The 144,179-nt window shown below is 40.7% G+C and overlaps 1 long non-coding RNA gene across 1 annotated transcript; it reads right to left on the bottom strand.

Annotated features, from left to right (window-relative positions):
* Nucleotides 1-82,528: 82,528 nt before the first annotated feature.
* LOC130543791 (uncharacterized) lies at nt 82,529-139,652 on the bottom strand. The gene is made up of 3 exons (XR_008959404.1): nt 139,568-139,652; nt 113,003-113,124; nt 82,529-82,818 (listed from the first exon to the last, which is right to left on the bottom strand). It is a non-coding gene; the product is annotated as an uncharacterized LOC130543791 (long non-coding RNA).
* Nucleotides 139,653-144,179: the final 4,527 nt, after the last annotated feature.

Raw genomic sequence — 144,179 nt, 5'->3', positions numbered from 1 at the left:
ACTCAAGACTTTCTGCGCTGAAAGCCCTCTTTACTGTTCTGATTAAAAGTGGCTTCCTTCACTACTGTTTTCTTCCCTGTGGTTATCAACTTCCTCTACCCCAAGTGCATTGGCCTAAAACTCATTGTTATATCTCAAGTGTTCCCTTTACCCTACTTATAAAGAAACCGGTCCCAGTGACTCGGGCATTAGGAATTCTTTCTCTATGCAGTGATACACCACACAGTATCGTTTTCCAGACTGCTGAGCCATATGCTGCAATTATGGGACAAAAAAGCAATGTGCACACTGCCATGGCCATTCGAACCCCAATACTTTCTGTTTCTATGTCTCTAGCTGGCCCATCTCCCACAGCACATTTTTAGGACTTTGTTCCCTAATCTTTAGGACTTTGAACTAAAAAACAGACATCAATTGGCTCGCCACCCAGTGAGCTAGATGTTCCATTTGGTTATTTCTGGACAGTCTAGAGCAATGTCAATCCGTCTGTTCTCTTCCTCCAAACTCTCTTCTTCCAAGCTGAGGGTCTTTTGAAGAATTATGTCTGTTAATTCACCAGAAGAAATAAAACCCAGGTAGAGGTGATGCTTGGTAGCAGATCATGGAGTCTTTGTTATCTGCAATTTGGTAACCTTGAACTGGATAGCATAAGTGCTTTGAGCTTCTAGGGACCAGTCTGCTATTATTTTATCTCAGTTTCCATACAATTGGCTTTTATATCAATCTAGGAATAGTTAAAATATATTTGCCTCTTACTCCCTCGTAGACATTTTTACAGACTTGCTGGCTTTGAGAAATCATATTACAGTAAACTAAGTATTATCCCACCAGGCCAAGGAACAACCTTCTCTAGTTAATCATGTTGCCTGATTAATTGAGACACACAGATTTTTCAAATAATTAAGAAATACATCTAACACCGGTTCTGTGTTAAAAAGAATCTAATTTTCTTTGATGATTCAGAAGGCACTTTTGTCCTTGCAGTACTTAATCGTCATTATTAAGAAAATCAATTGCCAGTTAAGCAAAATTTCCGATTGATACATGCAGATAAAACAGTTTTTAGAACCTAATATACTAAGCTTCACTCCTTTTAGACATTTTTCATATTCTTTACCATTTAAATTGAAGAACACATTCTAAAGCTACATGTCTTCCTTCCATATCCCCAGGTGACATAGGTACCTCCACAGTTTTGTTTTCTTCTGGAAGCCAAGGGCCTGGAGCAATGCCATATATATAACACATTACAAGCTCAGTAAGTATGTGCTGGATAAAGGAATGAATGGATATGTCCATAAAATATTTTTTGAGGCATCCATCCTACTCCAGGGAGAATGATTCACTCTACTTAAGAGACTCTCAGTTTCGCAAGCCTCCATTCCTACTGAACTATCCAGGAGGTTCTTGGAAAACACCCATTGCTCGTTTTCTTCAGACTGCTTAGAAAACAAAGCTCAGACACGGCATAGAATGACCACATTTCCTCTCTATAAAGGTGCCTTGTGCCAATTTATGACATAGCATCTCAATATCAAATATTATCTCATATAAGTCGTGCTTTCTGCTTCCTCAGGGCTCCCAAGGGCAGTTTTTGCAGAAGCAGAGCTGGTCGTGTGACAGCTCCCACCTGCCCTCACACTCAGTAGTCCACAGCCTCCGCAGAGAGGCCTGAAATCCATTTGTCAGAGAAAAAAGCTGCTCATCCTTTCACTCCCACAGCAAAATAAGGTTTAAATGCAAGGCCCCAGGCGGAGGAGAGCAACGGCTTACATTCTTATGAAGGCGGACTCTTTCTGAGAGCAGATCTGAGCAAAGATGAAGGGGATTCAGACATCAGCGGGGTGGTACACTAGGAAGTTGCAGGCCCTTCCTCTCCCACAGAGACACCAAGTTAACAACAATATATGAATACTGTGCAGATACACACAAAGACATCTGAAGAGAGAGGAGGCCTAGAGGCCGAAGGGCTAGAGGAGGATTAGAGACAGAAAATGCAGCCTTATCTCCCATTTAGGGACAATTTAAACACACAATAGCTTTTACACAGAGTTGAAATTTTGCTCTTTAAATCTTTAGTTACCACCTGTCTCCAAACTGTCTTGCAAAATGGTAGATGCTTTTTGCAAAAGAAAAGATGCTTTTGGTTTCAAAATTTGCATTCTCCCTTTGGAATGAAAAAATACAAAGACAAAAAAAAAATTCTCCATTAAATCCCAGAACATATTGCATACCTTGGATCTCTAACTTTTTTGTCTAAGATGTCCCTTCATTCTTGCTTATCTCCTGACCATAGGCTGTCTGCCCATATTAAGCAAGACAAAATGTACCTGGGGTATTTCAGTAAATGTATCTTTTTTCTCTGCCCTCCCTACCTTTGCACCCTAGCCCCCAACCCACTTGTTTTCAATGTGATGATTACATCCGTTCTGGTTTCAAGTAGTTGTGACCAGCCTAACCTGTGAGACTCAAATAGTGACAACTAAGTCCCACATAACTTTCCCTCCTTGCATTGAACATTCATTCCCTGTAACCTGTCTGTGGTCTCAGAATTTTACCTTAAAAACAAAATGAACACTCCGATGCTGTCTTTATTTAAAATTTTAAGGATTTTCTGCATTAATTTTAATGTTTAAAATACTGCTCATTCTTTCCCACATGTCCATCCATAGATGAGTGGATAAAGATGAGTATACATATATAGAATGGAATATTACTCAGCCATAAAAAAGAATGAAATCTTGCCATTTGCAATAACATGAATGGCACTAGAGAGTATAATGCTAAGTGAAATAGGTCTGCCAAAGAAAGACAAATACCGCACGGTTTCACGCATATGTGGAATGTAACAAAACAAACAAACAAAGAAAAAAGAGACAAAAAAACAGAATCTTAACTACAGATAACAAACCGATGGTTACCAGAGAGGAGGTAGGTGGGGGGATAGGTGAAATAGGTGAGGGGGATTAACAATACACTTATCATGATGAGCACTGAGTAATGTACAGAATTGTCGAATCACTATATTGTACACCTGAAACTAATATATCATGATATGTTAATTATACTAGAATTAAAATTTAAAAATAAATATATTGTTCATTCTTCACTCCTGCAGCAAAATGAGGTTTAAATGCAAGGCCCCAGGCAGAGGAGAACAATGACTCACATTCTTACTAAGGTGAAATCTTTCTAAGAGTAGATCTGAGCAAAGATGAAGGTGATTCAGACTTCAGCAGGATGGCATACCAAAAGATTGCAGGCCCTTTTCCTTCCACAGAGACACCAAGTTAATACAATATATGAATACCTCTGTGAGTACTCAATTACAACATACCATACTAAAATACAAGGTTCTCCAGTAAAGGTAAATACATGAACAAATATAGTACACAGTACTATTGTAATTTTGGCACATACAATTTAAATGACAAAAACATCTCAAAACTATAAATCTGTATTATAGGTATACCATATATAAGAACGTAATTTATACTATCAGTAATATAAAGTGGGGAGTAGAGCTGTAAAGGACTAGAATTTTTATATGTCAGTGAAGGTAGTTCTTATCAGTTTAAAATAGAATGCTGTAACTCTAAGGTATTTTAAGTAACTGCAATGGTAACTACAAAAGAATATCTGTAGAATTTACACAAAATGAAATGGTCAAGGAATCAAAACATATCACTATAAAATATCAAGAAAACACAAAGAAAGGCAGGAAGAGAGGAAAAGAGAGACAAAAAACTACAAGTCATTCAGAAAAGAATTAATAAAATGGAAATAGTAAATCCTTCCCTAGCAGGAATTACTTCTAGTTTAAGTGGATTAAATTCCTTAATCAAAATATATAGGTTGTCAGAATGGGTTAAAAAACAGGACCCAACTACAGGATGTATACAAGAGACTCACTTTTGATTTAAGGACACACACAGACTGGAAGAGAAATGATGGAAAAAGATATTACATGCAAATGGTTACCAAAACAGAACAAAAGTGGCTCTTCTAATAAAATAGACTTTAAATCAAAAATTATTACAAGAGACAAATAATATTGTATAATGATAAAAGGTCAATTCCCCAAGAAGATTAACAATTATAAATATTTATGAACCAAACTTCAGAGCTCCTAAATTATATGAACCAAACTTTGGCCAAATTGAAGGGGAAAATAGACAGGAAAAAAATAATAGTAGGAGATTTCAATAGCCCACTTTCAATAATGAACACAATGAGATAGAAAATCAATAAGGAAATAGAGGATGTGAACAACACTATATATTAATTGTACCTAACAGACACATACAGAACACTCAACCCCAAAAGAGCAGAATATATATATTTTTCTCAAGGGCACATGGAACATTTTCCAGGACAGATCATAATAGTATGCTAAAAAGCAAGTCTAAACAAATTCAAGAAGATTAAAATTGTACAAAGTGTCTTTTCTGACCTCAATGGAATGAAACCAGAAACCACTGCACAAGGAAAACTGGAAAATCCACAAATATGTGGATATTAAACAACACTCTTAAAAAACAAATGGGTCAAAGAAGAAGTCACAAGAGAAATTAGAAAATATCCTGAGGGCCATATGCACCCCAATGTTCATAGCAGCATTGTCCACAATAGCTAAATCGTGGAAGGAGCCGAGATGCCCTTCAACAGATGACTGGATTAAGAAGCTGTGGTCCATACATACAATGGAATATTACTCAGCTATCAGAAAGAACGAATTCTCAACATTTGCTGCAACATGGACGGCACTGGAGGAGATAATGCTAAGTGAAATAAGTCAAGCAGAGAAAGACAATTATCATATGATTTCTCTCATCTATGGAACATAAGAACTAGGAAAATCGGTAGGGGAAGAAAGGGATAAAGAAAGGGGGGGTAATCAGAAGGGGGAATGAAGCATGAGAGACTATGGACTCTGAGAAACAAACCGAGGGCTTCAGAGGGGAGGGGGTGGGGGAATGGAATAGACTGGTGATGGGTAGTAAGGAGGGCACGTATTGCATGGTGCATTGGGTGTTATACGCAACTAATGAATCATCAAACTTTGCATCAGAAACCAGGGATGTACTGTATGGTGACTAACATAACATAATAAAAAAACATTTAAAAAAAGATAAAAATACATGGAATAAAGTTGTTCATAAGAGTTGTACATGAAAAAAAAATGAAGACACAACAGAGCAAAACTTACGGGATGCAACAAAAGTAGTGTCAAGAAGGAAGTTTATAGCAGTAAATGCCCATATTTAAAAGGAAAAGAAGATCTCAAATCAACAACCTAACTTTATACCTCAAGAAACTAAAAAAAGAACAAATTAGACCAGATCTAGGAAAAGGAAGGAAATAATAAAGATTAGAGCAGAGATTAATGAAATAGTAAATAAAAAAACAAAACAAAAAAATCAATGAAACTAAAAGTTGGTTTTTTGAAAATATTGAGAAAATTAACAAGCCCTTAACTAGATTAAGAAAAAGGAAGAGAAGATTCAAATAACTAAGGTCAGAAATGAAAGAGCGGACATTATAACCAATGCCACAGAAATAAAAAAGGTTGTAAGAAAATGCTAAGAATTCTTAAAACTCAACACATAAATAGTTTCCAGGGGTTGGGGTGGGGAGGAGATGAACAGGCGTAAAAAGCCCACAGCTAGCATTATACTCAAGGATGAAAGACCAAAAGCGTTTCCCCTAAAATTAAGAACAAGGAAAGGAAGCACACTTTTGCCACCTCTATACAACACAGTATTGGAAGTTCTAGCCAGAGCATTGCACAAGAAAAAGAAATAACAGTCAACCAAATCAGATAGGAAGAAGTAGAATTACTCTGTTCACAGACATGATCTTATGTGTAGAAAACCCTAAGGATTCCACATACAAAAAAAAAAAAAAAGAAAACTGTTAAAACTAACCATCAAATTCAGCAAAGTTGCAGGAGGCAAAATTGATACACAAAAATCAGTTGTGTCTCTGGGGCATCTGGGTGGCGCCGTCGTTAAGCGTCTGCCTTCGGCTCGGGGCGTGATCCTGGCGCTCTGGGATCGAGCCCCACATCGGGCTCCTCCACTGGGAGCCTGCTTCTTCCTCTCCCACTCCCCCTGCCTGTGTTCCCTCTCTCGCTGGCTGTCTCTGTCAAATAAATAAATAAAATCTTAAAAAAAAAAAAAATCAGTTGTGTCTCTATACAGGAACAATGAACAATCAACCTGCAAAGGAAATTAAGAAACAATTCCATGTACAACGGCCTTGGATATTATTATAAAACACATAAAAACATACCTGACCAAAGAAAACTACACTGAAAACTACAAAACATTGATGAAAGCAAATACAAAAGGTAAAAATAAAATGAAACACCCTGTGTTCACAGACTGCAAAGCATAATGTTGTTAAGATGTCCATGCTATCCAAAGCGATCCAGAGTCAATGCAATCCTTATCAAAATCCCCATGGCATTTTTGGCAGAAATTGAAACATTCGTCCTAAAACTCATATGGAATTTGAAGGGACACCAAATAGCCAAAACAAAAGGAGGACAAAGTTGGGAAACTCACATTTCCTGATTTTAAAACATATTATAAAGTTGCAGTAATCAAAATAGTATGATATCGGCATAAAGACATATTGACTTATGGAATACAACAGAGAGTCCAGAAATAAACTCTCATGTATTCAGTCAAATGATCCCTGACGAGGTGTCAAGACCACTCATGGGAGAAATGATAGCCTTTTCAAATGGTGCGGGGAAAACAAGATGTCGACCTGCATGAGATGAAGTTGGACCCTTATCTTTCAACATGTGTAGAAATGAGCTCAGAACAGATTAAAAACTTAAACAGAAGACCAAAAACTATAAAACTCCTAGAAGGAAACACATGGAAAAGGCTTTATGACATCAGACTTGGCATGGTTTCTTGGATATGACACCAAAATAACAGGCAATGAAAAAGCAAAAATAGATAAACAGGACTACATCAAACTTAAAAACTTTTGCGCATCAAAATACACAAGATGAAATGGCAACATATGGCATGATGGAAAATATTTGCAAATCCTAGACTGGATGAGGGATTAACATAAAAATATAAAAAGAACTCTAACAACTCAACAAGAAAATAAATCAAATAACCTAATCTATATAAAATGGGCAAAGAACTTAAATAGGCATTTCTCCAAAATGATACAAATGGAAATGCAAATGATACAGCAATCCCACTTCTGGCTATACATCCAAAAGAATTGAAAACAGGCTTTCACAGAGATATTTGCACACCTATGTTCATAGCAGGACTATGCACAATAGCCAAGAGGTAGAAACAGCCCAGACGTCTATCAGTGGACGAATGGATAAAGAACATGTGGTATACACATGCAGTGGAATACTATTCAGCCTTACATAAAGAAGGAAATTGTCACATTCTACGACACGGATGCACTGTGAAGACATTATGCTACATGAAATAACCTGTCGCAAAAGTACAAATACTGCATGATTCTACTTATGGGGTACCTACAGTAGTCAAATTCACAAAAACAGAAAGTAGAATTTTGGTTACCGAGGACCCGGGGTAGGGGGAAAAGGGGAGTTGTTTTTCCGTGAGTATAGGGTTTCAGATTTTTGCAAGATGAAAACATTTTAGATCCGTTTCAGAGCAATGAGAATAAACTTAACACTACTGAACTGTAGACTTAAAAATGATTAAGATGCTAAATTTTGCCACAATAAAAAATACTGCATTGGGGCACCTGGCTCAGTCAGTTAAGCCTCTGACTTTTAATTTTAGCTCCGGTCATGATCTCAGGTTCCTGGGATGGAGCCTCGAGTCAGGCTCCTCACTCCGCGCGTCGGGAGGGGGGGCAGGCTGCTTGGGGATTCTCTCCCTCTCCCTTTGCCTCCCTCCCACTCATGTGTGCTCGCTCTCTCTCAAATAAACACATAAATCTTTATTTTAAAAATACTGCATTAAAATACTGAGTTTTTTGGCACCACTTAAATTTTGCACTTTAGTTAGATACCTCATCTCAGTCTCAGCTCTGTACTCCCCTACCAGCCAAGGCTTATAACTTACGTGGTGGGAAGGAAATTACATATTCTGAGGAGGGGCATTAAAGGGGCCAAATTTCTCCAAATTCCTCTCATTTCTCTCTCTATCCATCAAGATATATGTGTACTTGGTCCTTAATAAAGGAAGATCCCGGCAAAGAGGTTGCCAGATTTAACTGCACTGAATGTTTCAAAGACTCTGATATCACATCCTGCTCCATAAACCATTCAGAGGCTACAAAAATTCATATTAGTCATTCAGCATCAGATACTGTCTCCCCGGAGGACTGGAGATCTCAAATGGTTTAAATAAATGTCAAAACTGGCTTTTAAAATGGCATTTAGAGTTGAGTAATAGTGCAGTCCATAAGAATTGTAGCTTAGAGCCCAGATACGATAGGTATTTGAATACAGGAGTCGGAAAAAGGTTATTTTCTCTATAAGAAGCATATTCTCTAAAAGAACAAAACAATCAGAATGCAGAAGAATGGAGAAGATAATTAGTATTTAATAAGACTCGTTCCACTTCGTTGAAAAGAAGCAAAGTTAATAAACCTAAAACTAGGTTAATCTTCTATCTTGTCCCCTAAGCCTACCATTTTTTACATCTTTATTGTATTCCAAATGCACTCAGAAAAGTCCATCAACAAGGTATTTTGCAATATCTGTTAAAATACATTCAACAAGTATTTGAGCACCCGGGTATAAACACTGAGGATAGAGCTGTGGAAAACAAAACAAAAACCCTCCAATTTCTTGAATAGGAAAACAAACAGACACCTTACTTTCTCTATTTTCCCACATTGAAAAGATACTCAGGAAATCTGGAAAGGGAATAAAACACGAGCTTTTCTAACTCAAAGGCCTCCAAATTGTTTTCTGTGGACCTCAATTTTATCAGTTGGTGCTTAATCCCCAGCCAAATTTCACTCTCTGTGGCCCTGAGCCATCTGAATTACTAGTATGTCAAATTCTCCAGCAGCAAAGCCTTACCTAGGAGTTGTTTTGCAAATGATTTGTTGAGGGAGTGCTGCCAAGAGAATCCAGCAAGGGAGAAAGGAAAGCAGGATGGAGCAGGAAAGGAGCTGACAAGGTGGTCTCAGGTGACCCTATGCGGAGCTCTGGAATGTAAATTACACCAGAGTGGTCTCACCTGGAAGCACCCAGCCATGGCTACCTCCTGACCTATAGCTGGTGTATTATGGAGACTAAGGGATAAACTCCTCGGCATCTCCAGGTGAGGTGGCTCTCATTAGCTAAGGACAACTGGAAGAATGGATGCCCAAGTCCAGTAAAGGATCTAGGTAGGGCAACATAAGCTCTACTCTGGCATCCAGATCTGGGTTTTTCAGGGAAGCAGCCACAAAGTGGCAGATTTTAAAAAGCTAAAGGATGATAATACCCCTTCTCCTAGAGAAACGGTCTGAAGAATTTCTGAGTGATGCCCAAGGCCTACTCCAACCAACCACGTTTTCTTTAATACGTGGTCTTTCCCCATTCATTCTCAAATCCTAGTAAAACTAGAGCACTCTTAGGAGTAGAAAAAGCCCTCCCAGAACTGTTGAGCTAGACCCAGCTTTAGAGATCTTCTGGTCCAACAGCTTTTAGACACTGGTATCCAAGAGCTCTCATTCACCAAAAATCTTGCAGAAATCCAATGTGTAGATCCAAGGAAAGGGTTGGAGGATGAAGGATGGATGTCAATCCCTCACAGACTTTCATGGATCCCCTTGTGCATTTTCCCTCCAAATACTAGCAATGTCTTAGGTTAGATTCCCTAGAAGCAAAGCCTCAGTTGGAGTTCTTGCAAGTGATATACTGACGGAGTGATCTCAGAAGAAACCTTCAAGGTAATGAGAGAAACAGGTAGAGCAGAAGAAGCTGAGTGAAGAAATAAATGGTCTCCTGTGGTGGCTGGTTGGTTTAAGGCTGATCCCATGGGGAAGCTTGAAGAGTAGCACAGTTATGTCCTAAAATGCAGCCAGGAACCGAGATTTTATACCCCAGGCTCAATCAGTCACTGGTTTGGAACTGGAGGGAAGACATGGCTTCCCAGGCATTTTTTTGGAGAGGCAGTGCCTGTTGGCCAAGGACAGCTCTGTGAACAGGAGGCAGCTGTGAGTCATTCGCTTTCAATATTCCCAGCAGCTGGTAGAGGGGCTGGAAAGAGGGGCACTGGGCAGGCACCAGTAACTTTTACTACAACAGCCCATGGGCTCCTTTGCAGTTTCAGTCACTTAATGTGACCATCAACACAGTAAGAACCCAAACCCAGAGCAGTGTCTGAGGAACTGCTTGAAAAGGCATAATCACAACTACCGCCCACACTTTCCATTTGGTCTTCTGTTGTTTTTTTTCCCCCACAGTGTGAGTTTCATCAAAGATTTTTTTTAATATGCTTTCGTTTAAGTTATCTCTAAAGAAGCCAACTTCTGATTCCAAAGGGAAGTTGCCAAAAATATAGATAAACCTCTATGTTCGTCGAGGAGATTCACAGCTTCTGTTAAGGCTGTTCCTTTCCAGTCTCAGTAGTGAATCTGTGCCAGGAGAGCCCCCTGCCCATCAGGCCCCTGCCCTCCACACCCCCATCCCTCCTCCTCCAGCTTGCCATCACTCCCCGGGGATGATATGCCTGGGTGTGTTACTATGGCTACCCTATTCTCTGTAGTTTCTGGGGGTTTTAAATAGCCATCCAATGAGCTGCATTTTTACATCTTGTTGTGTTTTTCCCGTTGAGTACTTTTTTTTTTTTTTTTTTTTGGCTGTTAACACCACAATATCCAGTTGGAAAGATCTTGTGTTGGTTTTGTCTTAAGGAGGAGAGGAGGCAGAGAAAGTTTTAGCAGAAGGCAGTTCAGTGCAAAGATGTCAACCAAAGAGCCAGAACTGGAAATATCCTTAAAGATGTAAGTCATGTGTTTTCAAGCTGTTTTCTGAGGAGCCCTTGAACTCCTCAGAGGTGGCTCTCGGTTGGTTTGCAGAACCACAGGGAAAGAGAGAACACAGGAACCAAGCACCCGCTAACCACCACAGAAATAGCTCCGTTGTTTGTTTGCTTTTTAATCAGTTTTATATGCTGTTTTATACTCCATGAAAGGATCTGAGAAGCTAGTTAAAAAACAAAGGTTTGAAAACCAGGATTTAGTGTGGAACAGACACTTTAAGTCACAATCCATATTCCCTCAGCACTTAGCATTTCATGCACATCACTTTTACATCTTTACCTGAAGACCTTCTCTGGTGGCAGGAGCCCTCACGGCCACACGAGCCGGCTGGACATGGCAGGCTAATAATACCTCCTGGGAGCAGCCCTCAGCCGCAGACTGACGGCTGTGGTGTATAAATGCCCCAGCTCCCTCACTTCTCAGGTGAGACATCTTTCAGGCATATGGTCTGTTCTGTGTCCCAGGCTTCCCCAAAGGCATTAAGTCTCTGGCGCCCACAGTGGTAACCAGCAAGGTAACACACCTCCTATCAGCGGCTTTCCCTTCCCTGCCTCACTTCCCCACAAATGTTTCCTGGGCTCCCTTCCTAGATAAACTACTTCATTCAGATCCTTATCTCAGGGCCCACTTCTGGGGCAACCCAAACAAAAACATAGCCCAGTTCTGTTCAAGGCACAAACAAAAACCAGATATTCCAAAAAAAAATATTATACCTTTTTTTCTGTAAATTATACATTTTCCTTCTCTTCAAAGAGAAAATTAAACTAAATGATTTTTAATGCTTTAATGATGAAGGAATGACTTCTTGCTGGGGGCAGAGGAAACTCTAGGCAATGTGCTAAAAGCAACAATCTAGTGACAGAAACACCTCCATGTAACAAGAATGCAAATTATCATTCAAAGAGTTTAGGTGAGTGACTCAAGGGACCCAGGCAAGGCTTGGATGTCCTGGGTGCAAAACTTAATTTTGGTTCCCCAATTCAGTATCAGTACAACACAGCTATTAATCTTTTGTATTAATCCGTGATCTTCAATGATTCTTTTCTCACACAGTAGTGGTCCTCAATAAAATATATATTGCCTTTATTTACTCAGATTACTTGAAGACTAATGATCTGTATAAATTATATCAAACATATATGGATTAATATACAGTTCAAATATTATAACTTCATACTTTCCTGACATTTAGTCAACATTGTTTACTTTATGTCTTTAGTTCTATAAATTGGGAGATTTTATTAATTCTCTAACTTTCTGAATAAAGAGACAAAGGTGGAATAGAAAGGATCAAATGTTTATTTCAAAAAGTTTTGCTTTTATATATTAAAATGTCCCTTTCTGGAGTGCCCGGATGGCTCAGTCAGTTAAGCATCTGCCTTCTGCTCAGGTCATGATCCCAGGGTCCTGGGATTGAGCCCCAAGTCGGGCTCCCTGCTCAGTGGGGAGCCTGCTTCTACCTCTGCCTGCCTCTTCCCCTGCTTGTGCGCTCTCTCTCTCTGTGTCAAATAAATAAAGTCTTAAAAATATATTTAAAAAAAATAAAATAAAATGTGTCCCTTTCCTTTCAACAATGGAGTCTCTTGACCTCAATATCATGCCCTCTTTTTACATCATATGTTTGTGAGGTCTCTTTACCCTCCATGATACAGGTGTCTCCCCAACCAGATCTCCTCCAGGCAACAACTACCAACCTCTGAAATGTATAGAATAGAGAGGCTAGGGCACAAAAGGAGAGATGGCAAGGCCAAGGTGACTCACCTCTTTGGGAGTGTTTAAAGCTATCCCTTCTCAGGACCTTACAAACATCGCCCACTCTGAAGAGGACCACAGTGCTATAGTTGCCTCTGCCCTTGCTCAAAATTAAAGAAGTGATCCTTGGAGAATGTGCTAGATTGTTTTCACTGTTGGTCCCAGTTAATGACTTTCCTGTACCCATGCTCATTTCCCTATAACTTTGTAAACCCAACTACTCCAACACTGGGCTCCACCTTATGATTCACTGTAGCCAAGAAAATTCATCAGAAGTGACATTGCACAGTTGAGAGTCTAGGCCTTAAGAGCTATTGCGCACTCTTTACATGACATGAGAACATGAGAACACCCTGCCTCTGACATGAGAACAGGGTCTGTCAGGGAGAAACCATGTGGAGGAGAACCAAGGTGCCGCAAATCAACACTTGGCCAACCCCTTGAACCATAGCTAACTATCTAACCAGAAAGCAAACACAGAATCACAAAGAAACCTACCTGAGACCTGAAGAATCTCTCCGTCCAAATTGATCCCAGTCCAAATTGCCAACCTACACAATTCTGAGTTAAATGAATAGATGTTGTCTTTTTTTTTTTTTTTAAGATTTTCTTTATTTATTTGACAGAGAGAGAGACAGCCAGTGAGAGAAGGAACACAAGCAGGGGGAGCGGGAGAGGAAGAAGCAGGCTCATAGCGGAAGAGCCTGATGTGGGGCTCGATCCCAGAACGCCGGGATCACGCCCTGAGCCGAAGGCAGACGCTTAATGACTTAGCCACCCAGGCGCCCCTAGATGTTGTCTAAAGACACTGAATTATGGGATCACTTGTTATGCACCAATAGCTAACAAGTACCACTTCCTTACTCTGAAAGAAGCTTGAGAAAACTTTGGCATTCAATGGGTTTATGGTGCCCACAGGATCAAGTCAAGTCACCTTCACTTTATACAGTGGGATTTTCCAGCTCAGTTTCTATTTAACTTTATGACATCACACTCATCTCATAAACCCCTGTATATAAGCTGTGAACCTGTCCTAAGCAATGAACTCTGCAAGAGTCCCCCTGCCTTTCCTTGTAGAATAAGAACAAGTTTTAACTACGATGTATTATGTATCAGGTACTGTTCAAGAATATTACAATTATTATTTCATCCATACTTCTCTGAGAAAAATGCTACCATTATTCCAAATTTAAATAGGAGGAACCCGAGACATAAACAATTTAAATATTTTGCCCAAGGTCATGCAGTAGTGGAGTAGGGATTCAGTCCTAGAATAACTGCTTCCAGAGGCCAAGGGCTTGTTTAACCATTGCCCTCTCCTATTCTGCACCTGAAGAATCTCTCAGTCTTTCAGAAGAATCTCTGGCACACTTAGCTTCTCATTTCAAGACCTAGCTTCCCTAACAGAGCTACCTTCGATGCCACTCACTGGGCTCTGGGCAGCATCCTAAGATCTTTGCATACTTGGATATGATTCACTCAACAGCCTGTAGTTATTAGCATCCATCATCATCCCTACTTTACAGAAGAAGAAACTGAGGCAAAGACAGGTCAAGTTACTTGTTCACAGTCACACAGCATGTTAGTGACAGAAACTGGATTCAAGCAGAGGCCGCCTGGCTCTAGAGTTCAGGTGCTGCAGCTCCATACACTGCTGCTGTCACAGGCCTGCTCACATCAGGAACGGGCTTCTGCGGCACCCTGAAGACAGGTGTTCCTTCTTCTCTTGGTTCCCCCACACCTTCATATGGACACCGCTGTCCCAACTTCTGTATTTATGCCAAAACTTAACTTCTGCCTGTCCATCTCCCTATGAAAAAATTTGCTCTGCCAAACTAGGTACCATATTTAGGATCACAAAAAAAATACAGGTTTCCCTATGGGAAGAGAATCTTCCTGTCAGTTTCATCTAATAGGGAACCATAGATCATACATTCCCATATTTAAAGATAAGTTGTTGTAACAACGGTGGGGCTGCACGGATGCCTTCATGGGCTGGTGCACCCATGCCCCAGCTACGAGAGTGCTGCCTGGAAGCAATTCCCAGCTCCCCTCTTCTCAGGATGTCCCTCATTCAGTAAGAGACCGTCCTCCTGAAAATGCCAGGGAGGGTCCAACAGTGAAACACTGACTAAAATGGAGGTTCCAAACCCTGTGCCTGCCTCAGGCGGAAACAACTCTGTGGTGAGACTTATACTCTAGAGCTCTCTGGGCAATTAAGCTGAAACTAGTGTCCAGCTGAATCCACGTCTTTTCTTGGCTCATTCCCCTTCCTCATTTTGCTCCCTTCAATGCTTTGCATGTTTCTCCTGAGAGTCCTCATGCAATAAATGCAAGAGAACCCCCAACATAGGCCCTGCTTCTAGGGAATCCAACCTAAAACAAGAGCCTTATAAAGATAGGAAGCAATTTCATCATGGATAAAAGAGGGATTTCTTTGGGGGAAGTGCTATAAATTTATTTTTTTCATGATAATGTGGTTGGTTCTGGCATCTCAGGCTGAAAAAAAAATTACCGATCAAAATTAAAATTAATACCTGCTCTTATGTATGCTAGGGTAATATTCGCTGCTGTGACAAACAGACCTCAAAATGCAGTGGGTCAAGTAAGATGTAAGTTCTTTTCTCCTTATATATCAGCTGGACTTTCAGGTTATTGGGCCACTTGACTCTACACAGTCTTAACGACTCGGGCTGCTTCTCATGTTTTCCACCATGCCCTACTGAGGGGGTGCTCTTTCTGCATATTGGGAGCTATGGTGCAGAAGCTGACCTGCTGCAAAGTAAGTAAGAGTATGAAGGAAGCACAGCAGCCCGTTTAAAGGCTCTATTCAGAAGGGATGTCACTTCTCTTCTCTTCCCATTCCATTGGTTAAGAACCAAGTCACCACACCAAGCTGTATGTGAAGGTGGGCACTGCAGTGCCGATGGTCAGCCAAGTAGCATTATACCGTTGCAGAAAAAAAAGAAAGGAGAATGGATTTTGGTGAAGAGTCAGCAATCCCTGCCATCATCCTTATTATTAGTTTTGTGTTGGCTCACGCTATTTTTTCTAACATTCAACATAAAGAAAATGAGAACACATGAGGTAACAACGCTTTAAATTAACTGTCAAGTCTGTCTTTTTGTAACTTCAAAGCTTGTAAAACCTGCTTTAGAAAATTTCTTGTCCTCATAAATGTGTCTGTTGTAGGAAATAGTGTGAACTCATAAATTGTGCCTGATATTAATCATTAAGTTATAAATGAAGTCACCAGGTTTTTTTCATTCCATCTTCTATATCAGAGCAGCTCAACAGAATTTTCTGTGATGACAGAGATGTTCTGCACCTGTGCTGTCCAGTGCAGTAACAACTGGACACATGGGACTATTAAATACTTAAAATGAGGCTAGGATGACTGACAAACTGAAATTTAAAATATATCAATTTTATGTGGCACCTGGGTGGCTCAGTCAGCTATGCATCCGACCCTTGATCTCAGCTCAAGTCGTGATCTCAGGGTGGTGAGCTGAAGCCGCACATTGGGCTCCACACTGGGCATGGAACCTACTTGAAATAAACAGATAAATAACAATAAAAAATAAAATGTATTCAATTTTAATTCACTTAATTTAAAATACTACATATGGTCAGTGGCTACCATATTGGGCAAAGCAGGTCTATATAATGCATAAAAATTTTGGTGCGAAAGAAAGCAGTTTAGTTTGTTTGTCTGGCAGCAACTGCTTTTACCAAATTTGCACTGATGGTTCCTCTAACAGCTTCTGATTCAAAGTCAAGGCGAAGCTTTGTTTCTTCAAAGTGCACTATCCTTGCTGCTATCTTTCAGCACTGGGCAGAGTTGCTGGCACACAGTAGGCTTTTAATAAACATTCACTTATGTAAATAAATGACTGAATGGTGTATGCTGAGCCCCACTGAGCTGAGTCTGCCATATAAACCATGTTTTGACTTGGCTCTTAGTTCAGAGCATTCTGCGATGCAAGTTACCAACAGTGAAATAATAATTCATATAAATTATGCACTTAAGCGATTTAATTTTTTAGATGGGGACAATTATTGGACCAAATATATCATGGCTATAGTGTCTTGTGGCTAGATATGCGCAATGGCCTACTTACAAAGAACTTACACTCCAAATAAATTCTTCACATTCCCCAATTTTGCATCTCTCCCATAGACGCAACACAACAGCATTCAGTTAACAGCTGTATACAACTTTACGAGAATGGCAGTGCAGTCAAGTACGAGAAGTCATAAGCACATTTGCCATCTGGATTCAAGATAAATGTAATTTATCCATGTCTGGGTTAATCAGAGTTTAAACTAAGTCAATTGACCTACCAGATATGAAGAGTCATCATTTCATAAATGTGGGCCAAGTCAGACACAGAGCTATTAGCACATGTATTTTATGCTTAGCTCCACTTATCTCCAGAGGACAACCTCCAATGCTTGCGTGGTTTTTACACATTTGCTGAACATCGAGAAATAAGTCATCCTTGCTAAGACAGTCTGACTTAGGAATAAAATCCTAGTTATGTAGATGAAGCCAGAAGCAGGTTTTTTCCCTTCTCCAAACTGATAGGACTTTACACAAAAAATATACTTAAAAGTATGGTTAAAAACAAGCTTCCATGCTATGTCCCATCTCACTTAGACCCAGCACAGAAGAAAAGGAAGGCCCTTCACCAGAGAGTCAAAGAAAGGGCTACAGTTTCTCACCACAATGGATACAGCATGGAACGGACAAAGAAATGAGAAGGATCTAAGGAGGAAGTGAGAAAATGGAGAGAACGGAATGGAACTGAATTCTTCTTAAGGATTTGGAAGTGGAAAAGAACTTCAGCCAAAAGGTCTCAGCAGGTGTAGCAACTGTAAGTCTTGTCCTTCCTGAAGAAATGACCATGGGACTGTCTTAGTTTCAGGAGCCAACCGAGTTTTCAGTCTTAGTGAGAGTGGTCAGGCATTTGGATAGCGCCCCATCCAGGTAAGAGTAATCCTCCCGTCTTCTAAAATTAACTGATGAAGTCCAATCACACCCCTACGTCTCAACTTTGCATTTGTACCTAAATTCAAATGGTTGCATCATAATCAAGTTGAATTAGGAAGCTTTATTTTTGAGGCCTGTAAGCTTCACCTAATTTAATTTAATCTAATGATCAAAGAAAGAAGTGCTTATCACAAAGCATGAATTATTTGGGGATGCTCATTGCCTACAAGAGGATTGGGCCAGGGACCTATGTAATAACAATGAATTATTGTCCTCATAGCTTTTCCCATTCTATACCTAGCCAGTGGGTAAAATGGGGTCTCCTTTTATACTGCCTAGTACTCAGAAGCAAATCCCAACCTTGACTACATTTAAGAAAAGGATATGGTACTCATTACACATATTTTAGCATATAAGAATAACACACATACATAAAATCTTAGATGTAAGCAAAAATAGTAGAGTAGGGACCTCTAAAATTTTACTCCTCTTTAAAATGAATGAAAACTTACAAAAATCACCTGATCATATGGTATTTCTATTTATAATTTTTTGAAGAACCTCCTCCACACTGTTTTCCACAGTGATTGCACCAGTCTGCATTCCCACCAACTGTGCACAAGGGTTCCTTTTTCTCCACAGTCTCACCAACACTTGTTATTTCTTGTGTTTTTGATTTTAACCATTCTGACAGGTGTGAGATGATATCTCACCGTTGTTTTTATTTGCTTTTCCCTAAAGATGGAAGAAAGACGTTGAGCATCTTTTGATGTGTCTGTTTGCCATCTGTATATTGTCTTTGGAAAACTGACCCAAAGAAAATAAAAACTAATTCAGAAAGATATATGCACCCCTATGTGTATTGCAGCATTATTTACAATATTCCAAGATATGGCAGCAACCCAAGTGTCCACCCATAGACGAATGGGTGAATGCATAAAGAAGATGTGAGAGAGAGAGAGATGAATGCAATATTATTATAAATACTTAATATTTATAAATATTAATATATTAATATAAATAATATTAAAAATATAAAAAAGAATGAAATCTTGCCATTTGCAACCACATGGATGGATCTAGAGGATTTAATGCTAAATGAGATAAGTTGGAGAAAGATAATACCATATGATTTCACTCATATGTGGAATTTAACAAAACAAACAAAGAAAAAAGAAACAAACAAAAAAAACAGACTGTTTACTATCGAGTACAAACTGAGAGTTACCAGAGAGGAGGTGAGAGGAGGGGTGGGTGAAATAGGTGAAGGGGATTAAAAGTACACTTATCTTGATGAGCACTGGGTAATGTACAAAACTGTTGATTCATTATATTGTACACCGGAAACTAATATAACACTGTATGTTAATTATACTTGAATAAAAATATTTTAATAAAAACATACTATTAAAAAAAGAGAAAACACAAAAATTGTCAGAATCAACTTTTTTAGAACTCTGGGAAATAACCCAAGGCTTTCGATAATATGGGGAGTGTTTGGTTGGGTAATACATTTGAATCTCAGTAAGAACATGAGCTTTGTGTCTCCCCACTCCAACTCAGCAGTACCCTTGAAAATAATGGGCAACATTCCATGTGGAAGGCACAGAACAAAGCTGAAGCTCTCTCAAAGCCTCACTCCCATTATTTTGTCATTATTTAGCCTGTCTGTTGGGTCCCTGGAAGATCCCACTTGAAAAGCTTGTTTTTATTTGACCTAAGTTGGAGCTAGCTGTGCATAAAGCCTCTCCTTGTGGGGCATTTACCAAAACAATAAAAAGCTACAGTCATAAAGTTGTGACTGCTTGAGATGATAGATACAATTAGGACAAACAACAGACTAACAAGAAAGCTTGAAAGAAAATAAGAGGATGAAGAAGTCCATGGGGGCTCTGGAAAGCTCCATCACATTGCTATGAACATAGAAAGTCACATGCATGCCTAAGACTATATGCCTACTCTGTGACTGATTTGGAGACTCTGCACAAGCAGGAAGTAAAAGCTAAGGAAGAGTTATCAATTACCTGGATGGGTGTGGAAGGTATGCCACTAAGCAAAGACTAGGAGACTTATTTGTTCCAGGAATTCAAGGAAATCTATGTTGAAACATTAGCTAACCACTAAGCTAACCCCATAGAGCCTCCAGTGGACACACACAACAAAAAAATACAAACTTTACAGAATTAGTTCAGAAAAGTCACAACACAAACAAAGAATAACTACAACAAGCAGCAATGACAACAAACACTGGGGAGGGGGCAGAGTATAATTTCCAAAGTTATTACATGTTATTTAAAATATCTAGTCCCCCCCCAATTAGGAGACATGCAAAGAAAAAAGAAAGTATGGCTCACGCACAATAAAAATAAGGAATCAACAGAAACTCCCTGAGAGGGGCGCCTGGGTGGCTCAGTCAGTTAAGCGTCTGCGTTTGGCTCAGGTCATGATCTCAGGGTCCTGGGATCAAGCCCTGCATCTGACTCTCTGCTCAGCAAGGAGTCTGCTTCTCTCTCTCCCTCAATCCTTGCTCTCTCCTTCTCTCTCTCAAATAAATAAATAAATAAAATCTTAAAAAAAAAAAAGACTCTCTGAGGAAATCCAGGAGTTGGACTTACTAAACAGTTATTTTAAACCAGCTATTTTAAATATGTTGAAAGAGTTCAAGGAAAAAATGTCTAACAAACTAAAGTCTGAGAAAGATGGCTCACTAACTTGAGAATATCAATAAAGACATAATAATTACATAACTCCAAATAAAAAATGTGGAGCTGAAAACTGCAAGAATTAAAAATTCAAAAATTCACCCAAAGAGTTTCACCAGAAGATTTTAGCAGGAAAAAAAAAAAAGGAATCAATATACTTAAAGACAGGCTAAGGAGATGATTCTGTCTGAAGAATAGGAAGGGAAAAAGAAGATGGAGAAATGAGCAGAGCCTCAGAGACCTGTATAAACAGTTGAGTGCATCAACACACACACATTGAAAGGCCCAAAAAGAAAGGAGAGAAAGAGGCAGAAAAAATATTTGAAGCAATAATAGGCATCTAACAACAGAGTCCCAAAATATATTAGGTAAAAACTAATAGAATTGAAGGAATAATAGACAATTCAACAAAAAAAAGCTGAATATTTCAAAATGCCACTTTCAATAATGGATAGAAAAACTATACAGAAGGTCAACAAGGAAACAGAAGACTGGAGCAATGCAATAAACCAACTAGCCCTAACAACCAACTATAGAATACTTCACCCAACAACTGCAGAACAAATATTCTTCTCAAATATATATGGAATATTCTTTAGGCTAAATCTTATGTTAGGCTATGAACCAAGTCTCAATTAATTTAAAAGGATCGAAATCATTCATCCACAGTGAAAATAAATTAAAATCAATACAGAAGGAAATTCAGGAAATTCACAATTATGCATAAATTACAGAATGCACTCCTAAATAAGTAATATGCCAAAGGAGAAATCTCAAAGGAAATTAGAAAATACTTTGAGATGAATGAAGATGAAAACACAACATATTAAAACTTAGAAGATGCAGCATTAGCGCTCAGAGGGGAATTTATACTTTTAAATGTTCACACTAAAAAGAATGATCTCCAATTAACAACCTAACCTTACACGTTAGGAAACTAGAAGAAGAGTAAACCAAATTCCAAATGAGTAGAGAGAAGGAAATAATATAGACTATGAGTATAAATACATGAAATAGAAATTAGAAAAACAATAAAGAAAATCAAAGATACCAAAAGTTGTTCTTTTTAAAAGATCAACAAAATTAATAACAGTTAGCCAGACTAGTTAAATCTAGTTAAATGTTTAAAAGAATAAAAGCAACATAGAGCCACCCTATGATCCAGCAATTGCACTATTGGGTATTTACCCCAAAGATACAGGCGTAGTGAAGTGAAGGGCCATATGCACCCCAATGGTCATAACAGCATCGTCCACAATAGCTAAATTGTGGAAGGAGCCGAGATGCCCATCAAGAGATGACTGGATTAAGAAGATGTGCTCCCTATATACAATGGAATATTACTCAGCCATCAGAAAGAACGATTACCCAACATTTGCTGCAACATGGACAGAACTGGAGGAGATTATGCTAAGTGAAATAAGTCAAGCAGAGAAAGACAATTATCATATGGTTTTACTCATTTATGGAACATAAGAAATAGCAGGAAGATTGGTAGTTGAAGGAAGGGAAGAATAAAGGGGGGGTAAACAGATGGGGGAATGAACCACGAGAGACTATGGACTCTGGGAAACAAACTGAAGGCTTTAGAGGGAGGGGGTGGGGGATTGGGATAGGCCAATGATGGATATTAAGGAGGGCACATATTGCATGGAGCACTGGGTATTATATGCAAATAATGAATCATGGAACACTACATCAAAAACTAAGGACGTACTGTATGGTGACTAACATAACATAAAACAAAATTATAATATACAAAATAATATATGTATACAAAATAATAATAAATAAAAAATAAAAAAATTAAAATTAAAAAATAAAAGAATAAAAGAGAGAAGATTCAAATGACTAAAATCAGGAGTGAAGGATGGGGCATTACTACCAACCTTACAGAATTAAAAAGTGTAATAAAAGAGAATACTAAGGACAATTGTATGCCAACAAATTAGAATACCAAATAAAATGAACAAATTCCTAGAAAGACACAAATTTCCAAAACCTGCTCAAGAAAAAATAGGAAGTATGAATAGATCCATAACAAGTTGAAAATTTCATTAATAATAAAGAAAATCCAAAAAAAAAAGAGCTCAAGACCAGAGTGCTTCAATAATAAATTCTACCAAACTTTTAAATAAGTATTAACATCAATCCATCACAAACTCTTCTGAAAACAGAAGAGGAGGGAACACTGCCTACCTCATTCCATGAAACCAATATTACCTTTATACCAAAATGGACAAAGACCTCTCACAAAAAGACAACTATAGAACAATATTCCTTATAATAATAGACATAAAAATCTTCAACAAAATACTAATGAACTGAATGCAGCAGCACATAAAAAAATTATACACTATGATAAACTGGGATTTATCTTAGGAATGCGAGACTGGTTCAACATGCAAAAACACAATCAATGCAATAAACCATATTAATATATTAAAGGATAAAAACTACACAAAATAGAAGAAAAAGCCTGAAAAAATCCAACACACTTTCATGATAAAAACATTCAATATACTAGGAATAGAGGGAAACTTTCTCAACCCTGATAAAGGACATCTACAAAAAATCTACAGCCAATGTCATAATTAATGGTGACAGAAGTGAAAGCTTTCCCCTAAGATCTCACCACTTCTATTCAATATTGTATTGGAGGTACTAGCCTGGGCAATTAGGCTACAAAAAGAATCAAAAGGCATTGATATTGGAAAGGAAGAAATAAAACTTCTATTTGTGGATGACATGACGTTATGTACATATAGAAAACCCTAAGTAATTCACAAATACATAGTTACAGCTAATAAGTAAATTTAATAAGTTTGCAGGATCTATATACATAATCAGTTGTATTTCTATACACTAGCGATGATCACTGCAAAAATAAAATTTAGGAAACAATTCCATTTAAAGTAACATCAAAAGAATAAAATACTTAGGAATAAAGTTAATCAGTAAGGTATAAGATTTGTTCACCAAAACTATAAATCATCACTAAAAGAAATAAAAGAACTCCCAAATAAAGGGAATAATATCCATGTTCAGAAACTGGCAGACCTGATGTTGTTAAGATTACAATACTCCCTGTATTGATATACAGATTCAATCAATCCATATCTAAATTCCAACTGCCATCTTTATACACTTTGACAACCAGATCTGAACAGTCATACAGAAACGCAATGGATCCAGAAGAGCCAAAACCATTTAGAAAAAAACAAGGTTGGAGGACTCACTCTTTCCAATTTCAAAACCTACTACAAAGCTACAGTAATCAAGATTATGTGATACTGGCATACAGGTATGCAAATAGGTCAACAGAATAGACTTGAGGGTCCAAAACTAATTCCACACACTTAGGGTCAATTACAGTTAAACAGGGTCCTAAGGAAATTCAATAGAGGAAGAATAGCCTTTCCAACAAATGGTGTTGGGACAAATGGATAGTCATATGCAAAACATGAATTTGGGCTTCTACTTTACACTATAAACAAAAGTCAACTCAAAATGAATCATAAATCTAAATGTAAAAACTAAAACTCCTTAGAGGAAAACATAAGTATAAATCATGACCTTGGACGAGGCATCGTTTTATAGATATGAAACCCAAAGCACAAACAACCAAGGAAAAAGTAAAGTGGACTTCATCAAAATTTAAAAATTTTGTGCAACCAGACACCCATGCAGAATGGTAACAAATATTTGCAAATCATATATCTGATAAGGATTTAGTATCTAGAATATATAAAGAACTCCTACAACTCAAAAATAAAGACAACCCATTTATAAAATGGGCAAAGAATTCCTTTTTTATAGTAGTAAAATACACATAACATGAAATTTACCATTTTAACCATTTTTAAGTGCACAATTCAGGGGCAATCAGTACATTCATAATGTTGTACAATCCTTATCCATTTCCAGGATTTTTCATCATCCCAAACAGGAACTCGTACCCATTAAACAATAACTCTCATTCTCTCCTCTCCCCCATCTCTAGTAACTTCTTGTATTTTCCATCTCTGTGAATCAGCCCCTTCTGCATACTTCATCTAAATGGAATCATACAATTTTCATCCTTGTGTCTGGCTTATTTCATTTAGCATAATATTTTCAAGGTTCATCTATGTTGTAGCACGTATCAGAATTGCATTCCTTTTAAAGGCTGAATAATATCCCATTGTATTTATATACTGTATTTTGTTTATCAATTCATTTGTCAGTGGATATTTGGGTTGTTTCCACCTTTTGGCTATTGTTACTATGAACATCGGTGTACAATTATCTGTTTGAGCCCTTGATTTCAATTTTCTTGAATATATACGTAGGAATGAAACTGCCAGATCATATGGTGATTTCATGTTTAAATTTTTGAGGAACCTGGGCAAAGTATTTGAATTGACCTTTCTCCAAAGAAGATATACAAATGGCCAATAAGCACACAAAAAGTTCTCGGCATCATTAGTCATTAGGAAAATGTAAATTAAAAACCACAGGTAGCGCTTCATTCTAATCAGAATGGTCTTAAGAAAAGAAGCCTGACAACATCAAATTCTGAGAAGAAGGCAGAAGCAACTAAACCTCTCATCCATTGCTGGTGGGAATGGAACATGGAACAGACACTTGGGAAACAGTCTGACTTTTCTCATAAACATATACTTGCCATATGAGCCAGCAATCTCATTCCCAAGTATTTACCCCAGAGTAATGAAAGCATGTCCACAGAAAGATATGTACAAGAATGTTTAAAGCAGCTTAATTCACAATGCAAAACTGAAATTAACCCAATGACCCTCGCTTGAGAATGGAAGAGAACAGTGATACTCCTCAGCAGTAAGAAGGAATGAAACACTTATATATCGACACAGATGAATCTCAGACACATCAAGCTCCATAAAAGAAGCCAGACTCAAAGGGCTAAATACTGTGTGATTCCACTTCTGTATCAGTCCGGCAAAGACAAAACCACAGGACCAGAAAACACAGCAACAGTCAGGAGTGCGGCTGATTGCAAAGTATAAGAATCTTTATGGGGAAGGTGATGGAAATATTCTATATGGTGATTATCGGTGGTCATATGACTACTGTTGACCCTTGAACAATATAAGGTCAGAGGTGTTGACCCCCGCACAGCTAAAAATCCACATATAACTTTTGACTCCCACAAAACTTGACTACTAATAGCCTACTGCTGACCAGAAGCTTTACCAATAACAAAACAGTTGATTAACCCATAATTTGTATGTTTTATATATCATATATTGTATTCCTATATGCTTACAAAATAAGCTAGAGAAAAGAGGTACTAAAAAACCAGAAAGAAGAAAAAAATGCATTTCTAGTACTGTACATATACTTAGCAAAAAAAATCTGCATGTAAGTGGACCCGGAGAGTTCAAACCCATATTCAAGAGTCAACGTATTTGTCAAAACTCCAAGAACTCTGTTCCTATAAATTGTGAATTTTGCTACATGAAAATTATACCTCAATATACCTCCAAGCAGTAAAGAGATGTGCTCCGGGAACTTAACACATACTTGTTCTCATTTCAGTCCATGAACTATTCTTATTTTCATCTACTTGTTTTCCTCTGACAGCGGACAAAAAAACAAAGGTTGGGTTGGGGGAGAAGAGTGCTCTCAGCTGCTGTCATTGGGCTCTTCTTTAAATCTCATTTCCACAAAAATGAGCCAAAATCAATGACGCCCTGGCGACTCAGCGGCACAGCGAAGAGACAGAGCAGGCAAAATAAAATAACATGATTTCATTTGTTGAAATTTATGAAGGAATTTATTTATAATGATTACAGCTGTGCAAATCGCCGTAATGGGGTTTATGGGGGCCTTATGCAACCTCTGCTCTCTATGCAACCAGTGTCCTCTCTGAGAACATGAACCCGGAGGATTTGGATACACTCAAGAAGCTTGAAAGAACACAGGCCTTCAGGACAAGACTCAGCCGGCACCGAAACACAATGTGTGGTAGATTACCAAAGTCGAGCCTGACTTCCCCCTGGAACTATAACTCAAGACACATTTAACACACAACAAAACATGCATTGTTTATTGCTCTGCTTAGAATTCTCTCTGAAAAAGTCAATATTTCTTATCAGTGGTTCAGATTACGGGGGAGAATGAAGCTAGGAAAATGTAAACTGTTGGTGCTTTCAGCATACAATATTTTCCCTGGTTCTCATCAGGCTATAATAGAGATTTACGGGCTCTGTTTAGTATAATAATAAACAAATTATCTTTAAATCAAGGATCAGCTGTTTGAGTTTAGCAGATAACATCTGCTGTGAATCATAAGAGGGAGCAGGCCTAATCTGAGAGTTATACACACCCTCTCTTCCCTGCCTTTGCCTGCTGGTGGCTGCCCTGTTGTTCCTCCAGTTTTAATGTCAGCCAACATCCCATGGCTGCGTTGGGATAGAGGAGAGGAAAGGACAGTCATCACAGGCAATTTACTGGCACCGAAGAGCTGGACTACACCACATTCATAGTCTGAATTAATTACCATCTTAAACTTGAGACTGTATTAACATCCTGTGATATGAAAAAAAAAAAAAAAAGAATTGGTGGTATGCTACGTAACAGCTGAAGTAAATGTTCATAAGTATTTCAGAGTACCTCAAATTTCCAATAAGCCATCTCTTGCTCGAACTCCAACCTCGGGGCCTAATATCTGAAAGTCTGCACCATCCTTGCATTAAAGGTGGCTGAGAACTGTATAGTTCACGTCTTTTGCTCCCCTCATTATCAACAATATTGATTTTAAAGAAATTAAAATATTGTGAACATAAAGTTGTGTGTTATTTCTATGCATCCTTTGCTCACTTAATTTTTTCCATCATTTATTCATTCACCCAAAATATATCAAGCTGGTGTGGCCTGTGACCAATAGAAGATAATCGTGGATGTCTGGTCCCCTCATTCATTCCCCACACACTGGCCAGGCACGTGCCGCACTGGGCACAGTGGATGGCAGTCAGCAAGACAGGGAAATTCTACATTCCTCATGAACTTAATATTCTAGGGGCGAAGAGGGAAACAAGAGAAAATAAATGTACAAAGGAGCTAATTAGAGAGTGTCAGAAGTAAAGGAAAGAAATAGGGTGATGAGGTACAAAATATAACTGTAAAAGGCCTAAGAGGGATTGAGGTCTGGAGGCCACCTCCAACTCCCACAGTGGCTAATGTCTGAAAACCCACAGGTGTGATGTGATGTGGCTTTATAGCCGAAAGGGAGTTGAGAAATCACAGATTGTACATAAAATGATCTTTCATTTTACATACAAGAATAGCAAGTTCTTTTGGAAAAGCCAGACTAGCCTAGGCCGCATGAAAAGGTTTGGGTAGGCACCGAGGCCTAGGGCCACCGCAAATATAAAGTACAGCCATTGCAAATATCAAATATCAATTCATCGGGATCCCACGCCAGGGATCTTTGTGACCCCCCACTTTTCCCCGACACCCAAACCTCCTTCAAACCTATCTCCCAACCCAGACAATTGGTTTTGGAGTCATGCGCACCACTGCTTTGGAGAAGTCTTCAGGACACGGGCTTTCAGCTTTGTATAACCACCCCCACTCTGGAATTCTCCGGTAGACCCTTCTGGCTCAAAGAAATAATTTTTTCAATGATTGCATTTTCTGACACTGGCATAGGACCTCACAAGACACAAAGCATGTTAGTGGACACTACTGCATGTGATTCTTGCAGTATTACTAGGCAGATATTGTTAGTTCCACCTTATAAAAGAGGAATCCAGCCATAGGAGGCCATATGACCTGGCCAAGATCACACAGCTTGTTCTAAATGCAAAGCTATAGCTTAATCCCAGGTACAGTGACCAACTGCACTGGTTTTCTCAGGACTGAGAGGGTTCCCACGATTCGGTGCGATTTTCAGTGCTGAAACCAGAACAATCCCAGTAAAACCAAGCAATGTGGTAAATGCTAATACCAGGTCCATTTAATATAATGTCTAACACGCTTGCCACCCAATGACAGCTCAAGCAGGACTCTAGTTTGTCCTTTTTCAAGGCCCTCAGGCAAGTCATTCTCACTGACCTGCATCGTAGAGGTGTAGAATGAGTCACCACCCTCACAACCCCGTCAGCCTCCAGCAGCCGTGTATATTATAGCGCTCATGGCTGGATGGCCAGGCTTTGAAATACAAACCTGAGGAGAGGGCAATAAGCCCTTTAAAATATCACAGCAGCTTCCAACTCCTGCTCACTCCTCAGCAACCTGTAGGCTCTTTTTTGCCTAATGCAAGCATCAGTTGGGGAAGGGGATGGGAGTTATTTTAAAAGTTTTGCCTACATCTCATCAGTGTATTTGGCAATGCAACACTCATGCTGGGTTAATCGTTGCCGTGGGTGTCTCAGGAATGACAGTGAGCAATTTTATGAAAACTTTATAGTCACAGTAACATTACTCCCACGGCATGGCAGGGAGGGGAGGAAGAGAAAGTTAAACAGCTCCTCACTGTCACCTGAGCTTGAGGGAAATGCAACACTACAAATATCGAATGGTAAGAAAGACCTAAAGTTCCTTTTGCAACAACTTTGCTGGAAGTATGCAAAGAAATTAGAGTAACACCTGGGGAATGTATTCCAAACAAAAATCATTGAATTGGGTTTTAAAGTTTTTAAGTTGTATACAATTGCTCAAATACACAAGAAAAAAGTATGGCTCTCTTAATTAGAGCAGGGAACACTTGTTAAATATCTACAATGTGACAGATACTCCTGTCAGTATTTTATGATATTGATTACTTGCAAGACATTAAATCATCACAATAACCATACATTGGAGGTACTCTATTATTGGCCCCATTTTATAGTTGGGGAAACAAGAGACAGAACGGTCAGAACACTACAGCAGAAACACATTTGGTGTGTGAGAAGCTAGGATCTGAACCCGCACAGACTCTGGAATCTACTTGCCCAAGCATCACACTGCACTGGCTCTCCATGGTGCCAAGGAAACGATTTCTGTCCACCAAGACAGGTACTAAACTCTCTAGACACTTGCGAGTCTAAGTAAACTAGGAGTAAAATGATACCTTGTGCATAAGATAAGAGAGGAAGAATGGCTCTTTGACAGGAGTGTAAAGAGCAGTGGTATGGCTTCCTCAGTGGTTAGTGATAGTTGAAATGTAACCAAGGAGGGGCCTGTCCAAATGCTACTGTTTGCATTTCATTAAAATTTTGTCCCTATGAAGTTTGTCCTTAGAATATATGTACACATGATTTCTAGGTTCAATGGTAGCAAAGTAACCAACTCTGCCACACATTCTCTCTACCTTCATAAAACGAATCCAAGGATACAGACAAGTTTAAGGGCAAGACAAAAAATTGACAGTAACAATGCAAACAAAAATTAAGAGAAGATGAGATGCCAGGTGGGAGTGGAATTTCTACTAAATACAGTGACAGGGGTTGGGTTAGGGACCTTCTTCTCAGACAACACAGTACTTACTTAATCCTCAGAACAAATTCAAAACAAGCCCTGAGAAAACAGAAGATAAGAAAAAGAGATTTTTCTCTTACTCTTTGTACTGCATCCTGGATGGAGGGGCACCACTGAGAAACATAGGCAGCCATGTCCCACAAGCTACGAAATAATTTCCTGAACCACCCCAAGGGTCCTCCCTCCACCTTTGGCCCTGTCAGCTTCTTGGTTATTTGTATCCTTAGGAGACTGCAACTCCCAGCATACACTGGGAGTACACAGGAAGCTGGAGCTGTAAAGATGGTTGAGCTCTGAAATGCTTCCTTACATAAGGATAAGCTTTGTTAAGACAGTGGAAACGCAAGGACCTTCAGTAAGCCAGATTGGTTGTGGGAGGGTCGAGAAAAGTAAGTTGGAAAAGGGAGAAGAATTCTCCGGCTATATTCTATAGGGAGGGAAGTTAGGCCATAAACACAGTCTCATTTTAATTAATAAACACTTGAACTTTTCATTCAAGAACAATTCATCTGAGGGGCGCCTGGGTAGCGCAGTCGTTAAAGTGTCTGCCTTCGGCTCAGGGCGTGATCCCGGCGTTCCGGGATCGAGCCCCACATCAGGCTCCTCTGCTGGGAGCCTGCTTCTTCCTCTCTCACTCGCCTGCTGTGTTCCCTCTCTCTCTGGCTGTCTCTCTGTCACATAAATAAATAAAATCTTTAAAAAAAAAAAAAAAAAAGAACAATTCATCTGAAAGCACCAATGTAAGCTTTTTTTTTCCCTTTCACATGTAGGATATAAAATGTTTCAGAAAAGTATACATCTGAAACAAGTTTTCTATAATTTACAGTAAAATTTAGTGTGTGTGTGTGTGTATATATATTTATTCATTCCTTTTCGCAGAAAAAGACAAGTATCAATAAACCAAGGCTAGGAAAATAAGTACAGAAGGGAAGATCAAAACAGATTTAAGAAAAACTGGCTGAAATAAAATTTAAAAACAAATGGAAATAGAAAATTCACACAAGTAAAATGGAAAGCAATAAAAAAAATATTATGGTCATGGCAAAAAAATCAAAGCACTTTTAATGGATCAAGTTAAAAAGAATGAAGAGGAAAAATAAATAGAAACAAAAATATGGGGGGGGGTGGAATGAAGGCATGTAGAGAAAACAGATTCAAGTAAAGAATTATAGATGTTCCTAAGACAGAAAACAGAGCATCAGAACAAATGCAATCATCTTTTTTTTTTTTTTTTGTCAAAAAGGTAATTATTTAGTAATAGTCTTTAACAATTTTGAAAGACTGTATGCTGGGTGAAGGGGAGAAAAATGAAACATGTATCATATTCCTTTCCCCACATGGTGATAAAGAGTCAGTCTTTTTGAAGAGAAGAAATATAAGGTTAAAGTCATCCACGAGTACACTTTAAAAATAACCACTGAATGTAAACATAAGTAAAATATAGTCTCTACACAGAAAAAAAGGCAATCAAAAGAAAACAAGGAAAGTTCAAACAAGAAGAATTTGGGCCAAGTATTTGTTTTTTATCAGTAATATAAAGGAGTTAAATTTCCCTATTGGCAGCAAAATTTTTTTTAGATTAAGTGAAAAATTTGACCATCCCCAAGACCATATCTAAGACTACAACAAATATTTAAATAAACAGATGAAAAACAACGGATAGTCACGCTCAACACATTCAAAAGAACAGAAAAAGTACAAACCGCATCCTCTTAAGATTATCCAATAAAACTAGAAGCTATGAAGAGGCAAAAAAACCCAGTTATTTGAAAATTAATAATGCTCTGTATGCTTCTAAACAATTATTGTGTCACAAAGAAACCTTTCAAGTAAACATTTAGAGTATAACAAAACTGAGGCTATTTCATATGCAAATATGTGGCATACCGCAAACTTGTACTCAGTTCTACAAACCCTTTTATGGTTTTGATGTTAAAAGCGGACGAGAAAAATAAATGAAATAATTAATAAAAAATTAAAGTATGATATAAAACAGAAGAAAAATAACAGAACTAAAAAGAGCAATTAATGGATTTGAAAAGAGAAGGAGAGAATTTATACATTCTAGAGCTAGTGTGTGTGTGTGCGCGCGCGCGTGTGCGTGTGTGTGTGTGTGTCTGTCTGTCTGTGCACGCGCATTCGTTTGCAAACCGTCCCTAGTACAGGGAGGGCAAGGAGACTTAGGAAAGAACCAGATCCTCCGGATGGGTAGGTGACCGGTTTAAAAAGCAAGGGAACTAACTTGCCGGCCTTGTCCTGAGTGGCTGCAGGACACGTAGATGTCCGCACCCACCCGCCAGAATCTTAAAAGTGATACGGAGGTCTTACCAGGGTTCAGTCACCTTTACGGTCCCCATGTCCTCAACAATTCCTTACTCGCAAAGCTGTGTCCTTGAAAATGGCTCCCACCGTGCCAATGTGGGTGGAGCATGCAGTCCAAGGGCGGGAGGAGGCGAGGAGCCTCCAGTTGCCCGGATCCAGGTTACGGGTCAATCGGCAGTCACGTCCTTTCCATGACCTCCTGCAGAAGTGAAAAATATAGAGTAACTTTACAAATCTGAGATTCAGTAGAACCATCCCGAAGTTCACACATTTCTAGGTGCGAATGCTGGCTTCATCACTTACAAAGCTGTGTGACATCAGACAAGTTGCTTAACTTCACTGATCCGCAGATTTTTTATCTTAAAAATGGCAATAATGATACCTCTTTCATTGTAAGGTAAATTGTGCGAAATGCACTTAGCACCCTATGCCTGACATATTGTAAGTAGTCAATACATAATGGTTATTCTATTTACTATAATCCTTAACAAATACGAGAAAAAATACTAGTAAGTAGAATTTGGCATAAGAAGAACATTGTAACAATAGATAGAATGATATTAAAACCTACACATTGTATAATGGGTATGCTAATAAAAAGAGATATCTTCAGAAAACTAACAGTTAAATATCAATTGCCAGAATTAACCAGAAAACTGGTCAAATATATTCATACTTTAAGGAAACATAGGTATTTTTTATTGGCACAAAAAAATAAAAAGCCACACATATCCTTCTTTTTCAATGAACAGATGTGAGTAACTTTGTATCAAAACCTGACATAGACAACACTATGGGGCAAGCATTTCAAAGACATGTTTCCTGGTTGTACTAGAACCATGGATACGAATAAGTTTTAGCTTCAATGTTTTTGACAATCCTATATAAACTCCCCCAAGACATCCCTACACACACACACACACACACACACACACACACACACACACCATACATATTTGGGAAATTCTGTGCTCCTACAGAATCCTGGTCTCCCTTATTGTATTATCTTATTGTATTACATTAATCAAAATGTGACCCAATTTGCCTGTTTACTTGTCCGTATCCCCTAGCCAATCGATTCTGCATTACTTGGGGCAAGGACCTTGTCTATCTTTTTGTCATTGTAGCCCTACCTCTATTAATACTTGCAGTTTGAATGAAACTGTTACAAGAAATATATCTTCTAACAATAATGAAAAACTCCAAGTTCCAAAAACATTAAACAGAACTCTTGCCAAAAAATTATTCATTTTGAATCTCTAACACAATATATACATTTCTTATGCTTACCTGACCACAGAAACATTGTTGCCATGTAATACCAGCTTAGGAAACACTCGTTACCTAATTTCATCCATAAATATTGATGCAAAATATCCAAATAAAATATTAGCCAATTAAATTCAGTGTTATATTTTTAAAATCCCCCACCTTGATGAAGAAGAGTTTATCCCAAGAATGCAAGGATGATTTGTCATTAGGAAATCTGATAAAATATATGAGTAGGTCAGAGAAGTAAAATATACACATATGTCCAGCTTAACATGCACTGGGGAAAAAAATCAATAAAATTTAGCCCTCCTTTGGAATTGCTGGAACAATTTTTTCCTAATATGGAAAAAATGCCTATCTTATAACCAGCAATCATAGGCATCTTACATGCTTTCTCCTCTCTTGCCGGTCCTGGTTTCCCTTTTCTTGAGTTAAAGCAAAAGTTTTAACTCAGACCATGTGACACCAGACCAGACTCATCCTAAAGTTTCATGCATGATGGGTATTAAACACAAAGCTTTCCACTTTATATACCTGAATGCGTATTTTAAAATCAGAAACAAAATTAAAAGGCAGATGACTTAGGAAATATTTTCAAACATATGAGAGAAAGATTAACCCTAATATACTGAAAGTACTTACACTGTACCTAGAGAAAAAAATAAACTATCTGTAGGAAAGTGAGCAGAACATATAAACAAATGATGAAGAAGATAAAAATAATTTATCCTTTTGGGGCGCCTGGGTGGCATAGAAGTTAAGCGTCTGCCTTCGGCTCAGGGCGTGATCCCGGCGTTATGGGATCGAGCCCCACGTCAGGCTCCTCCGCTGTGAGCTTGCTTCTTCCTCTCCCACTCCCCCTGCTTGTGTTCCCTCTCTCGCTGGCTGTCTCTATCTCTGTCAAATAAATAAATAAAATCTTTAAAAAAAAATGATTTATCCTTTTATATTCTACTTATGTTTACATCATTTTATATATATAGTTTGTCATATATTTTTTATGTATCCACTTTTTTATTCTACTCTCTCTTATTTTTTGCAATCCTATGGTCACAGTGATCCTTAAAAATCCTGTCATCTCTCATTGATTCTCCAAATTCCAGTCTTTCCTCACCCAGGTCAATGTTCTATTCCACAAGATTGTCTAAAAGCAAAATTCTGATTATCTTCTCAAATACTACCAGTGACCGAGGACTCCCAAGAGTAACCAAATTGGCAGTGAATATAGTTTTAGCCCAGGCAGTTCTGACATTAAAGTAAAACACCTCACGGGTATATAGACCCTTATAGAAGCAACCACCGGAAATAGTAATTCATTCAATCATTCATCAAATTTTTGTTAAGCCCCCAATGACTGCAGGTACTGCACTGGGTTCTGGGTGCCAAAAGATGAAAACCACAAAGTCCTTGCCCTGAGTATCTCACAGGCCAGAGAAGACAAACATAACAAATAATGGTAGAGGATGTTGACCTAAAACAACAGGTAAACCAAGACAAGCTCAAAAGTGTCAAACAGATGAGTTTATTTGGCAATAGCAGAGAATTGCAATTCGGGACATGCAAACCACAGCAAGCTACAGGCAAGTCTATTGAGGCCTTGGGATGGGCCATATTTCGGGGCAGAGAAGGTAAAGAAGGGGGAGTTCAGTTAAAAGTTGTTAAAATCAGAAGCAAACGGAGACCAGCTTTGAAAATTCCCCAAGCAGATAAAATCCCTGCAGTCATACAAATTCTTGCTCATGTCTCTGGAAACCACAAGCAAAAATTTCCCCAGGTCGATATGAGGCAGCGCCTGACCAACTGCCTATCACTTAAGAAAATTCTAACATTATCAGTTTTCTCTAAATCAGGCATTTATGAGACATCAGCCCCTCAGTCCTGAAGCTTTGTTTTCCTGAGGACACAGGCATGAGATTTTCCACCTTCATCCTCCAGGCCATTCCAGATTGAAATTCTTTCATGCAGTACCATGAGCTAAGGATCATATCGGTCCCATTCACAGAATGATACAGAAACATAAAGAGATGTACCTGACTTAGTCTAGGTCTTCCTGGAGGATGCTATACCCAAGCTGAAACTTAAAGTCTGAGCAGGAGTCACTCAGAGAAAGAGGCCTGGTAGAAAGGACAATATAAACAAAGACAGGGAGGCAAGAAGTAGTATTTTATATATGATGACATTGCTAGACCATATATGGTAAGCGAGGGAGTGCTGAGGGATAAGGCAGTGAAAGGCAAGTAAAAGCAGGCCATGGGGGGTCTTTTTTAAGGTTCTTGAAACTTGACACGTAATAAACTATAAACTCATTGACAGTGGGGATTACCGTGTCTTCTTCAGGGTCTATCTAACACATCTCTTTATCTGAATTGCCAGCTAGAAAATTGCACACACAGTGCCTAGAATGCAATAATCAGCCCATTCTATGAAGCCTTCCTTGCATTTCCAAATCATCTGGAAGAAGACAAATGTTGCACCTGCCAAAAAACCTTGTATCGTGCTGAAAACTTATGTTTCTAGGGCAAAGACTCTCAATAACTCAGAATGCACAAACTTTCTTTCTCTGAGGCTTGTTTCCCTTTCCTCTAGTCACTTACATCAAACTTCACTGTTGCATTTTGCTAGATACGAAACAGATATAACCGGAGGGAGAACGTGTTTGAACTCAAGGTTTAATTCAATTCCAAACCAGAGCTCCATTGCGTGCATTATTTATCAATAGCATTTAAGTGCCCGTGGTGAGCCAGCCCCAGCTGGGCTCCATAAATGAACGATGTCAGACTTCATTCCTGTCCTCCAAGTTCTCAGACTCTAAAGAGGAAAAGGGGGAGCATCTATGCAGTTTTCATCAAGCTAATTATGACTAAGGGAAGCCTCGCTAATCAGCCAACCACAGCAAAAAAGCCATTCAAACCTGGGAGGTAGGCTGTACTGTGAGGAACCCTAAGTCTCCTTGCACAGGTTTTTTTTTTTTTTTTTTCCTTTCTCCTTTTCTTTTCTTTCTTTTTTAAAGCTTTCACCTTCTCACAGTGTAGAGATTCTTTTATTCAGGTCTGCTTCAACTCAGCTGTGAAAAGGAAGATCTCAGAGCCAGGAAGTCTTTGATGAGTGACAAAAAGGCCTCTTGCTGTGCTCACATCTGATGGAGAATCAATCATAGAATCTCAAGAATTAAAAGAAATTTAGTGGGAAGTATGCCGACTTCCATTTCTATCCCTTATGAGACAGTTTTATTTCTGATGGTAAGAGAGGACCAGGAAAGGAAACACATGGGCCCTGTGAGTTACCCGCGATCCGGAGATGCTCAGTCGTAAGTGCCAAGATGGAAACAAGAGACGAAGTCAAGGGATTGCACTCTAGGAGAGACTAAATGCAGTAGTGCGGTCTGGACATTACAGAAAAGACCCAAAGCAGGGTGTAGTCCCAAAAAAGAAAGAAAGTAAAGAAGTTCCATGCAAGAGAGGGTGAGAGAAAATGGAAAAGCAAAGAAAATCCTGGATTTGCAATCAGGAAGGACTGGGAATAGACAGTCTGGGGATGGACTAGTGCCTGCATTCACTCCCCATTCAGAGAACAGTGGGATGATCCTGGCATGAAATGTGAGCATGGTGGTTGCTGGAGCCCAAAGAATAAATAGCCATTTGAGATAAACAAATAGGCTAACATTGAGATGAGGCTGTAGGGACAGGAGAGGTCTTTCTGGACAAGGAAGGGAGGGGCACCTGAATGGCTCAGTTAGTTAAGCATCTGACTCTTGGTTTTGGCTCGGGTGGTGACGTGATCTCAGTGTCGTGAGATCGAGCCCAATGTCAGGCTCTGGGCTCAGCACAGAGTCTGCTTGAGATTCTCTCTCTCTCCCTCTCCCTCCCCTCTCCCCCTGCTTGCTATAAATAAATAAATAAATAAATAAATAAATAAATAAATAAATAAATAAATTTAAAAATCCTTAAAAAAATAAAAGAGAGAGAAAGAAGGAAGGTGTGAGAATGAGTAAGAAAATGAATGCTAGATGCAAAATCAAAGCTGCAGAAGATGCAGGGAAAGACCCCAAAGTAATAAATATGCATTGAGTTGCTTCTCAAAGTCAGAATACACAAAGGGACAATGAGCAGACTGTATATAAAAATAGAACTCTGACCCATAACCTACGGCAACCAGCTCAGGAAGCCAAACCACAAACTTTGTAGCAATTGGCGCTAAGCAGCCAGGACATGATCAATAACTGACAGCTTCTCTAATTTTTGCCCCTACTTCCAACTTGGGACCCAGTGGAGAAAGCCAAATATGGCCAGCTAACCAGTCACATAGGAGACCCTACTTCTCAGATGCCCGCCTCCGGCTTCCCATGCCAATGAGGGCATCCCTGAAGCCTTTCTGCTTTTCCCCATGATAAAGCTTTCCCACTCATCTGCCCAGCTTTGAGTCTCTGCCAAATACAAGCAATGGAGCCTGACTCCCTTGCCATAACAAACTCTGAATAAATAGCCTTTCCTTATTCTCATTTGGGAGAGAAGAGAGGTCCTTTTTTCCCCATACTTCTATGCACCCAACACTGTTTTTGGTGCTGGAAATAACAGCGAACACATCAGGAAAAGATCTCTGCCCTTACGGGACTAACATTCTTTTGGAAGAGACAAACAATAGGCAAGGAGAGAAATTAAGCAAGCATTATGATGATAAACTATTGTGGAGGAAATAAGACAGATGATGTCGTGGGGGCATGGCTAATGTTATACTGAATAGTGAAGAATGGCCTTCTCAAGGAGGCAACATTTCAGCTGAAGACTAAGATAAAGAAAAGCCAGGCTTGTGAATTGCTGGGAAAGAGTCACCAGGTTAAAGGAACAGCAAGTACAGACTGCATGGAGGCAGAGTACCCTCGGTTTTGTTTGAGAAAAAAAGAAAAGACCAGGGCAGCAGGGATGTGGTGAGGGAGAAGCAGGTGGGCGTGAGGCTGGATCACACGGACTGAGGAAGGATGTCACTTCAAGTGTGGAGGGACAGCCTCAGAAGGTTTTAAGCAGGAACACTTGAGGTCCTAAGACAAATGCAAATGTACAAGCAGAGCTGGTTTTAAATGTTCCTTTCCACTCAATTACCACTATCGAGTCAGAGCAGCTCATCCTAAAGATTTCAAGTGTTTATGGTGATAGCAGAAGTGCTGCTGGGATAATAGTGCTTTGGTGTAATTAAGCACCTCCGCTCTTCCATCATGAAGAGGCAACAAGCATCCAGCTCTTTTTCAAGATCCCACGCACAGCTGATAATGGACAATCCATCAATATCCTCTTCCTGCCATATGAAGACTATTTTATGAGGATCCTGAAAGCTTTAATAAACCCTCTTAGATAATTTCTTTATGAGGTAGGGAATTAGTACAGCTGAGCATGAAATAGGTTAGCGTCTGTCAACAAAGAGGGCACGATTGTTTTTATGACTTCTACCAGTGGTCCCTGGGTGGAAAACTCTAATTAGCTGGAATATTGATAACATATGTGATTGCATCGATCTGCTCTCTAAATAGCAGCTATTTCTTTGCTCAGACAGGGACTTTGCTCAGTTCTGACATCATCAAGCCTGCTGCATCACTGGAAACAGGCTCTTTAAAGGCTAAGCTTACTCATTTCCCCTGGTTGTTAGAGTTTCAGGCCTAACACACTAAATCCCGAGTCCCTGAAGAAAAGACAAGTGTCATAGAGGGGTGATAGTCATAATTTCTGCCACAATCTGTTTTATAGTACAGAGCAGTTCAGATATCACTATAATCGTAATCCTCCATTTCTGCAGCTAATTCCAGATAAAGATAAGGGCTGTGCATAATGATGCAGAAAAAAAGGTATTGTCTGGTCAGCATTGCCATGATCATGGCCAGTAGTATCAGGAAGGACTCCCTGTTCAGAATCAATCACTGGAAATAGCATTCTAGAGTCTGCCAAATGCATCTCTCTCTGTCAGTTGCAAACCTCAAATGGGAAAGTGAAAAGAGATGAGAAGGGAAGCGTGGCTGGCTGATGTGGTTGAGCTCAGCAAACACTTCATCAACCTCTTTGTCCTCGGCACACAGCTAGACTGCTTTTCCAACCTGCTTGCCTTTACGCGTGGCTGTATGATGGTCTTAGCCATTGGAAAGTGAGAGAAAGTAAAGCTTTTCCTATCCAGGTCTGGTCTCTAAGCCCCACCATTACCACCACCACCACCGCATGCATTCCTCCAAGAACCTCTTTATCTTCCCTTGACTTGATGTCAATGAACAGCACCATCTTAGACTCCACATTGGAAACAGAAGAATCACAAGGTGGGAAGGATTAGGTCCCTGAAAAAACATCTAAAGCATGCCAGCTGGGAACATCCTCTATGGATTTACAGCAATAAGAAATAAATTTCTCCTTTTTCAAATTGCTGAGATGTTAGAATTTATCTGTTACAGCCACTAGCACTCACCAAACATAGTGGGTCTCCAACTAACAAAACCAGACTTTCAAAGAATTCACACATAAAAGTGTGTTGGGGACGTATTTATCACCTTCGGATTACTGCCATGGCCCATCAAGTGAGAAAGCAGCAATGTTTCTAACAGCTTTATTGAGTTTTAACTCACATATAATTTATTCATTGTAAGTGTATAGTTCTATGGGTTTTAGTAAACATACAGTTATATAGAACACTTCAATCAACCCCCAAATTCTTTCATTCCAATATGCATTCAACCCATGCTCCCAGCCCCAGCACCAGGCAAATACAAATCTGCTTTTAGTATTTCTGGCATTTATCACTTAATATAATGTTTTTGAAGTTCACCCATGTTATGTTATTAGTAGTTCATCCTTTTTGATTGCTGCATAGTATTCCACTACGTGTATATATTAAATTGTGTGTATCTATTCACCAGTTGATGGGCTTTGAATTATTTTCAGTTTAGTATTATTATTTTTTGATGCTGTTATACATAATTTTTTGTATATGTTTTAATTTCCCTCTAATAGGAGCTGAATTGCTGGGTTGCATTAACTATTATTTCATACCCCAGAAAAGCCTTCTTTGATTCCCTTAGAAAGAATATTTTCCTTGGTATTTTAAAATAACTTTGTTCATATCTGAAATACTGCATGCATCACATTGAATTCAATTAAATTTTTGTTTTCATTCACATCTCTCTCTGCTAACTAGACTATAAGCTCCTTTAAAGGTAAAAAAAAAAAGCCATTTCTTTGTGAAATGTTAATGTTTAGAATACTGATGAGTACTCAGTAAATGTTTATTGAAATAACAAAATGCCAGAGAGCTTGAGGTAAAGGAGCTTTTGTATAATCAGAGTGCTGGACTACATTTGTGAACTTGGCTAACTCTGGGAACTATATTTCTAAGAATCCCTTCTCAGTTTGATCCCACTTAGAGAGAACCAAAGGAAGAACTTGCATGGGACTTGAAGAAGGAAGTAAAACAGAAGTCATTATTCTCCAAAGGTCACAGTGGCAAGGTGTGACAGTGGGTGGAGCAGATAAGTCTGGCAGGCCTGATTGTCCCCATCTCCTCAGCCCCTTGTTCTGCTCCCCTTCCTCACTGCAGCCCAGCCCTACCAGCACAAGCTTGGCTGCGGACCCATGGAGGTAAGTAAGCTCCACACAGAAGCAAGAGCTTCCTATAGACTCCTCCTTGACTTCCTCCTTTAGAGATCCCACTCTGATGGCCTGATGCTCTTGGTTATAGAATGTTCCTGCAAGTTCTGACATCACCCACACCAGAGCTCCAAACTAGCTGATTCTCTGATACCTCTCCTGGCTCTGCACTTCCCCAGCTCTTACCACGGTTATACAATGGGTCTAATTTCCATAGGAAAGCCCTCATTTCATATTATTCGCAGTAGATCTGTTTTTCTGGCCGAACTCTGACTGATAGAGTTCTCCAGGCACGGACTGTATGTAAATCCTCACCCTTCTGAGAGCCCAGCACTGTGGCCCAGAGCCTCTTAGAAAGCTGCCTGGCCTGCTCTAAGCAGGTGGGCCCTCCCTGTCCTAGTTGACATTTATTTTAAAGGTCTCTTTATGCACAAAGCATTACCCATGAGATCTGGGAAGAGTTTTGTTTCCAGCATTAAAATGTCACTGAAGATTTTTAATGATAGCGTTTTTCTTTTTCTTCAGCTAGAATTTAAATTTTTCCTGATAACATTTTAATTGCTATTAGAATTCCTAGGTAACTGGCATCCCTTAAATTTTTGTTATAGGTGTTAATTGCTATCTTGAATCCTAAGGAAGATAAAGACAATTTAAAGTAAACATAGGGAAAGAGACAGATCTAGAGTGGTTTGAGAGAGAGAGAGAGAGAGAATCTGGGAAACAATAATTAGGGGCACTGCCATCTTATTTTCTTTTTTATTTTCTTCTCACACTTGTACCTCGATTGTTTAATTTAAAGTAAAAAAGATCTTATTGGGTAAAATTAACATCTCCTGTCCTCTACCCTTGTCAAATGGCAAAGCTGAAGCACTCAATATTCCTGCCTGTGGTAGATTATCTTCTGATATCTTGTCAATGATAATTGGAGCGTATTGCAGATCAGAGGCAGAAGAAGTGACACCACTAATGGTCTTTATGGCCAGTTATTACAGAGGGCTGTCCCCCTGCCAAGGAGGCCGTTGTCTGTTCATGATCTGTGACAAAAGCAAGGCTCTACGAGTCATGAGATAATTGGTGGTGGTGTCAGTACTTAGGGGCTCTAATGAGTCCAATTTCCGTGAGCTTAACTATGAAGTGGGTACAGCTCTTTGTTGAATTTTACTTTAACTGGTAGAGACAGACTTACTTTGTCCTGCAGAGGATCACTTGAGGTCTTCCCTGCATTATCCATTTCTAGGACCAGTACAAGACCCATTTTCCTGGAAGCAGAATGAAAAGGAACTTACTATTTTTAATAAGCATGCCAAAGGATGCAAGACTTTTTGCCAAGATCATCACTGCAAGGAAAAGGGTTGATTTTAATAAGAGAAAAGGCCAAGACCTAATCTGTTCTTCGAGGTACAAGTAGAAGACCCAGTTCCGCATAGACAAGTTAGTTGGAAGGTGAAGGCCATAAGTCTCCACCAATGAATCTGTTTTTCGGAAAAAGGAATTCATTCATGTTTGAGAGTAAAGCTCAAAAAATAGGCCACGGTATTAGGTGATGGAGAGGGGAAGAAGGGCTGATTAGAGCACATGGCTGCTGCTGGTACATTCTCCTGTTCTGCCACTCCTGAGTTCATCCTGATGACAAGCTGTCTGGGGCACCAGTGCCATTCCAAGCAGGAATCAGAACAGCAAGGCTCGGGTGGTGCGGTGGCTAAGACTGAAGTCTCATTGCCTGGGTTTGAATCCCAGTTACTGGGCTTAGAAGTTGAGTGACTGTGGGAAAGTTATCTAAGTGTTTAATGTCTCAATTTCTTCTTCTGTAAAATGGGTATAATAATAGCATCTATATCATAGAGCTAAGAAAATAAAGTGAGTTAATATGTGTAAATCACTTTCATAGGTGGTTGGACCAAGAGCTGCCATGCCATCTCCAGAACCCCAAACATGTGTGGATGTCATCACAGAGCTTCCGTCACTGACCAGCCCATCTTCCAGAGTCACAACCCCACCTTGGTGTAGAGTTCTACCAACACACACACACACACACACACACACCCTCTTTGTTGCAGTCATGGCCACTTAGTCTATTAAAAATATTTTCCTTGTCTACAAACTACCCAGCTACTGGTCCCCAATCATATCCTCTGCCCTATTTCCTATCTCTAAGGAACACTCTCCAAAGTGCCTTTGGATGCCTTTATTGATTCACCATTGGCCAGCAGCAGACTAATAGGCAAGAGGAACACCAGCCCCAGGAGCTTAACACCACCGCCATAGCTGCTGCAGATAACAGCCTGTTTTCTGCCTCACCTCAGTTTACACAAGATGAGCCACAAACCCCACTACCCAGAACACAACCCCTACTGTCTTCTGTCCCAATGAATTCGCTAAGCAAGTTAGTAATGCAGCACCAGGACCCCAGCAGTTGTGGGCTACCCGAGACATGCAAGGAGTTCAATAATACTGCTAACTACTCTCCATTTCTCCTCGCAGTGAAGCGTTGCTTTCCACTTCCAACACTGATGCTCAAGAAATTTTCCCACTTACATTCCAACCTGGTTTTCTTTCCTAAATCAACTGGCCTCTTCTTTTCTTTCTAGGGCTTGACCATATTTCCTACTATTTCCTTGAGAAACTAAGGTATTTCTGGCTCAAAAACAGCCCTGAGATTGACCACCAGTCAATCCAAATAGATTGTATTTCAACAACCTTCCCAGTAGCTATCAGTTTATGTATCCTCGGGCTCATGGAATATTTGGGTCCCTGGTAAGACTTTGTCTCATCACTGTAACTGAAGATTGGTAGTTAGCCAGAAGAACGTCAATGAATTAAGTTATGCATTCATCCATTCCCTGAATGGTTCAGTAAAAAGTCTTAAAATTATTAACAAAAGACAGTATATGAGGTTAAATGAAGTAAAGCAAAGGCTGGCAGTACCCTAAAATGTTTTCTGCTCTGCAACAATATTTAAACTGTGTCACAGATTTAATTCTGAGCTTCCCAACAACAAAGTCAACAAGGAAACACATTTTTAAAAGACTTTTTATTTATTTACTTGAGAGCGAGCGCGAGAAGGTGCAGGGGCAGAGGGAGAAGGAGAAGTAGAGTCTCCGCTGAGCAGGGAACCCAACGCAATGCCGGGCTCTGTTCCAGGACCCAGGATCATGACCTGAGCCAAAGGCGGACGCTTAACTGATTGAGGAACCCAGGCACCCCAAGAAGGAAACACATTTAATGATAAGACATATGAGCCCATTTGTGAATGCTAGCCACAAGATTTTTTGGAGATATGCAAATGTTTTCCTGTCACTAATGTGTGATAAACATCACACCACCTTGACAAATACTGGTATGACGGATTCTTTTCCCTTTTGTTAATTCCAAAGCCACAAAACTCCATCATAAATGTGCCCCTATCACTGCCAGCAAACAGGGGCTGCGGAAACAGCATCTGTATCTCAGAGCAAAAGTACTGGAGTTGGGTTTTAGAACAAAAGTCTGGACCCTGATAAGCCCCTGATTAACCCCAAGAGACTACATTTCTTCTGTCCGTTTTAATTTGCATCAAGTAATATGCCATTAATCTTCATTGATCCTCACATTCTGCTTGTCCCTGCTATTTTCCAGGGAGCAGAATTCAATTTTCTATGCAGGCAAGCTGGTAGGCCTTCAGCTGGTTTAGATTTCTGTGTGTAGACATCACAGTCACACTATGGAAAGTTCCAGATGAATGGCTCCCTATGGGAACTCATTGAAACACTAGATGGATTCAACATCAAAATGAGAAAAATTATGGCTGTGGTATCAGGGATGAGCATTCCCCCAATTTTTCTTCTTCTATATTTTAAAAAATCAAATTTGTAGCCAATGTGACTTGTATCACCAACTAATAAGTGTGAGCACACAGAAATAAGGTTTAGATTTGAAATCAAGCCAAACTTCAATTAAATCAATCTTACAAATTTAATAATTTTTACATTCTTTCGCAGAATGGTAATGAGCTATACATTGTAGGCAATATACATGTGATTATAACTTACATTGTAACATAACCACAATGAGCATGTTTTTTGATAAATTAGGATAAAGGAAAGGGAAAACTGGAGAGAAGTTGTATTGAGGTCCCTTTAAATGCCCTTGAACCTGAAGTAAAGGGGCCCACTGATAAATATTTTCCAAAAGGGCCCTGATAACTAAGTATTCTGAAGGATAGAGACCATAATCTTTTCTTCTTTCCAAAGGAATACATTCTATATAAGTTTAAAAAAAAAAAAAGTTGTGTGGATCCCAAAGAAAATTCCATCTGGAGAGATTTCATCAAATATCTTTTATAAGCCTGGAACTAAGACGTCAATTGCTTAAGCATCACTTTCCATACCCAGGATACATATTTACATATAAAAACATAAAATTTAAAATTGGCAAAGATAAATAAATAAAATAAAATTGGCAATATTGCAGGTAATATACATGTTAGATGGTGTATGTATAGAGAAAAGATGGAAGATTTATATGATGTAAGATTAGTGTCGTTCACTAATACATTATAGTACTTCTTGTTCTCTAAAGTAGAGGTAGGATTGCTGCTATCTGCACTATTTCAGTTAGCTGGGGCCCTCAAAATATGAGCAGAAGTGCTGTGAATTATTTGCAGGCAGAAGCTGGATGAGCCAACACATGGATTAACATGCTCTCTTTCTCCTCTGCCATGACAACCGAGAAGTTTTCAGATAGCAGCTACTCTGTCAGCCTGGGTCCCTGAATGAGGATGACATAGAGGAGAGCACTCAATCAACCCGTGATGTTCACCCAGCATAAGCTACATAATGTCTTTATGAGGCCTGGGTGTTACTGCTGCATAACTTCCCCCATCCTGACTGACTGACCAAGTTATGTGCCACGAGATCAGGATAGGCTAGATTATGTTGTAAAAACAAATAATTCAAAATATTGAGTGCTTAAACCAACTAAGATTTACTTGTCATTCATGCTATGTGCCCATCACAGGTTATTTGAGGAGACTACTTAACACAGTCACTCAGGGACTCAGGGGACAGCTCTCCAGTGTGATGGCCAATGCAGGGAACAGGGGACATGGCAATTATTTACTGGCTCTTAAAACATTTGCCCCGAAGTTATACTAGTCACTTCCACTCATATTTCATTGGTGAAATGCATGGCACATGGTCATAACTACCTTCAAAGGGAGGGGGGAGTGCAATCTTACTGTATGCCCAAAAGGAAGGACTCTTTATTTTTTATTTTTTTAAAGATTTTTATTTATTTATTTGACAGAGAGAGAACATGAACAAGCAGGGGGAGTGGCAGGCAGAGGGGGAGGGAGAAGCAGGCTCCCCACTGAGTAGAGAGCCTGACATGGGGCTCAATCCCAGGATCTGAGCCAAAGGCAGACACTCAACCAGCTGAGCCACCCAGGTGCCCTAGGAAAGACTTTTTTAAAGAACATCTATGATATGCCCTCATGATCAACATAAAAGTATGATACCCATTTTCTAGATGGTATTACCAGTTGAGAAAGCTTTAATAACTGGCTTAAACTCACAAGATATGGAAGAAAAAAATATCTGAACCCTAGCAGCCTGAATCCCAGGTCCTAGACCATTAAAAATTGTGCAATCATACTAAGATTCTACTATTAATGATAATAGTAAGTATTTGGAGATGGTACAGAGTAATAATGTAGAGTATTGGTAGCATGGAGTATTATTACAAATAATAACGAATAATAATAGTAGCTAGTAATAGCAGCCAATCAGCATTAACTAATGGTAATGCTTAACAAAGAGGCAGAATAGCCTAGCAGCTAAATGACAGGTTTCTGGCTAGTGGCCATGTAAGTTACTTAGGCAAGTAACTTACCCTTTCCATTCTCAGATGATAATAGTAGCATCTCTCTCGTAGAGTTGTTTTGAAAAGCACATATGCTTCCTGTGCCTTGAGCATTGTGCTAAGGGCTTTGCATGGATTGCATCATGCAATGTCCCAAATACTGCCATTGCAATGAAGGTGCCTCGCCTCACCCAGACCTTGTGTTATAACATTTGCCATCCCTTCTGCAATTCCTTCTTGTCTCCGCTATATTTTCTCACATACTAATCTTCACCCTAACCCTAACTGTCTGCTTCTGTTGTGACCAGCACCTAAAACACCCTCAGTCCTACACCTGTCAAGGCTTCGTTCCAATCATCTGAGTTCTTCTAGAATTTTCACCAGATGCCTCTAGTGTACATATATCAGAAGCCCTGGCCTCTAACTGTGAACATACCAATTTAACACTTTAATATCCCTATGAATAAATTTTGTATGGCCCTAATATAGATAAACACATATACTCCCAATATAGATTTGGGGTCGGAACAAAGAATAAAATATAGCCAAGCCCTCAACAGATATAAAATCCAATTTAGAAATAAGAACTGTATAAAAAATTAAGAACTGTACAATGTTGTTTTTATATGTTAATGTCTGGCCTCCCTGAGAAGAGCCTTACCTGTACTCACTCTTGGAAGTACACTAGGTCAGGGGTGTCTGGATGGCTCAGTAGGTTAAGCGTCTGTTTTTGACTCAGGTCATGATCTCAGGGTCCTGGGATCAAGCCCCATGCTCAGCAGGGAGTCTGCTTCTCCCTCTCTCTCTACCCCTTCCCCTGCTTATGCTATCTCTCTCAAATAAATAAATGAAAAAAATTTTTTTTTTTAAAAAAGGAAGCGCACTAGGTCAGAGAAAGAACCTGAAGAATGGACACTTATCGTTATTTAGAAAATTTCGGCTACGTATCCAGAAAACACAGTTATGTCAAGTGAGTTGAAAATAGGTTCCAGTGTTGGCCCTTCATTAACTATTCTTTACAACTTTGTGGGAAGCTGGGGGAAGCCACACGACTCTTCTCTGCTTTAGTCCCTGACACTAAAAAAGGAAACCAGACCTGCTCCACATGGGGACATCCACAGAGCAGAGCCATCATGAATTAGGACAGCACTGAGTTCTGAAGCATGTGGAGCTCCTTACGTGATGCCTCCTCCACATCTGCACAGAACATCATCGTTTTATATTGATTTATTTTAAATGGCCCTTTGGCTGAGAACGTCAAAGCAGATCGACACTCCAGACTTCCATCGTCCCTCTGGAAAAAATCAAGAAGATGGCCTTCATTACTTTTTGTCTTGTTTCGCCTCTGAAAATTTCAGCACTTCCCCACTTCCCCTCTTTTCCAGATGCTGGTTTTTCACAAATAAATTCTAGGAAGAATCATGCCTGCCAAATTAATTTCACCCTCAACTCCTAAAGAGTCCTTAATGTGAAAAGGATTTGCTCAGGAAAGGTCATCTGGAAACAAAGAAGAAACACGTTTCTGTGAAACATGGGGAGCAAGGAGGAGTCCCAGATGGAGGAAACCAGCCATGTGAGAGTGAGGCCGCCATGTTTATCTTGGCAAATGCCTCATCCTCTATCAAGGGCAAGGGGCTAATGCAGAAACAAGTTATGAATGAGATAAGTTGTGCAGAGTCAGGGACAACACCCACAGCCCTAAAGCAACACATCTCCATGGCAGGATTTTTTTCATTAGTTATAACATCTTTGCCATCCCATTAACAATATCCTCTGTCACCCATCGAGCCATTATTTATCCTCAGATATTTATGTTATAGAAGCAACATTAAGTAAAATACAAATTAAGTAACTATGTCATAAACATATGTATATACATATATATTTCATTTAAAGTATTTAATGATTATATACCACATATAAAGTTATATTTTTAAGTAACCTCATTTAGTAAGAGACAAGCTGCCAAGTTAATTATCAAAGATATGTCAAAAAATAAAAAATAAAAACAAAACAAAAACAGATATGTCATGATTTGTTTTTTTGGTAATGAATATATATAAAACTATAGTTTGAAACATAATTTCATATCACAACATTCAATGTAAATACAAAATACTAATTTTTATGAATAACTACTGAAGATTCTTGCATTTTTCATAAAACATAAAATGGTTTATTTTTATAATTTTCCTATTGTGTTTCAAAGTGAGTAAATGTGAGAGAGGCTTCTGACTCATAATTAGAAGTATTTCTTTGCAAATCACTGTGTAAGTATGGTTAATCATTATTTCAATAAACAATATGCCAACTTACAAATAACAATCATTGCTCTATTTCCCCTTTTTAGCATCGGCCTCTGAAGTGCCATGAAAAGTTTCCAAGCTATTTGAGAAATAGATAATATGACTGTAGCCTACAGATCTGGTGAAGACAATATTAATGGGATTTTTATGTGTCTCTTAATTTGTTTTCCACATTAGCATTTCCGTGTCCTCCCACCTAACCATCAGTCCCACCTGGACATGAACTAAACAATATATGACTCGGAATGAAAACAACTAAACTTGATGATGCCCAAACCACCATGATAGCTGGTGAGGTTCACCTGAGCAAGAAACTGAGGGAGGCACACAGCCCCCACATGCTTGTCTGTTATCCACTGATCATAGTATGTGCCCACTCAATATGCCTCCCAAATCTCTCAACCGTATTTTAAAATAATATTTAAATAATTATCCTATTTTTTGAATTTTTGTGTATGTGTTGCTGAAGCAAGCACGTATTTATTGAATTTTTTGGAAAAATAAATTAGAAGAGACATCAGTTTCTTTGAGCCCCCAGAATACCATAGAGGTAGGAAATACTGGTCCGCCCTATGACAGATGGAGCTAGCTGCCTAATTATTAGCCTTTCTTACCTTCTCCCTTACCAAGATAGCCCTAATTTTATTTAGGGAAACCGTATCATCTTTTAATGCATTATATTCTGTCCCCAGAATTTAGTGGCTAAAAATAAACCACCATTTACGGTTCAATGAATTGACGATATGGGCTTGGGTCAGCTGAAAGTTCTTTTCGTCTTGGTGAGTTTCATTCGAATGTCAGAGATCTAAGGATTGGCCAGCTGTTGGCTGGCGTGACAGAGGTAATTGAGCCACATGAATCTCCCATCCAGCAAGATAGCCAGGGCTTGTTCACATGGTGGATCAACACAGTTCTGAGAGAGCAAGACAAAGCGTGCACATCCCGACACCTGGGTTAGGAACTGACACAATATCCTTTCCACTTCATTCTATTGGCCAAAACGATTTCTAAGGCAAGCCCAGACTGAAGGAGTGGGGAAAGAGACTCCACCCCTTTGTGGGGGGAGGTTCAAAGTCATGGTGTATGAGTGGAGAAAAGGAGAGACACAATTGCCGTCATGTTTGCAAACAATTTGCCGTAGCAGCAATGTGTCCGGGTTAAAAACAAACAGCAACAACCGGGGGCGGGGGGAATGTTTCCCAGCTTTCCTTACATGGAGGGGTGGTCAGATAACACAGTGCTGCTCAAGAGAGATCAGTGAAACTTCTGAGAAAGCTCCTTAATGGTAAAGAGACTTAGCTGCCTTACAGATATTGCCTTGAATCTTCCCCTTCTTCCTGGCAGGAATGCAGAAGCAGTGCTGGAGTTGGAGCAGCCATTCTGAGACCTTGAGGCAGTAATGATCAACTTGGAAACCACATCCTAAAATGGCTGAATGGAAAAGTAAAAGAAGACAGATAAAGCCTATTCCCTGAATACTTTTTACATAAAAAAAATAAAACTCCTTACTTGTTTAACTGCTGTAGGTGATTTCTGTCGCTCAGTGCTGAATGTATATTCTCTCTCTCTCACACACACACACACACACACACATATATATAGGCATGTCATGGTGTGGGGAATTCAATTAGTTTCTTTACCATGGTGCAGCCATTTAGGAAAGAGAAACAGGAAAACATGTTTCCAGGCGGGTTCCCTGGGTCACCACAGGTGCCTGAGAGGAGGAAGAGAATTAAATAGAACAAGGACCCAAGGTTAGGAGAGATAAGCCCACCTGGGTCCACCTTAGAGCAGGAGGGAGACTGCCTGCTTTAGAGCACAGCCTAACATTGGATAGACACGTTTTCAAAAATTATATATCTAAAGCAATATTTGGCGCCATGGAGACAAAGAAAAAATTATACACAAAATGGAAATAAAAATGAGAAAGCCTACAGATAAGATTTTTCCCTGGGAATATAATAATTGCTTTCACCTACTATCATTGTGGGAAACTCAATATATTGGAGAACTGACAGCATTTATGTGTTAAGGTCTTTGGAAAATCATTAATTCATTCAACAAATATTAATCAAGCTCCCTGATAACTGATTTATAATGATTCTTTTTAAATTTAATTAATTCTCCCATACTTCACAGGATACTAAAGGGCTGTCAGATATGTGACTTTGAAGGAGAACAGAACTACCTACTTTCCTCTTCCCTTCCCTTCTCCTCTTCTCTTACTTTTAGCTTCCTTCATCCCCTTCCCTTCCTTTCAGGAAAATAAGTTAGGAAGAATCTCATTAACCCTTTTCTTTCTTTAGGTCTATGGTTCTCAAAACCTGGGACAATACTGGTATTCTATGAAGAAGACTTAGATGGTAAATGCTTAAATACATGGTAAGAAGTTTTTCTATTTTCCATTTTCTCTCCCTTTATTTCTTTGCCTTTAATTTAAAAATGTTTTAATAACATAGTTATGAAAAGACTGTAAGAACAATACAAAAAATAGTCCCCTGCCTCCCTCCTCCTCACTCTTCACTGCTCCTCCCCAAAAACAACCACTTCTGCCTCTTTTAGCTGTTTTTTAATAGTACTTACTTTCTTTTTATTTTTTTAGAGAGAGTATGCGTGCATGAGCTGAGGGGGAGGAGGAGGGGCAAAGAGAGAGGGAGAGAGAGAATCTTAAGCAGGCTGCATCTGCAATGTGGAGCCCTAGTCAGGCTCAGTCTCACAAGCCTGATATCATGACCTGAGCCAAAATCACCAGGTAGATGCTTAACCAACTGAGCCACCCAGGCACCCCCTTACTTTCATATTTTAAAATAAAATGCCTATACTACTTTTTTTATCAATCAGATTTATCTTTTATATTTATATTTACCTCTTTATAATTGACCAAAGTTCTTATATAGATTTAAAAATATGTCCCTTTATCTCTTTATAATTGACCAAAGTTCTTATGTAGATTTAAAAATATGTCCATAGATTCTCTGATACTCTTTGCTTGGGTTAATCCTCCTCTTCTTGAGTGTGGGCTGAAATTTGTAACTTGCCTCTGACAAATGGAACAAAGCAGAAGTGATGGTGTTTGACTTTGGAGACCAGTCATAAAAAAGCACCGTGGCTTCCATCACAGTTTCTCCTCTCCTTCTCTCTCTCAGGCCACTTGCAGGGGGAGACGCTAGCTGCCATTTCGTGAGGAACTGAGGCTTCCTGCCAGCTGCCATGTGAGTGAGTTTGGGAGCAGTTCTTCCTGCCCCAGCCAAGTCTTCAGATGACTGCAGACCCAGCCAACATCTGGACTATAACTTCATGAGAGACCCTGAGCCAGAGCCATCCAGCTAAGCTGCTTCCAAGTTCTTGATCCACAGGAAGTGTGAAGAGAATAAATGTTTACTGTTTAAAGCCACAAAGTTCGGGAGTAATTTGTTATGCAGCAATAGATAACTAACTAAAGTACTTTAAAACCATTTTCCCCATACTCCTAATATAGTTACCTGACATTTACAATTAATCGATGACATCTGTTTGTTTCATTATATCTTAGTGAATGTTATTCACTAAGCCAATTATTGTATTATAATTGCATGCCTTTCCTTTTAAATTTTGTTTTCACTAGAATTAATAATTGTCTTTACTCTGCCAATCATACATAATTATCGGTATATCTTTCCTCACTACTTCTCCAAATATTTCATCAGATCTATCATATACTTCTTAGAAGTTTTCCTTACTCTAAATGGCATATCATAATAGATCATTTTTAAAAAATGATCATAATAGATTTAATAATGATTGGGACAACTGGGTGGTTCAGTTGGTTAAGCATCTGCTTTTGGCTCAGGTCATGACCCAGAGTCCTGGGATCCAGTCCCGCATCAGGTTCCCTGCTCAGCCAGGAGCCTGCTTCTCCCTTGCCTGCTCTGCCTGCTGCCCCCCTGCTTGTGCTTTCTCTCTCTCTCTGCCAAATAAATAAATAAATAAAATCTTTTAAAAAATAGATTAAATAATGATCATAGTAGATCATTTTTAATAATAATTTTTAAAATAGTAAATAATTGTTATTTATTTTTCCCCCACGGAGACCTTTGTCCCAGAGCTATGATCTTCTCTCTCCAACCCAGGTATCTCTTCTCTAGGTCTGTCATCCTGGGACTTGTCTTTCCTTCAGTCTGGGGCTTCCATTGACTACTCACTTGTGTCATGACCCCGCCTTCTTAGATCTTATATCTTTTGTCTCTGTGTCATTTTCTCTTTAAAAGAGAACATACTGCAATAACTTTCTAAGCATAGTTGCATGGGTGAAAAATTGGATTTAGACGTAGAAAAGTGTCTCACTTCTCCAAGATTATGAATTAGGAGAGGATATCCTATGTGAAGATTGCTTTTATTCTTCATATTTGTTTCTTCCAGATTCTTTTCCTATTTTTCACACTTCGGTTTTTCTCAGAAGTCATTTCCAAAGTACAAAGAAATGAGTGAACCATATCCATTTAATACATTATAATAAATAACTTTTTAATTTCAGAAGAAATGTGATAGGAGCAGATTTTAATTAGTCTTATTACTTTTGTTATTCTCAGGTCTATACACTCACAGTGCTTCTTTACATATTTATTTCAGCATTTGGTAACCTGCCAGTCTCCATTAAAATGTGAACTCATTGCGAATCTTCAGTTGATGCTATTTCATCATGTCTAATTTACAAGTGAAAAACAATAGTTTAGCGATAGTTATCACTACCTTTCTATCTGTTAGGGATTGTCTGGGCTGAAGGCTCTGTGCTGGGGAAAATGGAACCAGATTCCATATACACAGGATTTAAAACCAGCCAAATTTTTGCACCTTAGTATCTTTGTCTTTTAAATACCAGATTTTGTAGATGGTCTGGAAAATGAGGGACTTCTCAAATCTAATGCTCTAAATGGGAATGGTTTATACAATTTTAAGTACCAACTTCCCTATCTCTGATCTTTTTTTTTTTTTAAAGATTTTTTTTTTTTATTTGACAGAGATAGAGACAGCCAGCGAGAGAGGGAACACAAGCAGGGGGAGTGGGAGAGGGAGAAGCAGGCTCATAGCGGAGGAGCCTGATGTGGGGCTCGATCCCAGAACGCCGGGATCACGCCCTGAGCCGAAGGCAGGCGCTCAACCACTGTGCCACCCAGGCGCCCCCCCATCTCTGATCTTAAAACTCTTATAGAAGTGAGAATAACAATCTTATACCTAAGTACATTAGTTTCCCAGGGCTGCTATAATAAAGTAAAACAAATTCAGTGTCCTAAAAAAAACCCCAACATTTATTACCACACACTTCTGGAGACTAGAAGTTCAAAATCAAGGGATCGAGGGGCGCCTGGGTGGCACAACGGTTAAGCGTCTGCCTTTGGCTCAGGGCGTGATCCCGGCGTTCTGGGATCGAGCCCCACATCAGGCTCCTCCGCTACGAGCCTGCTTCTTCCTCTCCCACTCCCCCTGCTTGTGTTCCCTCTCTCACTGGTTGTCTCTATCTCTGTCGAATAAATAAATAAAATCTTTAAAAAAAAAATCAAGGGATCGATAATGTTGGTTCCTTTTTGGAGGCTCTGAGGAAGAGCACTGTGAGTCAAACCTTGGTTCTCTGCTCTGAGATCCAAGCTAAAACAGAACTTCTGATCTGGAATGTCCAGCCCCATGACAGAGGCTCTTAGATCTTCCACTCGGTACTGGTGAACATCACCTGGTTGATCTTACAACAACGTGGGATGGAACAACACTCTCTACTCTCTCTGGAAAGAGCACCAAATAATTGGTAACACTAATGTAACCTTCAATGAAGGGGAAGAGAGAATTCAGGGTTACTTAAAACTCTAAAAGGAAAAAAAAAATCCTTACCTGCCAACGTTTTTCCTCCCCCATTAATTGGGTAAACATAAATTCAAAAAGAAATCACAAATAAAATACTTATTTTTAAAGAAAGAATATGATGCAAAGTTAGACCAATCGCAACAATTGTAACAATACTCGTAAAGTTTAGATTGACCTCCAGCATGCCTCAAATTTATTTAAAAATCAATAATATGTAGCTTACAAGGGATATACTTAGATCAAATTAGAGCAAAAAGATAAAGTCATACTAAAAATAAAGACCTAGGTTGGAGCGCCTGGGTGGCTCTGTCGGTTAAGCATCCAACTCTTGATTTCAGCTCAGGTCATGATCTCAGGGTCATGAGATCAAGCCCCACATCGGCCTCCATAGGGAGCATGGGGCCTGCTTAGGAGTCTCTCTTCCCCTTCTCCCTCCGCCCCTCTATCCCCTGCTCACGTGCATGTTCATGCACTCTCTCTCTCTAAAAAACAATAAAAATAAAAATAAAGGCATAGGCAAATGTGAATCAATCCACCTCAAATACAAAGAAACAAAAAGAGCCAATAGTAATATATCCCAATTCAAAGAGCACACATTTGTTCACAGAATGATCCCATTAAAACATCATTCAGATGAGATCACTTCTGTGAGCAAAACCCTGGACCTCAAAAATAAAAGCATGCTTATTTTCTATGACCTATGGGAGCCTAAATCTCCTGGCCCATCTTTACCTGACTTCATCTGTCTGACTTCGTCTCCTATAACTTACCCTTCCTTTCACTTTCAGCCACATAGGACACCTTTGCACTGACCATTCCATCTGCCTGGAAGGCTCTTTCCCAAATTACCTCCTTCAAGTCTTTATGGAAACTTCACCATCACAGTGACACTGTGTTGGCCAAAATTTCAGTCCCCTGTCTTGAGGTTACACATCCTCCTTCCCTGCCTTCTTTTGCTTCTTAGCCCAACTTATCACACTATATGTTTTATTTGTATATGATACGTGTATCGTCCAACTTCCTCACTAAATATAAACCCCCAGAAGTAAGAATTTTTGTAAGCCTTGTCAATACTGTATACCCTAGAAGTGTTGGTGTATGTTTTCTGTAATGGGCCAAATAGTAAATACTTTAGGCTTTGTGGGCCATCTGGTCTCTGTTAAAATGACTCAGTTCTGTCACTGAGATACAAAAATAGTCATGGATAATACATAAATAAATGAGCATGGCTGCAGTCTAATAAATATTTATTGGCACAATTTTACATTTCATGTAAGTTTCAAGCATCACGAATATTATTCTTTCTTTGGTTTTTTTTTTTTTTTTGTCAAGCACTGAAACGTGGAAAAAACTTTTTTAGGTCACAAGCCATACAGAAGCTGGGAGCGAGCCAAATTTGGCCCATGGGTCACAGTTCACAGACCACTGCTCCCCAAAATTGCTTGGCGTGTGGTAGGTATTGAAGAATGAATGTGAAGATGTTGACTTTATACCTGAATATTTATACCTGAATATTTAATAGCAAAGATAAGTAACAAATTACATTTAAAAAGAATTGACTGAAATGAAATAATCTATAAAATCATAACAATAACAATAGACTTATTTTATCATTATTAATCCTACAGATGAAAAGAAAGAGCATAGCAATGCAAGAAGTTGTACAACAGAGGTTGTAGACGGAGGCTGATTTTCCTTACTACAATTGGAAAGCACAACTAATTTACAAGTACTCGAAGCCTGTTGATGAATGTTGTGCCCGCTTTTAAAAATGGATACACATTCGTTTGCCCTCTTCACACTGAGGTAGAGTCTGTGTCCACTCAATTTGGGTGGCCTTGTGACTGCTGTAAATAAAAGAGCAAGAAGTGATGCTGTGTAATTGCTGATGGTAGGCCATTAAAGGCCATGCCGTTTCCACCTGTGTCTATGGGAATGCTCACTCTCTAGATGCTTCTGTTTGGATACTCTATCTCAGAATCCAGCTGCCATGCTGTGAAGCCGTCCAACCCATTTGGAGAGATTAAATGTAAGCACTCAAGCTGACAATCCAAGATGAGCCCAGCCTTCAAGTCACCCCATTCTGGCTTCAAGACATCCTTGCTTTAGCTCCAGAAGCCCCCAGATAATGACGACTCTGCAGACATTCAAGTCATCCTAGCCCTAGTCTTCCTAGCTGAGACCCCAGACATCATGAAACATAGACATGTCATTCTTGTTGTCTGAATTCCTGACTAAGGAAATCCGTGAACGTAATAAAATGGTAGTTGGTGAATGACCCCTTATTGGGGGGAGTTTTTTATTTAGCAATAGTTCCTAGAAAATAACTCATCGTAATACCAGGCCAAAAGAAAATTACTGTATAATTCAATTTTAAAAATTCAGATAACTCTTAAATAGAAGTAAAAACTAAAGCACAGGTACAATCTGAAATCTAAACTCACTTTAGCAATAGTGCCTGGCAAAGCGATTCAGTGAAGAACGTGAGACTAGGCGCTGTAGTTTCCTCAAATACGAATGAGCCGAAGTTTTAGAGAGCACCAATGAGTGGAATAATGTAATACAAACAAAAGGAAATTTTGAAAAAGACTCTGGCTCAGAACTACACTTTTTATTTGATTATTCCCATGACTAACCAGTTGTGAAATTCTGCAACTTTTACCGGTATTTCCATTATTTCTTCCTTTAAAGTGCTACAGACCAAGTTCATCTTTTCTCAGCTCCTCTGCTTCATTATCTGAGTAAGTTCTCTCTTGACTTCAAGCCTGTTGTTCTTCAAAATAGCTCTCCCTCTGCCTCCAGAAGCTTTGATTTAAGCAGAAGCTATATCATGTCATTCCCTTTTCAAAAAACTTTAATGGGATCCTTTGTGTATAAAATAAAGCCTAAAATCTTTAGCATGGCAAGCAAGGTCTTCAAAGGCTACCTCCTGCAAAACACTTAACCATTCTCATTCCTTATAAAAATCCCTACCTTCTAATCATGTAATATTATTATCTAATAATGTGGATATTATTTTTTAAATATTGTTTTAATATTGCATTTATTTGAGGGGGGGGCAGAGGGAGAGGAAGAAGCAAACTCCTTGCTGAGCAGAGAGCTCACTCCACATGGGGCTCTATTCCAGCAGAAGGCAGATGCTCAACGGACTGAGCCACCCAGGCGTCCCTAATAATGTGGATATTAGATGGATGCATCATTTATTCACATTGCCCTGGCCAAGGGTATTTATAATAGGGACAAAGATGGTTACAGATCTAGAAATTTGGGCTTTTTGAAAGGACTATTTTGGAGGCAGTTCACAGAATACAAATAAAATTTCATTCTAAGGAAAAGGACTTTGTTGGCTCGTGTATGTGAAAAGTCAAGGAGTATCTGGCTTAGGTAGGTGATGATATAGGGATTCATGTGATGTCCTTAATCTCTCTCTGTCTCTCCATCTCTCAGTACAGCTTTCCTCCATGTGGGCTTCATTCTCAGGCAATCTCTCTGCAGGTGTTAATTCCTAGCAGCTCTGAAATTACATCTCACTATCTTTGCTTGGCAACACCAGTAGTAAGTAAGCTTCTTTTTTCCTAGAAGTTGCAACATAAGTCCTAGAATTGATTTGTATCGGCCTGACTTGGGTTGCACATTCACCTCTATGTCTAAGAGGAAGGAATTCACTGCTTCAGACAGGCTGAGAAAGATGAATCTGGTAGTAGAGTCAATACAACCCAAATACACAGAATGAAACTCAACCAAAAATAGTTACCCCAATGTGATCTCACATCAGGAAGAGGGATGAATCCAAGACATGCATGGACAACACTCACTTATTGCATGACTTCTCAAAACTTGCTGATAAAAATATTCTATTTAATATAGAAAGGATGCTATCTAAAGGAGCACCCAAAAAAGCTATTTTTGAACACTTACTCATGAGAAAGAGGGAACGGATGTGGTCTTTGTAGTTCTGCAGGTTGTATGGAGGGCTGATGAGTGGAAGTCACAGAAATTTGGGTTCATAAAGAGGAAAGTGTTTTGTTCAGAAAATAGGACAGGCTGGCTAGAGGGTAGAGATGAATGGAGCAGAATCCAGAAGAAGGAAATTTCAGGGAAAATGTTCTGCTGTACCATGAGGCAAAGGCTCTGGGGTGATGAATAGGGAGTCATTGGGCACTTGCACTCCTCGCTGGATTGGAGACATTCGGTTATCCCACGAAACTTACCGTTACCTGTTCATACACCAATTTCCAGGGTTTTGAGTGAGCTGGAAGCAAGTCCATGGAAACACCAGTCAATCATTGTATATCTAGTGTAGGCCTACTATACAATTGTCAAATAAGTGATTCAGCAAATGGCTTGGGTTTGACTCCTCACTACACATTTAATTCACATAAATAATGTATTGAATAATTTGATCTGTAGAAGGCTCCATTTCTTCATTCACCTGTAATGAGAAATAATAATACACCCGTGACAATGATTTGAAGACCAAATAAGGGTGCTTCATCTAATAAGGATTCAAATGCCTTTACGATGCTGATTAAGCGCTCTTTGTCTTTTGCTCATAATTGGATAAGAAACTAGTTACTTCTTACTTGACTTTGAGAAGTTTACAAGGGAGGAGGTGAAAAAAATTAACAAACATAAATTAGGAATTAACCTAAATACATAACACTCATTTGAGCCCAATCTGGTAACTGATTATGTTTTTAAATCAATCTTATTCTACTCTAAAAATAATGAGTTATTTGACTTCAATTCTCTCTCCTTACCACCCACTCCCTACCCCCTTTCCATAAACTATTTTTATTAAGTATTTATCAATTCCTCTTATGAGTTTCTTATGCAAAACAAGATAAAAGTTTCTCATTTCTTCTCATAGCGTCTGCTTGAGAAATGACTCTGTGCGGAATTCAGAGCAAAAAAATATGTTGCTAGAATATTAAAGCAACACAGATGATTAAAATATCACACCTTGCCTGTTTCTTTGGCAAGCTGAATGACGAAACAAAGATGAAATATTAGCATGTGTTTTCACATGAATATGTTAGGGGGGAAAAACTTCACAAAATTTTTTTTATTTTGTTTTCACTTATATCTGACATTTTTTAAACCCTCAAAATTTATCTTGATGCCTCTCCTAAATAATAGCTTAGACAAGCCAGATACAGAATGTTTCATAAGTCAGACTTAGAATAGCATAACAGTATTTTTGACCAAGGAAAGAATACCAAATACTTTCTTCTCTTAGTATTCAGGAAGTTTGTCCTGAGTTCACAGATCTGAGTTTCATATACCTAGCTTTTTTTAAAAACAAGACTCAAAATTAAGGCTCCCTTTAGGGTCTCTTAAAAATCAAAATCCCTCAGGGGGGCGCCTGGCTGGCTCAGTTGGTAGAGCATGTGACTCTTGATCTCAGGGCTGTAAGTTCAAGCCCAATGTTGGGTGTGGTGATTACTTAGAAAAATAAAATAAAATCTTTAAAAAAAAAATCAAAATCCTTTGAATCCAGCTTTATCTGGTAAAGGACCTTACAGTTCAGGTCATTTATCCTCATTAGGTCAAATGAGACATCTAACAATTTTAAAAACATAATGGTTTCATTGAGATGTAATTTACATACTATGCAATTCATACATTTAAAGAACAAAATTCTGTGGGCTTAAATATATTCACAGAGTTGTGCAACCATTGCCACAATGTAATGTTAGAATGTTTTTATCACCCCAGAAAGAAACCTCATGCCCGTTAGCAGTAACTCCCCATTCCCTCCTCCCCCCCCCCCACCCCCCGCCCCGGCAAACTAGGACTCTTTTCTGTCACTGTAAATTTCCCTCTTCTGGGCACTGCCTATAAATAAAATCATGCAATACGGGGCGTGCTGTGACTGGCTTCTTTCACTTGGTATGTTTCCATGTTTCATCCATGTATCATGTATCAGTACTTCACTCCTTTCTATGGCCAAATGATACTACATCATATGGATATTTTATTTATTCATTCACCAGTTGATGAACATTTTGGCTTGTTTCTACTTTCTGGCTACTCTGAATAATGCTATTTTAAATATTTGCAAGTTTTTGTGTGGGCATACATATTCATTTCTTTTGAGTATACACCTCGGAGTGGAATTGCTGGGTCAGGTAGTAATGCTGTTTAACCATTAGGAAACTGCCAGATTGTTTTCCAAAGCAGCTGTGCCATTTTACATGGCTAGCACCAATACACGAGGCTTCCAATTTCTCCTCATCCTCACCAACACTTGCCATTATCTTTTTGATAACTGTCACCCTAGTGGATGTGAAGTGTCATTGTGGGTTTTTCTTGCATTTCCCTGACGGCTAACGATGTTGAGCATCTTTTCATGTGCTTATTGACCATTTGTATCTTAATCAAAGAAATATCTATTTCCATCCTTGGCCAATTTTCTAATTGGGTTGTCTTTTTATTGTTGAGTTGTAAGAATTATTTATATATTCTGGATACTACAACCTTATCAGATATATGATTTGCAAATATTTTCTCCCCTTCCGTAGGTTATCTTTTCACTTTCTCGATGGTGTCCTTTGAAACACAAAAATTTTTAATCTCGAAAGTCTAATTTATCTCTTTTCTTTTAGTATCATATCTGAGAAGACTTTGCCTACTCCAAAGTCACAAAGATTCACTCCTATATTTTCTTCTAAGAGTTTAATAGTTTCAGTTTTTACATTTAGGTCTATAAACTATTTTGAGTTAACATTTGTGTATAGTATAAAGAAGAGGTCCAAACTTGTCCTTTTGCACGTGAATATTAAGCTGTCTAAGCTCCATTGATTGAAAAGACTATTCTTTCCCCAATTGAATGGTCTTGGAAATTTGATGTAATTTTTGACCCTTGAACTAGTTGTGAAAATTCTAAATAACCTAATCTGGACATTTTGAACTACAGTGAATCTAGATTGTTAAATTTTTCCATTAGATTTTTCTTTAATTTGATTGTCCTTTAAAAGACAAATAATGCTTCAGTCCTAAACTTTAAGGGGCTTTTGGATTATTTCCAAAACCTAATTTTCACTATCTCTGAAAATGTGAAAATTCCCGGAATTTTTCATTGACTTTCTTGAATATTGCTCTGCAAATCTTTGTCTCAGTTAGCTGGATAACTGAATGTCCTAACTAACGCTCCCTTGTGAATTTTATAGGTGAAAAAAACCTAATCTTTAATCCCAGTTCAATCCTTAATCTCAGTTCAATTACCTGGTCCTTTTTTGTTCTAGTGTAATTTAAGGCAAGTTTGGTATACGAACCATTATAAAACATCACCTGGGCAGATATATGTGAATGTAAATGGGAGTGAGTATTTTTAGAAATAATATTTTTACCACAAGATATTGAATAATGAAAAGGGAGACACATGAATTTTATGTACTAAAAATCATCATCCATTTAAAGATTTATTTATTAAATATACACAATTAATCAAGAGATATACTAAATTTGTTTCTCTAGTCATATCTCAAGGATAATATCCATCATGATCTTGTTAGTATTCATGAACTTTCTATGAGATGGTAGTAGTCAAAATGGCCCTATTTATAGGAAGTGTATCAGTTAGCTTTCACTACATAACAAACATCCCAAAACATAAAACAATGACCACTTGCTTAGCTCACAATTCCATGGGTCCATTGGACAGGTCATCTGATCTGGGATTGTTCAGCTTGTCTTGGCAAGGTTCACTTCAGAGTCATGCAGGTTAGCTGGCAGCTGGATAATCTGGTAGAGCCTCACTCACGTGCTGGAGGTTGGTCAGCTCTCGGGCACCACCTGCTCTCATCATTCAGCAGCCTGCCCAGCCTTCTTACACCAGAAGTCTCAGGATTCAAGAGTAGCAAGAGAGGGTAAGCCCTGAATTACAAGAACTTTTCAAGCCTTTTATACCACATTTGCTACTATACATTAGCCAAAACAAGTCACAGGGCCAGCCAGATTCTAGAGGAGGGAAAAATCCAGTTACAAAGAGAAGGATCTAAAAAGTATGTGGCTAACTTTGCAATCTACCACAGAAAGCAAAACACAAGATTTCATAGTGGTACCAAAATAAGGTCTTTAGCATGGGACTTGCAGTCATGAGTTCTGTATACGTACTACCATTTAAATTTTTCTGCTACTTCTGGATAATTCCTTTAACAATTATTTTTGTCTTAATTGAGTTAGTTGTTATTTTAATAGACATAATGCACGTAGAAAGAAAAAAGAAAGAGGTACAAAATGAAAAGAAACCCTCCCCCTCAATCTTTCTCATTCCCTCCCCCTCCACACTCCCTCTTCACAGATCATTTTTGTGTAGTTCTCCTTTCAGGCCTTTGAGGTAATACTAAATAAAATGTTTGTGTCTCTATGTCCACATTTCTCAACACTAAGCTGTGTCTATTCAGGCTCTATGTGGACATAAGAAATATTTAGTTTATTTTCTCTATAGCTCTTCCATCTACTTTCTCTCCCTCCTTCTATGTTTGTTGATTATATTTTTTAAAAAATCTTAAATCCGATACTAAGATCTCTGTTTTAGACCCATAAGCTCCAAGCTGTAGCTCTCAATTTCTCACTGTACAAGATGAGGTATTTAATGTTCTGACATCTTTCCACTTGGCTTTCACAGCCCGCACCTCTACCACTTGTCAGAATCTGCCAGGCATTGCATTGCTTTGACAACGTTGTGTAGCATTTATATTCTGACTTCTATTTATAATAAAGTTCTGCATCCACAGTTTGGTTCTGAAAATAATGAACCAATAAACAATATTAAAAATATGATGATTATGCAGAAATCGGTGGTGTGATTGAACTCACAAAGAGGTACTCCTGGGTCTCTCAACTTGAGTCACTTGAAGGAGAATATTTCAAACATCAAGGTCAAATGTATTTTATGACATTCCAGCACATGTTCGATATAATGACACACTTCGGTTTGCTTCAAATTTATAACATGATTTTCTTATACAACTTTTATAAATCTGTTGGAGAATTTTATTGCATTCCCTTTGTTTTTCTTGTTGTTGGAGAGAAAGTATTCATGTTTTATCACATTCTTTAAAGCATCAACTTGCCTTATCATGCTACTTGTTGGATGATACAAAATGCTTCTAGGCCATAAGCACAGCTGTCTTCTTGTTTCTTTTTATTGTTCTCCTGGGTTACTTCTATTGTTTCCTCAGGCCTTTGAATTTCTCTTGGATTCTTTTAGAAATGGTGCATAAGAGGTGAGAATAAAAGAATGTATCTTTTATTTCCTAGAATTCTAGCCCCCTATTTTTTTTCTTCTTACAATTTTGAAGGCATAATTATACCATCTTTTAAGATACAAGGTTGCCGATGTGAGAATGTTAATGCCAATCCGATTCTGAATCATTAGTATGCAGTGCAGTTTATTTAAAAAATTTTAATTAGGTATAATGGGCAATCCAAAAGTGGACAAATTATAGCTTGATGAATTATCTTAAAATGATCACATAAGTAAGAGATAAAACAATGTCTTTGTCTCAGAAGTACGCTTTGAGTCCCATTTTCAATCACTACCCTCTTCTTCCCATAAGGCATCATTTTCCTGATTCCTAATAGCTTAATAGTTTTGACCGTTTTTGAATTTATAAAACAGAAACAAAATACTATATACTCTCTTATGACTAGCCCCTCTCACTCAACATTAGGTTTGTGAGATTTATCCACATTGTTGCTTACAGAAGTGATCTATTCATTTTAATTTCTGAAAAGCATCCTGTTTTATGAATCTATAAAAACTTATATTTAAAATGCATATGCATTTATTTGTTTCTAGTCTTTGGTTGTTATAAATAAATTACAAACATTTTTGTTGGTGCACATATATTCACACTTCTGATGTGTTCTATTTAATGCTGTTTAGGGTCATAGGGTATGATTATATTAGGTTTTACAGGATATCATCAAACCATTTTCCAAAGCATTTGTACCAATATCACTCTTACTAGCAATGTATGAAAGTTTCAGTTCCTTGAAATCTTCACCAGCACTTGGTATTGTCAGTCTATTTAACTGTAGCTATTCTGACTGGCGTATAGTAGCATTTTGTTTTTCAAACTTTAATTGAGTACCTCTATAATATCAATGTTGGCCATTTGTTATATAGCTGGTCAAGTTTTTTGCAAATTTTCCCATTGGGTTAATTGTATTGGTTAATTGACTTGTAGGAGTTCTTTACATGTTCTGGAAAACAATAACCCTTAGTTGGTTATAACATGTATCTTCTCCCATTCTTTGGTTTGTCTTTTATATGCTTTTAATCACATGTTTAATGAACAGAAATAATTGATTTCATCAATCTTTTCTTCTATGGTTAGTGCTAAAGTGCCCTCTTTAAGTTGCTTACACTTAGGTCATGAAGATATTCTATTTTGTGGTCTTTCAGAAGTTTTGCTCTTTTATCATTTACATTTTGATCTAAAATCACTGGAATTGATTTTTATGAAGTGTAGGGGTGAGGATTCAAATTTTCCATATTGATATCCAGTTGACTCAATGCATTTATTAAAGAGAAAAAAGTCTTTTTTTCTGGGTCGTCATGACACCTTTGTCATAAATCAAGTACCCATTAATACATGGGTCTGTTTCTGAACTCCAGTATGTTTCACAGTTCTACCAGTAAGTCCTGGCACCATGCCACCCATTTTTAATTTATGGTAGCTTTAAACTGATGAGGTAGGTAGATTTGGTTATGTAGGACCTCTAACTCAATATTTTAAAGATAGTTTTGATTATTCTTGGCCCTTCACATTTCCATATAAATTTTAGAGTTAATTTGCCAATTTCTACAAGATCATCAGCTATGATTTTGATTGAAATTTATTGAAAATAAATATTTAAGGAGAATTGACATCTTAACAATATTAATTCTTCTTGTTCATGGAAATAGTATATATCATTATGTGTTTTGGTTTTCTAGCAACAATGCATTACAGTTTTCTATGCAGAGGTCCAGTACATTTTTACTAGACTTATTCTATGTGTTTGATGTTTTTGATGCTGTTATTAAGTTGTATCATATATTTAACTTCAGAAAATTGTAAATATTTGCTGCTGTTGTACATTACATGATGATTTTAATGATCACCTTATATCACTGACCAAATGTTACTTCTGAAGACTCCTTTAGATTTTCTACATAAACAAATCAAGGCATGTTGTCTCACAAGTAGTAAGTTTTATTTCTTCTTTCCCAAATTAACCATATTTATTTGTTTTTGCCTCATCACCATAGATAGAACCTCTTGTACAAAATAGAAAACATATGGTAATATCAGACATTCTTGTCTCAATCCCAAACTTTGGGTTTTTTCCCTAGACACTCATATTTAAATTAAGAAAGCTTCCTTTCATTCCTGGCTTGCTAAGGATCTTTTTTTATATTAAGTAGGCTCCAGCCCCAGCATGGAGCCCAATGTTGGGCTTGAACTCACCACCATGAGATCAAGACCTAAGCTGAGATCAAAAGTCAGATGCTTAACTGACTGAGTCATCCAGACACCCCACTAAGGGCTTTTTTTTAATCATAAATGATAAAATAAACAAATTTTATAAACTGCCTTTTCTGCATCTATTGATTGTTTAATTTTTCTCCTATATTCTGTTAATGTGATAAAATACATTGATTTTTTTGTGTTTAACCAACTTTGTATTCTTGGAATAAACGTAACTTGGTCAAGTTCCCTTTTATCTATTGATATATACTGCTTGCTAATTTGTATTTATTTTTTGTTTGCTAATTTTTACAGGATTTTTTCATCTATTTCCATGTAAGGTATTGACTCATTATGCTTGGAATATAACTGCCAGGTTTTGTTACCAAAGTTATGCTAGCCTATTAAGTGAGTCGCGGAAGGTTTCCCCTCTCACTACCCTTTGGAAGAGTTTGTATAAAATACGTGTTCTTTCTTTCTTTTATATTGAGAGGAAGTTTCTGGAGAAGGTTTCATTGCCTGAAGAGCTTTTTTTTTCTTCTTCTTTAAATATTTTACTAACAAATTTTTTCAATTATAGATTCAATTTAAGAATGTTTCTCTCTTTATGGGTACAATAGCATTTCAAAATAACTCCGAGGAATATAAGCTTAAATTAGCATCTCTTCCCCTAGGTTATTTAAGTATCCCCTTGACTCTGTAGTCTTTTTCCTTATCTTATTTCTTCCTTGGCATGGCCAATTGTCTTCATATACCTGGAAATGTTGGTTATTCAGTGATTTACTGTCAGAAGATCGAATTAATAACATCTTCCGCTGGCTTGCGTGTGCTCAGCCCTTACCAATTTCTACAACGAAGGAGAAGACTTGCTGTAAAATCTGTGTGTGTTATGAGATCACATCATCTCTAAGAAAGCATGAAGGAATCTGTGCCCCTCCTCCAAACGGCATAATTAGAGGGGTCCTAATGGAGAGAGCTAACTCCTGTTCTGGAAGCCTATGTTCTGCCCAGAACTTCTGTTTCTTTAAAAAGTATCTCTCTGGCTTTATCCTGGAAATGAGTTCTGCGGCTGTACTCAAGGGATGATGGAGGGTGGGAGAGGCTATTCTATAAGCCATTTAGCAAAGACATCAGCCAGCCCCCTACTTTTTGTCCCTTCTCTCAGTTCTGCTCTCCATATCCTCTGATTTCACTGGCCACAGCATGAACCCCACACTCAGCTACCAACTTGTACTGAGCTCATTCAAATCACCGGTAGGCATGATTCTACCTTCCAGAAATTCATAAGCATCTTTGTTTCACTGATGTTCCCTTCTCCTGTTTTAATGCCGTCCTGTCATTTCAATGTTTTACTTTTTGTTTAGCTTTTCTTAATTTTTATTTTACAAGGACTTTTTTTTTTTTTTTTTTAGAATGTATAGGACCAAAAGATTTTTTCAGTCATGGTTCTTGAATTTAAATATTATATTTTTTAAAATTTTGAATATTGTTTATTACTTACTAATTCATGTCAATAACATGCAACTAGGAAATTTAAAGTGATAGTGGAGTATGTTCAAGATTATTTTTACAACACCTGAGAAATACAAACACACAAACATACATGAAGGTAGGAAGAAGGGAGAGTGAAGATAAGAGAGAGAAGGTATAAAATTTAGGACAAAAACCAAGCATCTGCCTAGAGAGTTTCCTGGTTTTAATGAAAAAGAATCATAAGTGTGCTGAAATAAGATTTAAAATTTGCCTATGCTATAAATCTTCACATAAATCAGAAATTAACAAACATTTTAAAGGTCCATGTCTGCTAAAAATACTATTTTATCTTCATTTTACTCATACATATCAAATAGATTATGCATATCTTATGTAAGACATATCATCAAGAAATGTCCTAATTTATCAATAAAATTACTCATTCTATTAATATGATAACTTCATGCTTATATTAATTTAAAGGAAGGTATGTTATTGGTCTTGAAAATGAAAACATACATCTTCAACTTCCCTTTCCCTGCCCCCTATCCCAGTGCCAAGCTCACTGGCTAATCTATATGGACCTTAAAAAGTTGACAATAAAACAAAGGACAACCCAGTGCCCAGGACTGATGAATAAGTGATGTAATTGGCAAAGCCCAATTTACTACATGGGAAACCCCTCCGGCAAATTATTTTATAAGGCATAAAGAATTCCCATTTATACCAATTTTTAATTTTCAAAACATATTTTATCAATCTGAAAAAGTATATCATTTTCAAGATGTAATGGTTCTTCTCCCTCTGAAGTTAAGGGCAGGAGATCACAGGATGGGAGGTGAGAAAAGTCAGAGGATTTCTCCTTGCTTCTCTCCCTGGTCTCTGACCGTGTCTGCCTGTCTACAGCTTCCTCTACACTTCCAGCTCTCCATGGACTCCAAGGACAACAATCCCTTCCGCAGGTGGTAATGACCTCCCGTTACTGCTAGTCTCCAACCCCCGATTGCTCCTTTAGCCCCGACCACATCTCTGTAATTAGTCTTGTCACCAGAGTCTCTTGTCACCAGGGTGAGCTGCGTGTGTGGTTGGAACCCTGACTGACACACTAGATCTCAGAAATGGTGTAGTTCAAATCCCACAGGAAGTGCTTCTCTCAGATGATATTTCTACTGAGAGTCACATGGGGCCCTAAATAAATCTCTGCTACTCACAGTTAGAAATTCTCTTGCTGTCCCCTGATTGGTGAGGTTGTTTTAGATGACTAGAAGATGTATTTCTTTTAAAAAATTACTGTTTTTAAAGGTTGCTTAACAACTTGCCCTATTAAATATTTGATACATGTAGTCCAGTGGTTCTCACACTCAGCTGGGGAGTTGTCTAATACCAACTGTGGTAGGCAGAATTCTAAGATGGCCCCAAGATTTCCTGCACCCCCATCCCTAGTTTACACACTCGGCATAATACCCAGCACTGTGTGTTAGATAGCTTACATTTCTGTGATTAGGTTATGCGATATACAGCACAGCTGACTTTAAGAAATTAATGTTTCAAATCAATATGTTACACAGCTTAAACTTACACAATATTATATGCCAATTATATATCAATAAAAAAATTTTTTGAAAAGCCAAAAGGAAGGAAGGAAGGAAGGAAGGAAGGAAGGAGGGAAGGAAGGAAGGAAAGGAAGGAAGGAAGGAAGGAAGGAAGGAAGGAAGGAAGGAAGGAAGGAGAGAGAGAAGAAAGAAAGAAAGAAAGAAAGAAAGAAAGAAAGAGGAGGGAGAAAGAAGAAAGAAAGAAAGAAAGAAAGAAAGAAAGAAAGAAAGAAAGAAAGGAAGGAAGGAAGGAAGAAAGGAAGGGAGGGAGGAAAGAGGGAAAGAAAGAAGAACGGGATATTATCTGAGTAGGCGTGACCTAATCACTCAAGTCCTTTAAAGGCAAAGAGTCTTGCCCAGCTGGTCACGAAAGAGAAGTCAGAGAGCTGTGAAGCATAAAGAGTTTGACACCAAGGAGGTTCTCTGCTGCTGAGATGGAGAGGGCCAGGTGACAAGGACATCAGAGTGACCTCTTGATATTGATCCCCAGCCAAAAGCTAGGAAGACAACAGGGACCTCAGTCCTATAACCACAAGGAAATGAAATTCTGCCAACAATCAGTGAGCTTGGAAGAGAATTAAGAACCCCAGAGAGAAACACAGCCCTGGCCAACAAATTGATTTCAGCTTGACAAGAATCCAGGCACTACGCACCTGAACTTCTGACCTACTGAAACTGTGAGGTAACCAGTTTGTGTTGCTTGAAGCTGCTAAATTAATCTGGCAATTAAGCAGGTAATGTGTTCAACGTAATAGAAAACTAATACAGCAACACCCCAAGCTCCAAAATTCTGGGGGTTTTGGTTGATCTGGGTTGGGATCCAGGCTTGGGCTATTTTCAATACCTTTTATACTAGGCAATGCTAATATTCAGTCAGGAGTGAAAAATCACTGGTTTTTTTCCCCCTTAACTGAACCGGAACTAGCTGAAAAATAAGCCCCTAGAATAGTTTCCATCTTTCCAGTTCACCTATTCAACAAATAGTTATTGAATATTCACTGGGTGCCAGGTGCTCGGGCCTGGGGATTTATTTAAAGGTAAACAAAATCAAACACAGTCACTTCCCTCAAGGAGCTCACAGTCAAGAGTAGGAGAGAACACATTTTTTGAACACCGTATGTTTTTCTGCGCATAAGGCTAGGTTTCTTTTCACAAAAACTGGCAGAAAATAAGCACTTACTTCATACTTAAATGTTTGCACTGCACCTCACATGTCAGGGTGCCCTCTCAATTACTTTAGTTTGAACCACAAAGTCCTGTGTGGGGAAGATAAATTTGCCGGCAATGACCTTGATCAGCGTGAGTTTGGTATGCTTACAGAGGTCAGTTGATTAATTCAGGGGAGAAAAAAAAATAGGATAAGAATTCAACATAGACTCGGTCATCCTTCTTGGCATTAAGACACCAGGATTGCAAAAGTTGGTTGTCATAGTAAATAAGTTTTAAAATCACCTTAAAAAAAGAATCTGAGAAGAAAAAGATTAAACTAATAATGTCACAAAGAAATGTAAAATAACTACTGTGATAAGCGTTTCCGGAGGCGGGGTACAGACTCAACAGGGGGGTTTGACTAAGGGTTGGGGCAGGAGAATGTCAAGGAATGTGTCTCGGAGGAAGTATTCTTAAGCAAGGAAGTCAAAGAGGACACCATGTGAAGCGGGACTGAAAGGTGGGCTGACTGGGTGTTATATGCAAATAATCGATCATGGAACATTACATCAAAAACTAAGGATATACTGTATGGTGACTAACATAACATAATAAAAAATTATTATTAAAAAAAAAAAAAGAAAGGTGGGCTGAAAAACAAATTGTTCACACAGTGGTTCTCAGGCTTGGCTGCAAGTTGGAATACCCTGGGAAACTTTGCCCCCGAGATCCTGATTTAACGCATCCCTCGAGGTGTGGTCTGGGCATCCCTGGGTCATCCCAGTGTACATCCAAACAAGAGAAAAACAAGAAACAAAAACTCAGTACGTGTAAAATCCTTGTGGCAGGAGGGGCCTTCTCTAGGGACTGAAAGAAGGCTGGGCTGAAGGAAGTCCTGACCCAAGATTTTCAATATCCACATTATAGACACACATGACACAAACCTCTGCTATTGGAGTCACTATTCTCCCAACTATTTCTAACACGTTACCTTGTATTGAAAAGTACTCTCCAGGAATTCAATGTATGAAGTAAGAGAGATTTCACCAAAATTCAAAGAACTGTCCCAGGTTAAAAAGTAAAGGAGCTTGTAGCTCATTTCTACAACCCACTACACCCCTCCTCCTGCCCCCACCACTGAGCCTTGGTCCAGACAGAAACAGGTTTCTAAATTCCAACATCGTGATTGGAGAGGGGCAAGAGCGCTCTCCTGAAAAAGAGAAAGAAGGTGGCATTTAAGGGCCCATGCACTTTCTTTCTAGCCTGCCCAACTATGCAGCAACCCTGCCTTCCAGACAGCATATAGAGCTCACTGCTGACCGGAGTACAATGTGTCCTCTTAATGGCATTTTGATACAGCTGCATGATTTGCATATAGCATAGCAAATAAACTTGATTTTTTTAAAGATTTTATTTACCTGAGAGAGAGATTGAGAGAGCAAGAGCATATGCAGAAGCAGGGGGAGGGATAGAGGAAGAGGGAGAACGAGAAGCAGACTCCCTACTGAGCACGGGGCCCAAAGGGGGGGGTGTCGATCCCAGGACCCTGAGATCATGACCTGAGCCCAAGGCAGCCAGTAAAGGACTAAGCCACCCAGGGGCCCCAGAAATAAACTTGATTGACATGGGATAATAATCGAAAAGTCTCTTTTGGCATTTAAAAAGAGCTGAGCACTCTCAAAGTGCCAAATCAAACAGGGTTCTACAACTTACCTGGGCCGCCCTTGTCTCTTACTCAGCTTGAGCAAAATTGGCCTAATTGTTATTTCTCTAAAACCCCAGCATGCTCCTGCCTCGGGTCCAGGGCACTCGGCATTCCTCCTCTTGAGATGTCACCCTCCGGTATCCCTTCCCTTCCTCGCTTCCCTCAGAGTCACCCTCTCAGAGGGTTTCCTTCACCACCCAATTAACAGCCCTCCTAGGAGCCTCTAGACCGCCATCTTGTTTCAATGTTACAGCATTTAATACCCTGTGATTTATTATAAAATTATTTTTTGTCTGTCTCCCCAACCCTGACCCAGTCTGTAAGCTCCATGAGATCAGTAGCTGTATCTGATTTGGTTGCTAAATTACCTGAAAAACCAGAACAGTGGCAGGTGTATACTTAGTGCTCAACATGTACTTTTTAAACTAAAATAGGACTGTCGATCGTAACATAAAAGAACCAAAAAGTGTTTTTACAAAGAATATTCTCTCATGAAAAAGTTAAGACTCGTAAGAGAAATGGACACATGAAAGAAAACTATAAAATATTTCACAGCTATTTTCTGGATAGTTGGTGATTAAATTTTACAGAATGTCAACCTTCATCGAAAATTGCTCTTTCATGGATAGGGCCACTTGAATAAAAATTAAATTACTTTTATGTAGCATATTCCATTAAATTCTACAGGCATTTTATTTCATCAATGCAAATAAAAATAATATCATTTGAAGCTGAACAGTTCCTCATCTTTCTGTTAGAAATCTCTGTGGAGGGGCACCTGGGTGGCTCAGTTGGTGACGTGTCTGCCTTTGGCTCAGGTCATGATCCCAAGGTCCTGGGATCAAGCCCCACGTCGGGGTCCCTGCCCAGCGGAGAGCCTGCTTCTCCCTCCCCCTGCCTTTGTGCTGTTGCTCTCTTGCTCTCGCTCTCTCTCCTTCTCAAATAAATAAATAAAATCTTAAAAAAAAAAAAAAGAAAGAAATCTCTGTGGAATGGAAAATGATATATGGATCCAAAAAAGTTACATAATTTTTTAAATCAAAAAGCAACATACAAGATATAAAGATGTTCAAAGTGTGGAAAATAAAAAGTGTGAATATATTTTCAGTTCCAGTCTTAGTTCTTTATTTCCCAATTTTGTTTAGTATTGTGCTAAGATACCTAGCATAATAATAAATCTATTTCCTTGAGATAAGAACTGAAATCCCTGCTCATTATAGTCTCGTGGAAACCTCCCATAAGCATTTCGCATTGAGATTGGAGTAATCCCAAGTGACTGCTATTTTGTCGATGTGGGCATTGCTTAGATGCAATTAACTGGTCATTATTTGAAAAGAAGTTATGACAATGTTTTTCCAAGCTGTGTGTACCCTAGAATCAACTGGAGGGCTAGTTAAAACAGACTGCTGAGCTTCACCCTAAGTATCTTCATTCAAAGATCTGCAGCAGGGCCCAAGAATCTGCATTTCTCTCAAGCTCCCAGGTGATGCTGCTACTCCTGGTTCATGAACCATCCTTGGACTAACACTGGTCAGCTGGGTTCTGAGGGCTCCATTTTCTTTCTCTATTCCTACATTTCAAAACCACCCCATGAAGTGGGCCCACCAAAGAAAGAGTGAGTTAAGCATACACGCATAATTGCACGTGAAAAGTGTGTGTGTTTTCTTTAATTTTCATAAATAATACCTTCTATGTGTCATTCCTCAACTTTCTTTCTTCTTTTCTTTTCTTTTCTTTTCTTTTCTTTTCTTTTCTTTTCTTTCTTTATGAGAGAGAGAGAGAGAGACCAGGGGGAGGAGCAGAGGTAGAGGGACAGGTAGAGGTGGGTGGGGCTCAATCTCAGGACCCCACGATCATGACCTGAGCTGAAACCAAGAGTCAGGCGCTCCAACGACTGAGCCACCCACGTGCCCTCTCAACTTGCTTTCTTTTACTTACTATTTGGTTTTGAGGATTCATGTCATATGCTAACTAAATATCTAGTTTACTCATTTCCACGCTGTCATGTTATCTGTTGCATGACTCTACCAAAACTTAACTCTTCTCTTGGTGGACATTTAGGGTCTTTCCAATTTTTTTTTAATTACAAACACTACCATAATCAATATACGTATACATGTCTTCTTATACATGTGCACCAGACATTCTATGAATGGAATTTCAGGTCATAGGATATGTGAATCTTCCATGCCATTTAACGAGTTAGATAGATTGCGCGAATTGGTGTTAACGCAAACAGTGTGGACTGTTTCCTATAACAGGGTAACCCTGAGTTTTGGCCAATTGGATGGTAACAAACATGACACAGAGGCTTGAAAAGTGATTATGTGTTTCTGCTTGCATTCTTGCATGATTAAACATGCTCACATTTGCTTTTCTGAGACTGCCAGGAGAATGTAGCTAGCCTGCTGGGGGAATGCAACAGACATACACACTAAAGAAAAAAGAAGAAGAGCCCAGGCATCACATTGGCCATCTCAGACCAGCCTTCAACCAAAAATCAACAATGTTACTTGTCTACACTTGTTTGACTTGTCTAGCTAACTTACAGCTGACCACAGATGCATTACTAGACCCACCAACAGCAATAAATGGTTCTTGTTTGAAGACATTAAGCTCTGCAGTGGTTTCACACACAGTATTATTGTTGTATGACATAACTGATATACTTGATATTGCTAAATATTTTCCCAAAGTAGTTGAACCAGTTTACATTCCCATCAATGATGGTTTCCCACATCCTCCTAACACTTCGCATCATAAGATTTAAATGCTTTTGCCAATAAGACAGTTGTGAAACTGTACCTTGCTAAGAGTTTTATTTTTACTTCCATAATTACTAGTAAGTATGAGCATATTTTTACATGCTTTCTGGCCAACCATTCCTTTGCATTTTGTACTTTTCTTTGCCTCAGCATGAATTAACAAGAGTTAAAACCATGCTAAAATCTTTAAAAATTGAACTTTCTGAGAAAAATAAAACTTGACTAAGTTGGGGTGAATCCAAAAATTACTTAATTAATCAAAATAAAATGCCAGTGCCCCCCCCTCAAAATCAGACTTTCTGATAAAAGAATGGGAATATGATCAATGGGAATCACTCTCCCAAACACCCATTAGATCATCAATTATTCCGACTAGTAGTAATAGGGTGTGTGTGTGTGTGTGTGTGTATGTTTATAAGACAGATGTTATTATAATATCCTACTTAAGTATAGGGTAACATTGCTGGATTTGCCGTAAACAACGTTAATAACAATTGCATGAATTTGTAATTTGGGATTGCATGAATTTGGGCCACCAAAGAAAGCAGTGCTGACTCGCTCAACTTGGGTGACTCTCACTCACACCAGACATAGGACAAGATCAGGGCTCCTGGCTATGAACAATCAATAGCTACCCTTGGGCTTGATCAGTGCTCAGCCATTTGCATTCCGATCATGGGACTTCTGGCCGTCTACAGCACCTGAAGGCACCAGGTGCGGCAGAGTCATCCTTTACCCTATGAGCTCCCTACAACTGGTCACCAAGATAGTCCCATCACCCCTCCTCATGCCTTGTGTCAGGAAGTTCTCTGAAGTTGGCCATGCCTATCTCCTCCAAAGGGTTTGGTGACTATCAGCCCCTAGTGCCAATGGACTCTTCGATCCATTGGTGGAGTGGTGATTTCCTAAATAAATCTTGAACCATGTCTCATAAGGGATGAATATTCCTCACTCTCACGGGATTGTTCCACTTGCTCCTTTCCCTCTCTCCCTCTTCTCCTCTCAAGCGCATCTCTTTCTATTTTCAATTTTGACAATATTTATTAGGTGTCTACATGTGCCAACACTGCAGTGTAGAGACTAGCCATAGCTGCTACTCTCTTGCCTAGCACAGAAGAAAGCCATTTAAAGAGTAATTACAGTTCTCCTGGGGATTACATTAGCCATCTATTATTAGCCCACACCTGAAGTCACAGCTATAGTACAATGCTTTGCATGGAGCGCCTTGGAACTTAAAGTACAACCCATATATTTAAGCTGCTATTTTTAAGGTTAAGATTGATTCCTGTCCTTAGTCCATAGCTACAGCCACATTTTCTCATTCTCATTCTCTCCATAGTAAAGAAGAACACACACACACATAAAAAAAAGAATAAATTTAATTATGAATCTGAACATAGTGTCACATTCATTTCAATCTTGTGGAAAACCTGGTTAAACCTCCCAAAGGATCCCTCTCCGTGTCACAACATCATCTTCCTTGTGACAGATTTCACATTTCTTTTATATCATGGGGTAATGACTAAATTGCTGCTCAGGGAAATGGTATTTGGCTAAAGGAAAAAAAAATATTGGTGCAGGGGGAGAGATTTGTGCAGTCTGAATGCCTAGGCCAATTTCTGATCTGAAGAATAGAATACAAATTATGTAATGAATCAATATATTCCCCCACACAACAGCAAAAAAGAAAAGGGGTTGGGGCTAATCCCAAATAAGATACATTGTAGAACAGAATATGACACCAACTCATGGAAATTTTCTACTATATGTGTCCTATGCAAAAAAAGAAAAAGGGGAAAGTGCCTTTTATGCCAAACGTATATCAGATAATGACATATAATGAAATGCACACATCTTCTGGGGGAAAAAGAGAAGCTATTATATTCCATTGAGAGGCATAATGTATCAAAGAACTAAAAGGCTCCCTTCAATGCCATAATTTTCTCCAAAAATTTTCTGGAAGCATTTCACCACTTTAAAATATACCCATTAAGACCAATACTATCTACAATAATTTGGAAGACTACAGATTGAACTTTAATACAATCCTTCATATATATTCCCTTGCATACTGATAGGGAGGGAATGACAGCAAGTTCTGTGTGCCATAATGCATGTTGCCAAAACTTGAGAATAGTCCCACATTTCTCTACAAATGCTTCATGATGGGGCTCTTCATCCATCTAGCCATTCATTACTAGTCAACAAATATACACTAAATACCTACTGTGAGCCAAGCATTCTTCCATGATTAAAAATAAAATGATGAAAAGAAAGACAGAATCTCGGGCTTCCTGGTGTTTATATGGGGCAGAGAGATATTACACTTTGAAACAAGTAAATTCAGGGAGGAATAAGTATACCAAAGAAAATGAAGGAGGGCAAGGAGATAGAGAACGTTGAGAGGAGACAGGACCTACATTAGAATGGCCAAAGAAGGCCTCTTGAAGGGGTACAAAGACAGGAAAGGTGAAGGCAGCCAGGTGGAGATATGAGGACGGAGCATCACACATAGACATAGAAGCCACCGACGGCTGTGAAAGGCTAGTGAAGCTGTACTACATCCATGACCTCGTCTCTGCAGCGCCCACTATTGGTCGTCTGCCCATTTGCCCAAGAGCAAGTTCCTGCATTCTTTACTTCTAACATTATGCACCTGCGGCTTCATTCAGAAGTCTTCTCTTGGGCCACTTCTGAGCCACTTGAAGCAAAAATCAGAAGTTTGTGTCTTCTGAGAAGAAAGATACAGGCATGAAGGCTTAGCTCTGTGGCCCTGAGTAGGGGGTGGGAAGTCTCTGCAGGGTAATCTGCACTCCAGGGATCCCCATGGGATCAGACCGAGGCTGAATCTTTGCCTTAAGTCATACCTTTGACTGGCTCCCTCTTCTTCCTTGACCCGCTTCTTCTCTACCCTTATTGGTTTCTCCTGTGCACACATTTTAAATGAATCACCTTCACTCAAATCCTCATTAGAGGATCTGCTTCATCTTCCACAGTGACATGAATGACCGAAAATACTTCATGGTGCTTGCTATGAATTACCCTGGTATTTCTGAGACTTGTAGAGTCTGGGGAAAAAGCCTTGTTGGTGATGATGATGATGGGTTCTGGTTCCAGCTTTTCTAACATGTAATTATGTGACCCTAGACAAAGTCATAACTCTGGACTTCAGTTCTTCATCTGTAAAATGGGGGTAGGGGGTGGGGGGATTGGCGACCTCCAGGGAAATTTTCCTAGTATAAAATAATCTGCTGTGTGTACACACGGGTGGAGAGGACCTACAGACACACAGTCACGCAAGCTACATGCATCTAGAGAGATAATGGTGGTACGCCCAATGGGATATGGGGAGATCAGTGAGTGATTTTTCCAGTAAGTCAGTAAGTGGTCTTTACTTGGTTTACTGCTGTGAGACATAATGAAGAGCAGCTGGTTAAGGCCAAGAGCAATGATCGAAGGACGTCCGCTGGGAATCAGGAGGGCTTTGGTGTAATTGTGCTTTTACCTTGGACCTAAGTAAGATTGAAAGATGGGCAACCTCATCAATGAAGAGAAAGAAAAAGGAACCAGATGAGAACACACTTAAGAAATGTCTGTTCTCTTGGTGGGAAAAGCAGAAGCTGATAAGAACCATGACAAAAGCTGCCAAATCGTGATTGTTCCTGAGTCACTGGACCTGGATGTGTCCACTAATTCCAGTTCCATTGTAGCTAGAAAGTAAGTTCCAAAGCTTAAGAAAAAAAAGGAAAAAATGGAGAACAAGCAAAAAGAAGCTCAACTTTACATTATGCAAAGGAAATAACTATATAACAGGTGTTCAGAATGTATTATTTAACAGAACCTTAACAACCATTGCAGTAGGAAAAAAAGATCTAAAATTAGCTGTGTGGTATCAGTGACATTACTGAGTTGCAGGTTTCCTAGTCTGTCAACTGGAGAAAACACTTGAATTTCGAAGGGGCATCGTGAGGTTATAGAGCAGAGAGACAGTTGGCATGGAAGGCACCACAGTCTAAGCACTGCATCCAGTGCTCACTGAGCTCTTCCACCCCTGCTATACTTTCTCTGTTCTTTCCATGGCTGACTCCATCTTTACTGCTCAGTGGTGGCCCCCACCCCCTTGACAAAATACCAATAATTGGCATGTTTTTCTAGTTTATCCTTTGCACATTTCCTCACACACAGATTCTGGCCCTCACTCCTAACTCAACACATGGTAACCATGGATATGAGAGGCCTCACACTTGACGACTCCGTGGTCTCAGGACCCCATTAGCCATGTATATCAACACTGGAGAGGGGCACCTGACATCAGTCCCCTAGCTCCTGCCTTTACTTTACTTCTGGTGAAAAACATGACACTTTTAACTTATCCTGTGCTTCCTGCAAGCTTTTCCATACAATTGGATCTTTCAAGGGGAAAAAAAAAAATCACATCTTTATATCCCCGGGCATTTTGTGTCCTTAGCTAAAATTAGTACAGTTGCTGCTATGCTATTTTAGGAAATGCAGGACATCCCTCGCTCTTCAGACCTACCACTTTAACCAACTGAGGAGAATTATGCAATACACGGTATTAGGTTAGGCATCACCAGGCTGCTCTTTCTACCCCGGTTGACCAACAGAGTTAACAAGAATGTGAGTGGTGGGTGCCAGAGCCAATAGAATGGACACACGTGATATGGAAGGAAGATATAAGTAGAAGAGTGAAACCGCCAGGAAGATAATATTTTAGGCCAGTTTCCCTAGAAGCAGAATACGAGATGGAGATCCTTGACAAGTGATGGAGTGTTCTCAGGAGAAACCTGTCACGGAGTGAGAAAAGCAGGGTAGTACAGAGAGAGAAGGTAAGCAAATATATAGTTTCAGGTGAAGTTGAGTCTCCGTTTGACCCCACTGGGAGTTTTAAGATGTGAATGGCACTGGGAGCAGTCTGTCATTGTCCGAAAGCTGCCTCAAAAGAAGGGCACGACATATACCCAGCTAGACAGCGCAGCTCCTGGAAGCCTCCGGCAATTCTCTGAGGAAAAGGGGGCAGCTGTGAGTTAGTAATAACCAATATTCACAGCAGCTGGGAGAAGGGGCCCCATCCTGGTTAAGGGGGTTTTTTGTGGGTACCAATCCTAGTGGCAAAAATGACAGAGACATCAGAGCAATGTGTTAAACACACACACACACACACACACACACACTTAAAAAAACAGACTATGGAATCCTTAAATTCAGGGATTGTATCTTTCACATGGGTTAAAATCTCCAGCACTCATATCAATGTTAGGGAATCAGTGACTAAACTAAACCACAATTCATTTGGGATAGAATGCACTGGAAGAGGAACTAGTTCACCTCTGAGTAGGACAGCTGAGTTAATAGAACATGGAGTTTTTTTCAAGACAAATGGAAAATTGTACCTAATCAAGTTTTAAAATTCTGTCTTATTTTCCCTCTGTGTCCTTCAGCAGCAGATAAACTGTGTGCTGAGGAAGAAAAGGATAGGACTTGGTATAGAAAAGGAGGGGCGTTCTAATCACATCTTGGTCATTGACTAATTTGTATGTCTGCAGATTAGCCTCCAATGAACAGTCTCAGGTAATTCAATTCCAACATGGAAATTGTAATAATTGCGATGTCTCACCCATGGGGTTCTTCTGAGGCTCAAGTGAGTTAATGCACCGGGAAGGAAACCTGTGTCTTTTCAATGCAAGTGATGGACCCCAAGCCCGGGCCCAGGGCAAAAAGTGATGCATTGTGTAGGGTCCGGGTCCAACCGGCCACATAAGCGGGCATGCCGGTTCTCTCTTAGCATGTCTCGTGTCTCTTCCCAGCCCAATGTCAACTTCAGTCTCATGGACTGGGCTGCCTTTCTCATGAGATTGACACATGACAGTGAACAGCTTTAAATTTTATCACATGAGTGGGAGGAACCTTCTTCCTCTGGTTCTTAATTTAAAAAAAAAATGCTGACTAGAACTCTCCTTATTGCACTGATTGTAAACCCTGTGAAAGAGATGTCAGTAGGGCACAGTGTTTGGCAGCCACTCTGTGACATGTGAAATCGGGGAAGAAATCGTTTTCCAAAACGAGGGCTGGTCCCAGGAGAAAAGACAAAAGGTGACTCTGCATTGGGACGCTAGAAGCGGTGTCAGAACAGAGAAGCTCAAGTGTCTTTTTTAATGTACTGTGTCCTTGAGCACATCAATAAATCTATCTGAACACCTTCTTCATCTACCAAATACTAAAATATACTTCATCAGGATGTGTGAGGATGAAAATAGGTGATTTATGGGTGAGAACGCTTTGAAAAATGTAATGTGCTTTCAAATATTATAATAAGGTGTTATTATGAATTATTGTGCATTAAATACACAGTGCTTCCCAGGCATATATACATTTTGGATTAGTTTTCCAAATGAAAAAAAGGGAGAAAATGTTTTAATGACTACCTTCTTAAAGTTTGCAGCCGCATCCACCACGCTGTGAGAAAACAGACAAGCACTCCAAGAAAACAGCCTCAGCTGAAGGTAGCGCCTCCTTCAGTCAGTTCTCCCTTCAGAGTAGTTGGTCCCTGTAGACAGTGACTCGGGGTACTGTTTAGAGAGGTGTCAGTTCTATAGAGATTTCTCCTTTCATTCTGAGAAATCGAAAGTGATCCCAGCATAAAGCATTTGCAGCTGTGTTGGGAAATGAGCTAGTCACGCCTCGACAATTTATGGCCAATTTTCCATTAATAAGAGAGAATGGAGTGTGGTTCAATCACTCTACAATCCAAACACTTGTTCTTAAGAATGGGGGAGACAGAATACAATGGTTTTGTTCCGTTTCTGAAAGAGCATTAATTCAATATTGTGTATCTTTGAAGAGAAACATTTAGATGGCTTTAAGTGATGGGAAGGTAAGCTTTACAGGAAAATTCTTATAAAGACATGCATTAGAAATACCACCTAGAGTCCACCTGTGAGAGAAGGGCCTGGGGCTGTGACTATGGTACAGGTAAGCGGAAGGGCGGGGAGGAAAAGACAGAGTTGAAGTGGGGTTGGCAGTTTCAGGGCATACATCCAAGGTTGGGGTCTCAGCTAAGTGATGGATTCCCATAGTCAGGGGCCCAGAACCATGGGTACATTGAAGGCTAGGTGCAGAGCTTCAGTGTGGGAACCGGTGTGGGAAACAGAAATTGGGGCACAGATGATGCCGAAGGCCCAGGATAGCCACTTTGTAACATTCAAGGCAAACAGAGTGAAAGAGAGGAATTCAGGCAGGCGGCTTACGATAAGACACCAGTCAACCCTTGCCCCAGCTGGTAGCTTGTAACATATTGTCCAAGGTTTGCAACAAAGTTTGCAACAACGTAAGCACAACGTTGGTTTAAAGAAAGCACGATGTGTATTCAAAATGAAGATGGAAATTGCTTACAGGTCTGAAGAGGGAGAGACCAAAGGTTTCCCAGAATCATGGAAGGTTTCTTCTGTGGCTTCCATTCAATCCACTTGCCAGGTCCATTCTCTTAGTTCTCTGTACACAGCATATTGCCAGGTGCTTCTCTTCATGTAGGTTCCTTCAAAAGAAGACCTAGAGTTGAGAATTTGAGTACAAATTTGGGAGGTGATATGAGGAAGACCCCTGAAGGAACGGGCAAGGGAAGCCAGTAGGAGAGGAAGCCAATAAAGGGGTATCAATGAGCAGGTGGCCTCCGTGGGCATCTGGGAGACTGAACAGAATCTGTCTCAGAAGCATCCCCCGAAGCTCAAGGAAGCCAGAGTGTTCATTCCTCAACTCCTATCCCTCATGAATCACTAGGTCCCCAGCGCTTTCAGACTCTCCTTAGTTGCTAAAGGAAGGAAGGCCCCAAAACTGCGGGTGACATCCAAGGTGGGTCAGGGTGCCAAGGGAGGGGCATGGCCAGCACCTGCCACAGAGCCCCAAACATCCACACCCCTCACTCAAAGGCTTCTCCCTAGGATACCGCTGCACTTCTACTCTGACTTGAAAACTTACCAGCGTTTTCCAAGAGTGAGCTGAGTTTATTACCAAATACGTTAGTTCGAATCGTGATTATTTTATGTAAGCAAATTAATTTTACGTAAATTAAGTGTATGGAATCTATGAAATATGAGTGCACAAGAAGAGATGCTTTTGTGAAAAATAAGTGGAGTTCTTCAGAATAGTTTGATGCAAGCAAGCCAGTAAAATTGTATAGAAACTGTTGGATTAGGTGTGGCTGAGAACACTGAGAAGGGCTCAGGGAGAGATTATAACAATCGAGGGAGATTATTCAATCAGATTGCTTTGCAAGTCACTTTAATTCTTGCCTCAATGTAAAGAAATTGAAGTTGAGGATCTTAAGGGATGCATTAAGAGTGTGATTTATGAAAAGAGACCACACATCACGCCAATTAAGAGAAAAGACCTTAGCTTTACATCAAAGATTGGCAAATGAATGTCAATTTATATGTTTTAAGTTAAAATAAAAATGTTTAAGGCATGTATGAATCATTTTTTATGACCCCCTGCTTTCTGTGATTTTTTTTTTCCGATTAATCAACCAATTGCCAGCCTTGAGTGTGCTGCGTGAGACGTCCTTCGACACCACTCCCAGGAAAATGCTCTGAGACCAGGGCTCCGTCCCTCATGCACAGTCAGCCGCCCAGAGTGTTTTATTTTAAGCATCCCACGAAAACTGAAGTACAAGGGAACAAGTGCTTCCTCAGGGAAGGGAAGGGATGAAGGGTCAAAAAGGTTAAGATTTCACTCTGGGAGCTGTTCAGCCGGATCACGAAGAATCACAGGAGAGCAAAGCTAATGAAATGAGCAAAGATAGCAAGGTGAATCCCGGGGCTTCGGGCGGCACCCGCACTGCACTGAGCTTTGCAAAGCTACCAGGGGCACAGCAGGATGGTTTTGAGGATAAAGGGAAGACCCAACAAATAAACTTTTAGCTAATTTCCCGAATAAGAAAGACGTCAAGTTCTTAAAGCCGTAAGATGGAGATGCTCAGACTCTGGAGACTGCCTGCAGTCCCCGCCTCTTCCGATCATTTAACACCAAAACCTGTTTATTTCCCGCTTTGGCTACCTGGACACTTGTCACTTTAGAGAAAGTTATCATGTGGCTCTTCCGGTTGGCAAGATTGAGAATCATTGAGGTTTGCTACGAGGTTTTGTGGCTCAGAACAAGTACCCTGGCTTACCACAGACAGGTTCTCAGTACCCTGGAAATGTTCTAGCAACCTCAAGATAAACCTAATGGGTTTGCGTTTCATCATGACTCAAATTTTCAGGACTCCCTTACCCTCGTCGGCCGCAAGGAGCTTTCACTGATAATGGGTCTGCATTCAGAGGACAGACTGGATGAGCTTAGGTCTGTATAGAAGCAGGTTCCTGGGGTCCAGGTGGGACGGGCGGAATAGCGGCCTCTCGAAGACGTGCGCACCCAAATACCCGGAACCCTTGAGTATGTTACTTAACAAGGGGCAAGTAAGGTTGCAGATGGAATGAAGATTGCTAATTAACTGACCTTAAACTACGATTAGCTGAATTCTCTAGATGGGCCCCATGTAGTCACAAGGGAGGCAGAAGTTTAAGAGCCAGAGTATTTCAATCTGAGAAAGCCTCAACCAGCAACTCCTGGCTCTGAAGATAGAAGGGGATATGAGGAATGCAGGTGGCCTCGAGAAGCTGGAAAAAGCGAGGAAACACATTCTCTCCTAGAGCCTCTAGAAAGAAACCCAGCCCTGCCCACACTTTGGTTTTAGTGCTGTGAGACCCACCTCAGACTTCTGACTCCTGGACTGTGAGACGATAGACTTGAGGTGGTTGAAGCCACTAAGTTTGTTCTTCTTTGGCGCAGTAACAATGAGGAACTAATACATCTGATACCTGCTGCTTGGTCTCAAAGAAGGTGTAGGGGCTCTGGGTCGGCCCATTCCTCGGCCCTGCAGATTCCTTGTCCTTGGAAAGAAAGTGTGGTCAGAGATGAGCTAGAGGGGGGCCTCCAGATGGCAAGGGCCTAAATACCTGGGTCAAAAGGAGGTAGGCGCTTCAGGAAAATGCTGTAACAGGAAAATGCTACGAGGAAAGAAGAAAACCTTACTGGGTCATGACAATGGGAAGGCCTGAGTCTACCAGGCAAGTTGGAGGCATCAGGTAGGCCAGTTTACTGGACGGGGTCAAGCCTTCATGCTCTATCCCCTTTCAGACTGGCGTTTGGCTTCTGGGTTAGAAAGGGCCGTATTCTGCTTTGCATAAGAGAAGGACAGTGAAGAGGCCAGATTCTGAGAGGGAGAGATGAGAACAGAACTGGGAGAGTGGAGAAAGAAGGAAATGAGCCAAGGAAACGTGGGAAGACCACTCCCCACAATCTCTAAAACCCAATTAAATTATACTCACTAAATACTTTGCTTGGATAGATTTCTTACGGAAACTGGCCAAGCAATGGAGCTTCGTGCCTGCAACTACGTGGGATATAATGGATGCCAGAGCGTATCACACAAAGCCCCTCATCCTCCTAGCTTCCAACATTGTCGGCTGCTATTGGTGCAGAATTGAGCTCCTCCTTGAGAAACGTCCTCACCAAGGTCATGTCCCATCCAGGGACAGCCCTCATTCAATGAATGCCATATCAGAGTACAAAGGCCCAAATGCATGCCCCAATTTGAGACACAGGGCTACCCTGGCTTAGCTCAGATGAGTCCTCTGTGACGAGTGAATCACAGCCCAAATTCTCACCAGATCAACCTGCCTCTTTCACTCTCCCACATAGGATCCCAAGAAAACTCACCAAAAGCATTCCCACATGGAACTCTCAGAGTCTCAGAGTCAGCTTCCTCCAGAAATGGATCAACGGTGGGGGTGAAAAAGATAGCAAAATGACCTCACGGGCCATGGAATTAGAAGAAAGTTGGGGGAGAATGGCCGTCTGTTAGAGGGAAGTCTGGATTGCAAGAGACAGTGGAATGGCAGTGAATGAGATCCTTGAGGGCCAGAACACCCTCCAGATTGTCACCAGGAGCCACAAATGCCTTGTAAATCCATGTGTGGCCCACCCACGCTGCACAGGAAAGGGCATAAGGGAATCTCCATCCTCGGATCACACAGCCATTTCCAGGGCCTCTACATTACTGTATGCTTGACTAATAAGTTGCCTTTTAGGTTTTAAATAAAAAGCAAAATGGCTAGAAACTGGAAGGCAGTGCAAGATATGAATAAAGAGGTTCAAGAGTGACCACATCTTGGCAATTTGCCTTTAACGTCTGCAATTGTTCGGAACTGAAAACCTTACACAAATGTCCCAGGTCAGGTTGCCTGGATAATCAGTCTAATTTTGTTTGGCATTTGTGAAAAAAAGAAGAAAAGCCTTAACGATTCAGATTCCTTGATCCATCCATTGCAACAGCAGAAATGGCAAGAATAGCACTAGAGTATATATTTGAAGGAGACCATCAGTTCATTTTTGAAGGCACGATCAGATCATTATTAATAATTCTCAACTGTGGAAATCAGAAACTTCATTGATCTCCTCAAAACATGGAAAGATTTTGCAAATTCTGAGACATCGTGTGACAGAGCTGTGCCTCCAATAAGAAATCCCTGTTCTTGTTCTTGTTTTTGTTTTTTAAGTAGGCTCCGCACCCAGCATGGAGCCCAACATGGGCCTCAAACTCACGATGCCGAGATCAAGACCCGAGCCAAAATCAAAGAGTCGGACGCCCAAGTGGCGGAGCCACCCAGGTGTCCCCAAGAAATCCTGTTTTTAAAGGGGGTGGAATGGTGTGAGGAAACACATAGGATAGTAAGCAAAAACAGGAATAAAATTGTTTATATTTTACATGTAAAAATATATGAATATGAATTATTAGGTGTTTTTTTTTTCCTACTGGGAGAGCTAAAAGCATACAAATGACTCTTTAAAAGGCAGCCTCTTTTTACAATAAATGTTAACATTTTTAAGTGATTTTAAAGGCCAATTTCTAAAACCCGTCAATCCCCTGGAAGAACATTGTTCATGTTTTAAATAGTTGAGTTGCAAGATATGAATCGATACATGAGGAGCTATTTAACATTGCTGTTTTGATCCCAATGGTGCCCTAACAGAGGCATCAAGAGTGCAGCAGTTATAATAAACACAAATTGAGACTCTTCAGTGGCTAAGTCTCCCTCTGGAAAAACTGCAGAATTGGAGATGCATGCTATAGCAGACCTAGCAACAGAACCATTAGTCTGTGGTTGAGAGGAGTGGTTTGCCGTATCTGGTCCCTGGACCAGCGGTATCCGCATCACCTGGGAACCTGTTAACTTGTTAAAAATGCAGAATCTCAGGTCCCTTGCCAGCTCCACTGAATCAGACACTCTGGGGCAGGACACGGCAATCTTTTACAAGCGCTCTGGGGGAATATAATACAGGCTAACCTTAGAGAATCCCAACCCTTTCTTGAATTCATGAACTGGGAGACAGATGGGGGGAATGCAGATGTGACCTCATGCAGTCTACATTTTGCAAGGGCATTGATCGAAAGCTGTCATTAGATTCTCAGGAAGTTGGGGGAGAATTTGTGATCCAGAAAAAGAAAAGATAGATAGATAGATAGATAGATAGATAGATAGATGATAGATAGATAGATAGATAGATAGATAGATAGATAGATATAGATCGATCGATCTTATATAAAAGCTTGTGGTAACAAGCTTGTGGTAACTGATTGCATTAAAGTCCCCAATTACTGGCCTCCCTGCATCCTGCAAATGGACCACCTATACAAGAGTGGTCTCTGCTTTTTTGGTCTGCCCACCATTCCTTCCCTTTCAAGTGAGACCACCTCCCAATTTGGGGAATAGGCCCACCCTCCATTCAGGGAGCTGTTCATCACCATATCCCACCTGCATGGCCACAGGAATGAGTACCTGATTTCCAAAAATAGCAGTCCATCAGTCTGGTCAAAATGATTGGCCAAGAATTGTTCACTTGACCCAAAATGGGCCAAAGGAGTCCTTTCCTGGGATTGTATATGCATATACTTAGAGACAAGATGTGTCCCCTCTTCTCTGAAGTTACTAAGCTGAACGGATGGAAGCCTGTGCCTGGGTGTAATACACCTACACACAGAGGAAACCATATATGTTAGGAGAATGAGCCCCGTAAGAATCACAAGAGAGACAGAGAGAGCTAGTAGACTCATTCACATCCTGGGTGAGAAAGAAAGAGAGAAAGTGGGGGAGGCCTTTTTTATTATTTCATTTTATCTAGTTTAATTTTGTTGTAGTGTAGAGTTCTGTGAGTTGGCAAGTGTAGGCACGTGTGTCCACCATCACCATCAGGACACAGAATAGTTCGTCACCCAACATGTCTGTCTGCAGTCACCCTTCCTCCCACGTTCTGGCAGCCAGGGATGCTTTATTTGTCGCTACAGTTTGCCCTTTGCAAAACTGTCATATAAATGGAATCACATAGTATGTGGTATCTGGGGTCTTATTTCCTTCACTTAGTACAATGCATTTGAGATTTTTCCATGTAAGTATCCATACAAATACCTATACTAATCTTATCAGCACTCTGTTCCTTTATATTGCTGCGTAGTATTCCATTGTATGGAGAAACCTTTCCCTTGTTGAGAAACATTTGTTTCCAGTTTGGGGCAATTATGAAAAAGCTTCTAAAAATATTTGCATACACAGATTTTCATCCAATTTAGGTAAATATTTAGGAGTAGAATTTCTTGTTCATATGGTAAAGATATATTTAACTGTGTAAGAAGCAGTAAAGCTGTTTTCCAAAGTGGCTGTCCCATTTTGCATCTCTCTCTGCAGTGTACAAGAATGTCTGTTGGTTTCTTCAGAAGTTCTTAAGGCCAGTCCCTCCCCTTGACCTCCTAATGGAGTGATCGAATTCCTAAGTTTCTAATTAGTATGGCCAGCATCCCTTGTATAATTTATTCTTCCTCTGTATTGGACCCTGTCCTTCCTAGGGACACTTGTTGAATATCTACATGAAAAATACCACTCTGGAATGACAAAAGAATACAATTTTTAAGGTTTTCAAGTGTTTTTCGCTCCAGGGATTCTGGAACCTGTATCATGAGCCAGGACAAAATCTCTCTCAGCGGCTAGGATGAGGAACCCCAGCAATGCTGTGCCTCCCCTTACCTAAGGTGCACAATATGATCTAGCCTACCCTTAGGAGTCTGAGAGGGAAACACAAAACCATCCCCCAAAGATGCATTATTAGTGTTTGCTTACAGTGATGGGGACCCTCCCATGGTTATATCAGAAGCTGTTATGTCATATATTACGTGGGAATATTCTTTGTTATGTCATATATTATGTGAGAATATTCTTTGGGAACGTTAGAGTTTATCAGGGGAAAGATATTTTTGCCCAGACAATTCCTATCACCTCAATGCGGTTGAACATCATCTTACTAGAAACTGGTTCCCAGTAAGATACCCAGATGTCATGCCATACATATGACCCCCTTGCCCTTAGGGAGAATTGGGCCAAAGGGACATCTGAGTCCTTGAGCCAAGGAGTTTGTTAGTAGCATAACCAAGAGATAACAGTTTAAAAATGTCCATTCATGTTGCAACTTGATACAAAGCTCCTAGATAATGTATTGAGAAGCACCTTTGCCCTTTCTTAGAAATAAAATGTCTCCTGCATTTAAAGCAAACACAAACTCTTATTACCAAGAACAGCGCATAGAACCTTTATGCAGGGCTACTAGTAGGTTCTGTCAAAAATAAGCTATGAAAGATCTCCTTCATATAGCATAGTCATTCAATGTCCGGATTCGAGGTTAGTTGGGAACTTTTTTTTTTAGTACACTATGCATTAACTAAATCCCTGAACTATTTCTTTGCTACTAGAAAGGAAAGCCATTAAGTGTGGGTGCTTTACCTGCTGTCCAAATGGGAACAGAGGGTTGGACTAAACCATCGCTCAATGTCCACTTCAGTGACATTAATCTCTGGAAATGAAGACAAAGTGGAAATAACCAAGAGTGTTCAGTCTGCCCTAGTTATAATGAGAATTGCTCATTTCACAAAAATCTATGAAATGGTAGACAACAACTCAGGTTAAATTAGAAAGATTTTCTGAGAGGGGTGCCTGGGTGGGTCAGGTTGTTAAGTGTCCAACTCTTGATTTCCACTGAGGTCATGATCTCAGGGTCATGAGATCGAGCCCCTCATTGGGCTCTGTGCTGAGCATGGAGTCTACTTGGGCTTCTCTGTCTCCTTCTCCCTCTGCCCCTCCCCCCACTCTCTAAATAAATAAAATCTTAAAAAAAAAAACTTTCTGAGAATATTAACAAGTGATCCTAACCTAGGAGAATAAAAAGAAAGCATTGAGAATTGTATGTGTGTGTTTGTGTCCTGGCATTTGGCATTTCTTACACAGTAAGTGAATCATGAGTTTTCTGGTAAGGACAGCAGGAAAGGATTTACAGCATCAACAGCTACCCCTGATCATACGAGGAGTGCCTACCATGCAAAGGCTATAAAGGAAATCAAGATCAAGGGTTTTGCTCTGGTGGAGAAGTAGGGAGATTAGGCTGAGATGAGAAATCTGGGCCATTAAAGTTGGTAAACCCCTCTAAAGGATTGGAAAACAAAAGCAAGGCCAGAGCACAAACACTGATGTGTGACACTTACCGCACCTCGGAGGCCCGAAAGAGAACACTGGTTAAGCCCAGGAGCAGGGCAGGCAATTTGCCCCCACAGAGCAATTTGCTATTCCTTTTTGTTCTTGTGGCTGGCGACTACCTAATGAATCCTCACCGACTCATCTCTCCCCAAGCAGAATAAAGGTACTTACCTGCTTTCGTAGGTGTTTTAACATGAAAACACCTCTATATTCCTCAGATGTAACAGTGTTTCAGAGTCAACAATATAACCCATGTGCAAGAACAGCAGCCATGACCATATGCCCAGCATCATATTAGGCAATATAAGGGGATAAAATATAGGTAATATATAGTGCCTAATCTTAATGAACGTATAGTTTATTATAGTTAAGCTAAGAAGAAAAAAATAAAACTTTGGTGGCTGGATGATATTTGAAAATATCAACTTACGGTTTTCTCTTATTTTCTTGTCCTCCTTTCTCCCACTCAAGTATGTATCCATTTGAAGATATTAAGAGTCGAATATCATTACTTGGAGAGACTCATTTATGGTTTTCTCCACTTTATGTTCCCCTTTCCTGCTCTCATTCAGTACTCCCAGAGTAAGATGGAGACGGAGGGGAGGCCAGTCCAAGGGCCTGTTATCTCACTGTATGGCTCCATCCAGCTAGGGACCTCATACCTGTGGCATAGAAGCACCTCTGGCTGCCCCCAGGAGGAGAGAAGAGGGGAGTATTTAGCCACTGGCTACCCACCTGGTGTACGTGTGTGCATGTGTGTCTGTGTTTTGGTGGGGAGGTGTCTAGATGATAAACACATAGATGTCTGCAAGACATCCTGGGTTTTGTGCCCAAAGACCTAAATCCAATGAGGGGCGGGGGTTGGGTGTAATAAACCAAGTGACCTCAGGAAGCAGGGAGCCTTCCTTTCCAGATGAGCGAAATAAAAGATACCCCGTACGCTTTGAACAGTAAAGAGAGGAGAGCAGGTGAGCAAGCACTTGGGAGCTGAAATCATCATTAGAGTTGGGTGGGGATTGTCTAGGTTATTAGGGTGAGAAGAGGGTATTCAGATGTTTCTCCAACAACACTGAAGCAAGAGCTTCAAAAGTATTGGGATTTGGAAGACATAAGGAGAAGTGGGGAGCTAGCCCAACATTTACTTCACCTTCTAGCCCTAGGTACAAAAAGCTTCAGCTTGATGGGCTCTGTAACACAGCCTCCCATCCCCGTCTCACCTTCTGTCTCCCTCCTCCCCAGACCCTACTCCTGTTCCTTGGGATCACTTTCCACAATAAACTACCTGCACTCAAGCCCTTCCCTTGGGCTCTGTCTAGGGAGGGGAGCTGGGAAACCCAAACCAAGACAACAGAAAAGGTGAGTATGACTTGAGAAACTTGCAGACCCCTTTTAGAGATGTTTATCTCCACTTAAACTTCATCACTTCAAGTCACTCTTTGCTCCTATTCCAATTGTTTCCTTAGGACTCTATTAAATCTGGAAAGTCCCCTCCTAAATGCCACAAGCATCAGCTGTTCCCAGTTTTAATCTTTCTTGAACGGCTTTACAATATTTGACGATTCCTTCAAGCTTGGGTCTTCTTTGCTTCCAAGGGTACTGCCCTGACCATGTTCTTTCCTGGAATGCCTCCTCTGGCTCTCTCTCCTGCTCCCAGGAGCCTCGCAACAGGCTCTTGAACCCAATCTCTCTCTAGCTCCATCCAGTTCACTTCAAACCCTCCACAGTGTCTTTTCATGGGTGGGTTTCAAATTTGGATTTCCCTGAGATTTCTCCTGAATTCCGACCCCATATTTACACCCATTGGGTGAAAATTTCATCCTGGACGTTATATACAAGGTCCGCAGATCCATAACTAAATGAACATTCACTCTAGGCTGGACATGCAAACATTGAAAACAACAACAGAAAAGACTAAATATGAGAAAAACAGAGGCGCCTGGGCGGTTCAGTTAAGCATCTGTCTTCTGTTCAGGTCATGATCCCAGGGTCCTGGGATGGAGCCCCATGCAGGGCTCCTTGCTCAGCAGGGAGCCCTGCTTCTCCCTCTCCTTCTCCCTCTGCCTGCTGCTTCCTCTGCTTGCGTTCTCTCTCTTTGTCAAATAAATAAAATCTTTTTTTAAAAAAAAGGAGAAAAATCAGACAGAAATAAATGGCACATCTAGAGGTCTAATCTTAGGGAAAGACAAGAAGATAAAATACAAAGAAGTAGAAGGAATCAACAGTAGAATATTCCAGCCTGGTTAACCAGAAGAATGGTGACATTTTACCAGCGGGTTGGGGGCGTTGAGAGAAAAGCAATTTTAGGATGAAAGGAAAGATGAAGAGTTCTGTGTTGATCATATTAGGTTTCTGTACCGACTTTTCTCCCTCCTCCACCCTATCAGAAGACCTGGGGTCCTTTTCTATTTTTCTCACTGATCTTGGTCACATGCTATGTTACCACCTCACTGAATTCCATTTTCTTCAGTCTCCCTGGGACCTCTTGAGGAAAATGTCATCAACTTCCAACAAGATACTTCTTTTCGCTTTTTCGGGAATCCAAACTTGTTACTTTATGAACAAACAGGAAAAAAGTATTTGTAATACATAAATAGAATCAAAAATAAAAATACTAAGAATTAAAATATACCATGTATAAAAATAACCACCAACACTCCCACCTGGAATCCTACAGCTATCAGATTTTCTAAAACCCCTCCTTGTTTTCCAGAAATGACTTAAAAGTTTGCTCTATATTATTTTAATACTTGACATGCAGCAGGAAAATACCATTCAGCCAAACATAAGGCCTGTGACTGGAAGCAGGTCGACAAATTCATGTGAAGAGTCCAACGGCCTAGAGCAGCTATTTTATTTGTAAACCCGTCAAGCCTTCCACTCCATTTAGAGGGCTGAAAGCAGTCACCTTCCTAATAGGGGGTTTTGCTTGTCACCCACCTTTGTGCCATTAGAAACCTGTTAATTGCCGTCTTGGTAACAAAGGAAAACAACACCATTGTGCTACTAATAAAAGACTGTGTGAATTGCTTCTCCTCGGAAAGGCAATGATTTTAATTGACTTTATTTTCTCCCGAAAAGAACTAGAGATGCACCATCATGCTGCCCTCATTAATGGAGTCGCATCACTAATTCAGGATGAAAACTGAAGTCCGGTGAATGTCCGCCTTGCAGTTCCGCGGCCAGCAACACAGAATCGGGCGCGTGAGCTCTTCCTATGCCTCTCCCCACTCAGCTTGCTCCTCCCGGGCCGGATAAGGCACCCGGGACAAGGTAAAAAGCTGCACGTTATTCTGTAGCTTTATCCCAGCTGCACTTTGGAAAACAGATCTGCAGGCTCTGAACCAACAGGCAATAAGTCACTCGGCCCATTTTCTCAGAATTACGGCTGTGCCGTTACTGTTTGCTTCCCAGTAACTATAACCATGGACAGTAACAAATACGCAGAGGCATTTTTCTCCTCTGCACCTCAGAAAGCTACGCCTTCATGAATATCTCTTCTTTAGCTATTTCCTAATCCAATTTTTTCATGTCGGAGCTGGGAATTTGTGTGACAGGGTATTTGGTGCGTTTCCAGAAGGCTGCAATCAGCCACACTCCTGCGATTGGAAGCAGCTTCCCAGCTTAAGTCTGTGATAATTAGCTGGATTCTCAGGTCCGGGAGTGGCCATATTCATAAGAGCCCCAGATTATAAAAGAAAGCTAGGGGACAAGTATGAACGGTGGGTATGAGATACATCCCTGTTTTGACCTGTTGGAAGAATTAGTTGATAAAAATTTCACGGACTCAATAAATACTTAGTGTGGACCAACTCTGTGCTTATGGGGCCCCTACTATGCTATGAGCCGCGGTAGCTGTGAACGACATCCCTAATATTCTTGTTCTCCCAGAAAATACATACTTGGCAGGGAGTGCCATTACAATTATGCAATTAAATTAATGCATTCACAAAGTCTAGGTAATTGTACCACGGAGAAAATCTAAGAGGTATGGTGACAGACAGTGATCGTGGGGAGGGCAGGGCTGCTTAAAAAGCCGTGGCCAGGCTGGGCCTCTTGGGGGAGATGACATTTGAGATGATGTGGTTTTTTTAAAATATGTCGCCCTAATTCTTAGATACTCCTCCTATCAAGGGGTGGAGTCTATGTCCTTATCCCTTTCCCTTGAATCCAGGCTCTCTGTCTGAAAAACAGAATGAAGCAGAGGGGACACCATGCCAATTCCCCAGCCCAGGCCTTAAGAAACTGGCACCTTCTACTTCTGTGTCTGGGGGATGCTCGTTCTTGGAACTTGGCCACCATGCTGTGAAAAGCCTACTCAGCACACAGCGAATTAGCTACCATAGAGAGGTCAGCCCCACATTGCCGTCTCCTGCCCCATGTCACTTCCGGAAGCAGAGATCACGTCTATCATTGATCTGTAGCCCCTTCCTAACCTGAAATGCCACTTAGCATGACAGGGCAGAAATGTAGCCACTGAGATGCAATTCTAACCTCCAGGCCATTTGTTACATATGTGTTATCCGTAGGTCAAAATATTTATGGTCCATATAAATGCCTTATTCTTTGCATAGAAAAAGGACACCATAGGCCTGCTACCACTGGGATGTAAGCTTTAAGCGGCAGGCAAGTGACAAGTCAACGTTAAGAAATACCTCGGGGTCAGACAAACACTTGAGCAGGCTTTGGTTGTATGGCCCTTTGTGGCTTCTCTACCCTTTCCCTACACACGTCTTTGCTCGTCCCCCGGGTAAGACAAAGGGAAGTCAGACCCAGGTGCCTCTCCTTGGAATGTCAGAAGTTGAATGCTTCATCAGAATTTTCAATGGTGACTCAAGAGTCTTTTTCATTTATTCTAGGATGAGCTGATTAAGTCATTTTACTTCATGAGCAATGAAGGGTTTAGAGTTGATTTTTCTCCTGGCAACAGTTAATTCTGGTAAAACAACATCATGAAAATATTGAGGGAGAAGAGCAATATTAATCCATCAGACTTTATTTATTAGTGATGTGTTATGTAACAAATACAAGCCATAAATTTAAGGAAATTCAATGTCGTTAATCATTCACCGTTTATAATGAAGGCCCACAGAACTTCATTTGAACATTCTCTTCTCGCAATCTGCTTATTACAAGCTCAGCTGTGGTTGCCTTTTCTATCCTGTAACAAATCTCCTTTCCTTCTTCACTTCCTAGTAACTGATCTTCCTTTATAACTCTATGGAAAGGAACGATTCTCTCTATCTGTTGTTATGGCTTACCAGCCTAAGACAAGTTCTCTCTGCCTTTTTGCTGAAAGGAACCTGAATTTTTGTGTTCAGGTAGTAATGTGCCCAATCCCCAGGGGACAAATCCTATTTGGTCTAAACCCATTCCATTTCACCTGTAATATGTCCAGAAGTAGATAATGTAACAAGTTCTAGCCAATAAGATGGATGGAAAATTCTGCTAGGGCATTTGGATAAGAGTTTTCACACTGAATAGGAGATATCAGGAGAAGAAAACCTGCCTGATGCCTCCTTACTTCTGCTCAGAGCACTATCATGGGACAATGTGATATTTAGAGCTCAGTCAGCCATCCTATGACATGAGGACAGACACCTCTATTCTGAAGATGACAGATGAAAAGGAAGGAAACACCTGAGTCTTTGATGCTCTCCAAGCTGTTCAGCCAACCCTGAGATTGCCTGACAACAGGATTCTTATTAAGTAAACAAGAGCCTGTTCGTGAGTTTAATTCATATTTGTCCAGATATTTGGCCTAATGAGGTTGTGTTTAGCAAATTGAGTGAGAGAAGAAAATTACTTACGAGACTAGGGCAGGATAGTAACGATGGCCCACATACCATATGGCTAAGTACTGAAAAGTGATATGCTACAAACTGCTACATAAAGTATGTGCCATCCTTGTATTCTGGAAAATATTATTCCATCATAATAATCTGAAGAGCCAAATTGCGATTTTGAATGTTTGGACCCCCTTTCGGAGCATCATGTTGGAACACAGTGGTGTAAGGAGAGCCAACTCCAGCCCTGGATCCATGGGTTGGCCCTCTTCCTTTCTCATTCCCTAGCTCTAGCCTACATGTAAGGTGTCCTGAGAAAACATCTTTGGACACTAGCCTGCAAGTTCAATTTTCATCCACATTTCCCACACTCCAGCCACCTTTGGCCACTCCCCAGGCCTCACGATACGCACACATTTGGAAAGGTATGCCTCAGGAAGAGGCACATGGGGGCCCTGAAAGCAAACTTTTATGAACCTTCGGAAAGAGATTTTAGGGCCCTGGCTACCTGAAAAGTAATCTAGAAAAGAAGGCTTAGTCTCTGGACCACAGCAGGCATGGGGCCCTCCAAAGCACAGGTCTTAGAGCAAGGGTCCCTCCTGACCGGGTCTAAGATGGTACCGAGGAAAAGCCCATCAACAGATGACGTTAACCCAAATATGACAGAAAGATGGGATGAAATGCAAGGACCCAATCAGTATGTTTGTCCCGGGAACACCAAAAATAACTCTTCCATTTTCTTACTTTATTTGTAAGATCAGAACTTTAGCAATTTTCAGCAAATAAAAAAAGTAGTTGTTCTTAGATATAAATACACAGAGATGGGTTTATCATGAAGCTAATGAAACTTAAGATCCAGGACCCTTCACTGCACAGGTTCTGAGAAAGAAGCCTTGGCAATATGCTCACATGATGCTGATGCCGCCATCTTGTAAACAAGACAGACATCACCATATACTGAAGGTAGCAGAATGTTTTTCTTAAAATAAATGAAAAGATACGGGCACCTGGGTGACTCAGTTGGTGAAGCGCCTGACTCTCAATTTTGGCTCAGGTCATGATCTCAGGGTTGTGAGATCGAGCCCCCACATTGGACTCCATGCTAAATGCAGAATCTGCTTGGAATTCTCTCTCTCCCTCTCCCTCTGCTCCCCTCCCCCAGCTTGCTGACACACTCTCTCTCTCTCAAATAAATAAATGGAATCTTTAATATATATGTGTAAAGGTAAAATTTTTGAAATTCTTAACTTTAAATCTGATGTCTGGAGTGATGAAAAAATTCTGGAAATAGAGAGTATATTAGTCAGAGTTTTCCAGAGAATGAGAACCAATAGGATATATATATAGCTATATATAGGAGGAACTTTATTATAGGAATTGGCTCACACAGTTGTGAAGGCCAAGTCTCACAATATGCCATCTGCAAGCTGGAGAACCAGAAAAGCTGGTGGTATAATTCGGTTCAAGTCCAAAGGCCTGAGAACCAGGCAGCCACTGGTGGGAGTCCCAGAGTCTGAAGGCCCAAGAATCAGGAGCTCTGGAGTCTGAAGGCAGCAGAAGATGGATGCCGCGACTCAAGAAGAAGGAATTCCCCCTTCCCTTGGCCTTCTTGTTCCATTCAGACCCAAAAGAACTGGATAATGCCCTCCCACATTGGGGAGGGTGGATCTCTTTACTCGGTCTACCGAATCAAATGCTAATCTCTTTCTAGAAACACTCTCACAGACACACCCAGAATGAATGTTTTACCAGCTGTCCTGGCATCAGGACATTAGCCCAGTCCAGTTGACACATAAAATGAACGATCACGGATAGCCATGGTGACACAATATTGTGAATGTTTTCAACGCCAGTGAATTGTACATTTAAATGGCTTAAATAGTAAATTTTATCTTGTGTATGTTTTACTGCAATAACAAGCATCCCCCAAATGTATCATCTTCAGGCCCCACAAGATGGATTTTTCCATTTGCCAGTCATTCAATCCTTCTATCACACATTCTTTGAGCACTTAGGAAGCATAAAGCATCATGAGAGTTAAAGGAAAACAGCACCTTGAAGGCACCACCACCCTCCCGCCCCTCACTTCTTCCCTGAAGAGTATCTTATAAGTGGGGATTTTCTCAGCCTTTTTAGTGAGTTTAACATGATGCTTGGCCTCAAAGAGCTTTGGCTCCATGTCAAAGGCCAACCTGAGCAGGAATAACTTGCACACAAAGCCATCCTGGAGATTTAACAACATAATGTGCGTAAGGCCCTCAGCATGGGCCTGGCAGGTATCGGACGCCACCCACGTAACTTCACCCTGTGATTCACAGCATTAGCCACTCCTCTCCCAGCTCCTGGAGGGTTTTGTGACAAATTCTAAGGGAGCACAGATTAGTGCATTTTAAAATCTGTTAAGTATTTTGCCAATTTTATGCTCAGTGTTTGGGGAAAATCAAAGAAGGAAAATATCATTGCCTATTTCCTGTAAGTGCTGGGCTGGAAAGAACACAGACAGGAAAGAGTCAGTCTAAATCTGCTTGAGGCTGGCCTTCCCCAGAGGCTTCCTTGATGGAAGGTACAGGTGTGTATTTGCAGGTGGGCCTAGGAAGCACCTTTAGAGAAGGGGGAAGTGAGACTGGCAAGGGGAGGGGGCCGAGGCAGGGTGAGTTGATGAGCGAGTCACCGCTGTGGGTGACCACGGAGGACCCCTGGGACACTGTGGCCCCATGTGCATTCCAGTTCCCCCCCACTGTTGGCTGAAGGCAGCTCCTGGGGGTGTTCAATGCTCAGCACATCCAACCTGCCTGCTTCAGGAGCCAGAGAAAGGGCTCAGGTGGAGGGTGCAGGTGTCTGCTGATGGACATGCTCGGCACACACTGAAGTGGACGGACTGAGGGGATCTGGGAGGGGTCCCACCAGTGTCTGCCTGTACCATCAACTTGGATACCTTTCAGCACCATACAGAACCATCTGTATTAGTTTCCTAGGGCTTCCCTAACAAAATATCACAAACTAGGGGCACCCGGGTGGCCCAGTCGGTTTAGCATCTGACTCTTGATCTCGGCTCTGGTCGTGATCTCAGGGTCCTGAAGTGGAGCCCTATTTGGCTCCATGCTGAGCATAGAGCCTGCTTGAGGTTCTCTCTCTCCCTCTCCCTCTGCCCCTCTCCCCAACCCCAATGGCACTCTCTCGCTCGCTTTCAAACACAAAACAAAACAAAACAAAAACAACCCAGAAATTAGATGAGTAAAAAAAATGCAGTCATCCTCTCACAATTCTGGCATCGTCAAGGTATCACCAAAATCAAGGTGTCAGCAGGGCTCTAAAACTCTGGTAGGATCCTTCCTTGACACATCCTAGATTCTGGTGTGGTCTTCAATCCTTGGCATCCATTACCCCAGTCTCTGCCTTTGTCCTCACGTGGGGTCCTCCCTGTGTGTTTCTGTCTTCACCTGGCATTCTCTTCTTGTAAGGGCAGTGGTTCTACTGGAGTAAGGGCCCACCCTAGTGACCTCAGCGTCAACTTGATAACATCTGCAAAGACCCTATTTCCAAATAAGGTCACATGGACAGGTGCTGGGGGGTTAGAATGTCAACATATCACTTTAGGGGACACAATTCAACCCACAACAACCTCTGTGTCTTCAATTTTTTGTTTGAAAGGTAGGGACAATAATTTATATTTTATTGGTTTGTCTTGAGTGAGGGAAAAAAAACCTGAATTTTATGTAATTGTATGAGCTCATACAAAGCCTGCTCTCTGGTAAATCCAAGGAACTTCGAATTAAAGGAAACAGAATTGTCCACTAAGAGTTAAACTTCGAAACAAACAAGGAGTCAGAACAGAAATATACAAAATCATTTTTAAAAAGGCGTAATGGGTGACCTAACTGAAGTATTCACCTCTCTAAAGAATGTTTAAAAGTAACAGACTCAGAGAGCAAAGACTGCCTGTTCCCATCCCAGTGGAGAGCAGCAAAGAGAATACCCTAGAACTTCCCCTTCATGCAGAAGGCCCTCATTGCTGGAACCCTTGCTCACTTGTGCACCTGCTGAGGCTGACTGGATTTCCCATGTCACCTGCCTTCTCAGGGAGGTGACCCAACCTATGCACCTCTCTCACCATTTTTATTTTTCTCTGCAAACTAATATATCAACATTGTGATTTTATGCCTCAGACCCAGCAACTTGCTTCTCCTGAGAAATGCATCCTTTCCCTCCGGTGTTTAGAACATGGTGAATTTGGCCAGGTACCCTGGAGAGGAGGATAGCCAGAGCCTCTCAGCTCTACGTGCCTCTTAGTTAACTTCAAAAGTCCCTGTCTTTCTTGCTCATGCCTATCCAGGTACCTCTTTTTCATGTGCACCTGAATATCCTGGGAACATTTTTAAAAATACAAATCCTGACTCAACACCTCTGGGACGGAGTCTGAAAGCCTGTGATTCGAACAAATTCACTGCTGCTGCTGCTGTTGCTTCTGCTGCTGTGGGGTCTACACCTTGAGGGCTGTTAGACCTGACCCCTCAAAGGGTGGTGCAGAGACCAGCAGCCTGGGCATTGCCTGGGGGCTTGCTAGAAATGCAGTTCCTCTGGCCCCATCAGACCTACCGAGTCAGAAATACAGTGTTTCAACAAGCCCTCCCAGATCTCATACTCATGAGAATCCTGGGCCAGAGCTTGAGCTTAACATGTGTATATTTTTTTAAAGATATTTATTTATTTATTTATTTATTTATTTATTTATTTATTTAGAGAGCACAAGCAAGGGGAGGGGCAGAGGGAGGGAGAGAATCTCAAGCAAACTCCACTCTGAGCACAGAGCCCAATGAGGGACGAGTCAATCCCGCAACCTTGAGATCGTGACCTGAGCCGAAATCAAGATTCAGATGCTTACCTGACTGAGCCACCCAGGAGCCCACATGTATATATTGACTACGGCTTCATTTCCACCTTGTCTGCCATGAAGGATGGGGAAGGAGGACATGTATGTGATAACTCATATAAGCATCAGCGAACACAAAGAACAGGAACGTTTGAGGGACCCTGGAGATTCTCTGTGATCATATCAGTTGAGTGAGCTCATGCATGCCAGGGGGAAGGGAAGAAGGAGAGGGACAAATGCTAGAGCCGTGCAAACCCACGTGGCCTGAAGGTGATGCTCCTTCGTTCCAGTGGATACAGACAACAACCTGATAAAGTAGGGACGCCCACTTAGGGGAGCCATCACCCTCACTTATCACAGCAGGCAAACAATTGTCCTGAGGACACGTACAACACGCAGGGAAGCTTCTCTCTTTCCTTTTATCGACTTTCCTGTGGCTGCAAAGCAATACTTCATAGTCATGGAATATTTAGAAACTACAGAAAGACACAAAGAAAATAAAAATTATCCACAATATCACTTACAGATATGACCACGTGATCCATTTGATATTTTGGTGTATATTCTATATCCTACCTAGACATACAGACATATACACGTGGCTGTATATGAGACACGTTTTTGTAAATATCAATATACAGATATACACGTGTTTATATGTTATATATAAAAATACATATGCATAGACACCTATGGTATACATTATAGACGGTCCAAAACCTATGGGATACTGCAAAGGCAGTCCTAAGGGGGAAATACATAGCCATCCAAGCCTTACTCAAAAGAATAGAAAAATCTAAAATGCAGTTTTTATATTCTCACCTCAAGAAGCTGGAACAGCAACAGAGGGACAGGCCTAATCCACTCACGAGGAAGCAGCTGACCAAAATTAGAGCAGAAATCAATGAATCAGAAGCCAGAAGTACAGTAGAGCAGATCAACAGGACTAGAAGCTGGTTCTTTGAGAGAATCAATAAAATTGACAGACCACTGGCAAGACTTACCCAAAAGAAAAGAGAAAGGACCCAAATTATTAAAATTATGAATGAAAAAGGAGAGGTCACGACCAACACCATTGAAATTGGGAGGATTATTAGAAATTTTTATCAACAGCTATATGCCAATAAACTAAGCAATCTGGAAGAGATGGAATCCTTCCTGGAAACCTATAAACTACCAAGATTGAAACCGGAAGAAATTGATTTCTTAAACAGAGAGCTCGTGCTCTCCAATTAATTATGAAGAAATTGAGTCAGTGATAAACAACCTTCCAAATAACAAAACTCCAGGCCCGGACGGTTTTCCTGGGGAATTCTACCAAACATTCAAAGAAGAAATAATACCTATTCTCCTAAAGCTATTTCAAAAAATAGAAACAGAAGGAAAGCTACCAAACTCATTCTATGAGGGCAATATTACCTTGATCCCCAAACCAGGCAAAGACCCCCTCAAAAAGGAGAATTACAGACCGATTTCCCTAATGAATATGGACGCCAAAATCCTCAACAAGATCCTTCCTAATAGAATCCAACAGTACATTAAAAGGATTATCTATCATGATCAAGTGGGATTCATACCTGGGATGCAAGCGTGGTTCAATATTCGCAAATCAATCAGCGTGATACATCATATCAACAAGAAAAGACTCAGGAACCATATGATCCTCTCAACTGATGCCGAAAAAGCATTTGACAAAATACAGCATCCTTTCCTGATTAAAACCCTTCAGAGTGTAGGAATAGAAGTTACATTTCTCAATCTCATAAAAGCCATCTATGAAAAGCCTACTGCAAATATTATTCTCAATGGGGAAAAGCTGGAAGCCTTTCCCTTAAGATCAGGAACACGACAAGGATGCCCACTCTCGCCACTATTATTCAACATAGTACTAGAAGTCCTTGCAACAGCAATCAGACGACAAAAAGGGATCAAAGGTATCCAAATCGGCAAAGAAGAAGTCAAACTGTCTCTCTTCGCAGATGACATGATACTCTATATGCAAAACCCAAAAGAATCCACTCCCAAACTATTAGAAGTTATAGAGCAATTCAGTAATGTGGCAGGATACAAAATCAATGCTCAGAAATCAGTTGCATTTCTATACACGAATAACGAGACCGAAGAAAGACAAATTAGGGAATCCATCCCATTTACAACAGCACCAAAAACCATACGTTACCTTGGAATTAACTTAACCAGAGACGTAAAGGACCTATATTCTAGAAACTATAAATCACTCTTGAAAGACATTGAGGAAGACACAAAAAGATGGAAAAATATTCCATGCTCATGGATCGGAAGAATCAACGTAGTTAAAATGTCCGTGCTACCCAGAGCAATCTACACTTTCAATGCTACCCGATCAAAATACCAAGGACATTTTTCAAAGAACTGGAACAGAGAGTCCTTAAATTTGTATGGAACCAGAAAAGGCCCCGAATTTCCAAGGAACTGTTGAAAAGGAAAAACAACGCTGGGGGCATCACAATACCGGATTTCGAGCTGTACTACAAAGCTGTGATCACAAAGACAGCATGGTACTGGCACAAAAACAGACACATAGACCAATGGAACAGAATAGAGAGCCCAGAAATGGACCCTCAGCTCTTTGGGCAACTAATCTTTGATAAAGCAGGAAAAAACATCTGGTGGAAAAAAGACAGTCTCTTCAATAAATGGTGCTGGGAAAATTGGACAGCTACATGCAAAAGAATGAAACTTGACCACTCTCTCACACCATACACAAAAATAAACTCCAAATGGATGAATGACCTTGATGTGAGACAGGATTCCATCAAAATTCTAGAGGAGAACATAGGCAGCAACCTCTACGACATCGGCCAAAGCAACCTTTTTCAAGACACATCTCCAAAGGCAAGAAAACAAAAGATAAAATGAACTTACGGAACTTCATCAAGATAAAAAGCTTCTGCACAGCCAAGGAAACAATCAAAAAAACTAAGAGGCAGCCCACGGAATGGGAGAATATATTTGCAAAGGACACTACAGATAAAGGACTGGTATCCAAGATCTACAAAGAACTTTTCAAACTCAATACACGAGAAACAAATAAACAAATCAAAAAATGGGCAGAAGATATGAACAGACACTTTTCCAATGAAGACATACAAATGGCTAACAGACACATGAAAAAATGTTCAAAATCATTAGCCATCAGGGAAATTCAAATCAAAACCACACTGAGATACCACCTTACGCCAGTTAGAATGGCAAAAATAGACAAGGCAAGAAACAACAATTGTTGGAGAGGATGTGGAGAAAGGGGATCCCTCCTACATTGTTGGTGGGAATGCAAGTTAGTACAGCCACTCTGGAAAACAGTGTGGAGGTCCCTTAGAAAGTTAAAAATTGAGCTACCATATGATCCAGCCATTGCACTACTGGGTGTTTACCCCAAAGATACAGACGTAGTGAAGAGAAGGGCCATATGCACCCCAATGTTCATAGCAGCATTGTCCACAATAGCTAAATCGTGGAAGGAGCCGAGATGCCCTTCAACAGATGACTGGATTAAGAAGTTGTGGTCCATATATACAATGGAATATTACTCAGCTATCAGAAAGAACGAATTCTCAACATTTGCTGCAACATGGACGGCACTGGAGGAGATAATGCTAAGTGAAATAAGTCAAGCAGAGAAAGACAATTATCATATGATTTCTCTCATCTATGGAACATAAGAACTAGGAAGATCGGTAGGGGAAGAAAGGGATAAAGAAGGGGGGGTAATCAGAAGGGGGAATGACGCATGAGAGGCTATGGACTATGAGAAACAAACTGAGGGCCTCAGAGGGGGGGGGGGTGGGGGATTGGGATAGACTGGTGATGGGTAGTAAGGAGGGCACGTATTGCATGGTGCACTGTGTGTTATACGCAACTAATGAAGCATCAAACTTAACATCGGAATCCGGGGATGTACTGTATGGTGACTAACACAATATAATAAAAAATCACTAAAAAAAAAATATATATATATGCATTGACACCTATGGTATACATTATAGATACCATATATATGACATGCATACATGCAGTATATATATTTTTAAAACATTTCAGAACATAAATGTACATATATGTATATATCATACAAATATTATAAGAACATATGTATATGTTCTAAATATATGTATTTTATATGCATGTATACATAGATAGAAATATTAATATGTGCTATAAATATATAAATATACAGAATATATAAATACACAATATAAATATAAACAAATTTTGTATAAATACAAATATAAATATATATATATATACGCAATTGCGTAACCTATTTTTTTATATTTAGCACTAATGGTACTTCACCCATTTATACAGGACATTTATGAAGTGCACATTTGAAATTCCCCAGGTGTCCGCCCCTAATCACTCCCCTCTCCGCCCCCCCGCCCCCAGCCAGAGGCGATACGACTTTGCAGGTGTCCTGAAGACTCAGCAGAAAGTGAAGAGGTAAAAATCAACTCCTCCTTCCCATTAGAATCAGTAAACCAAGTAATTACATCGGGAGAGCCAGCTCTAATCCCCAGGTGCCAGGTCACCACCTCTCACACGGATGCCCTTCACGCCCCAGCCCACGTGCCAGAACCCAGTCAGGGCACAGAGGCACCCAGCTGGCCTCCCTTGTGCCGTCTTGAACGTTTCAGGCAGCCGCCTCAACTCTCCAGTGTTACCCAGTCTAAAAATTCCAAGTGAACTGAAATCAATTGTTTTGAGATTTCCGTGTGTTGGGGGACACTTTCATATCATCTCTTGAGCTAACAGGGGAACCACTGTGGTGTCTTAAACACGGTTAGAAATCCCAGTCATCAAGCCGTGCACTGGCAGTCCCCAAGGGTTGTCCCAGACCTACCGCAAAGCCTAAAGCCCTCTTCTTTCCTTTGTCTTTATCAAGAGGTCTATCCTGGTGGAGTCTAAAAAAATTTAACCAAAATGATGCAGGCTTTCATTTAAATCCTTTAAAAATAAATGATTTCACAGAGCTCATTTCCATGTTTATTCTATTGATTCAATTTAAAACAAATTGTAACACAGAGCTCATAATAAGCCCAAACTGTCCGGGGATCATTTTCATTTTTGGAATAATAAGTCTTACTTTTTTTTTTCTCTCTGCTGCTGCAATTATGATAGAATAGAAAATTAGATTTTAATTAATCAGCAAGTGTTCCTCTCCTCCAATGACTGGGAATTTTGAGGCTGTAAAGCTATAGTGTAGGGAAGTCACATGGCTCCAAAAATAGCTGGAAAAAAAACAAATGATTCCTTGCCCTGGTGCTTTTCTCAGAAGTTGTAGGCAGTTCAAAACACGTTTCTCAAGCCAGGGTAGAGACATCATGCAGGAGTGGACGAGGGGCGCATGAGCAGGGATGCTCTTACTAAGGACGGAAACTAGATGCAGCACCCATTGTCCCACCTAAGATCTCCAAGAGGCAGTTTCGCTGCTTTTCTTGGCAGAGAAGCTTGAGCCATCAGACTGCTTACCCACAGACACCTGCTTCATTCTGTCACCAGAAGCCAAGTCGGTATGCAGCACAAATGCAACTGTAAATGCCCTTACTGCACTTCTCTGCTCTCTCTTCCCAGCTGCCCAGAGATCTCTTTTGTCTCAGGTACTGGCATTATAAGCCTTATTAATTATAGATCAATCTCTAATTTGAAGGTATGAGCCAAGGCTGTAGGGGGTCTCATTAGCATAAGATTAAAAAGTGACTCAGAGACTAATTATTTTGTAACCAAAACAAAAACAAAACAAAACAAACAAAAAAACCCCAACTCAGGCTGGATTTAGGCTTGAGCAAAGCAGTTTCTCAGCAATGAGCACATCGGTAAGGGATTGTTTTAAGATACACATGCCATTTTGGAGTCTTTCTGTGACTCAGCCTTTGTTTCGTTTTTCATTGCTGACGGTTAACGGTGCGTATGTGTGTTTCTGTCTAGACACACGCATCAGGATGTAGCAGGTGAGAGCGATTTATGAACTGATCAAAGGAGCTTCTACAGGAAGGGCTTGCCTAAGAGTCCTTGCATGAGCCACAAAGAGAAAACCAAGCTCAAACAGACTCATGAAATGCGAAATGAGCTTCACGTATTAATGATTACTGACATACGCTAAACAGACTATTCGACAATTGAATACCTTTACTTGCCTAAACTATAGCTTATTAAGGACATAATGTAGGGTGTCCACGGTCTGCTGTCACCACCAGATGTTGGTCTGGAGATGTCTGCAGATCTCTGACAACTTTACACTTATTTTCACTGCAATGAAGAATAAAGCTGTTTTCAAACGCTTGATTTAGTCAGTTAAATTTTTCTGCCTTTTTTGTGTAGGTTAAAATGCCCTTTATTATACACCATGATGATGGTGGTGTTAAGTGGTAGTTTTATAGTTTTTTTATGTTACTGGGTTTTTGTTTTGTTTTGATGTTCTAACCTAAGGGAATAAAGTCTGGTAACCTCAGGTCACTTGTTTAATTTTTTTTTTAATTATACAGATGGCTCATTATCATTTAGAAGTGGTTTTGGCTATAAGTAACAGAAAACTCAATTCACCGTGGCTTAAGCAATAGACTGTTGTCCCACATAAAGCAGCCTCTGAGGTAGAGGTTTTGAGCGCTGGTTCTGTGTTTCTAAGTCGCCACTTGGCCACCTTTATTCTATTGGCCCATTGCCTTTTGTATGTATGCTTGTGGTCCCAACAAGGCTGCTTCAGTTCCAGGCATTGTCTCTGTGTCCCAAGCCAGAGGGGGAAAATGCAGTGCTGGATATTCTATTAGCGTCGAGCAATAACTTTTCCAGAATTGCCCCACACCCCTTGCAGACTTCTGCTTAGGTCCCAGTGGCTAGAATTTTGTCAGAGTATCACAATTCACTCCTGGCTGTAGCCTAGTCTGAGAAAGTAGACACTTATCTTTTCCTAGGTCCTATACTGGATAAAGCTATGGGGAAAACGACTCCAGAATGAGCGTTTGGTTGGCCAACCAACACTGTCTGCCATATCAGTGGTCTCAAGATCTGACCCACATCCCAGTATTCTGCAAGCCCTAAGTTTAATGTTTGTCATAACGTGGTCCTTGAATAAGCAGCATAAGCACCAAGTCAGAATTTGTTAGGAAACACAAGTTCTGGGATACGCCCCTCACCCAAGTGAATCACTGGGCCCAATAAACAGGTGATTTGATACACTTCCAAGTTTAAGAACTACGCCTTCGCTATGGCCACAACCATTGCCAGCCGTGATTCTTGGCTGGAAGGGTGAAATGCCTTTAGAAAAACAACAAAATAATCACCTGGCGGTAAAGGAGTGTTTCAAACATTCATGGCCCTTTTGCCCAGATTTTGTTGAGTGCTTGACCACCCATTCTCAACTCAAGCTTTAAAATCACCCTGCTGGGCCCAGCCCTCAAATCTCTGGTTCAGCAAGTCTTGGGGGCGGGGCGCAGGAATTCCCAATTTGCTTTTCTAATAATTACCAGGTAAAGCTGATGCTGCTGGTCCCACCTATACCACCCAAGTGTGGTCAGTGGACCAGTACTCTCGGCATCACCTGGGAGCTCGTTGGAAAGGCGGACTTTTCTGGCCCCACCGCAGGACAACCCAATCAATCTCTACAACAGGGCCCAGCAATCTGTTATTTTAACAAGCTCTCAAGGGAACTCTGATGCACTGTAAAGTTTGAGAACCACTGTCCTAGACTAGTACTTCTCAAAGCTTCTTATACACCCGAGTCACCTATGAATCTTGTTAGAAATTCAGATTCTCGGGGCACCTGGCTGGCTCCGTCGGTTTAGCATGTGACTCTTGATCTCCAGGTTGTACGTGTAAGCCCCACACTGGGTGTAGAGATGACTTTAAAAATGAAATCTTCTTTTAAAAAATCAGATTCTAATTTAATTGGTGTACGATTCTGCTAGGGCCACAGAGTACCACAGACTGGATGACTCAGACAACAGAAATGTACTTTCTCACCACTCCAGAAGCTGAAGGTCCAAGATCAAGGTGTCATCAGGTTATTTTTTTCTGAGCCCTCTCTCCTTGCGTTAGGATGGACATCTCCTCCCTCTGGCTTCACATGGTCTCCCCTCTACGTGCACAGTGATGTGTCCAAATGTCCTCTTCCCATAAGGACACCAGTCATGTTGGATTAGGGCCGACCCTAAAGATCTCATTTTAATTTCATTACCTCTTTTATTTCCTTATCTTCAAATACGGTTGCATTCTGAGGTACTGGGGATTAGAACTTCAAATATGAATTTGTGGGGGAAAACGATTGAGCCCCTACCAGGAGACACAGGGTTAAGTCTGAAAGTGCGCATTTCTAACAAGCTTACAGGGAATAGCCAGGCTATTGATCTGTGGCCCTTCCCCTCTAGGGAAGAGCAGCTGCCACCCCCACGACACTGCCATCATGCACAGCTGTTATTAATGGAAGGGTGTCATATTCCTCAGATGTGTGGAGGTGAAATTAATTCCTATTGTTCTGGGACAGTTACTCCGTGACTTTACTGTGCATCCAATTCATCTCGGGAACGTATCAAAATGCACATTCCTGAGGCCCACCTCCCAAGATTCAAATTGAGTTGGTATCTGAAGGGGCCAAGCGTACATCCTTCCTTGTGCCAGGCCCTGAAGGTCACCTCAATACAGGTGGTTTTCCAGACCATGCTTTGAGAAGCACTGCTCTACCACATTTGTACCTTGCCTCCTCAACCAGCCTACTCGGTGGGCTCTTCAAGGCAGGAAACACGTCTGGGGCGCCTGGGTGGCTCAGTCGTTAAGCGTCTGCCTTCGGCTCAGGGCGTGATCCCGGCGTTCTGGGATCGAGCCCCACGTCGGGCTCTTCCGCTGGGAGCCTGCTTCTTCCTCTCCCACTGCCCCTGCTTGTGTTCCCTCTCTCGCTGGCTGTCTCTCTCTCTCTCTCGGTCAAATAAATAAATAAAATCTCTGAAAATAAATAAAATGTCTGAAAATTTAATATGCACGTGCTTCCCCTGGAGACCCTGTGAAAATGCAGATTCGAATTCAGTGTTTCTGGGATGGAGTCTAAGATGCTGTGTTTCTTTCTTTTTTTTTTTTTTAAGATTTTATTTATTTATTCAACAGAGATAGACACAGCCAGCGAGAGAGGGAACACAAGCAGGGGGAGTGGGAGAGGAAGAAGCAGGCTCATAGCGGAGGAGCCTGATGTGGGGCTCGATCCCATAACGCTGGGATCACGCCCTGAGCCGAAGGCAGATGCTTAACTACTGTGCCACCCAGGCGCCCCAAGATGCTGTGTTTCTAACCAGCAACAAGGGGATGCTGCCGCTGCTGGCCCGTGTACCACACTTTGGATGACAGTGACAAGACTCTGCATCTCATATTATGCCTGGACAGGACCTGATCTCACAGGCTCGTTTAAGGAACTCTTTGTATAATTCATGCATTGACCATTTATCTTTCATACATCTTTACACTTTAATGCAGTACATAATATAATAAACCTTCCATTATCTGATCTTCTCGAAATTGATTCCTCCTCCTGTTCATATAATTCTTAATTCAATTGTCCTGGGGACTCTCCTTGAGTAATAGAAATTAGAATGTTGGACTGCAGGATCAGAATTCTAAGTAACTTTGACAAATTGAAGAAATGTTACATTATAAATGAACAGGGTGAAGTCCAATAGGGATAGGTGCAAGTCAGTGCCCTTGGGCATGAAAAATAAAAGACATGCCATGAGGAGACCTGTAAAGCACACACGAAGTAGAAATCCAGAATCTCATCACTCACAGTGAGAAATTAGACTAAAAATGAGCATCCAGGCGAGAAATTGCCGAGGAGCAAGACAGCAAATGTCTCTTTCGTAAGGCAAAGCCCCAAGTTAGGAAGAAATATATAACTAGGCATTAAAATTACTCCCCAGATTACTATATTTTAAATATTATACTTGTGATAATTATGTTTGCATGGCTCCTAAACTGATTTTGACATTTTCTACTCAGGTTACACCTGCTATACATTTATTTCCCTTAATAGCTACAAATGCCAATCCTGGCACGTTAGAATCGTCTGGGCCAATTTTAAAACTACTGCTATCCAAGACCATCTACGTTAATTTCCTAGGACTTCTGTAACAAAGTACAACAACCCAAGTGGTTTATCAAACAGGAGTGTATTATCTCACAGCTCCAGAGACCAGACGTCTGAAATTTGTGTATCAGCCACGCTCCCTCTGACACATGACGGAAAGATCCCCCTTGCCTCTTCCAGCTGCTGGTAGCCCAGATGTTCCTTGTCTTGAGGCAACCTAACGCCAATCTAATCTTGCCATGGCATTTCCCTTATCTCCCTTCCCATAATCTCACTGCACAAGTCTTTGTATTCAAATTTCCCCTTTTTATAAGGACACTAAATCAGATTAGATTGGGGTTCATGCTAATGACTTTGGTTTAACTTGGTCACCTCTTTAAAGATCCTATTTCCAAATAAGGTCACATTTTGAGGTACTGGGGATTAGGACTTCAACATACCTTTGGGGGGGGGGGGGTCACAGTTCAACCCATGACCACATCCCAGACCGATTACATCAGAGTCTCTGTGGTGAGGCCCAGACATCAGCATTTTACAAGCGCACCCAGGAGATTCTAATACATGGCTAAGGCTGAGCTTCACTTCCCTGGGAGAAGTTCTGCAACAGTCGCATCATCATGGGAAGCTACTGGTGTTTGGGGACTAAAGCACCAAAGCTGAGGAAATAGGAGATAAAGAACCACTGTTTACCAAGACAGATTTGCTACAAAGTGACCAGACTGGCCCTCGAAACCGGAAAAGCTGGGACAAGAACCCCAGCCCCTGATCCTAGGACTTTGCTCTTTCTACTCACCATCCGACCTTTTCAACAGATCATCTTAAAACATCACGCCGAAGGATCTTTAAATATCTTTCCATTTCTCATATAAATGTGGGCAGGTGGCGCCTGGGTGGCACAGCGGTTAAGCGTCTGCCTTCGGCTCAGGGCGTGATCCTGGCGTTATGGGATCGAGCCCCACATCAGGCTCCTCCACTATGAGCCTGCTTCTTCCTCTCCCACTCCCCCTGCTTGTGTTCCCTCTCTCGCTGGCTGTCTCTATCTCTGTCAAATAAATAAATAAAATCTTTTAAAAAATAAAATAAAAAATAAATGTGGGCAGGTCTTTCTCATCTTAAAAAACATAATCTACCCCAAGTCTACTTCCAAATCAAGTACCTTTTCTCTTTTCGCTCCCAGGTAAAGGGAAATACTCTAGCCATGTCTTGAGTTTAGAGTTTAGAGGAAAGTTCTCACTTTCCGGGTACTTCATGAGTGTCTGAAGCATGATTTCTGCCCCGACCATTTCCCCGAAGTGGAACTCATATAGGTCACCTCTTAGTAGCCAAATACAAAAGACCGGCAGTCATCATCTTACCTGAACTCTGCAATGTGGTTTTCAAGACCTTTGTTGCCTTCCTTCCTCTTCTGTGTTCCTCCTTTGCCTTCCATGGAATCTTCCTTTTCAATTTCCTTTGGGGGTTCCTCTTATTTGCCTGCCTGTTAATGAAATTTTGGTATCTACTTTAGATTTATTTTTGTCCCATTGTGGCTTAGGTTGAAACATATGAAATTATACTTTTTGTAGGCCAGAAGTGGTTGAATATTGATCACATCAACCCATTTAATCTCATGCTCTGTCTCAGTACACTGTTGACCAACTACCCGTGGCTTCAGCCACCACCTGTATACAGAGAGAACACTCAGACTTGTTGTCGAAATATTGTAATATTTCCTACCAACTGGTAAGTTGTTGATGCCCAGTGCCCTCCTCCCACCAGTGGCATCTCGTTACCCTGTCTACCCTGCCTCTTTTCCTGGGACTCCTGTCACCAAAAACAAAAGGGAAAATACCTAGCAAAACAGGGGACTCTCTGAGACCCTGCTTCAAGGCTATAGCCAGTCTCTGTTCTGATTGGTTGTCGTCCCGATTGTGGCATATTTTCATATTACCCCTATGTAGTCATGATTTCCAAATGTATCTATCCAGCTAAATCACCTTTTCCTAGCTTTAGGCCCATATTGCCCCCGACTCTTCCCACTTAGCTATCACAGAGACCCATCAGAATCAGTATGCCCAAGATGGAACATCAAACCTCTCCACAGTGACAGATTAACTTTGACGGCTCCAGTGAACTACATCTCCAGGCATCCATGTCCTTGTGTAGTCCCCTGTCACCCTGACTCTGGGCTTGGCCACCAAACTTGCTTTGGCCAATGGGACATTATCAAACATGATGGAAGCAGAGGCTTAAGAAGTCCTTGTCTACTTGGAATACTTTCTCCTGAGGGCATCTGCCAAGGTCTACAGTAGCTCAGACTAGATTTCACTGTGATGAGACCACGCTGAGAAGGAGAGGCCAGAGGGCGGAGCATTGAGACCCCAGATACCACAGAGCATCCGCAGTCCACCCTGTCAAATGTCTGACCTCCCGATTCTGAGAAGTAAAACAGTTGTTGTTTTAAGCTTCTGTATTAACCAAGGTTCCCTAGGGAAACAGAACCAGTAGCACGTGTATGTGTGTATTTAGGTGTATATGTTTATTTGTTTGTTATAAGGAATTGGCTCACATGATTATGGACACTGACAAGTCCCAAGATCTGTAAGGTTAAGTTGGCAAGCTGGAGACCCGGGGGAGCCAACGGTGTAGTTCCAGGCTAAGTCGAAAGGCCTAAGAACCAAAAGAACAGATGGTGTAACTCTAGTCCAAAGTCAGGAAGCCCAAGACCCAGAGCAAGCTGATGTTTCAGTTTGAGTGTGAAGGCATTTAGAAGCCGACATCCCAGGTCAAAGGCTGTCAGGCAGCAGGAGTTCTCTCTGACTCAAGGCGAGTCGGCCTTTTTGTTTAATTCTGGCTTTCAGCAGATGGGATGAGGCCCATTCACATTAGGGAGAGCAATCTGCTTAACTCAGTCTATCAATGAAGATGTTACTCTTATTCAAAATACTCTCACAGAAATACATAGAATGATGTTTGACCAAATACCTAGGCGCCCCACGGCACTGTCAAGTTGACATGGAATTAATCATCACAACTTGTAAGTTTTGGGTTGGCTTGTTATGCACCAAGAGACGACAGAAAAAAATATATATACTCCTTTTGCAATATTATACAAGACTGGCCTATCTACTACAGACTCAAATCTACTGCTTATATAATATGACCCACTTCTAGAAATGACGTTATCATTCATCTAGTATCCAAATCCCAAAACTGGGACTATTCTAGAATAATAGTTTCCTTTCATTTGCAATGAATCACCAATACTTTTTAATTCTGCCTCCTAATTAATTTCAAAAGACTTTTTAACCTCACTTTACCACCCCTGGTAGACCAAATGGCAAATAGCTGGTCCTGTGCTGTCATTGCTCCCATCGAAGACCATGGCAAACTGGCCAATCCATCAAAGCTCTGTGTTCAGCTCACCCAGGAAAGAGGCCACATAATTCTCCTCAACACCCCACTCCCAGGCATTTACTACAAATCAATCACACAGTGTGCAACCTATGCACTAGCCCTGTTCTAGACACTCCTGATTTATCACTTATATTAAGGCAAAAGCCATTTTGCTGGTTACACCAACCTCCCCCACCACTACCTAAATCAATTGATCTCCTCCCCTTTTAGAAGGATTACCAAATTAATCTTTCTAAAATGCATTTAACATTGTCTGGGTTGCCAACCTGTGCTCACCTCAGGACTCGGAGGTGACCGGGTCTGTGGTAGTTAGATTGGTAGCAAAGATGGCTCCAATTCTCTGCCCTCGCCCGTATCCATGCCCCTTGCAACGTGATTTCACAGCTCCTCCTACCAAGAGATAAAGTCTATTTATTTTTCCACCCCTTGAATGTGGCCTGGTGACAGACTTCGAATAGTAGAAGTCACACTGTGGAGATTCCGAGGCTAAACCTCAAGAGATTTTGAGTGCTTACTCTCTCTCTTAGAACCTCGTCTCTGTCATGAGACCAAACCTGGGTTAGCCTGCTGGGGGATGAGAGATGACATGGATGGGGCCACATCTCCTAAGCTGAGTGCCCACGCAGATACGTCAGAGAGTACAGGTAGGAGCAGCAAAGCCACCTGACCGCAGTTAGATGCACAAGCCATAGCCACTCAGGTAATCCAGAGACTTATGAGGCTTCGTGGTCCTTTGCTGCATTGCAAGGTAATTAATGCAAGGGTTATAGGAAGGACCTGTGAAGCAGACCCATCACAGCTCTATTTGCATGAGGAACGAAAACACTACTGCAAGAGAATTCATCCAACTGAGTCAAAAAAACATATATAACAACCAGTAAAATCCATAGGCGGTCATTGTAGGAAAAGCCTTACAAGGCTATAAGAATACAACGGGGCACCTGCAGACCCACCAATGCTGATGCTAGCACTTTCATCCCTGGTGGGAGACAAAGCCTGCATCAGCACCTGAGTATCCCCAGAATTTTCAAAGGGCATTTGCCAGCATCAGCGACCTCAGCAGCTGACATCCCTGCAGGGGACCGTAGCAGAGAAAATGGTAGACACCACATGGTGGCTAAGAAGATTGCATTTGTAAAAACATTTGAGATGCCTCTGGGAACTTCCAGAAATAAAAGAAGGCATCTTGAAAGGTCCTGCCAAAGAAAGAATGCTTTGTGGTAATGTTTTGGGATCTATCTTAACCCACAACCTGGTATTCACTTGGGAAATGATTTATAAAAGTCTAAAATTGTTCAATGATTCTCCTTTGCCCTCAAAGGAATAAAGCCGGTTAACACTGAAATACAAGTTCATTCATCTCTCGCCTCCCATGAATGCATGCCCATGTGTTCACACATACAATTTCCACCTGCATTATTTCTACTCATTTCTATATTCTCCTTGCTCTCCCCACACCTCTCAGATCAGATGCATTCTCAATCCCTGTTGTCTCAACTGATGAGGTGAACTCCTCTTTCTGAAAGAGCATCTCAGAGGCCCCACAGGTGACCTCCCTACAGGACAGAAGATTTTAAGCAAGGAGTAGGAGCTACAGTGTCAGCAAGGGGAGGTGGTCCCTTTCCTCCAATGGCAGCAGCAAACTTGAACTTGCAAAAGAATGTGCAAACAAAACAAAAAAAACAACCCTCAAATTCAACATTCAAATTGATTGCAGGTCCTGCCTTTAAGAGTGAAGTCTACTTCTCCATCCCTGGAATCTATAACTTGCTTTGGCCAATGGGACATCAGCAAATGTAATGCCAAGAGAGGCTTGGACAGTGCCTTGCACTCAACTAAGTCTTGCTCTATTTCTGACGTACCTGGAACTCTGGAATTTGAAGGAGCCCAAGCTAGCTGACTAAGAAAGCCAAATGGAGGAAAGAAAAAAGCATCCCCAGCCTTCAGCCCACCAACCACCAGACATGTGAGTCAGGTCATCCCCGCCCACTCGGTTCCAGCTAAGCTTCCAGAAGCAACTACTACGCGAGTGAACTTAGGCAAGACCAGCTAAGAAATGCCCTAGTTTAGCCCAGCCCAAACTGCCAATCTACAGAATTGTGAGCAAATGAATAATGGTTGGTGTAAGCCGTGAAGTCTGAGAGAGCTTGTTTATGCAGCAAAGGCTAATGGGCGCATCACTAAAAATAAGGTATATGATGTCAGAGGTAAATAGGGCAGTGGAGGGTCATAGCCATTCCTTACATAAGATGGGCTTTCCACACCACAGCAAATTGCAAAGGGGTTAGGATGGGAGAATTGATTTCTGTCTCTATCATGGGAATGAAGACAAACGACAAAAAATAAGATAAAATCAAAAGAAAACCTTCTTTTAAATCTTAGAAAATAAAACAGGTGTATTTTCCTAAGAAGAGTAGTTACGCCTACGTAAGTTATGTAGCTATGCACGTTGTCTTCTTTCTTCGGTTTAAAAAAATTCAGATCCAATTTTAAGTTCCACCTCTAACACGTGACTTTTCAGAACACAATGTGTGTACGGGTCGTTTATTTATTTGGGGGATCACATTTTCCACGTGTTACACAAATTTTTACTTCTACTGCTTTTTTACCCTTTACCTATCCTATTTGTCCTAAAAGTATTCCAAATGGTTTTTGGATGAAGATCTGATACATGCAACATTCACTTGTTCATCTGTTCTACTTTGACCTAAAGACAAAGCACAATATTCATTCTTTCTTATTATCACCTTCTACTTTTTTCCACATAGTCATGGATGGAGTCATGGGAAGGGAGGAGGAACTGGGAAATAGAAGTGGTAAAACATTTTGCAATTTTCCAAGTGCTGGATATAATCTAAGAGATGTGCATTTTCTATTGAAATAGTTTCCCCCATAACAATACACACTCTTATTAGAACCGTATTTTTGCTGACAGAGCCCAGTTACTTCACTCAGCATCCTGCATATAGAAGAAGGAAAAAAAAAAACACAAAACATGCTCACCACTGTGATATTAATATACTTTGATTTGCCCCGTCTCTTATTTGTTTTTTAGACATCCACAGTCTTCCTTGCACTTCCAAATGACTCTGGGACTGACTGCATTTGAACCAACTTATTTGAATTTCGATCTCACCTTTAATCAGGCCCATTGCTTTGAATACATTCGTGTGAATAGTAGAGTCAAATGGCTATTGTTTTTTCTGTAGTGAGTAAAGAAATTAATAGGATTTAGGGATTAGCTTGAATGTCTTCTTTTATGTGACCTAAATAATATAGCGTCTTATTATTACTGGATTTCTGACAATAAAGCATATAGTGTTTTCCAATGAGTTAAAATGATAGCTATATAAATACAAAACATATTACTCATGTCTGTAGTGTGTTTAATTGTCCATTATTAATATTAATCATCTTTGCTTTCTTCCAGAGAGCTTAAGTCCCATATATTTTACAATCAAAACTGTCAAGAATTATAACACTACTCTGTGTGATCTCTATAAAAGGAGATATAAATGCCAATCAAAAGGGCCATTGGTTGCTTCATTTATATTCAAAGTGCTTCTACCCATAAATTACATTAATAGTTTATATTCTCCTTACCTAGTCTCAGAAGGAGCTCAAAGCATGTCAGTCCTTTCTTTCTTGTAACCTCTTCTTGAGAAGGAAGCAGCATTGGCAGAGCCCTGGGAACCCCCAGGCCCCACACAACCCACCAGACATGGAGAACAGGCCACCCTTTGCCTCTCTTCTAGACATTTCCAGATTCAGGGTCTTGACGCAACAGGGAGTGATGGAGACCCCGTATGCTACTGAGCTGTCTCAGATGACACATGTAGGTCACTATTATGATCCTGTCCACCAACTTGAAGCTGTCTGGGGCCACGGCTCTTTTCCCTCTATTTTGGCAGGGGGGAAATTGTCAAACGGTACACACACTGAAATGCACTATAAGCCTGTCTCAGAAGAGACTCCTTTTGAACTTCTGGAAAATATACCTGATGATGGGTCCAGGGCATTCCAGCCTGATTCCAACCTGTATGCTTTAGTGAGTACTATTTAAGGGAAACTCAAGAGCACATACAATTTAAAGGACTCTTTATTAATCCATTTTGAAATGTCACTACTTTACTCCAAACACATCCTGAAACCGCGCTCACAAGCACAAGGCAGGGAATGCCTGTCTAGAGAGCCATGTGGAAACAAAAGAGGCCATTCCTCAAGGACAGCAGAAGTGCCCCATCAACTGTGTGATAACATTTGAAGTAATTGTCTTCCTGCTTTCTTCCCATTTTCTAGGACATCTGAACTGCCAACATTGAACCAGATTGGGGGAAAGCCACCTTCCGACTGACTTACAGGTCAACCCCTTCAGATGGCAAACAATGGAGGCGAGATCAAGCAGACGGCTAGAGGTTCGCTGCCAGAGCTGTGTGTATTCTCCTGGGCATCCCCTGTGATCTTCCCTCCTTCCATTCTTATAACTTTCTGGCTCTAACAGGAAGCTGGAGTAGCACTGTTAGGGCAGAATTTAATATGCACATGGGCTGGCGCTATGACTTTGCAGATGAGGAAGGGGGACTCATCGTGAATACATGACTGTAGATGGAATATTTATTGTTGATTTTCTCAAATTGAGAAACAGTTTAAAACCACTAGATTTATTTAATTAGTTCATTAATTAAGTCATCATAGAGTGTCTATATGCCTGGTACTGCACTCAGGACCTACGGATCAACGTAAATGAGAACAAATGGTCACTGCCATTTCTTGTGTCTTATGAGGGCAGATGTTCATTAATTTACTCAAACAAATATTTATTGAGTCCACAACTATGTGCCAGGCACTCTACTCACTCTGGGGGAACAGCAATGAATAAAACACTAAAATCCTTTCCCTTAATGGAAGCTTACAATTTAATGAAGAGAACAGTAAAATAAAAAGATAAAAACCAGAATAAATAAGTAAAATATACAGTATGTAGATTGTGCCAAGTTCTATGGAGAAAAAGCAAGCAGGGCAAGGATTAGGAAGTGGGGCGGGTTTTCATTTTGCACAGGCCACCCAGGGAAGACCTTGAGGAGAAGAAAATATTTGCGTAAAGAGGCAAAGCTATTGAGGAAGTAAGCCACATGCGTATCTAAGGGAGGAGCTTTCTAGACAAAGAGAAAGTAAAGGTCAAAGACTGAGAGAGAACATGCCTAGTGTACTGAAGGGACCGTTCCAGATTTTATATTCCAACCATGGCCACCACAATACGTCCCATCCCATATGACCTTCCAGAGCCTTGCTATCCCCATCCTCTCTTAGGAGGTAGAGTCTATGTCTCTTCTCCCCGAACCTGGACAGGGCTTTGTGACTGCCCTGACTTGTAAAGTATGACACGTATGAGAGAAGTGCCCCTGAGTAACTTCCAGGCAAGCTCATGAAAAGGAGTACAGCTTTTGCTTGGCTCTCTTTCTTTCCATGCCTGCCCTGGGAACTCAGCCGCCATGCTGTGAGGAAGCTCAGGCCACACCGATGCCCACGTGAGGAGGGACTAAGGCTGAGCTTGCAGCTGATGGCCAGCAGCCAGGTGAATGAGTGGTCTCGGAAGCAGCTCCTCCAGCCCTTTGTTGAGCCCTGCCCACTGATACCAGGTTCGACAGCAATGAGCCTTTTCCACTGACCCCTGATCAAATGGCAGAGTTGTGAGCAAAATAAATGATTGCTGTTGCTTTTATCCACTCTCATTTGGGGTAGTAATAGGGTCAAACTAGTTGGATTAGGAGGCAGTCAGAAAAGAGGAAGGGGGGTCAGACCCTTCAAGGTTTTAGAGATCATTGCAAATCCTTTGCCTTTCACTCTAATGGGAAAGCCACTGGACTAACAGTAAATGCTAGTCCCTCTCAGGGTCCCGGGTGTTCTCAAGAAGACAGCCTCCGACAGGCACACATGCTCTTAAACACCCTTGGGCAGAGATCTTTTTTTTTTTTTTTTTTTTTTTTTTTTTTTTTAAGAGAGGGAGACCTCCTTCTATTTCCCACAGGCAACGTTTTGCGTTCATGATGACAAACTCACTCACAGACTAATCTGACCAGCCTGTTTCCTGACACAAAATTTTAATATTTCCCAAGAGCGTGTCCTCAAGAATGTCCATAGAATGTTGGCCAGCCACAGTCTCCAGTTAATAGGGAGACTTTAATCTTCATACGTATAGAGATTTCAGCCCACTTAGACCCGTAAATGACCAAATGGGCTGAGTAAAGGCTGCTTTCCATAGAGGTTTCTGGACTTTGTTTTCCCTCTGGCTCAATAAGCCTTTAGTCTGCTGACTTTGAGGGCTGCAGTGTGGCCCATCTGTCATGGAGACATTTGCTTCGTTGTGTGGGAGGGCAGGCAAACACAATCCTAGAAACAAAAGCGTTTTTCAATGCTGAGAGGCTCAGGAAGACAAGCCTTAAAATAATCCATCCTTGCCGAGGTTTTAAACAGGTCAATGCACCAACGTGATGAAGTGCAGTATCTGCCCCCATTCAGGGCCAAGTTTATAGAATTTCCTCAATCAAGGAGTTTGTAAAGTTTGTAAGTTTCCAAAAAATGGGGTGCGGTGAAGCCCCTTGATGATGGCGGCCAAGATGAATCTGGAGGGACACGGGCCTCTGCTCCTGAGTCACAAAGGAGTTAGGGTCATGTCTGACTGCCTCTAGGGACAAGGCTTCTGGATTGAGGTCTAGGACTGGTGGGAACAAGCATTCCATTATGCATTGGTTCAGTCTGAGGGAACTAGTAACAGTGATACATCACCGAACATTACATTATGTTCCTGGGCAGATTCAAAGGGAACATTTGGGTAGGTGGATGAGCAATGGGATTCAACAAAATACCCATTAGATCAGGCCCAGTCAGGAAGAAATAAACACTTCTGTTCTCGCTGTTTTGTTTTTGCTTTAGCAAACAGGATCATAGAGAGAGTGGTGCCATGCTGAATAGAGTTCTGGTAAATGTCCTCCAGGGCTGCTTGGAGAACCTTAATGTTCTTGTGACAAGATGGAGGAGGGTCATGCTGGCAGTGAGAGACAGACCAGGAAAACAGAAGAATGATAGCACGCTTTCCGATTTTTGATTTGTTCCCACGGATTTAAGACCATGCCATTCCATCAGAAGGATGCTAAGCCCTTCTTAAGAGAATCCAGTCAGAGCAAGGAAGAACTACAGGGTTTCTTCAAGAAGTTCTTCTGATTTCACAGATGAAAACCCTGAGGCCCAGAACAGTTAAATGTCTTATGCAAAGTTCTTAGCTTTTTGCGGACCAATAATCATATATCCTAGAGTGTAGGACCCTAAACACTATTTACTTCAATGGCTGAAGTGACAAGCCAGTCACTCCAACATCATCAGCATTAGCACCTAGTATACAAAAGTCACTCAGTAATGATGGCCTCCGCACACAAGCCTGTAAGATCTTTCAGAGTTAAGACTTGTTTATGCTTGACCCCCCAGTGTCTAGCAAATTGCCTTCCATATAATAGGGGCTCATTTTCAATAGAAAAATGGACAAAGGTTGGATTCCACACACTCAAAATGTTCACATTTTTGTTGTTTCTTATTGCTGAAATACAATTTATTTATTGATATGCAAAGTGTTTATTGATTGCCTGCTCTCCATTCATTGAATAGATGCAATTGAGCATCTTCTATGTGCTAAATGCCATGGATACAGTAATGAGCGCAGCAGGTGGACAGCCTGGCCTCATGGAACTCACATTCCTATGACTGTCCTGCTATTGCTCAGCCGTCAAATCAGTTGACCTGGCTTGACCTGGACTCACAGGCCAATCAGATGAGGTGTGATTACATACTTAACCCGCCCCCCCGACAGCTACTCAAGACAGAATGGGGTTAGTAGGTTCAGATAATAAGTTACGCGGCTATTCAAGGAAAGAAAACATTATCACGGCCCAAACAGCCTCAGGAGATCCCATGGACAGTTTGAGTAGCTTCTTGAGAATATGGCAGGATCTGAAAGAGCAGAGAGGAGAGGAAGGGGCTAGCATCCCAGGAAGGTGGAGTAAGTGGGAGAAACAACATGAGCATGAATAAGGGGCCAGGAATGACTCCAGACGAGCCAGATTTTAGGCCAGAGGGGGTGAGATTAATTAGGACCAGATGGTGAAGGCATCGATTATGGAAAATCCCAAAGGTAAGACAATATATTAATACTCACTTTGAAAAATGGTTGGAAAGTGAATGGCGGGTCATCTGTAGGTGTATAATCTATTTCAACGTGTTTCTGCCCAGACTGAAGAGACACCAGGAAACTCACTCCCCCATAAGCCTTCCATTCCCTTCAGAACAACAGTTCTTCAGGTAAGGAAGGGCACGGAAATATCACAAGGCTCTGAATTGTCAACATGTGAGAGATTAAATTCCGTGATCGCTTTCTTAGAACATACTCCAGCTGTTAATACTTTCCAATGAGTATTCCATAATTACTACTTTAGAAAATGAATTTCAAGTATGTGCTTTCACTTGTCCATCTATCTGTGGATCTAGTCTGTGTAAATTGAGTCCAGAGCACAATCATAATTCAAGCGAATTAGACTGTAAAAAATAAAGAATAGGTGCATATTGTATGCTAAAATGTCCATGCCATGGCTGGAGGCCAAAGTTCAAATACTGCCCATAATGAAGAGGTGTGAATGACAGGGGAGAGGGTGAAGACAATGAACAGATGCGTGGGTGAAATATCTAAGTCTTAGATTAACTACTTTGACAAGTCAGTTGTCCCACCATAGAGTTAGGGATTTTGGTCTGAGTGGTAGACAGAATGCATTGTTGGCCTCGATTATTGACTTCCCTCTCTCAACACACACGTCCTCTAACTTTGGAATCCCTTCCTGCTCTGACTCTGAGCCAGCCTTGGGACTTGCTCTGGCCAACAGAATGGGTTAGAGGGAAGCTCTACCAGTTCCGAGCCTAGAACTCAAGAGATTTTCTGTGTTTCTGCCCTATTTCTTGGAACCCTGCCCGGCCACCATCTGAACATGCTGGGCTACCCTGTAGGATGAGAGACCACGTGGAGCAGAACCATGTGGTCTCAGCTTCAGCCACCTTAGACCAGTTACCAGCCAGATGCCCCCCAACAAAGACCCTGACCGAGCTTAGCAGAACCATCTACCCCAGAAACAGCCGCCCCCAGATGCATGAGCCTGCCCGGCCTAGACCAGAAATACTGTCAGCTGATGTCCTCAGACTCAAGAATAAAAACACATGCTTGTTTTAATCCACGGAGCTCTGGGCAGATTGTTGAATAATAACAGCTATCTGATAGAGAACAGATCCTGGCTGTACATTATGGTCTCTTGGGAATTAAAAAAAGAAAATAGCAATGCCTACTGATTTTCTCTCTACACCAAGATTTTGTTTAATCCACAAAGGTATTGTTGTATTTTGTTTGTTTAAGTTCCCCCAGATTTCTAATGTGCAGCCAGGGTTAAAACTTCCTGACTAGACCTCTTCTTGCCCCCATCTCTCCAAATAATAAAATTCTAGGTGGATGAGGCTTTTCTTATCTTTGGTCTGGATAATACTAAGATGTGTTTGCTTTTGCACATGCATCACTGAGAAGATGAAAAGGAATCTGTCCTCCTACATGCAAAGTGACCCTCTAAATGTCCACCAGTTTGTCCAGGCAATAAGAAGTGATTTCTGTCCCAAAAGCCAGGACTATTACTTATAGGCTGGGTCCTGAAAGCCCCTCCACTCTCCCTCTGGCTGCTGACTGTAACAAACATAAACCCTTTTGCTATTTCATGTTTGGTTTAGGCTGGGAATCGGGCACAACCAGACACAATTGGATATGATGGCAGTAGATCACTGGGGAGTGGGGGGAGGGACTTTCAGAAGGGGGTACACTGCTTTTACCTTCCACCTAAGAATCTGTCAGAGAGTTGGTTTGTGAGGTAAGTGAGAGGAGAAACTGGGAGGAGAAACTGAAGAAAGAACATTTTATTTGAGAGTAAAAAAATCGGTGTGGTAGACCCCTTGGTGCCCTGTCCAAATCCCCTTTCCTAAGCAGGTGTAACCCTCCCCCAGATGTGTCGATATCGCCTGCCAAAGGCTCACTGCCTGCCCCCTTTGCCAGAGAATTGCCTGTGCAGACAAGCTACCTGCCTGGAAATACCCGGGGAGGTTGTGCCCTCCCCACCCATCCTGGAGGCAACCTGCAGCTGGCTAATGACCGAAGGACACAGAGTACAGAAACGTGGCCCCTTTTCATCAGTCGGAACAGCCCTCTTGTGCCACTGGCACCCTTGAACTCCATGGGATCAGCCAGAGCCTCAGCTGTAGCAGAAAGAAAGCCTATTTTTGATGACTTCTTCCCTTGCCCTATCCTGCTTCCCTCCCTCCCTTTCTCCTAAGAGTTCTCCCTCAATAAATCAGCTGCACCAGAATCCCTATCTCAGGCTCTGCTTCCAGGGAGCCCGGCCTAAGAACACCCGCTTTCCTGAAAAGTCTGCGATTGGAGCCCCGTCAGCATCTCTCTCTACCTTTTCTTCTGTGCCCCACCGGCTCTGAGGATGAACAGCCACCCACAGATTCTCACTCCGGTGACATCTTCTCTGCTCAAAGGGATAGTTGCTGCATCGCCAGTTCCCTTTACATCCTCCAAGCTCTTTTCATACTAACCTTCACTCTGACTTCATGCATCCCGGGTAGCCTCCAGCTCGGGCAGCGTTCTAGTACACTGTCTCTGCCTCTGGCTCCTCTCCTTTTAAGAAAGTACTCAAGGTCACAACTGCACCCTGCTTCCTCCCCCAGCACCAGCCCACGCTGATCTCTTTCACCTCCTTCTTCACTTAACATCTACCCTGGCAGTGTAAGCCCTGAAAGAAATCCCCACGTGCTATCTTTACGCACCACACTTGCTTCACCAAGAGTTTTACTCATTTGTCTTGTCTCTCTAGCAAAATAGCAGGTCCTCAGAGCTAGGGACTGTACCTTTCTTATAATTTTGTATTCCTTAGCGCATGGTTCTACAGATACATATTAACTGCTGAGCTAAAGAGAAAAAGTCTAGAGTCACCCTTAGGTCTCCTAGTGCAGGGTGCACAATCTAACCTTACTGTCAGAGCACGGTTAACTCAGTGGCTGGGACTCACCATTTGAGAATATCACATCTTTAACAATTATATTCCCTACAAGAAGGACCCAACAGACTGAAATGCCAAATTGCCAAGTTTCCTAGTTAGTTGTGAAGATAGATACATTGTTTCTCCTTTGCAACCGTTGCTGTTGTTTCACATAATGACTTTAACTGTAATGGAAATGAGTCTGGACAGATCAATTTTTAGCCCTCAGCAAGTTAAGTTTGTCAATATAGAATGTAAACAGCAATAGAGATTGGTAATTAATAGTACAGTTTTATTCCGATATTATAATACCTCTCCTTTCTCTTTCCCAGTTAAATTCAAAAATCTTTGGTAATTAGCACAGTATATACAACTAGCGTAAAAGCCATTTCTCTAAGTGCACATTATACAAAAGGATCTACAACTTCAACTTATGTTTGCAAGAAACAAAATACACAAATGTGGTCAATGTATATAGAGGAGACTTTAAATTCTCTCCCAGAATTTTCACGCCACAAATTTTAAATTATTTTAAATTAAATTCAAACAAGCATCCTTATCTTGGACTTGAATATATTTCTCAGAAATGAAGACATGGTACACTAATGAAAGAGTAAAAATGTAATTGAATTGTACTCATCTGAAGGTCAGTCTTCTACTAGGAAACTCCACTCAAGAAAACAGCAGACGTCGCTGAGCAATCCAAAGTAAGTTTGCAAAAAAGAGAGAGAGAGAAGGAAACAAGGAAGGAAGAAAGGGAGAAAGAGAGGAAGGGCAAGAAAGAAAAGAAAAGAGAAGAAAATTAGAAAAGAAAAGAGAAAAGAAAAAAAGAAAAGAAAAGAAGGAGGGAGGGAGGCTGGGAGGGAGGGGTCTGGAGGAAAGAGGGAAAGAATCACTCTGGGTGGTTGAAATGGCTGTGCTAACGCACAAAAAGCTAAGGGTCCCGGTCTAACAGAGAGGCCCTCCATCAGCTCCTGAGCCTCTTGTACTTTGCACACAGTTGGTGCGTATTTGGTTATCTAACTTGCCAGCTCCAGCAGATTAAAAGCAGCAGTCTGTTTAGGCGGGAGAGCTGCAGGAGGCTAGCTAGTCACCTATAAAGCCACACCTGGAAACTGGAGAAAAGACAGAAAAACACTGCATGACACAAAAAGTGGCATTCGCTATGGTTGCTGTGAGTTATCAAGAAAAGACAAGTGTGGCTCTGAATCTTTGTTTGATAAGGTACAGAAATGTATAATATGTTTCTGAAAGACTTTAAGCCAACATTTCAAAATGTGGTCATGCTTTAAAAGGAAAAGCCTTGGAAATCCAAAATAGTCATGGATGTTTCATTGTCTGATTCCATGGGTCAGTTTCCACTTTAGGTACTCGATCTAGGTGCTCACAAATTAAAGGAATGTCCCCCAAATGTCCCAGACTTCCTGTTAGACCTAAAGATTTTTACTTGGAAGCCAGGGTGACTGTAATTGTTTTGGTTAGCTTATTACTCAAGGTGGGGGGAGGAGAAGCAAGGGGTGCATAATAAGACTAAAGATCATCAAGTAGGATGCGGTTCCATTTTCACTCCATCTATGTAGATGACACATGGGTTTCAAAAGCAGTGGGGCAGAACTGAAAACAGTAGAGGAAGAAATATATTCTTAGCCCAATCTATCCCAAGAATCTTCTATATAGATTAAACTAGATTTTTCAGGTCTCCCTTATAAGTCTAATAAATCAAAGTCTTTAAAATAATGTCACCCTGCTCTTCATCCATCCATGACCCATGAGTTATAGTCATGTCATAGGTGAAAAAGAAGGAAATAGTTGTTATAGGCTGAGGACCCAGCACTCTTAAAGACACAAACGCACTTAAGTGTTTCATATGGCTGCAGCTGAATCAGAAAGTATAAGAGGGAGCAGTGTGGGAAAAGACTTCTAGAGATAATGAAGTGTTTGTGGCATGGAGTAACCATGAAGGTCATTAATTAAATGGGCATTGCTGGACTTGGTACCTAATGGAACAAAAGCAAAAAGGATGAGAAAGTTGAGCAAATGAATTTTGAGGCCTTAAGCTTGGCTACCTGCAGTAAAGGAGGGGTTGTTGTTGTTGTTGTTGTTGTTGTTGTTGTTTTTATTTATTTTATTTTAATTCCAGTGTCATTAACATACAGTGTTATATTAGTTGCAGGTCTACGATATCGTGATTCAACAGGAGGCACTGTTAGTAAACACGGGAAGGGAAGAAGATGGGGCAGTAAGGTTGAGGCCAAGTTTGCATATGAGACTCTAGTAGGCCAGCCAGGAGAGCCCTCCAGAAGGAAGTCTGAAAAATCAGTTTCAAGTTCTTGAGAAAGCCCTAGAACACAGTATCATCTACCTAAATACGATTATCTGAGCTCCAGAGCAATGCCACCTCAAGTATGGCCTACAGACCAGTAACATCATCTGGAAAACGGTTAGAACAGCACCATCCGGAGGTCCACCCCAGGCCGATGGAGTCACAATCTCTGAGATGGAGCTGAGGGTCTATATTAGCAAACACTCCGGACAATTCTGCGTGCACTACATTTGAGAAGCACTAAGCTAGAGGTAGATGAGATCAGGAAAGGAGAAAGTATACACCACAAAGAAAAGAAGTTTGTACGTTAGGGAGTTCTTTTAGGAGCTGAAGGAACTGAAAAGCAAGGGGAAAAAAAAAAAAAAACACCAGAGAAGGACTCTCAAAGGAGCATGAGAAAATTTATGGTGCATTTCAATGTGAAAATCAGGGAAAAATAAAATTGCTTGTGCCTTTATTTTTAGGCTCTCTGGTAAATGGTTAAATTCTGAGTGATGGGACCCGTTAGGGATCAGGTAAGAGAGAGCATCAGTGGCTCCAAGAATAATCTATTTATTGTGGACAAATCAAGATTGTTCTATGCAAAATAGGGCTTTGGTCAGCTCTGGATAATGATGGAGCTAAGAATGACAATATTCTAGCAGAATGTCAGACCTTCTGGCTGCATTTGGCTGTTAGGCCAAGAACATGGGTCTTTTTAAGATTTTTATTTTTATTTATTTATTTTTTATTTGACAGAGAGAGAGACAGCCAGCGAGAGAGGGAACACAAGCAGGGGGAGTGGGAGAGGAAGAAATAGGCTCCCAGCAGAGCAGGGAGCCCGATGCAGGGCTCGATCCCTGGACCCTGGGATCACACCCTGAGCCGAAGGCAGATGCTTAAGGACTGAGCCACCCAGGCGCCCCAGAACATGGGTCTTTACTCCCATGCTCAAATAGACAAATCATGTGTCTAAGAAGCTACAACACAGGAAATATCAGAAATCTACAGTGGGTCCCGGAGGAAAGAAACAACAGAGCTCACTGGTCTCACTCACCTGTAATTTATCAATTTTATCATTTTTCACACAAATATTGAATTAGAGTGTTTTAATAACTTTCCTCTAGCAAATGAATTTCTCTCCAACGTAGACTAATAACAGGAAAAGAACAAGTTCTCTACGGTCCCTGATGCTGGGAGAAAATAACTTCTGGCCATTATAGCTCAGTAATGACAGCATTTAGTGTTACCCCATCGTCAAAGCAATCACAAAATCATCCAGAAAAGTACCTACTTTCACAGAGCACTGAGCTGGGCTCATAATTCTGGAGTGAAGGTGTCTGGCTTTCGTGCAACATGGTGGCTGGCGTCCTCGGGCAGCCTATCTGCTTCCCTAAACTAATGTGGGTAAAGGACATGTCGTTGGGGTGGGAAGACACTCCCAGTTTATTTTTGTGCCATCACAGAAACCTGTAAGTTCCATTTCAAGGGCTGAAGAGGTCTTTGTTCAGTGAAAGAGATCTTTCTAGCAGCCTCTCTCCTCACAGGCTTAATATCATAGTTAGACAATATCAAGAGTTGGTAAAATTCTTGCTTAAGTAGATAGAATGCTGACTCTAATACCTAAGGAAATAGGTAGGATATATTTGTTTAATTTTTTAACCAAAAAAAAAAAAAACACATGCTGGTAGACAAACTTTATTTACTTTCTTTGCCACAGAATCTTGTCTCTTCTCCTCTCCTGTTCGAAATTCCACTCCAAAAGGAAAAAGTAAAATTTGAATCCAGAAATAATCAAAATCAAAACAAAAAATTTTAGGTGTGGAGAAAAGACGACAGCAGAATGTTAAAAAGGTGAGGTCAGGGGTCAGAGAGACCTGGATGCTAATCCCAACACTGACATTCACTGTGTGACCTTGACTAAGTCACCCACCTTGAGAAGCCTCGGTTTCCTGATCTGAAAAATGAGAATGAAAATCCCATCTCCCAACAGAAGTGTTTTATGGATTAAATGAGATGATATATACCTAGTGTTGAGTTTTCAAGGCACCAGAAACTCTTGCCACTATCTAGTACAGGTTCCATATGTTGCTACACAGACGGCAGAGTGGAAAATATGGCCTGGATTCAAATTCTTAAGTCACTAGACTCTGGTTCTCCTTTCTACTGGGAAAATGGAGCGGATGGATTAAAATATTCTTGAATTACCTTTATCTTAAGTCTTTTGCACATCATATACCTTTATCAGCTGCCCTGAGACTTTCCTGTCCTCGAAATTCATTATAAAACGAACGCTTACGTGTGAACTATACAAAGGGATTTGTAGATGTGTCTCAATTTTTCTAAATTTCTAAAGTAAACTACGTATTGGGGCACCTGGGTGTCTCAGTAGGTAAAGCGTCTGCCTTTGGCTCAGGTCATGATCGCAGGGTCCTGGGATCGAGCCCCACATCGGGCACCCTGCTCAGTAGGGAGCCTGCTTCTTCCTCTCCCACTCACCCTGCTTGTGCTCTCTGTCTCTGTCGAATAAATAAATTAAATCTTTAAAAATTAATAAATAACATAAGCTATTTATTGAAAAAAAGACATTTAAACAGAAAAATAACAAATTAAAATTTACCAGGCTGGATGGTGCAATCAGCATCCAAATCAAGGACTAGAGCTTTACCAGCAGTCTCGGGCCATTATGGTTTTTCTTAGTACACATAGAGAATATCTCGTAAATACACATAAGGAACTGTTAACATAGAGGTTTTGCTTCTAATTAAAACAACAATAAAAACTAAATTAGAAAAAAGAAAAGCCAATTGAATAAAAAGCATTCTGGATGGGAAAAAGAAAAAGATCAAGATAAATAATCTCCACGTTAAACCCCACCGCAAGGCTGATTTTTAGGGTCCTATTAGGTCCACGTTAATTGAGGCACCAAGAAGAAATTCAGATGCAATATACTGTTCAAAATAAAACTCATTTCACAAATAAATAAATAAAATCTTTAAAAAATAAATAAAAACAAAATAAAACTCATTTCTTTACGTGCGCACTGCCATCGTTGGCTTCCTGGGGCCCCTGTCCCTGGAGCCTTACTGCGCTCCCGCTTGCTGAGGGCATTTTCCCAATTTGCTTCTCAGACTTGCAGGCTTTCCCCTGCCCTTTGGTAGAAAGGTTTTATCTTCTTTCTTTTTTTTTATTATAATAATATTTTTTATTATATTATGTTAGTCACCATACAGTACATCCCTAGTTTTTGATGTAAAGTTCGATGATTCATTAGTTGTGTATAACACCCAGTGCACCATGCAATACGTGCCCTCCTTACTACCCATCACCGGTCTATCCCATTCCCCCACCCCCCTCCCCTCTGAAAGTTTTCAATACAGACAGACCTGCGTGCATTTGGAAATGGCAGCCGGCATGCTGAAGCAGAGCTCCCCTTCTGGCCGCATCCTCGTCTTTTAGATACACCTCCATGCTGAGTTCCAGAGAACAGTTCTCAATGTACGCACACTTTCCCTACTGGCACACACTGGCTCTCACCATAAAAAGACTCCATGAAAGTCACAATAATATTCTCCCAAGCTTGACATCTAGAACCACATATAAGAGAAATATTTCGTAGGAAATGCAAACTGCCCTAGGTTTTATTTTTGCTTTAGCTTACAAAGCATTAAAAGGGAAAGAAGAGAAACTTTTCAATGCTATTGACCATTGAGAATAAAAAGACTATGCGTTCTCTGAGAATGCTGTTTCTTTGAATTCAGGCGAGAAAAGGTGAGGTATCTTTGACTTTATTTATCTTGCTCAATCCCCTTGCCCCTGCAGCCTGACCTGTAATTCCGCAGAGAACCCAGCACAAAGGAAGACAAGGAAGAAGAGGAGAAGGGGGAGGAGGAGGACAGCAAAGGAGGCCTGTGTAGGGGCTAGTGCTGAGTCCTGCAGCTTCGTGGGCCCCGAAAGCACAGTGAGGTGATAGTCTGAAATATTACCCAATATGTTTTCATTCCTAGTGATTCTCACTGCCCCTTTCAGACCACCTCCCTTCCACTCTGGCTGAGGCAGCCGGTGCTTGGGGGTGGAGTTTGGTGGGAAGAGGAAAAAAATTCGGTGCTGGGTCCTAATTCCAAATTTGCCTCTGGAAGCCCATTTCAGGGACAGAAAGGAGTAGTTGTTCAAACCAAAGCTTTCATTTGCAAAACCAGAAATGTCAAAAAAAAAAAATATATATTTGGAGGGCTCCTAGGAGAAAAAGGAGTATTTTTACTTTTGTTTGTTTTGCTAACCAAAAGCCATAGAGTAGGGAGGATTCAGGACAGGGTGTGACTTTGGGGTATTTCCTGAACCACAATGGCTGAGGCTGAAAGGAGCCTTCCTGGGCTGGGGCTGGTGGGGAGAACCCAGAGGGAATCTGTCAGTGGAAGCAAGGTGCCCGGGTTCTCCCTTTTGGGAGAATCTCCTAGGAGATCCCACAGTTTGTAGGGCAACCTCGGGGGTGGTAGGCAGGCACTGTTCAGGCAAAAAGGCTCTGAGCTCCCACCTCAACCCACCTCCACTCCCCCTACCCACAGCACAGGGAGATCCAGAAAGCTCTGAGAGAATGGACCGGGACCCCAACCTCCAACCAGCAAAGAAGGTAGACATTCCAACTGGAACCCATGGCCCAGGACCACAGACAGGAGCAGTGGATGACAGAGCACATCCAATGGCCAGAGCTGATGTGACATGGAGCTGGAGGCAGTCCCCAAGAAAAGGCAGGGAGGACTAAATAAGCATGCACTAGGGTTCCTCTCATTCCAGATGTGCACGCTCTGAACCTCGCTGTCCTTCTTGGGATACAATAAGGATTAGTGCTTCTGCATACCTGCCCACTAATGTGTCCACATCACAGATCACAACAGCTTCGAAAGCCACTTTGGTGGTTCCTGCTGCTTCTTCGTATCCCTACTTTCTAGGAAAGGCATCCCCTTCCAGGCAAGAGGACTCGGTGTGGGTAGCTATGCCATCAGGGCAGTCTAATTAGCCCTCCAGCAAGGGGGTGCGAGGCAGTCCTGATATGAACGGGGAGTAGTCTCGCAGCCTAGAAACCCACCATCCTTCAAGAAAGAAAGAAAAAGAAATGCAGTCTTAGGCTTCACCCCAGACCTATCAAATCAAAATGTGAATTTTAGCCAGGAACCCAGGAGATCTGTATGCTCCATTAAAATTCGAGAAGCAGTCTCTGTAGCTTGGTTGTTCCTAGTCCAGGCTGCATGTTAGAGTCACCTGGGAAAGTATTACAAAAACACTAATGTGCCCCAAGGATTCTTATTTTAACTAGTCCAGAGTGAGTCCCGGGCACCAGTATTTTTTTAATTCCCCCTGGTGATTCTAATATGTAGCTTGGGTTGCAATCTAGCGACCTGGCTAAACCAGCAGACCCAGAAATGTCAAGTTTCCCTGGCTGGAAAATTGCAGGTGGCTTAAAGGCATAAGGAAGGAGGAGAGGGGGATGGACGTGCCAAACACATTACAAATATTAGCTCATTTGCCTCTATGAATAACACGGAGAATGTGCTAACGGTAGAACCTTTTAACCAATAATGGAAATTGAGGCTTTGAGAGTTTAACTTAGACAGGATTCCAAATTAGCAATTCCAGAATTAGCGAGTTGTGGAACCAGGATTTAAAGGCTTGGATTGAAAACCCTATTTACTGAATACAGAAACTAAGTGATACAAAAATGAAAAAAAATAAATAGAGGCATGCCATGGAGTATCAGTGAGACAAACCAGTGTTCCAGCACACGGGGCGCCATAGTACACAGGTTTCCGAATTGGTTCACACTATGATCAAATACAAATGCTAGACGAAATGCGAGACTAACGGGGGCTTCTCCAGACTCTTCATACAAGATTTGCAGGATCTGTGCTCTTTCTCCAACCCTCCCTCTCAGGCAGAGCTCAGGAGGCGCCCTACCCAGGGAGGGGTGTGAGGGCTGCCATCTTGCAGTACCAGTCTGCAGAACACTGAGTGTGACAGACACTGCATTTCTCTGTGCAGCCTGATGATGTGTCTCCTGTGTCACCTTCTTGACCTCTGATCCTCAGAGCTGGGTGTCTCCGGGGGCAATAGGAAAGCAGTACGATCAGCAAACAGAACACACACTCCACCTCAAACCTGCCATGCCAACACCCCCTCTGATTATGCATCCTTGGCCAGGGCACTTAACCCTCCCACATCTCAGATAACTCAACTGTAAAATGGGGGAAAGGACCATGCGACATCGCCCCGCCGGCCTGGCTGCGGTAAAGATTGTGAGGAGACATATATATATATATATATATATATATATATATATATATATATATATATATATGGCATGGAATACAGTGTCGATTGTGGAATTTATTACTATCGTGGACTTAGAATGGGCTTCTGTCCTCTTTCTCCCTCATTAACTGAAACCCTTACACCCCTCAACATGGATACTTTCTGACAGCCCCTCTTCCACACAGAGCTATGGGCCCCACGCTCACCATTAGCACACCTAGAACATATTACTAAAATAACCCAATAAACTGAGCCAAGTAAAGTTGTCTGCATAGCTGCCTTTGTCATTTTGACCATGAGCTCCCTGAAGACAGGGACTAACTTATGGCCCCTTTAAACCCCCAGCACCTAGCCCAACGCCTGCTTAAAAAGTTACTCAATGAATATTTGTAAAACAAATGAACACAATATAAATATTTGGGGCTGGCCCTTCTGGAAATGGCTGGTGCTTTCCCCAACCGCCAAAATCTCACTGTTCGGTCTCTGGATGGAACAGGCATTACCACTCATGATCTTCTCTGTAGCTCCTTATCCATTACTGTCCACCAGTCTGGTCCTCCAGATGGTTGTTTCTTACTCATAACCAAGGTAAAACAAAGTCTCGGGCTATTCTATAACCCCCAAACCTCTCCTGCAAAAGCCTTGAGCAAGATGATTCCCACTCATCTGGTGCAATGCAAGAACACGTGGAGGGCATTCTCCGCTGTTCAAATCAATTTCTGCCCCATGAGCCACATGTTGGATGCATATAACCTCACCTTCTGAGAAACGTTCCCATAGATTTCCTTAAAATGGTCCATTATGGATAAACATATAGACATATCTGCCATGTAACTTCATTTCATCTCCATGCCACCCCACCAAAATAAGTACTTTACATGACGTAGGGATGGGGAAGATGTTCCTGGGAGACTTCTCAATTTTCCTTGTCCTAGTGCTCAAAAAAGAGTCCCCCAAAATCCTACTTTTCCAGCCCCTTCTTAAAACTAAAACATGAGAATATACCACAGTTTTGGCCAGTGGGACCTAAGGGGAAATCTTTTTGGAGAGGGATAAGAGATAGCAAAACTTTTTCACCTCAGTAAAAAGAGATGCAGGGAAGAGACACCATTCTTCTTCAGCTGGATATTGCCACGGCTACATGTGACGCCTGGAACACCAGCAGCCATCTTGCAACCATGAGGAGAGAGAGCCAAAGGACCAATCCAATATGGCAATGGTGGGGAGCAGAAAGAGGGATCCTTCCTGACACCACTGAGTCACTCTCCCACCCCTGGAACCACCTATTGCTATGCTTGCTGCTATGTGATATAATAAACATTTTCATTGCTTAAACTATTTTTAGGTAGGTATTATATTACTTGTAGCCAAAACATCCTACCTAATACAACAAAAGAGAACACAAGAAACTAATTACCTTGGCCAAAAAGACCACATTGCAATTAGCAAAAGAAAAGAACATATGGTCGAGGAAACAAAGTAATATTATTAACTCATCATGAGCAACACACTCTATCAAGAGCCGTTTATGAAATACACCATTTAATCCTCACCAAACCCTATAGGAATATAATGGGTATTTTATTTTATAAGAAAATTCAGAAAGGTTAAATAACTTAACCATGGTCAAGTAGGAAGTGGCAATTTTTCCAACCCAGGTTGTTATGACTCCAATGTCAGGAGGGATCTGCCACACTCCATACATGCAAAGTTGGTGTTCCGTTAGCTCATCCTTTCATATGACTCTGCTCCTCAGATCTTCTCCTATGAAAAGATCTTTCTAGGGAGTATTTAAGGCATAAGGAGAGGCAATGGTGTTCACGGAAAGATAGGGAGAGTGTGGGGTAAAGGGACAATGGCAGAGCACTTGAAAGCTACCTGGGAAGACTTCAAATCATACACAGAACAGACCTAGATAAACATTGTTCTTTGATTAAAAAAAATACCCATATGCACACATGTATACACATTTTGCAGTTTTTATTAACTGTGAGTTATTTGATATATTTATGACATAATTAAGGAAAACTTTCACAAATAAATTAGATCTATTTTTGGCTGGATAACAATATATCTATTTACTTTTGTTAGACCTTGGAAATTTCAATACCTTGTAATTGTATTTCTAATGACAGAAGATTCATCTCAGCTCATAGTGTATGCATTTCATTATTCACCACATTTATATTCGAGTAAATGAACTTGTTCATTATACATTGTAATCTTTTTGTTGCACAATGTTTCCATTTTTGAAAGCCATGTAATCACTTCATTGTGGTGTTGGCAATTGTCATTATATAATATATAAAATTTCAAAAGGATGCAATTTAAGGATTTTGATCTTGCAGCATAAATATATGCACATCATGCAATACAAATAAACTTATTCCAGATGGTTGCTTAAAACAGATAAATCGAATTTCCCAGTAGTAACACACTAAATCTTCAACCAGATAGTGTTCTTTCACTGATTAAAATGCCCATTTCATTAAAATGAAAACATTCAGGTGACTCCAAACAATAAATGTGACAAAATTGGAGTGGGTCATGATAAAACTAAATTAGATATTCTGGCCATTTTAAGAGGGTTTTTTTTGGGGGGGGGGCTACTGAAAATGAGGCCCTCTAACCTGATAAAGTTCCGGTTTTAAGTTCAATTCTGCCATATTTCAAAAGCCATGCAAGCTCAGCATGTCTGGGTTTCATGGGAAAAGAAGCGGACACAGTTTAATCCACCAACATGAGGTTGGCAATACTTTTTCCTTCCACACACCTTCAAACTATATTTACCAGCCTTTCAAAGGGGCAAAAACAGAACACTACAGAAAATGTTAACTACCAAAAACATATTGGCTCAGTAGAACAAATAACCCTCAAAGCCAGAGAACTGCCTGTTATTGACTCCACCCCCGTTAGCCCTGCCTTGTGTGGTTACGGTATGGCCAGAGCACATTAACAAACAGCCCAGCTCTTTCTGCTCTGTCACTAGCGACCTTACTGCTTTCCGCAGCTAGCAAAATTCAACCTCTTCCAAATAACTCTCACGTGCACAGACTGTAAAGTGAATGTAAATTAAAGTAACACATTACCCAAAACTTCAACTTCTTTAGAGAGCTGCCTGCTAGTCCCACTTTTACAAATATTCTTCATTTACTCCACATGCAAACGCTTAGGTGCAGTTCACAGAGACCCACCTTTGCCTCTGAACACCCATTATATCACCAGCTTACCTGGCCACACAGCTCATGAACACTTCCGAGTGCCCTCAGCCCATGCTACTGACACGGTTCAAGGACCAACATCTTTCAAGGCTCAACAAACTTTTGTAAATGAAATATTTCCAATGAATAACAAAGCATGGCAAAAATACCAACGGAAAAAAAGGTTAATATTGATGAATAAACCAGAAGGAGAGAGAAAGAAGCAAATAGCCAATAAACATAAGACAAAAATACATCTATTTCAGTAGTCAAATAAATGCAGATAAAAACAAATAGATGTGATCAAGGTTGACCAAGATTTTTTTTTTTTTTCCAAATAATACTGTTCTATCTTGGAAATGCTGAAGAGAAATGGGAGAACTTCAACTGTTGCTGCTTGAGGTAGTGTGAATTGGTATCTCAGCTGAAAATAAGAGGCACTTACTAACTGACCTAAAAGCTCCTTTCCATAATGAAATCCTCCCCTTGGAAGTCAGCATTACACACCACTGTGACCACCCACTCAAAGCCACAGAGCCCCATTAATGCAAAAGCACTGGCTAAATTTTGACCATCAATCAATTAGTCCAAGCCAGAAACACTAGGGACATTAAAAATTCTCAGTTTACCAATAACTTTAGTCAATGCCAAATTATACCATCTGGTACTTGATATATTCATTAATCCTCATGTAGGATTATAGTACAAGGAGCATATTCAATCAATTTCTCACATCATATCTAATAGGTATTGTAATAGCATAAATATTCCGCATGGGAGGGGTCTATTCACCCACTGATGCTTGACAAATGTTTGCCTATGACTTTCATTAATGCTTAACAAGGTCATGTTTAAACTCCAGCCCACAACGAAAGACTGTAATCCTTTGGCTTTTTATGCAGAGATATCTCAAGCAGATTCATAGCATACCCACCATTAATGTAGGATATAAATACTCATCAGATAATCTTCAATAACAGTTCTGGATATAATATGATTACTGTATCACACCCAAAACATCTGCAGAAATACACCAGTAGCCAACACAGGCCCAGGTACACGAAGGAAATGCCTAACGCTGTCATTTGCAAGCCATTATCTTTTCTCACTAGCATCTCTGCCTACGTGAGTCCTTTAAATTGAATAGAAGCAAGATGTGTGAGTTGCCTGATTACGTGAAATCAGGCTGCACAGAGTCCCACCCGATGGCTGGCTGAGACTCATCACCACCTTTTAGGAAACTTGTCATTTTTTAAGAAAAATGAGCTGCAGTTGCTGGGCAGCCATGACTGTTATCTGCACGGCAGGTCGCTGGCTGAGCCACATTTTCTGCTAATTAAATTCACTGTGGGAGATTCCTAACGTGTGTCTCCGTGGGAAATGGATCTGAAAATCTGGATGATGCCCCTAATTGCTTCTGGTAACAAGGTTATGAAACCCGGGCTGTCATACCTAGGGAAAGCAGAACTCAGATAAGTGGGTCTATTCTCACAGACCATATGGGTTTCTTCAGCCTACGGCTGAAAAAGCTAAAATAGGGCTCAGCTGCAACTGGGCACTGCCTGAACAAGGCCTGTTACTTTGCCCTTTTCAATTACTTACCTGGAAACACAGCAAGCAGGTAATGGTGAAGAAGCACAGTGGTAAATCAGCCGATGCCTAACCTGAGCTGGAAGATCACCTCTTGACTCAAAGTGTGGTCAACAGATTGTAGCATCGATGTCACCAGGGAGCTTGTTAGAAATGTAAATCCTCAGACGCACTGACTCACGATGTCTGAGGAGTGAGCCCAGGAATCTGAGGCTTAGCAACTTCTCCAGGTGATTCTGATGCCCACTAAAGTTGGAGAAGCTCTGATCTCAACTACACGGGATTACAAACCTATCAAAGAATGGGGCTCTCCTCCTGGTTCAGTCATAAGTAGTGTTTGCCCTTGAGGGGCTCATTTAGCATCTGTGACCTCAGTTTCTTCGTTGTTCTGATTATCCACTGCTGTGGGAAAGCAACCATGGTTTTGTGAGTTGGGTGGACCCAACTGGCAAGTTCTCATTTGTGGCTGAAGTCAGGCAACAACTGAGCAGGAGTCATTTGAATGACTGGCTCAACTGGAAGTTCAAGATGGCTGTCGCATTCACAGGCCTGGCTTCAGAACTGGAATGGCTCATGGCTAGCTGGGCATCTCTCTCTCCATATGGCCTCTCCACTTGGCTAGCTTGGGCTTCCTTACAGCATGGCTGTCCCAGAGTGTTGGACCTCTTATATACTGGCTGACTTCTCCCAGAGTATGTATTTAAGAGACCAAAGCAGAAGCTGCCAGGGCTTGTTAAGGCTTAGGCCTGCAACTGGCACAATGCCACTTCTGCCACTCTCTTTGAGTGAAAAGCAAGTCATGGGGTCAGCCCAACCTTAAGGAATAAGAGTGGGATTGCTTAGACTGGGATTTGGAGGGCATCTTTAGAGACAAGTTGGTACACTCACTTATAAGATGAAGGAAGTGGCCTATGCTCCCAAAGGTTTTTAGTCTATGGTTTTTATGGTTTTTATAGTATATGATTCTCTGAGAGAGGCAATACCCATATTTCTTAGAGTGCATTACATCTATCTCGAGGAGGCCCGTTTCTCCATAATATCACTGCCACTCATTTAGCACTAAGCACGTGCAGTCTTGCATTATGATTTACCTTATAAATGCAGTAACTCTGACTTCCCAGCTCGATTATAAAATCCTCAAGGCCTTTATGCCTCCTTGAAACTCCATTACCTAGTGCACTGACCTATATATCATATTAGGCTTTCAATGAAGATGTGATAATGATGATGATGACGGTGATGATGATGTTGATAGAATCACTGCTGTTAAATTATCCTGTCTACTTGAATGAGTACAAAGCAACCATTTCCAAAGTTGAAAAATAATGTCACATGCCTTTTGTAATTTTTTACAGGTCTTTTTAAGGTAGACTTCTTACGATAGACAAAATAGAACCGTAAATATGAATTCGGTTGAAGTACAGCTTGCTTTAAAGGTACACTCTCCTTTTTTAATTTTCTGGTGCACAAGGGACAGCGTTCTGTGGTCAGGAAACCACTTCATTTTCCTCCTAGGCATACAGGAAGGCCACATTTCTTAGCCCCCTTAAACCTCAGTAGGACCACAAAACTGAATTCTGGCCCATAATCCTAGTCATACCACAATACTGTCACAAGATAGAAAAAACTTGGTCCCTGATTCACTTCTTGGAACACAGCTACCCAACCAAAAATAGCCTCTTTGCATTTTGTATGAGTGACAACTAAACCTCCCTTGAGTCAAGACTTTGGATTTGAGGAGTATTTGTTATATTTGTTATAGCAGCTAACCTACACTGACCGGTATATCTAGTTTATTCCCAGAGTCAACCCCATGAGTCATTGTCCTACATCAATACTTTAAATTGACATTTAAATTGAATATTTTTTTATCAATAATCTATTTCTACATCATTTTAGTGGGAACTATAATGCATTGTTCAGATAGTTCACATGTTATTTAATCAAATTCATAGTATCGTGAATTTAGAGCAGAGTTTCACTACTAAACAAATTGATTGACCTTGACAACCAATTTCTGCAATGTATTTTCCACCACACCCTCAACAAGATCTCATACACAAGCTGTGTATATGTGGCTCTCCAGGTTTGTTATCTTTGTTCATTCCATCCCTCATCTCATTTGATCGTTTATTCAAAAACTATTTGTGAGCACCTGCTATGTGCCAGACAGTATCCAGGTCCTGGATGCCAGGATAAACAGAACATGGTCAGAGGAAAGATAATCGCAACACCCTGGGCTCTGGAAGAGGGCATTATAAAGTGCAACCAGAATGTAAAAGCTGGTTCTCTTAATGACAATGAAATGCAGAGACATTTTGCAAAGGTCGTGACATCCAGACTGAGTTTTGAGAGGTAAGTAGCAGCTCACCAGATAGAGAAGGCAGGAGAAGATAAATCAGACAGAGGGAATATGAAAAGGCCCAAAGGTGGGAACCATTGTATCTTGCAGTATGGTCCTAATAGTGGTCTAAGAATCTGGTTAGCATGACCCCAAAGATGACTAGATAACCAATCCAAATTCAGGAATGATTTTGAGCTGGGCAGCATTATCCTAATCACAAGAGTGATACATGAGGTTTGTGTTCATACCTGATTGTTCTGGAATTTACATTGTTTAACCCCAAGATTTAAGTGAAGCACCTGGCCCAGGGGAGGTGATTCCTGACATATTTCCACCTAAACTTAGAGGAACAACTTACCCAGTCTGCTGTAAGTAAGACTGGGTCTTCAAGTTAGGCCTCCCGAAGGCCTACCATGAGACTCATTAGTCATACATTATTATTATCCTCTGCTGTGCATTGCTTCGGTGAGAGTTTTGTAGCCCAGAAGATTGCACCTTGGAGAAGGTGGCGAGTCTCTCTGCCTCAAGTGCTGAATGTGCTCAACTTTCATCTGTATCCTTGATTTCCCCAAACCGTACCAGTGCCAGTTATTTTGGCCCATCAAAGCCAACAGATATTATTTGCCAGTTCCGTGGTTGTGCACAGAATACAGTGTGTTTGGGGAGACTATAGTTTGCTCGATATGGCTAGGAAGACATTGGTGATTTGTAAAAAAAATTATGTAGGAAAGGAATTCAGGGACCAGATCATAAGGAGTGTTATAAACTATGCTGAAGAATATGGGTGTAATCCTATTAGGCCAAAGGGAACCCAAGATATGGGTGTGCCATAATAAAAACAGATGTGAAAAACAAAAACAAAAATTTTGAAAACCTTACACTAGAAAGGTAAATGTTGTAAGGTAAACCAAGAGGAGAGTCTTGAAAAAAATCTGCAGAGATATTTGAATAAGGGCAGGGAACTGGAGAAGAGAGCACATATTTCCAAGATACTGAGGAAGTAGAATAAATCAAATCTGATGATTTTAAGTTTAAAGAGGGAGAAATCTGGGATGACTTCAGGGTATATTCCATCACGGGGGACAATGCAGTGTCATAGTGTCATTAGCCAACATTAAGCTAAAACCTGGAAGAAAAGAAAGAGGTAGGAGTGGGGAAGATGATGAGCTTATGTTTACTATATTAAGTATGAGAGGCCTTTGAGATTTAAAGGCGGTAATTGTTGCCAGTTGGAAATGTGTGCTAGAATTTAAAACTGATGTCTGTCTTGGTAGAAAAAATGGATTTGGGAATCATTTGCACACAGAAATGATAATCAAAAACTATGCTGTTGACTGAACCAAGAGCTAGAGAACATGATGGGCAGCCATCCAAGCCCAGAATCCTGAGAAAGAGGAACATTAAGGAACCAATGGAGAGAGAAGACACCCAACAGAGACCCAAGATATGTCATGGAGGCAGAGTATCAGGGGGAACAAACATTCACAGAAGGACCTTCCTTGGGTCTCCAAATCCCCTTCATCCTTCAAGGCCTGGCTGAAATTCTAAGTCCTCCATAATGTGAAGCCTTACTCATAGCGATATCTCCTACCCTATAGTGTCTCTATCACCCCATATGCCAAATGTGACCTGGTATTATTATTTCCCCACACAAGCTCTGGGAAAAGAGGGGCTAGCCCCCTAGATGGACATTCACAGTTCCAGATCTACAATTTATTTTTCACTCACCCCAGTGGGAAAAGACGTCCTTACTCTTGGTCATTCTCAGCTCTTGTTGGCGCTCATCAGACCAATGCCTATCTTTAATCACCGAAGCCGGGGTGGGAGGGATTCTAGGCTCCAATTGGCCAGGGCAGCTCACAAGACAAGGAAATGGGAGCAAAGCCTGCTTCACCCTGGGAGGACAGCGACCTGAACCAAATGACGTACACCCAAAAAGAAGAAGGATTACCAGGAAAAAAGTGGAAATTGATACTGGATAAGCAAATAAGAATTTTGGGTAGTGAGGCCCGTGCATGCAATGGGCATTGAACAAATACATCTTGACCGTCTGGTCACAAGCCAAAATGTCCAATTTGCTCTCATCATTAAAAGACAAGAAAATGTGTCATTATCAAGAGAAGTGACTTTTGTTTATGTGATAAGGAGGAATCAGAAAGAAAAAGAAATAGCTGGTATGCACCCACAGGCACCCTGATTGGTAGAGCTGGAGGGAATTCAGAGCAGGTGAGAATGAGACAAGCAGGAATGCTGAGGACAGTGAGGGAGGCTCAGGTTTTC

Source organism: Ursus arctos, unplaced genomic scaffold (assembly GCF_023065955.2).
Source record: "Ursus arctos isolate Adak ecotype North America unplaced genomic scaffold, UrsArc2.0 scaffold_16, whole genome shotgun sequence".
Taxonomy (NCBI): domain Eukaryota; kingdom Metazoa; phylum Chordata; class Mammalia; order Carnivora; family Ursidae; genus Ursus; species Ursus arctos.
This window is presented reverse-complemented; position numbering and strand designations above follow the sequence as displayed.